General features: G+C 47.7%; 2 protein-coding genes, 2 long non-coding RNA genes and 1 pseudogene across 8 annotated transcripts; 3 read left to right on the forward strand and 2 right to left on the reverse strand.

The window, feature by feature from the left end:
* Positions 1 to 6,183: 6,183 nt before the first annotated feature.
* Positions 6,184 to 93,836, reverse strand: LOC115659807 (annotated as a pseudogene).
* Positions 34,176 to 35,808, reverse strand: LOC115659577. Its single transcript, XR_004002596.1, has 2 exons — positions 35,729 to 35,808; positions 34,176 to 35,132 (listed from the first exon to the last, which is right to left on the reverse strand). It is a non-coding gene; the product is annotated as an uncharacterized LOC115659577 (long non-coding RNA).
* On the forward strand, positions 50,860 to 53,962 carry LOC115659574. 3 transcript variants are annotated; one of them, XR_004002595.1, is made up of 5 exons: positions 50,860 to 51,693; positions 51,856 to 52,112; positions 52,862 to 52,927; positions 53,313 to 53,401; positions 53,874 to 53,962. XR_004002595.1 is itself a non-coding variant. In XM_030579918.1 (5 exons), the coding sequence occupies exons 1-5, from the start codon at positions 50,913 to 50,915 to the stop codon at positions 53,895 to 53,897; spliced, it is 1,035 nt and encodes a 344-aa protein (XP_030435778.1). In that variant the 5' UTR covers positions 50,860 to 50,912; the 3' UTR covers positions 53,898 to 53,960. The 3 variants fall into 3 exon arrangements, 2 of the variants coding, with proteins under 2 accessions (XP_030435778.1, XP_030435777.1); XM_030579918.1 differs by lacking the exon at positions 53,313 to 53,401 and having other exon boundaries at positions 51,856 to 51,971; positions 52,065 to 52,112; positions 53,874 to 53,960; XM_030579917.1 differs by lacking the exons at positions 53,313 to 53,401; positions 53,874 to 53,962 and having other exon boundaries at positions 51,856 to 51,971; positions 52,065 to 52,112; positions 52,862 to 53,306.
* Positions 54,042 to 55,676, forward strand: LOC115659578. The gene is made up of 3 exons (XR_004002597.1): positions 54,042 to 54,614; positions 55,022 to 55,092; positions 55,303 to 55,676. It is a non-coding gene; the product is annotated as an uncharacterized LOC115659578 (long non-coding RNA).
* Positions 59,638 to 82,842, forward strand: LOC115659576 (mitotic-spindle organizing protein 2B-like). Of its 3 annotated transcripts, none has more exons than XM_030579919.1 (4): positions 59,638 to 59,893; positions 59,971 to 60,095; positions 64,404 to 64,592; positions 82,452 to 82,842. In XM_030579919.1, the coding sequence occupies exons 1-4, from the start codon at positions 59,724 to 59,726 to the stop codon at positions 82,607 to 82,609; spliced, it is 642 nt and encodes a 213-aa protein (XP_030435779.1). In that variant the 5' UTR covers positions 59,638 to 59,723; the 3' UTR covers positions 82,610 to 82,842. The 3 variants fall into 3 exon arrangements, with proteins under 3 accessions (XP_030435779.1, XP_030435780.1, XP_030435781.1); XM_030579920.1 differs by having other exon boundaries at positions 59,639 to 59,893; positions 64,404 to 64,541; XM_030579921.1 differs by lacking the exon at positions 64,404 to 64,592 and having other exon boundaries at positions 59,647 to 59,893.
* Positions 93,837 to 143,429: the final 49,593 nt, after the last annotated feature.

Below are 143,429 nucleotides of genomic sequence, written 5' to 3' on the forward strand. Positions count from 1 at the left end.
GGCAGAGCAAAGGGCCAGTGCACCTAAATGCCTGGCACTCTGTCTCCTAGCAACTGATGGCCTTGGCCCCTTCTCTGCAAAGGTGCCAACTGACGGTGTTGGAGACAAAGAGATCAGGTGACCTCCTGGCCCGGGAAAGGAACTGAGCAGAGGAGGAGGGGCTGGAGGGGGTTGTTAGTCTGGAGCTGGCTGGGGACGAGGTGTGAGGGCAGATGTGGGGGTCTGGCTCACTGTCCCCCAGAATGGACCAGGCCGAGGGGTCTGGTTCACGATACCTACAAACTCTGTTTTAGACCATGATCCTGCCATCGAATAAACCTCTGTTTTACTGGCTGGCTGAGTGTCACGTCTGACTGCAAGTGGGGGTGCAGGACCCTGTGGCTTCCCCAGGACCCGCTGGGGTCGGCTCGCTGTGGGATGTGCACGGATGGGCAGAGGATGCTGAATGCTCCAAGGAGAGACCCAGGAGGTGAAGACGTGTGAGCTTCTTGCCCTGAACAAGTCCACTGCAAGGGAGAGGAGGCTCCTCAAAGTCCTGACTGGCTTGGTGGGGAGCAGTTCGAGAGCGTCGCCCGGTGACTCCGTAACAGGGCTCTTTTATACAAGCCAAAATAATAATAAAAATCGAGAAACTGAGCCCTGCACGTGTCTGCTGTGACTTGAAACGAATCCGACTTGTCTCAACTCTCCTGGGCAGTAGGATCTTTAGAACCGAGTGGCGTCACTTTCCCCTGAGATTGTCTCTCTTTTCCTGAACAATTTCTCTTCCACACAATAAAGTCTTTTGATGTGATCACCGGGCAGAGGAGCCAGCTTTTTAGTCTGGATTCTGAATCCATCTGAAGGCAGGTGGAATATAACTGGTCCTACTCTCCTGACCAGTGTGTCATGCCAACAGGAGTAATACGCTGGCGAATCAAGATGAGCATTTCAGGAGGCCCCACACAGCTGGCTCTGCAGCAGTCCAGATGGCAGACATCTTGCCATTGCGCATCTGTGCAGTTGCACCCACCTCCTAGGACAACAAACACTTACTGCTCTGCTGAGGCCTGAGCTGGCATCCCTAATTCCCAGCTCTGTTAGTCACTCACTGTGGGCCAGCCATGCAGCTCTGCATGAGATTTGCCTATTAGTCAGGTCAGACCAGATGATCTAATGGTCTCTTCTGGCTGAAACATCTAGAAGATGCTGAATTAGGGTGACCAGACAGCAGGTGTGAACAATCGAGATGGGAGTGGGGGGTAATAGGAGCCTATATAAGAAAAAGCCCCAAATATTGGGACTGTCCCTATAAAATCAGGACATCTGGTCACCCTATGCTGAATCCATGTAGGCCTTACTTCCCGCTTCCACCAAACTGCCACGTACAATCTTTCTGCTCTCCTTTTAAACAATGCGCGTCTCCTGCCCCACATTGAGCTGGCTACGCTGAGCTCCCCGCTGCTATCCTGCTGTCCGCGGCCCACTGGCAGCCAGCCCTGAGTGCCAGGCTGCACTACGTTACTTGAGAAACACTGCAAAGTAGGCCAGATCCACTGCTGGTGAAAATCATTACAGTGGCATTGGCTTCAGTGTGGCTACAAGCGCCTCTGGAAAAGGGGGATACAAGTCGCGCAGTGCATTTGGCATTGGGAGCAATACGCAGCCGCTAGCATAGAATCAGAAATTCGGGTTGCCAGGTGTCCGGTTTTTGACCGGAAAGTCCAGTTGAAAAGGGAACATGGCGTGTTCAGTCAGATGTACTAACCGGACACTAAAAGCCTGGTTACTGCGGGGGGGGGGAGGAGTTAGTGGCTGCCTGTTACCCAGCCCAGAAGTGATGGCTCCTACAGCAGCACGAATGCACCAGCTTGGGCTGCAGGCAGACCCTTTACAGAGCCTGGCTTGCAGGGCTGTGGCAGGAGACAGATTGCAGGACCCCTGGTGAGTTGGGGAAGGGGCTCTCAGCAGCCACAGAACGTTCCCCGGGCGGGAAGGAACACGAGCTGCCCCGCCAGCCGGCGCTTACCCGGCTGCGCTCTCAGGCAGCTCTGGGGCAGAGAGGGCTGGAGCGGGAGAGGAAGGTGGCTGCTGGACAGGCAGCACAGGAGGCAGGAGGCTGCTCTGTCCTCTGGGGGAGCAACTTGGGTGCTGACAGCTGTGCACAGGCCTCTGCTTCTAATGACCATGGAGAGCCCCACCGCGCAGCCTGCGGGGAAACAGAAACCCAGGGAGAAAGCACAGTCTGAGCTTCTGCAGCATGAACAGCCGCTGCTGGGGAAAGCAGCAACTACTGCATAATCAGGGGCCCTGATTCTCCTTTCTCAACCCAGGGTAACTGAGAAGTCACTCCACTGAAACGGGAGAGGGAAATTCTCCACCTCCAAAAGTGACACACAGCCCTGCACACAGTGAGGCTGTTGGGCAGGAAGCAAATGGAACGACAGCACAGGGTCTGAGAAGGCTTCTGGAGTGTGTCAGTGCTGGGGTGAATGTGTTCCATGATCAATCAGACAGGAAAAGGGTTAATTTTCTGCAAAGGGAGCCAGGCCCCAGAGGCCCCATTCAGCCTGCCAGTTAGAGGCAGCCAGCTTCCAGCTGGGCTTAGCAGGGCAGGTATTGAAGCAGGAAGAGGCAGAAGCCTAGGAGTTCCTAAGAGAAAAGCCTCTTAAACAAACTCCTGTATTCTCTGAGTGTCCTAGAGTCCAGCCAGTGATCTGCTCCTACTATAGGGTGGCCTGTCTCCTGATGACCCTTTCAGATAAGCCTCTACATTCCCTTTAGGTTTTGAGCTGCCTGGGATGTGGGTGATGGATTCTGCCTGACAGGTCTATGCTGGAGGCAGGGCTGATTCACTTCCCAGAGCCAGATCAGTGCATAGGCAATCTATAGACCCAGGCCTAAGGTTTCAGCTCTTGGGGTCCCACTTCTGACCCTCCTGGCCACAGTGGAGTGGATGGAAAATGTGAATTGAGACTGACCAACATGGACATGTCTGCCTGAGGTCTGGCCTGCCCTTGAAAGGCTTTGCCCCCATGGATTATTCCAGACTCTCCCCACCACTGCAGGGGAAACAAGCTGTCCCAGTAAAAGTACAGTTCTGCTGTGTATTGGCTCTCCAGGCTTGGTGCAGGCACAGGTGTGCTATACAGGGGTCACACCCCCGATCCAGCCATCCTGGCAGAAGGCCGTAGTGTAGACCTGGCTTGAGCCAGCAGATGGCCAGAAACAACCACCCTGAGAGATGTGAACTGCCCCATGCCTCTAAATGTGTTTTCACAACAAAACCCACTTCAAGAGTGGCTCATATGCTACCCAAGCAGGAGGGGAAGAGAGAAGTATGCTTAGCCCACCATCAAAACAGATACACCCTGGCTCCTTGAGGAAAATATACCAGGGGATGGGGGTGCCTGACATGCCTGTGTGACACATCCAGGACCAAGCCTGCACACTGCTAGGAGCTGCCCTGGCCTCAACACAGGTGACGGGAGGTTCTTCTTTCTCCATGTGGTGCGAAGTGCACTTGTCTGTAGTACTGGAGTTCATGTCTGATGCTAATAGCAAGGTGGCCCCCTTTGCTGTATCTCAACAGAGGCCAGTGATGGCCTCTGAATTCCCTATAACCTGACATACAGAAACAAGCTGGGAAGGTTTCTGGACTCTCTGTCTAGAGGAGATGCTCATATACAATTGACACCTTTGCAAAGCAAGGAAGCTCAAAACCAGCTACAAGATGCAGCACCTCAGTGTAGGAGTGTGGCCGTTTGTCAGTAGCTAATTGCAGTGCACCCACCACCATGCAAGCAAAGTTACTAGGTTCAGCCCCAGCTGAGTCAATGTGGCAGACTTCAGCCATGGATCTCTGTAACGGTTCCCCCGGGCTGAGTCTGTCTGGGGTGGGATGATGTATATAAGCAACAGCACGAGTTTAGCAGTGAGATCATGTGACGTACTGTAAGCACATGTGCACCAGAGGATGACTTCACCCTCCTGAAATAGCAGAGACTGGCTGGTGGCTGCTACAGCTGCAGTGAAATGAGCCCCTGCACTTCCCAAATGTGGTGTTACTGAACCAATTCACTGGGTCTTGAGCACTGGTTATAGCAAATGCCCTGTAGAGCCTCAGCTGTGACCCATTCCAGGGGTGTTTTCTCACTGCATGTGCAGTTCTCCTATCAACAGTACAGCTCACACTGGCTTTATCTTGCAACGTTGGCTGCAGTGTAAATACTGTAGCTCAGGTGGTAAAATGGCTTCAGTTAAAGTCCGTTTTCACAAGCTCATGATCCTGTGCCTTTTCAGATCAAGCTTTCCATGCTTGGTCTCTGCTGGAACTTAGGTAACAAATTCAGCAAACCTGAGCAAAGTCCCTTCAGCTCTTTTGTGCTCCTCAGACATGAGAGAATCCACTCCTCCCTCCCCCCGACACACACCATTAAAACTACTGCCTCTCTTCAGAGGCACAATTCACAAGTAGGAGATCTTTGAATCTTGACATGCCCTTAGCACTGAGGCATCTGTGATCAGTTCACAAATAAGTGTGCTGAAATTAACAAGGTTAGATATGTAAAAGCAGCAAAGAATCCTGTGGCACCTTATACACTAACAGATGTATTGCAGCATGAGCCTTTGTGGGTGACTACCCACTTCATCGGATGCATGTAGTGGAAATTTCCAGGGGAAGGTATATATATGTAAGCAAGAAGCAGGCTAGAGATAACCAGGTTAGTTCAATCAGGGAGGATGAGGCCCTCCTCTAGAAGCTGAGATATGAACACCAAGGGAGGAGAAACTGGTTTTGTAGTTGACTAGCCATTCACAGTCTTTGTTTAATCCTGAGCGGATGGTGTCAAATTTGCAGAGGAACTGAAGCTCAGCAGTTTCTCTTTGAAGTCTGGTCCTGAAGTTTTTTTGCTGCAGGATGGCCATCTTAAGATCTGCTGTTGTGTGTCCAGGGAGGTTGAAGTGTTCTCCTACAGGTTTTTGTATATTACCATTCCTAATATCTGATTTGTGTCCATATATCCTTTTCCGTAGGGACTGTCCAGTTTGGCCGATGTACATAGCAGAGGGGCATTGCTGGCATATGATAGCGTATATTACATTGGTGGACTTGCAGGTGAATGAACCGGTGATGGTGTGGCTGATCTGGTTAGGTCCTGTGATGGTGTCGCTGGTGTAGATATGTGGGCAGAGTTGGCATTGAGGTTTGTTGCATGGATTGGTTCCTAAGTTAGAGTTACTATGGTGCGGGATGTAGTTACTGGTGAGAATATGCTTCAGGTTGGCGGGCTGTCTGTGGGCAAGGAATGGCCTGCCACCCAAGGCCTGTGAAAATAGGGATCATTGTCCAGGATAGGTTGTAGATCCCTGATGATGCATTGGAGGGATTTTAGCTGGGGATGGCCAGTGGAGTTCTGTTGGTTTCTTTCTTGGGCTTGTCCTGCAGTACGAGGCTTCTGGGTACACATCTAGCTCTGTTGATCTGTTTTCTTATTTCCTCGTGCGGGTATTGTAGTTTTGAGAATGTTTGTTTGGTGAAGATTTTGTAGGTGTTTGGTCTCTGTCTGAGGGGTTGGAGCAGATGTGGTTGTAAGGTTAGATATGTTAGTAAACTGTTTACCTGACACGCGCAAGACAAAATTTGATTTTTGCGTAGTCTTCAATGGAAAGTTTACTGGGGTAGCATCCTGGCAAACCCTTCTTGTGTAGACGCAGGACCACTGTGCCAGCTGGAGTTTCTAGTGTGGAACTGGCCTAAGTCAGAAGGTCTGATTCTCATATTTACACCAATGTAACTCCACTCGCTTTAGTGTTGCAATTGTGTAAGGTTGAGGAGAATCAGGCCCTGGTTTATTTCTTGATTAAACCTCTACCACTGCAGTATTGCCAATCCCAGGTACTCCAATGAGAAATCAGCCCCCGTCTCCCCCCAAAAATTCATGAGACTTTTAAATAACATTCAGGGTCTCCTTATTTACAGTATGGTTCCTGGACCTTCAGGGTGTGCTTGTTTCATGTTCTCCGTTTTCTCCACAACCATGAGAGCCAGAAAGTGTTTGTTTTGGAAGAGTTGTTGGTTGTTTAAAGTTTCCCAAGTGATCATTTGACTCCAGCATCTGGGGCTTTAAGAAATGCCCTAAAAATCACAAGACTCATGACAATAATGAGTTCTTACAGCGATATTAAGCTAGAGCTGCATGTTCTGGCTATTCCATGTCTTGCATTTAATGATTGGGTGACCTTAATGTTAACAGCCTCTGTAAAAGTTTTATAGAATTTGCAAAGGTGAAAGTGGGGGAGAGAGAGACTACTCCTCCTTTGTGCTGTTTTTATTTGTGAAGCTACTTTGCACTGTATTCTTGTATAATGATATCACTGAACAAACAAGCGAGAGGAGACTTGCAGTGCTTTTCAGGTTCCTGGCATTTGGCATATTTCCTCTCGTACAGTTCTTCAATCGAACACTGACAATGAAAAATAAAAGCAATAATCACAGTCTGACACACCAGCTGCCCCCTGGAACCATGCTGCCTGCTCACAATACATAGGGCCAGTCTCCTTCTCCTCCTCCTGCACAAAATAAAAACGCACTTGATGGTATCCTCAGGTCAGTCTGCCATTTCCTTTAGTTCATGCAACACTTCTTAGTGTGATTGCTTGGCTCTCGCAGATCCACGCGTGACTTCTTCCATGGCTGAGGCTGAAGGGCTGGTTCCTTCTGTTGTTCCTGTTTCAATAACTCAGGAGCTGTGAAGAAACTCAGAATAAGAAATTCTCGGTCCTTCTCTGCTGAGCTATTGTAACATTTTCTGCTACATACTCAGACCCTGCTCTGACTTTGTTGGGGCAACTTTCCATCCGCTAACGGAGCAGCTAGGGGTTTCCCTGCTGTGTCCCCCTCCCATCAGCAGTGGGCTGGGGTGTGGCCAGAGCGCCCCGATCCCTAACCAGCAGAATGGTTCCTGGTAGTGAAACTTAGAGCAGCCCAGGGCTTTTTCAATTTATGCCAAGGACTGCCCCACAACAAGCAAGAGAGAGAGGAAAAGGAGCCTTAGGAGCCACTTTCTCCTTCCCTCATGTGCTATTTGGCTAGGCCTGGGGATCTGTCCCTCTAAATTTATTAAGATTGAAAATATCTAAATATGAGCAACAGGGGATGGATCACTTGATGATTACCTGTTCTGTTCATACCCTCTGGGACATCTAGCAGTGGCCACTGTCAGAAGACTGGATACTGAGCTAGATGGACCTTTGGTCTGACCCAGTATGGCCATTCTTAGGTTCTTATTTATCATGTTGATGAAGTTAAAATGTAAACTTAACTTAAATCAACTCCCTATTTTTTTTACCTTGATATCCATACGTTTCTTGGCCTAGGACTCCTGCACTTACTATTTAACAACCTTCCATTCACAATTTTCCTCATGCTCCTTCGTTCTTCCTGGAGAATGGTCCCTCCCTCAGGACTCTCCCATACACCTCTTCATTCCCCATCCTAGAACATCTACAGATTCCACTGCACCTGCATCATGGACATCCCCCTAAGAACATCTCAGGACAGCAAATGTTGTATTGCACCAAGTTGTCTGTAGGAAATCCCGTTATCAAATAGAATGGTGGTGATGATGTGCAAATCACATCTCTATAAGCTTTAGTGAAATTCTTTTAAAAAGGAACTAGAAGTAGGAGACCCTAACTTGAAACTGGCATAAGATGGGTGCTAGGTGTCTCATGAATTGCCACTCTCAAACTACTAGCATTCTTAAGGACCAAGAATATCTATGGGATAGTAAATACTTATTATTGGTTCATGATATGAGCTAGGTGGAATCTGTTGCTGCAGTTGTATCCTATTATTCTAGAGCAGGGGTAGGCAACCTGTGGCATGCGTGCCAAAGGCAGAACACGAGCTGATTTTCAGTGGCACTCACACTGCCTGGGTCCCAGCCGGTCCGGAGGACTCTGCATTTTAATTTAATTTTAAATGCAGCTTCTTAAACGTTTTAAATCCTCATTTACTTTACATAAAACATTAGTTCTATATTATAGACATAGAAAAAGACCTTCTAAAAACGTTAACATGTATTACTGGCACGTAAAAGCTTAAATTAGTGAATAACTGAAGACTTGGCACAGCACTTCTGAAAGGTTGCTGACCCCTGTGCTAGAGCTTTCTCCAAGCGGTTTCATTAATAGGAACAAACATGAGAAGACTCTAGTGCCATCTCGCGGACTGCCGAGGTAATGGCAGCGGTTTGCCATTTGTGCACTAGTGCAGGGTCAAGCGGGAGGCATACCCCAAGTGTGAATCCCCATATGGCAATACAGGGTCAGCTGGCTAACATCAGTGGGGTAAGCTACATATCAGAGGCCCAGGAGGTGAAGTGTGATAGGTGGGACAGAGCGCCAGGGTTCCAGGCCTGCATGTTGGGAAGAAACGGCTCGCCAGAAGAGTCTCCAAACTGCTGGCTCTGGTTAGCCTCCCATGAAACCGGTGTCGTTGTTGGCTTGGCAGTAGTCGGCATTTGTGTGAAGGGAGGACTGAGAACTCGGGATTGTCTCTGGGCATAACTGGTTCTTGGGAAGGGGCTGGATGTGTCTGTCCTCTGAAGAAAGAAGAAACCTCAAAGACTCTCTGGGCCAGTCCAATGAAGTGAGTCTGACTCAGTCTAGCTGAGCCTCTGGCTCTGTTGCCTAGCCCCATGGTTCTCAACCAGGGATATGCAGAGCTCTTCCAAGGGGTACATCAGCTCATCTAGCTAAGTCAGTACAAACTAAAATTTTATACAGACAATGACTTGTTTATGCTGCTCTGTGCACCATACACTGAAATGTAAGTACAATATTTATATTCTAATTTAATGATGGTAAAAGAGAAAGTAAGCAATTTTTTAGTAATCATGTGCTGCGACACATCTGTAGATTTGATTTTGCAAGCATCAAGTATATTTGATTTTGCAAGTTTTTAAGCAAAGTGAAACTTGGAGTACACAAGACAAATCAGGCTCCTGAAAGGGGGACAGAAATCTGGAAAGATTGAGAGCCACTGTCCTAGCTGATTCGAGGGCTTTATTCTACCCCCTAAGGAAGAAGGATGCAGGGATCTTGTTTTCCAGCCTGAGTGAGGCCTCTGATCTCTGTCCTGAGGGATGAAAGAAACATGGCTTGTTTTGTCTGGGGATTGTAACTGGGGCCAAGGGGAATGGGTCTTGGAGAGAAGAGATCCTCTGGGAGTGACAGTGAGGAATCTGGGGAGTGGGGAGAAATTCCCACTTTCCCATTGCTAGGGCCAGTGACTGGTGTTCCAAAGGGTGGGTGAACCTCCTCCCCATTCAGCGCTCAGCAGGTTCCACCCTCACCCCGGCAGCAAAGGCAGAACCACTCCAGAAGTTTGCATGTCTCAGAAGTTGGGGTGGGGGGCAGTAGTGGGGCAGCCTGTCCATGTTTGGAATGGGGAAGCCACTGCTCTGGATCTGTCTCACTCACTCTTGGCAGCTGTGAGGCTTGACAGGCCAGAGTGTACCTGTCACCTCTTGTCTAGGCCTAGAGGCAATGCGCTGCTGCAGTCACAGTAAAGACTTTCCAGTTCCTGGAACTCTTCAGGTCAAGTGACTCAACCCTAAATGCCCCTGAGCAAGTGGGAGGAGACAAGCAGTGCTGTGCTATAGCTCACAAGGCAAAGAGCTGGCAGAGACCTCAGCATCTCTCTACTGCTGTTACCTGTCCAGCGGCTTCTCACTTGGAACTTACCTGTGGCCATAAACACCTCAGTCACTTGGTGGTTGGATTTTGCTGACGTTTCCATGTAGATTAAGCTTTTGCTCTTTGCAAAGTCCTCTGCCTCCTAGTTGGGTGGGGAAGGTACAAAAACAGGGTTATTTCAAAGCAGACTTAGGTGTGTTCTGCACGGTAATCACATCCAGCTTGGCAAATGTCCTGGAAAGTGATGGAAATAAAGGCTCCATTTACAACGTATTGGAGTTTTTCCTTAGGCCTGGCAGGGAGGCACAGCTCCTCCCTGTATGCTTAGACCCCTCAGGTATGACAGAGCCCTGCCCAGTGTGGACAGGGCTGCATGGTGCCAACCTGGAGAAGCAAGCTTGGAATGGACACAGGAGGAGTGTAGCAGGAGTACTGCAACTCGCCCTGTCTGACTAGTGGCTGAGAAGTAGGAAGAGGAGCATGCAGAAATCTTCAGCTATTTGCTAAGGTGCCTCTGGGATAAATCTCCAAGCTGGATGCTGCAAACTGCTTTAGGGCCTCGTACCCCCGTCGTTAGCTCCAGCACTTGCACTGTCAGACTAATGATGTACAAGGGAGCCTTAAGGCTTAGAACTCATCTGCATGGTGCATTAGTCTGCACTGGAGCGAGACACATTCCAGGGTGTTGTGCACTAACAGGCCTGTGCGTGCTGCAGTGACGCACACTAGGGAACTCTCCGTGCGTGTCAGCAGGTCCTTAGGGGCCAGTTAATGCACAACACACAAGTGCACCCTAGACCCTGCCCCCCGCTCGTGCAGACAAGCTCTTACTTTACACTGACTTTAGTTCCCCACCTTTCTGAAGAGCAGCGTGTCCGGTGATAGAGCCACCGTTGGATTCCAGCAGTTTCTGCTGCAAACCCTAAAGCTTCTTATTTCCCCAGCTCACGCTCCTTCTGTTCCAGTCACACGGTTGCAGCCGAACTGTTTAGGCCACGCTTGTTTTCTCTGTTGCACAGCTGAAGGCATTGCAGCTGCTCTCTGGCTGGAACCTGTTAAAACTCACAGGAGACACGAATCCGAGAGTTAAACCCTCGAGCTTCTTTTGTCCCATGCAGTTCTCATTCCTTGAACTTGGTGGTCAGTGATGCAGCATCAGCTTCTAGTGGTGTTTTTGAAAGAGAGAATCTGCCAAGTGCTGAGATCTTACTGCAGTGACACTTTTTACCTCAAAGGTGACTTCCCGCTGAGCAGCAAGATCTGCCTTATCGCTGACTAAAATAATCACGAGCTCATCGGGAAGAAATTCCTTCTCTAATTCCCTCAACCATAGCTTTGCTCTCGCAAAAGTTGCCTGGAAAGGTGTGTGAGAGAGAGAGACAGACAATAAACCAACAGATACTCAGGAACTGTCACATGCCCCAAAGGAGATTGGCAGGTGAGGGCTAAAAACCGTAGAAACAAATGGGTTATGCGCATGGAACCAGCTCAGCATGGAACCAGCTCTAAATATACATCCTTCCCCAAAGCCAAGGATGACTTCTCCTCCATCAGACATGACCCAACCACCATGGATCTCCAGTGGGTCATAGACCCAGCCTACAGGTGATGGGCTGAGGTGATTGGGCAAGGATTCTTCGAAGCTTAGTCTACCTCTTCAATAAAGCTCTGTTACTGTGAGATGTTACTCGCCAGCAGCCTATGGTCTCCTCCTCCTGTAACTACCATGGCAGTAATAGAGGCATATGGTCCTCGGTGTGGGAGATCATGCAACGTATCCCCCTGGAACAGTCCAGTCCATCAGAAACAGATATTAGTGTAAGCCAACTAACAGATGCACTTAATCTTTGTCACTAGATCATCCTTAAAGTCTAGGGAGCTGAGAGTGAGTGTGATGCCAACAGACCCTGGTTGTCAGCAGGTGGGATTGAACCTGGGGTCTCTGGAGCTCAGGGCATGAGCCTCTACTGCATGAGCGAAAAGCCAACTAGCTAAGATTGTACAACAGACTCATTGTATCTCCAAGTGGTCTCAGTGCCACTAGATGGGACAGAAGGCCACACTCAGGTGTGTGGGTTACATGAGGGTAGGGGAACAAAGAGCACTTAGTGATGCTCCCTCGTTACCTACTTGGCTGGTGAGGTGGATTGGGCTGGGAGGTAGGGGTAGATAGAGAAATCTTGGCTTTTAGGGGGAAAAGGTGAGCATTTATTGTCCACTGTAAGTGAAATGTCTGTACCAGTTCCTTGCATGTCTTCAACCATCTTTACCAGAAGAGGAAGGATAAACCTGCCCATGATGTGTAGTCCTTACGTGATGTGTGCAGGAAAAAGAAGTCTTGGTTGAAATGTCTGGGGATGTATTGGGAAGCCACCTTACACAAGAATTATTGCAGCCTACCAGCGGCGTGGCTGCACTAGCAGGATTCAATCTGGATATTTTAGAAAGTTAAAGGCAAACCCTTCTGGAGGAGAGAGGCAGAGGAACAAGCCATCACCGCTCTTCCCTTTCCGGCTATGTCATATACAAGAAAAGACGGTTACTCACCTTTGTAACTGTTGTTCTTCGAGATGTGTTGCTCACATCCATTCCAGGTAGGTGTGCGTGCCGCGCGTGCACGTTCGTCGGAAACTTTTTTTACCCTAGCAACTCCAGTGGGCCGGCAGGTCGCCCCCTAGAGTGGCGCCGCCATGGCGCTCTATATATACCCCTGCCGGCCCGCCCGCTCCTCAGTTCCTTCTTGCCGGCTACTCCGACAGTGGGGAAGGAGGGCGGGTGTGGAATGGATGTGAGCAACACATCTCGAAGAACAACAGTTACAAAGGTGAGTAACCGTCTTTTCTTCTTCGAGTGATTGCTCACATCCATTCCAGGTAGGTGACTCCCAAGCCATACCTAGGCGGTGGGGTCGGAGTGAGAAGTCGCGGCACGGAGCACTGCAGTTCCGAAGGCCGCATCCTCCCTCGACTGCTGGACCAGGGCGTAGTGGGAAGCAAAGGTGTGGACCGATGACCAGGTCGCTGCCCGACAGATTTCCTGGATGGGCACACGGGCGAGGAAAGCTAGCGACGACGCCTGCGCCCTGGTGGAATGCGCAGTCACACGGCCCGTAGGGACATGGGCCAAGTCATAACAGGTCCTGATACAGGACGTAACCCAAGAGGATACCCTCTGGGAGGAGATAGGAAGACCTTTCATACGATCTGCTACCGCCACGAAAAGTTGGGGGGATTTTCGGAAGGGCTTAGTCCTCTCTATGTAGAACGCGAGAGCCCTACGGACATCCAGCGAGTGGAGCTGCTGCTCCCTGCCTGAGGAGTGAGGTTTTGGGAAAAAAACCGGAAGGAAAATCTCTTGGTCGACGTGAAAGGCTGAGACCACCTTGGGCAGAAAAGCAGGGTGTGGTCTCAGCTGCACCTTATCCTTGTGGAAGACCGTATATGGGGGGTCTACCACAAGAGCTCGGAGCTCCGACACCTGTCTAGCTGAGGTGATAGCCACTAGAAAGGCAGTTTTCCAAGAGAGGTAGAGCAGGGAGCAAGTAGCTAACGGCTCAAAGGGGGGCCCCATGAGCCGGGACAACACCAGGTTAAGATCCCAGGTTGGAGCAGGGGGGCGGACGTTAGGGAATAAACGTTCCAGCCCTTTAAGGAATCTCGACACCGTCGGGTGAGAAAAAACGGAGCGACCGTCTGCACCCGGGTGAAAGGTGGAGATAGCTGCTAGGTGGACTCGCAACGACGATAAGGCCAGACCTTGCCCTTTGAGGGACAAAACGTAGTCTAAGATTTCGGATACCGAAACTTCCATAGGGCGGAGATTTCTCTCTACGCACCAACAGGAGAAGCGCTTCCATTTCGCCGAATATGTGGCTCTTGTGGACGGTTTCCTGCTGCTCAAGAGCACCTCTCTCACAGGCGTAGAGCAGCGCAGCTCGGAACCAGTCAGCCACGCAGGAGCCACGCCGCTAGGTGCAGCGACTGCAGGTCTGGGTGACAGAGGGTCCCGTGGTCCTGGGTAATCAGGTCCGGATGAAGGGGCAGGGGAACTGGGTCGGCTATGGCCAAGTCCAGCAGCATGGTGTACCAGTGCTGCCTGGGCCACGCCGGGGCCACCATGATCACGAGAGCCCTGTCCCTGCGCACCTTCAGGAGGACCTTGTGGACCAGAGGGAACGGGGGAAATGCATAGTACAGGTGGGTTGACCACTGGATGAGGAAGGCATCCGCTATCGACCCCGGCTCCCTGCCCTGAAAGGAGCAGAACGCTTGGCACTTCCTGTTCCCTTTGGACGCGAAGAGGTCCACCCGGGGATAACCCCACCTCCGGAAAATGGAGAGAGCGACGTCCGGGCGAAGGGACCACTCATGTGACAGGAAGGATCTGCTCAATCGATCTGCCAGAGTGTTCCGTACTCCAGGGAGGAAGGAAGCCCTGAGGTGAATAGAGTGGGCTACGCAAAAGTCCCAGAGTCGTATCGCCTCGTGGCACAGGGAGGAGGACCTGGTGCCTCCCTGCTTGTTGATATAGTACATGGTCGTCGTGTTGTCCGTGAACACGGCGACACAACGACCCTGAAGCTGATGACAAAACGCTTGACAAGCAAGGCGGACCGCTCTCAACTCCCGCATGTTGATGTGGAGCCCCACCTCCTCCTGGGACCACAGGCCCTGTGTCCGCAGGGTCCCTATGTGGGCCCCCCAGCCTAGATCTGAGGCATCCGTTGTCAGGGATACCGAGGGCTGAGAGGGGTGAAAGGGAAGACCCGCACATAATACGGACTGGTCTAACCACCAGCCGAGAGAATCTAAGACCTTCTGGGGGATTGTGACTAACATGTCTAAAGGTTGCCTTGCCGGTCTGTAATGACTGATAAGCCACAGCTGGAGAGGCCTCATGTGGAGCCGAGCGTAGTCGGTCACAAAAGTGCACGCCGCCATGTGGCCTAACAGGGCTAGACATGTCCTCACTGACGTCAATGGGGCTGACCGCAAACGTTGAATGATCGCCGCCATGGTCTGGAACCGTTGCAGAGGCAGCGAGGCCCTGCCCACAGTGGCATCCAGGACGGCCCCGATAAATTCCACCTTCTGCGTGGGCCGCAGAGTGGACTTGTCTGTGTTTATCAAGAGGCCCAGACTTGCAAATATGGTGGTGATCATGCGGACATGGCTGTTGACCTGCTGTTCCGACGTGCCCCGAATCAACCAGTCGTCCAGATAAGGGAACACGTGGACACGGTTGCGCCGAAGATGCGCCACGACAACTGCCATGCATTTTGTAAACACCCTCGGGGCCGTGGACAGGCCGAATGGGAGGACTGCAAACTGATAATGAAGAGCCCCCACAACGAAGCGGAGAAAGCGTCTGTGGCGCGGCCAAATGGCAATGTGGAAATACGCGTCCTGCATGTCGAGGGCGGCGTACCAGTCTCCCGGATCCAGGGATGGAATAATGGTCCCCAAGGATACCATGCGGAACTTCAACTTCACGAGGTATTTGTTGAGTTCTCGCAGGTCGAGGATAGGCCTGAGGCCCCCCTTGGCCTTGGGGATCAGAAAGTAGCGGGAATAAAACCCCTTGCCTTTCTCGTTTTCCGGAACCGCCTCTATAGCTCCTTTGCTGAGGAGCGTCTGCACCTCCTGCCGAAGGAATTGCTCGTGAGAGGGGTCCCTGAAGAGGGACGAGGAAGGAGGGCGGGAAGGAGGAAACGAAACAAACTGCAGGCGGTATCCCGTCTGCACCATGCTTAAGACCCAGCGGTCCGATGTTATTTGGGACCACGCCGGAAGGAAAAACGAAAGGCGGTTTGAAAACGGGGGGGAAGGATCCATAGGGGAAACTGTTACCGCGCCCTCGGGCGCACCTTCAAAATGAAGGCTTAGGACCAGGCGGGGGTTTTGAGGAGCCTTGGTTCTGCCCCCCTTGGTTCCCAGACTGCCTGCGCCTGCCGTTCCTGCCGCGGCGCCTGTAAAGGTCCTGCCGCTGGCGGAACTGGGAAAACGGCCTACGTTGTTGCTGTTGTTGCGACCTAAAGGGTCTACGCTGCGTCACGGGGGTGTGCATCCCGAGGGACCGCATGATGACCCTGTTGTCTTTTAGACTCTTGAGTCTGGGGTCTGTCTTATTGGAAAACAGGCCCTGGCCTTCGAAAGGAAGGTCCTGTATAGTGTGCTGGAGCTCCGGCGGAAGGCCGGAAACCTGCAGCCAGGAGATGCGACGCATCGTAACTCCTGACGCGAGGGTACGGGCAGCCGAGTCCGCAGCGTCCAAGGAGGCTTGTAAGGCCGTGCGTGCGACCTTCTTGCCTTCGTCCAAGATGGCCGTAAACTCTTGGCGAGCATCCTGTGGCAGCAGCTCCTTAAATTTGTCCACTGCCACCCAGGAGTTAAAGGCGTATCTGCTCAGCAGGGCCTGCTGGTTAGAGACCCTGAGCTGCAGCGCCCCAGCCGAATACACCTTACGGCCAAGGAGGTCCATCCGCCTGGCCTCTCTGGACTTGGGGGCCGGAGCCTCCTGGCCGTGACGCTCCCTATCGTTCACCGATTGCACCACCAGTGAACCGGGAGTCGGGTGAACATGTAGATATTCGTATCCCCTAGAAGGGGCCATGTACTTTCTCTCGACTCCTTTCGCTGTCGGAGGGATGGAGGCCGGGGACTGCCAGATAGTATTGGCGTTGGCCTGGATGGTCCGTATGAAGGGCAGGGCGACCCTGGTGGGAGCATCAGAAGAGAGGATGGTGACAATTGGATCCTCTATCTCCGAGACCTCCTCTGCCTGCAGACTCAGATTTTGAGCCAATCGCCTGAGGAGGTCCTGGTGCGCCCTGAGATCCAGCGGGGGGGGACTGTTGGAGGAGGTACCCGCCACCGCCTCATCCGGGGAGGAGGATGATGAGACCCCAGGCACGAGAGTGTCCAACTGAGGGTCTTCCTCAGCCCTCGCCTCTGCCTCCGGAGCCACAGTGGAGTCCTGCTGTTTGGACCCTTCCTCCCCTTCCGGGGAGGGAGGGGGGCGAGACAAGGAGGCTTCAGGGGCCCTACGTTCCGCAGTCGCCGGTCTAGCAGGGAGCTGCTGGGGGCCCTGGGCCTGATGGTATGCCCAGGGTGTCCAGAACCCCCACTGTTGTGGGCCTTGGTCTTGCAGCGGCGGATCCCCGAACAGCGCCGCCTGCCGGTCGGTGCCCAGCGCATATCCGCTGTCCGTCTGGGAGGATACGGACGGCTGTCTCGAGGGCCACGGTGGGGCCGACCCCGGATGGTAAGGGTCTGCGCGGGCCGGCACGGAGAATCGTCTCGGTGCCGGGGACCGGTGCCGGGAGTCATATCGGTGCCGGGACCGGGATCGGGACCGGGATCTGTCACGGTGCCGGGATCCTGATCGGTACCGGGTGCCGCTTCGGTACCGGGACCTGCCACCAGCTCGGTGCCGGGAGGTCGACCGGGACCTACCACCAGCTCGGCGCCGGGAGGTCGACCGAGACCGGGACCTGCCACCAGCTCGGTGCCGGGAGGTCGACCGGTGCGGCGAGTAGCGTCAGGACCTGCTCCTGGAGTCGCGGTGCCGGTGTCGCCGACTGGAGCCTGACCGCGACCGCCTCGATGCCGACCGTTGCCGCGAGTGCGACCGGTACCGCTGAGGGGAACGGTGCCGGGACTGCGAGCGGCGTCGGGATCTGGAGCGCCCAAGACGTCGGGACCTGGATGGCGAACGACTGTCTCTGGGCGGCGCCGACATCATGGGCTTGCCTCTGGACACAACCCGCACCGGAGGTACCGGGGGTGGCAGCCGAGTGGGCTCAGTCAGGGCAATAAGGTCCCGAGCCGAGGCGAAGGTCTCCGGTGAGGATGGGACCACTACCTCAACCCCAGATCTCATGGGGGAGCTCGGCGGCACCGGACTCAACGGACCCGCCGGGCCCGGAGTCAACGGTGCTGACAGTGCCGGCGGCGCTGCGGCCGATGTCGAGGCCGGGCGCTCAAGCCGGGTCTGCCGGGCCGGAGTATCAGACTTCGACGGCCTTGGCTCTGATTCCAGTGCCGGAGAAGGTCGGTGCCGAGGAGTCTTCTCGGTGCCGGAGCGATCCGGTGCCGGTGCCGATACCACGGCCTGCGAAGCCGACGGGTCAAGTGCCGCCTCCATTAGGAGAGTTCGGAGCCTCTGATCCCTCTCCTTCTTTGTCCTCAGCTTAAAAGCCTTACAGATGCGGCACTTGTCGGATCTGTGCGATTCCCCGAGGCACTTCAGGCACGCTTCGTGGGGATCGCTGGTAGGCATGGGCTTCTTGCAGGCCGCGCACTGCTTGAAGCCCGGCGAAACAGGCATGAGCCTGGCGCCGGGTGCCGGGAAGGGCTAAGCCCCCGGCGAAGAACTACTTAACAACTATTTAACTAAACTATCTACTTAACAAACTAATTAACAACTATAATGGACTAGAGATGAACGATAGATAAACGATAGAGAACTAGGAGAGCTAGGGACGTGGAGGACAGCTAAGCCGCGCTCCACAGTTCCAACGACCGACACGGCGGTAAGAAGGAACTGAGGAGCAGGCGGGCCGGCAGGGGTATATATAGAGCGCCATGGCGGCGCCACTCTAGGGGGCGACCTGCCGGCCCACTGGAGTTGCTAGGGTAAAAAAAGTTTCCGACGAACGTGCACGCGCGGCGCGCACACCTACCTGGAATGGATGTGAGCAATCACTCGAAGAAGAAAGGCAGCATTCGCCCCCCTGGAATAAAGGTGGCACACACTATGGTACTTCCGTTGTCCTGCAGTGTCCCAAATCTCCAGCTTGATCGTGGCAGTCTGAAAACATACCAGCTGGGTGAAGAAAGAACCTGGAAGCGACAGAGATGGGACAGCTCCTTGAGAAAGCCATAGCATGCACCTCAACTAATGTTAACCTTCATCTCGATGATCTGTGTGAAAGATTGGTGTCGAGATTCGGTTGGAAAGGGCTGCGGCGGGAGAGAGGATGAGAGAGAATTAAAACATCCCCTTCCCCATCAAAAGCAATGTAACAAACAGGGTAGTGAACTGGTATTACCCACTAACAGCCCGGTACTACACCAATGCCCATCAGCAGGGTGTAGCTGGGAAGGGGGAGGGGAAGAGAAATGAGAACAATGGTTCTTGCTCAATTCGTCAATATTGGTGGCATTAGCAAGCTTTGGTTTTGCAGCTGTCTAGCTGGAGGAAATGTGATGGCAGGGGGGAATTAGGAGTCTTGAGTTCTAATCCAGCTATACAGTGCCTAGCCCCTCTTGGGTGCTGCTGTAACAGAAATACTGCAATCTCCCCAACACTGATTTGTATGACCTTGGGCAAGTCACTTAAGGCTCGCGTGGGCCCTAAGCACAGCCCTGATTATATATAAGCAGCGCTGTCCCAGGAGTAGCCCCAGGGAGGTGCTCAGATGCTTCTGAGCTACAACTGCTTTTTCTTGCTCTTAGCCCATGCCAGCAAACCTGCCCCACCCCCAAACTGGCAGGGCTCTGCTGGCTAGTGGGTGGGGGTGGCACCAAGGCCATGCCCGCTCGCCCTCTCTACCTGCTCTAGGAAAGTGAGAGATGCGTGTTTACTCCTGCACACCTGGCCCAGAGGTGTAAAGGTGGGGGCAGAGGCCTTTGCTCTCCCATACTTCCCCAGGCAAATGTGTTTAGCTCTTAACCTTTCCGTCTCAGCTTGCCTAGATGGAAAATGGGTCTAATTTAAAATCCACCTCCCTAGGGTGCTGTAAAAGCCAGCAAATGTCTGCCGACTGTTTGAAGAACCGTGGTCTGAAAATGTTAGAGCAACTCAAATGTGAGGCTTGCACAGTGCAATTTGGGGGGCGTGTCATAAACAGATAGCTAAGGGTTAATGTCTCTTTCACCTGGAAAGAAGTAATCTGAACCACCTGACCAGAGGACCAATCAGGAAACAGGATTTTTTTCAACTCTGGGTGGAGGGAATTTTGTGTCTGAGTTTTTTGTCTTCTGCCTGTATGCTCTCTCGGATGAGAAGTTTTTCTATTTCCTGCTTTCTAATCTTCTGTTTCCCAGTTGTGAGTACCAAAGATCAGATAAGGGTTTATATGTTCTTTTCTATTTACATGTCTATAATTGCTGAAGTGCTTTGAATTGTATTCTTTTTGAATAAGGCTGTTTATTCATCTTTCTTTTAAGCAATTGACCCTGTATTTGTCACCTTAATACAAAAAGACCATTTGTATGTATTTTTCTTTCTTTTTCTATAAAGCTTTCTTTTAAGACCTGTTGGAGTTTTTCTTTAGTGGGGAACTTCAGGGAATTGGGTCTGCAGCTCACCAGGGAATTGGTGAGAGGAAAAAGTCAGGGGGAGGTCTGTGTGTGTTAGATGCACTAGCCTGATTTTGCATACCCTCTGGGTGAAGAGGAAAGTGCTTTTTATTCCAGGACTGTAATTAGAGAGGGTGGAATCCCTCTGCTTAGATTCACGGAGGTTGCTTCTGTGTATCTCTCCAGGAACACCTGGAGGGGGGGGAAGGGAAAAGGTTTATTTCCCTTTGTTGTGAGACTCAAGGGATTTGGGTCTTGGGGTCCCCAGGGAAGGTTTGGGGGGACCAGAGTGCCCCAAAACACTCTAATTTTTTGGGTGGTGGCAGCAATACCAGGTCCAAGCTGGTAACTAAGCTTGGAGGTTTTCATGCTAACCCCCATATTTTGGATGCTAAGGTCCAAATCTGGGACTAGGTTATGACACCTTTGCTCTCCCATACTTCCCCAGGCAAATGTGTTTAGCTCTTAACCTTTCTGTCTCAGCTTGCCTAGATGGAAAATGGGTCTAATTTAAAATCCACCTCCCTAGGGTGCTGTAAAAGCCAGCAAATGTCTGCCGACTGTTTGAAGAACCTTGGTCTGAAAATGTTAGAGCAACTCAAATGTGAGGCTGTGCACAGTAGATAGGCAGAAGCCATCTGTTAAGGGCCAGGTTGTCTAACAAATACATGGGTTTGAGGTAGAGGGGGCAGTACAGAGCCAAAGCTCTTCGAAGGGACAGAAGCCTCCTCTGAGTGCCAAGCAATGTAGGCGAATGACACCACACTCCTTGGTACAGGCACCGTGACTGCCTGGTTTGTGCGGCAGCGTGGGAGACCCCTTGGGCCGCCATCCTCACTCTCCTGGCAAAGATCAGGGCCCTTCTTTAAAACAGGAAGAAAAGGGTCTTTTTGCCTATTTCTGACGAAAAGACACAGAGCCAGATCCTTGCTTATGTAAATTGGCCTTGCCTCCATTGAAGTCAACATCTAACCGGTGGGGATCAGTCCCATGAACATCAATGGCCTCCCTAGCTCATACCAGGGTCTGTAAGCTGCAAAACTTCCTAAAGAGACTTAACTGACCCTGTGTTGACATCTCCAATAAAAACTAAAGCCATGTTTTCCACCAGCGTTGCCTACTGAGATGAATCTTTTTGCATCTGATGATGGGAGCACTTAGCACTTAGCAGAACTGGGTGAATAATGGTGGTTTGGTTTTGTTGGTGGCAATTTGAAAAGTCAAAAAAAAAATTCATTGCAAGTCCAACACCACATGAAATGTTTAAAAGATTTTGACTCTATGTCGAGAGAAATTTTATGCTGGGTCGAATGAAACATTTATTTTATCTATGACCATTCTAAATAATTTTTTAAAAATAAGACTAAAGAAATTTTTTAAATTCATTTCAAACCAAAAAAATTAAACATTGTGATTTTTTTTTCAGGTTTTTTTTTAAAAACAATTTAGTGAAACTACCATGAACTCACAAGGTGGGTGAGATAAGATCTTATCTTGGACCAACCTCTCTGTTGGGGGAAGGGACACACTTTCATGAAAGTCAATTCTCTCGGTCCTCAAGGAGAGACCTCGAGATGAAGACGTGCTAAAGCAAAGCCACAGGGATCTCCAAGGTTGCCCCTGTCCTGCACCCCTGTCCTGCCTGGTTGATGTCAAGATCTCTCTGTGAGATCATCGCCTCCCCACCACCTTTGTCCAATAGGCTGAGGTCCTGCCAAAGGCCCTTGTGATGTCACTGCCACACTCACCCCTCCCCTGCAGTGCTGATGTCCTGCCGCTGTCCAGCCACATTGGATGTTTGAGCTGCTTCCCCAGGATCACCCCACTTCATGAGTCTTCATTGTGAGGATGACAGCAACTACACAGTAGAACACGAGACGCTCTTCCCCATGCTACACTCAGTTGTTCATAAATCAGTAGACTTTATGGACAGAAGAGACAATTAGAGCATGTAATCTGACACCTTGCATATCACATGCTTTCTGTAGAGCATAGTAGCTAGTTTTTGACTAAACACATTCCAGAAAGGCATCTAGTCTTCATTAGAAGACATCAAGAAATGGGGATTGCCCACCACTTCCCTTTCTAGTTTGTTCCTTTGGTGAGTCACCCTCACTGTTGAATATTGGTGCCCTATTTCTAATATGAATTGGTCTCTTGAGTTTCCAGCTACTGGGACTTGTTGTGCTTTTCTCTGTCAGCTTAATGAGCCCTTTAATATCAGATATTTTCTCTCCATGAAGTCACTTCAACACTTCAATGACATCACCTCCTGATCTTTTTGATAATCTGAACAAGCTGAGCTCTTTCAGTAGTTCACTAGCAGGCATTTTTAGTCAGCCCTCAGAATGTTTCATTGCTTTTTGCTGCCCCATCTCCAATATTTCAAAATCTTTTCCAAAGGCGGACGCCAAAACTGGATGCAGTATTCCATGATCAGTCTTACCGATGGTGTGTCACCTCCCTGTGCTACTCACTGCCCTTTTCATACATCCAATGATGGCGTTAGCCCTGTTCACCACAGCATCACACTGGGTGCTCATGTTGAATGGCTTGCCCAGTGTGGTCTCTCAATCCTTTTCACAGTTAGTGCTTTCCTGGATACACTTCCCCATTCTGTAGGTGTGGCCTGCATGCTTTCTTGCTAGGTATAGAACCTTTCATTTGGCTCTTTTCAAACTTGTTTGCTTTGAATGAGTCCAGCTTATCAAGGGATCCAATTGCTCTGTGTCACTGCCGTTTCCTCAGCATTAATTACCACTCTGCTAGTATTTTATCACCCACCGGTGTTAGCGGCAGTGATTTTATATTGCGTTGCAGTTCACTGATATTTATTTTTAAGAATTAGTCCTTGAGAGATGTTAGGGGGCTTATTCCTTCACTCACTCACTTCCCTGGTCCTTCTCGCATGAACAGAGAGCAACAATACCCGAAGTCTGAAGGTGCAAACAATTTGATGTTTATTGGGGTGAACTTCCAGCAAGCATGAGTCCAGTTTCCTTCCTTAGTGTCCCCCTTCCCAGCTCTGACACCACAGAGCCTTGCCTATGTCCCTGTTCCTATTCCCTGTTTTCATTCCCCCCTTAGCAAAGCATGATCCCAATTCCCCCACCCCAAGTCCCTGGTCCCATCTCCCCCTTACTTCCTGATTGAAAAACTTGACTTCTGCTTAGCTATACCTTAACCAGTCATTTTACTGAAATTTAACTAACCAATCCTAACATACTGTAACATGCTTATTTAACCAATTATATCCCACCATCCTCTCGATGGCTCCCTCTATACCAGTGGTTTTCAACTTATTTACCATTGTGAGCTGCACACACAGCTCTCTGTATTATGTGGGCCGCATCCACACAACATATATACTGCCTGAATGGCTCTGAGGATGTCACATGGGCCACAGCTGTGTGCTGATTGGGCCGTGGATTAAGAACCACTGCTCTACACTGAGAGATCTGGCTTGTTTCCAGACCCCAGTGCAAAACCCCAAGTGTAAACAAGGTAATGCTCCTAATTGTCACCAGGGTAGCTTATCCTGGTTTCATGCAGAGATAAGCTACACCAGTTCAAGATACCATTTACTTTGTCTACAACGGGACTGTATTAGACCAGCTACTCTGAAGACTGGAATCAGGACAAAACCTCAGTATATGCTTTGCTCAGCTGGAAAAGCTGGATTCTAAAGGTCTTGGCTACAGTGGCAATAGACACATGTTATAACCTTATTCCCAGATCTGGACCTTAGCGTCCAAAATATGGGGGTTAGCATGAAAACCTCCAAGCTTAGTTACCAGCTTGGACCTGGTACCTGCTGCCACCACCCAAAAAATTAGAGTGTTTTGGGGCACTCTGGTCCCCCTGAAAAACCTTCCCTGGGGACCCCAAGACCCAAATCCCTTGAGTCTCACAACAAAGGGAAATAATCCTATTTCCCTTCCCCCCTCCAGGTGCTCCTGGAGAGATGCACAGACACAAGCTCTGTGAAACTACACAGAGTGATTCCCCCTCTCCGTTCCCCAGTCCTGGGAACAAAAAGGACTTTCCTATTCACCCAGAGGAAATGCAAAATCAGGCTAGCCAATTCAACACACACAGACCTCCCCTGATTTCTTCCTCCCACCAATTCCCTGGTGAGTACAGACTCAATTTTCCTGAAGTAAAGAAAAACTCCAACAGGTCTTAAAAGAAAGCTTTATATAAAAAGAAAGAAAAAATACAAATGTTCTCTCTGTATTAAGATGATACAACACAGGGTCAATTGCTTAAAAGAATATTAAATAAACAGCCTTATTCAAAAAGAATACAAATCAAAGCACTTCAGCACTTATATTCATGCAAATACCAAAGAAAAAAAACCATATAACTTACTATCTGATCTCTTTGTCCTTACACTTAGAAACAGAAGACTAGAAAATAGAACTACTTCTCCAAAGCTCAGAGGAAAACAGCAGACAGACAAAAGACTCCGAGACACAATTCCCTCCACCCAAAGTTGAAAAAATCCGGTTTCCTGATTGGTTCTCTGGTCAGGTGTTTCAGGTGAAAGAGACATTAACCCTTAGCTATCTGTTTATGACACGCCCCCCAAATTGCAGACAGTGGGGAAGCTCACTAGCGGCAATTTCCTTCTAGAACTTGAAAATAAACAGATTAATACAACACATGCACCTTTACATATACTACTAAGTATATAACTAACAGACTTTTACATGTTAAGAACACTTTTTAACTACTGGATTCTGGGAAACTCTCACGGGAGAGTGCATCAGCAACTTTGTTAGAGGCTCCTGTGATGTGTTGAATGTCAAAATCAAAATCTTGGAGAGCTAAACTCCAACGAAGAAGTTTCTTGTTGTTCCCCTTGGCAGTATGAAGCCACTTTAGTGCAGCATGGTCAGTTTGTAATTTGAACCGCCGTCCCCAAACATATGGGCGTAGCTTTTCCAGGGCGTACACAATGGCATAGCATTCCTTTTCACTGACTGACCAGTGACTTTCCCTCTCAGATAGTTTCTTGCTGAGAAACACGACAGGATGGAAGTTGTGATCTGTTGCTTCCTGCATGAGCACTGCTCCTATACCACGCTCAGATGCATCCGTGGTTACTAGGAATGGCTTGTCAAAGTCCGGGGCCCTGAGCACAGAGTCCGACATGAGCGTTGCCTTAAGCTGGGTAAAGGCTTTTTGACACTCATTAGTCCACTTAACGGCATTTGGCTGGGTCTTTTTGGTTAGGTCGGTCAATGGGGCAGCGATTTGGCTGTAGTGTGGTACAAATCGCCTGTAGTATCCGGCCAAGCCTAAGAAGGATTGGACCTGTTTCTTTGACCTTGGGACAGGCCACTTTTGGATAGCATCCACCTTGGCCTGTAGGGGGTTTATGGTTCCTCGACCCACCTGGTGCCCCAGGTAAGTCACTCTGTTTTGGCCTATTTGACACTTTTTGGCCTTAACAGTTAGTCCTGCCTGCCTGATGCGCTCAAAGACCTTTTCCAGGTGTAGTAGGTGTTCGGGCCAGGAGTCTGAAAAAATGGCCACATCATCGAGGTAGGCAACTGCAAATTCTCCCAGTCCAGCTAGTAGACCGTCTACCAGCCTGTGGAAGGTGGCGGGTGCATTTCGAAGGCCGAAAGGAAGGACATTGAATTCATACACCCCCGCATGGGTGACGAATGCTGACCTCTCCTTGGCAGGTTCATCTAGCGGTACTTGCCAGTACCCCTTGGTTAAGTCTATTGTAGAGATGAACTGGGCACGTCCCAACTTTTCCAATAGCTCATCAGTACGTGGCATTGGATAGTTGTCCGGACGAGTTACAGCATTTAGCTTACGGTAGTCCACGCAAAAGCGTATTTCCCCATCTGGTTTGGGTACCAGAACCACTGGAGATGCCCATGCACTGGTAGATGGGCGGATTATACCCATCTGTAGCATGTTCTGGATCTCCCGTTCTATAGCAGCTTGGGCATGAGGAGACACCCGGTAGGGTGGGGTTCTGATTGGGTGAGCATTACCTGTATCAATGGAGTGGTATGCCCGTTCAGTCCGTCCTGGGGTGGCTGAGAACAATGGGGCGAAGCTAGTGCACAGCTCCTTGATTTGTTGCCGCTGCAGACGTTCCAGGGTGGTTGAGAGGTTCACCTCTTCCACGCCACCGTCTTTTTTCCCGTCGTAGTAGACACCATCAGGCCACTCAGCATCATCTCCCTGGACTGTAAACTGACAAACCTGTAAGTCTCTGGAATAGAAAGGCTTGAGAGAATTAACATGGTACACTTTAGGCTTTAGTGAGGAATTGGGAAATGCTATGAGGTAGTTTACAGCTCCCAGGCGCTCTTGGACCGTGAATGGCCCTTCCCATGATGCTTCCATCTTATGGGCCTGTTGCGCCTTCAAGACCATAACCTGGTCTCCTACCTTGAAGGAACGTTCTCTGGCATGTCTGTCATCCAGGCCTTTTGCTCTTCTTGAGCATCCTTTAGGTTGTCTCTAGCAAGGGCTAAAGAGTGTCGGAGGGTGCTTTGTAGGTTGCTTACAAAGTCCAGAATGTTAGTTCCTGGAGAAGGCGTAAACCCCTCCCATTGCTGCTTCACCAACTGTAATGGCCCCTTAACCTCGTGACCATACACAAGTTCAAATGGTGAAAACCCTAAACTGGGATGTGGTACAGCCCTGTAGGCAAACAGCAACTGCTGCAACACTAGGTCCCAATTATTGGAGAATTCGTTGATGAATTTCCGTATCATGGCCCCCAAAGTTCCATTGAACCTTTCCACCAGGCCATTGGTTTGATGGTGGTACAGGGTGGCAACCAAGTGATTCACCCCATGAGTTTCCCACAGTTTTTCCATGGTCCCTGCCAGGAAATTAGACCCTGAATCTGTAAGGATGTCAGAGGGCCAACCTACCCTGGCAAAGATGTCTGTTAGGGCCAGGCACACAGTGTTAGCCCTGGTGTTGCCTAGAGCTACTGCTTCTGGCCATCGGGTAGCAAAGTCCACTAAAGTCAGTACGTACTGCTTTCCTCTGGGCGTCTTTTTTGGGAAAGGGCCCAGAATATCCACAGCTACTCGCTGAAATGGGACCTCAATTATGGGGAGTGGCTGGAGAGGGGCCTTGACCTGGTCTTGAGGCTTACCCACTCTTTGGCATACCTCACAAGACCGGACATACTTGGCAACATCCTTGCCCATCCCCTCCCAGTGGAAGGACTTCCCCAACCGGTCCTTGGTTCTGTTCACCCCAGCATGGCCACTGGGATGATCATGGGCTAAGCTTAAGAGCTTCCCCCGGTACTTAGTTGGAATCACCAACTGTTTTTGCGGCTGCCATTCTTCCCGGTGTCCACCAGAAAGAATTTCCTTGTATAAAAGTCCTTGGTCTATAACAAACCGGGATCGATTAGAAGAGCTGAGAGGCGGTGGGGTGCTCCGTGCCGCCGCCCACGCTTTCTGAAGGCTGTCATCTGCTTCCTGCTCAGCCTGGAACTGTTCCCTTGAGGCTGGGGTCACCAGTTCTTCCTCAGACTGTGGACTTGGGCTTGGTCCCTCTGGAAGCGATGTAGGTGATGGGGTTGTTTCCGTTGCTGGTGAACCGCTCTCCGCTGGTGCACCTGAGGGTATTTCAGGCTCTGGCTGAGCCTTTTGGGTATGGCTGTCGTGTGCTTCTGCCAGTTCTGGCTCGCTGGCGCCCTCTGGCGTGGAGTTTGAAGATGTGGTTGCACTTGCTGGTGCTGGTTGCTGTTCCAGTTCCGGGCCTGGGACTGGAGATGCTGTGGCTGTTTCAGTGGTAGGCATGGAATCCGGGTCCACTACCTCTGTCTGGGTCTCTGGTAACACAGACGGGGCCTCTGTGGACGGCTCAGGAACAGGAATGGGTCTGGAAGCTTGCCTGGTTTGGCTACGGGTAACCATTCCCACTCTCTTGGCCCGCCTCACCTGGTTGGCCAAGTCTTCCCCCAGTAGCATGGGGATAGGATAATTGTCATAGACTGCAAAAGTCCACATTCCTGACCAGCCTTTGTACTGGACAGGCAGTTGAGCTGTAGGCAAGTCTACAGCTTGTGACATGAAGGGGTAAATTGTAACTTTGGCCTTTGGGTTGATGAATTTGGGGTCAACGAAGGATTGGTGGATAGCTGACACTTGTGCCCCCGTGTCTCTCCACGCAGTAACCTTCTTTCCGCCCACTCTCAAATTTTCCCTTCGCTCCAAGGGTATTTGAGAGGCATCTGGGCCTGGGGATCTTTGGGGTGATGGTGGTGTAATGAATTGCACTCGCATGGTGTTCTTGGGACAGTTGGCCTTGATATGTCCCAGTTCATTACACTTAAAGCATCTTCCATCTGATGGGTCACTGGGCCGAGGTGAGTTACTGGAGACTGGTGAGGTTGAAGAGTAGGGTATCTGTGGCTTTACTTGGGTGGTATGTAGGGTCTTTGGCTGTCCTCGGTTGTAGGGTTTATGGTCTGTGTGCCCCCTGGGGTAATCGTTCCCCTTGACAGTAGCTTTTTTGCTTTCTGCCAGTTCCATCCATTTGGCTCCAATCTCCCCCGCCTCAGCGATAGTTTTGGGATTTCTATCTTGTATGTACCGTGTGATGTCTTCAGGAACACCATCCAAGAACTGCTCCATTTGTATGAGGAGGTTCACTTCTTCCAAGGTTTGAATGTTGTTTCCTGTTAACCAGGCCTCATAGTTTTTTGCAATGTAGTAGGCGTGTTTGGGAAATGACACCTCTGGTTTCCACTTTTGGGTTCTGAAGCGCCGACGGGCATGATCTGGGGTTATCCCCATCCTGTATCTGGCCTTGGTTTGAAAAAGTTTATAGTCATTCATTTGCGGCTTGGGCATTTCAGCTGCCACCTCTGCTAAAGGTCCACTGAGTTGTGGCCTTAATTCCACCATGTACTGGTCTTCGGGATGCTGTACCCAAGACAGGCTCTTTCAAAATTTTCCAAGAAGGCCTCGGTGTCATCACCTGCCTTGTAGGTGGGAAATTTCCTGTGCTGTGGAGCAATAATGGGCGATGGGTTGTTAGGATTGGCTGGAGTCTGTTGCTTAGCCTTTTCTAATTCCATGGCCTGTTGGTGGGCTTCCCTCTGGAGTTCTATCTGTCTTCTGTGGGCTGCCTCATCTTCTGCTTGTTTCCTTCGGTAGGCCACCTCTTCTTCTTCTAGTTTTCTTTTGTGTGCTGCCTCTTGGGCTGCCTGTTTGATGCTTTCTTCCTTTTCTTTCAGCTCCATCTCTTTTTGTTTTATTTCTAGTTGTCGCCTGTGTTCAGCTTCTTTGATTTGGTCTTCGGCCTCCATTTTTGCCTTAGAAGTCATGATTCCTGTTTTCTTGTGTTGGGGTGCCCTCCGGTGTTTATCTTCTGCACTGCAGGCTCTGTTCCCTCCTGGAGTCTGCCTAGCAACAGTGCTTTTTTCCTTTTCTCTCTCTAGCTAATGTTCAATGAAGGGAAACCAGAAAAACCACTTTATTTGCATGCATATAAGTGCTGGTACTTGCCTCCTAATGGGAGGGCTATTGCATGACAAAAGACCCTCAACCGTCTTCTCGCTTAACATGCAAACCACAAACTGCTAGAGAGAGCAGAAAAAAAAAATTCTCTCTGGTTCCCTTTTAAAACCAAACTGTTTCTCTCTGCTAAAAAGCCCTTAGCAGAGAAAAGAAAAATATAATATTCCTACTGGCTTCTGGATTCTGTCTAGATCCCACCGCCGCTACACCATGTTATAACCTTATTCCCAGATCTGGACCTTAGCGTCCAAAATATGGGGGTTAGCATGAAAACCTCCAAGCTTAGTTACCAGCTTGGACCTGGTACCTGCTGCCACCACCCAAAAAATTAGAGTGTTTTGGGGCACTCTGGTCCCCCTGAAAAACCTTCCCTGGGGACCCCAAGACCCAAATCCCTTGAGTCTCACAACAAAGGGAAATAATCCTATTTCCCTTCCCCCCTCCAGGTGCTCCTGGAGAGATGCACAGACACAAGCTCTGTGAAACTACACAGAGTGATTCCCCCTCTCCGTTCCCCAGTCCTGGGAACAAAAAGGACTTTCCTATTCACCCAGAGGAAATGCAAAATCAGGCTAGCCAATTCAACACACACAGACCTCCCCTGATTTCTTCCTCCCACCAATTCCCTGGTGAGTACAGACTCAATTTTCCTGAAGTAAAGAAAAACTCCAACAGGTCTTAAAAGAAAGCTTTATATAAAAAGAAAGAAAAAATACAAATGTTCTCTCTGTATTAAGATGATACAACACAGGGTCAATTGCTTAAAAGAATATTAAATAAACAGCCTTATTCAAAAAGAATACAAATCAAAGCACTTCAGCACTTATATTCATGCAAATACCAAAGAAAAAAAACCATATAACTTACTATCTGATCTCTTTGTCCTTACACTTAGAAACAGAAGACTAGAAAATAGAACTACTTCTCCAAAGCTCAGAGGAAAACAGCAGACAGACAAAAGACTCCGAGACACAATTCCCTCCACCCAAAGTTGAAAAAATCCGGTTTCCTGATTGGTTCTCTGGTCAGGTGTTTCAGGTGAAAGAGACATTAACCCTTAGATATTGCTAAACTAGTCATAGCGGGTGGGATATTTCCGTCAACGGAGCCTTGATGAGGAAATGTTACTTTATGGAAGCGCTTGTCCTGTTCTAGAATTGAAAGTGCACTGCAGCGTTGAGAGGCGAGGATGTTTCTCATGGAAATTACTGTGTAACTGTAGTTAAGCTACATAAATCAGCCATTCTGTCCCACAATTTGTAAGGCAGTCGTTAGAGAAAAAAATAAATCACAGCCCTTCTGGTTTGGGTATCCAGGAATTCTTGCATGGTTTTTAACTTTACAGCTTGCCGTTTTGAACAGCTCACCAGCTCAGCTGATGGGATTCACGATGTAACCTGCCTGCTCGCAAACTGCATGAGCCCTAATTAGATCACAGCATCAGAATGTGATTTGTTTGGTCCTTGCAGAGGTGTGGTCATTCAAATAAGCAGAGAACTTAATGCGCCAATAAATCAAACCTTTTTTGTTGGGCTGGGGGCAGGGTTGTTCTAAAGAATTTCTGCTGTTCCTACTTCCATGGATTAACAAATGGGATTGATGCATAAAAGGATGTTCTGGGAGCTCCTGTGCTTAAAACACAATGGCACAGGACCCAGATAACAAAATGCAGCCAATAGGGCAAGTACACTATGGGGCATTGTTTGAGAAGTCTCCTCTGTAGCTCCTGAATGAGTGTGAAAACACAGGTATGTGATCCATGCCAGGTTAATGAATGTATTTCTCTCCACCCCTGCTCCCAAATCCTCTGTTTCAACGCCACAGCTTCATTTCCTGTACTTTAACAATTACATTTTGCAAATATGATGCAGTTTCACTGCCTGGTTAAGTGAGGAAAGTCAACGGAGAGGCAAACAATTCTGCCAAGATCCAGAGGGAGGAACGCAGATGCAAAATGGGGTGCAAGGATCTCCCACCACAAAATTGGCTTTATTGTAAGACTTATCATATGTTCAGATATATAGAGACAGAGGCAGATGAAAGGAGATAAATACAATGGCCTGAGGGCGGGCGGTGCAGGGAGGGGGATGGGGTGGGATGCAGGCTCTGGGGGAGGGCGGGCGGTGCAGGAGGGGGGATGGGGCGGGGCGCAGGCTCTGGGGGAGGGCGGGCGGTGCAGGAGGGGGGATGGGGCGGGGCACAGGCTCTGGGGGAGGGCGGGCGGTGCAGGAGGGGGGATGGGGCGGGGCGCAGGCTCTGGGGGAGGGCGGGCGGTGCAGGAGGGGGGATGGGGCGGGGCGCAGGCTCTGGGGGAGGGCGGGCGGTGCAGGGAGGGGGATGGGGCGGGGCACAGGCTCTGGGGGAGGGCGGGCAGTGCAGGGAGGGGGGCTGGGGAGGGGCGCAGGCTCCGGGGAGGGCGGGTGGGGCAGGAGGGGGGATGGGGCCAGGCGCAGGCTCTGGGGGAGGGCGGGCGGTGCAGGGAAGGGGATGGGGTGGGGCGCAGGCTCTGGGGGAGGGTGGGCAGTGCACGAGGGGGATTCGGGTGGAGCGCAGGCTCTGGGGGAGGGTGGGGCTGTGCAGGAGGGGGGATGGGGTGGGGCGCAGGCTCTGTGGGAGGGTGGGCGGTGCAGGAGGGGGGATGGGGCGGGGCGCAGGCTCTGGCGGAGCGTGGGCGCTGCAGGAGGGGGGATGGGATGGGGCGCAGGCTCTGGGGGAGGGCGGGCGGTGCAGGGAGGGGGATGGGGTGGGGCACAGGCTCTGGGGGAGGGCGGGTGGTGCAGGAGAGGGGATGGGGTGGGGCGCAGGCTCTGGGGGAGCGTGAGCGGTGCAGGAAGGGGGAATGGGTGGGGTGCAGGCTCTGGGGGAGGGCGGGCGGTGCAGGGAGGGGGATGGGGTGGGGTGCAGGCTCTGGGGGAGCGTGGGTGGTGCAAGAGGGGGGATGAGGTGGGGTGCAGGCTCTGGGGGGAGTATGGGCAGTGCAGGATGGGGAATGGGGTGGGGTGCAGGTTCGGGGGGAGGTTGGGAAAGCTGCGGTGGAGGAGGGGGCTCTGGGCTAGGGATGAGGGGTTTGGGGTCCAGGAGCGGGCTCAGGGCTAGGTCTGAGGGGTTTGGAGTGTGGGCAGGGGCTCAGGGCTGGGGTGGGGGGTTGAGGTGCAGGCTCTGGGGGAGGGCCAGGGATGAGGGGTTTGGGGTGCAGGAGCGGGCTCAGGGCTGGGTCTGAGGGGTTTGGAATGTGGGAGGGGGCTCAGGGCTGGGCTAGGGCCAGGGATGAGGGGTTTGGGGTGCAGGAGCGGGCTCAGGGCTGGGTCTGAGGGGTCTGGAATGTGGGAGGGGGCTCAGGGCTGGGGTTGGGCCAGGGATGAGGAGTTTGGGGTCCAGGAGCGGGCTCAGGGGTGGGCCTGAGGGGTTTGGAGTGTGGGCAGGGGCTCAGGGCTGGGGTGGGGGGTTGAGGTGCAGGCTCTGGGGGAGGGCCAGGGATGAGGGGTTTGGGGTGCAGGGGCAGGCTCAGGGCTGGGTCTGAGGGGTTTGGAATGTGGGAGGGGACTCAGGGCTGGGCTAGGGATGAGGGGTTTGGGGTGCAGGAGCGGGCTCAGGGCTGGGTCTGAGGGGTTTGGAATGTGGGAGGGGGCTCAGGGCTGGGCTAGGGCCAGGGATGAGGGGTTTGGGGTGCAGGAGCGGGCTCAGGGCTGGGTCTGAGGGGTTTGGAATGTGGGAGGGGGCTCAGGGCTGGGGTAGGGCCAGGGATGAGGGGTTTGGGGTGCAGGAGCGGGCTCATGGCTGGGTCTGAGGGGTCTGGAATGTGGGAGGGGACTCAGGACTGGGGTGAGGGGTCTGGCCGGGAGTTAGAGTGCAGGAGGGGATTCAAACCTGGGGCAGCGATGCTGACCTCAGGCAGCTCCTGGGCAGCAGGGCTGCGGCAGACCCCCTAGCTCGCAGAAGCAGCTGCCAGTGGTTCCTGGCCAGTGGGAGCTGCACAGCCAGCGCTTGGAGCAGAGGCAGGGGCAGCTCACGGAGCTACCTTGATCACCCCTGGACCTAGGGACTGCAGGGACATGCCAGCCACTTCCAGGAGCTGCAAGGAGCCTGCCCTAGCCCCACTCCACCTCCAACCGGACTTTTAATGGCCCGGTCAACATCAGGGTCTCTTTTCGAGCAGGCATACTGGCCAAAAACTGGATGCCTGGTAACCCTACTACACGGCCAGGACTGCCCCCCACCTTAGCGCCAGCTCAGCCCCTTGTCTGGCATCTGCCCATAACCCCCCTCCTGCCAGAAAGCCAGCACTTCCTGAGGGCCTGAAGCAGCAGGGCTGGGGCACTCCCCTCCAGGCTAAATGCAGGTTTAACCACCCTCCCTCCCCTCTAAGTTAGGTCTCACTCTAGCAGTAAGTCCAGCCCCACTTTCCAGCTGGAATCACAAGAGGGGAAGAGAGCTGGAGTAGTCACCTAGTCCAGGCCCCTGCACTCATGGTAGGGCTAAGCATTATCTAGCCCATGCTGACTGGAACTGCAGAGAATTCCAACTCAGGGACCTTCCAACAGCTGCTTCAAAGGCTCTGTGCAAGAGGATACTGGGTAGTAAGTGGCCCCAAGGACAAGAACCACAGACCATTCGAGACTAGCCTATTCCCACCTCCCTCCCCTGTGGTTAGATAAAGACGTGCTAAAGGCTGCCCAAATATATTTTATATGGTACAGATCAATGTACCACTATTACACACTTCTGCCAGCGCAATCCTATGCTATTCAAATCCCAGCCCTAACTCCACTCACACCCTCTGTTGCTGCACCTCCAGCCTACCCCTAAGCACCCCTGCTGGTCCACTCCTTTCCCCATGTCAGTCCATCAATCCAGACTAGAGCTGGTTGTGTTTGGTGCCAGAACAGGCAGTTCTGTGAAGTGAATGAACATGCATTTAAAATTCAGGTAACAATGCAATTCATTTTCATTTGTGACTCCAGTAGAAGCCAGCTCCCTCTGCCTGTTCACATCTCCAGGTGAACAGGCCTCGGTAGGGGAAGAAAGCAGTGCTGCTAACAGCTTGGCATCGCCCCTGGCCCCTAGTACTGACACATCTGTCCAGGGACGAGAAGGGAGCCAAGGGTGGGAGCCAGGGCACAAAACCCAAAATAAGAACCCAAAAGGCCAGTGAGGTCCCTTAACAACCCAATGATAGAAGCACCAATACACCAAGCACAGGGACTTGCCTGGACAGTGGCCCCACAGGCCTAAAGCATAACAGAGACTCGAACACCCTGGGTTTGGATTAGAGAAACAACAGATTCTTCCCTCTTCCAGCCTCCCCAGAGACACTCCCCTCGCACCCACCGAAGGTCTCTTCATCCATTTAAACCCCAATCTGCAGCCTTCGGGAAACCCACTGAGAGGCTCATGGCAGGATGGGTTCCATGTCTGCCCTGCTCCGACTGCTGATGTACAGCACTCCAGTGTCATGTGTGCAGTGCCTGGGCAGTGTCCACTGCGGAACGTGACCCTGGCTGGCATAAGCTGTTCTGCCAGGGCCGTGGCTCAGCCCTGCCTCACACCTTCGCCTCTAACATGGCGTCCATCAGCCTGGCGCTGCTTGTGATGGCTGTTGTCAGGAATATAAACTTGTATCCTGAGAAATCCAAAGAGGTGAAAGGAAAATGGGTGAGGCCAAAGGTCAGAGAGAAGTGGGGCTGCCAGGCAGCAGCTGAACCCCTGCTAGCGCCTAGCACTGCCACCAACCCAACAACAGCAGAAGCATCACTATGCCAAGTACAAAAGAGATGCTCCGAGTGCTGCTGTGAGCAGATGGGGGGAAGTGGGTGTTCACTCCACCAGGCAGGGAGAAGCTGGGGGAGCCCAGAGCAGGCATCTGGCCAGGCAAAAGGCATGTGATGGGTGCTTCCCTAACAATCAGGAGCTGGTTTGCATGCCCCGTAAGGGAGGCCTGTAGCCCTCAGCACATGGACCCAAGGCAGGACGACTGGGGGGACGGTCCAAGGCTTAACAACCCTCCCCTTTACTATGCCACAGCCTGGCAATTAGCCTCTGTGGCTGCAGCAGGTCCGGTTTCAGTAGCCAAAGGCACAGGCAGGGCTAACTCATTGAGTCTGTGCCATAGGGTTATACTGTGGGTCTCTTTCCAAGAGGGAGGGGGGCAGTTTCTGGCTGCCAGATCCTTCCTCCCCAGCAGTGGAGGAGACAGTAACCCAGTGCACTGGATGGTACCTTTCTCCTTCCCCAGGAATCGGAGAGCAGAGATCTCAGAAAAGGTGCAGCCTCCCAGGAAGACTGCTAGGATGACACTGCTAGGAGGGTTGCTCAAACTGACGTTACACCTGTAACGACGGAAACAGTGACCGCTCCAGATTCCCGACTTTGGCTGCACCGAGCATGCGCAGATGAACCGAGCATGCGCAGTAACCTTTGCTGTCGCCGCTGCCCTCTCTCTGCCCTCACTTCTGCGTACGATTTGCTGCCTCCTCTTTGGGGGGGTTTAAAAGCACCAAGGGGGGCAAATCGCAGCGGGGGGGCTGCCAGGGTCTGAGCAGGGGGCAAAAATTTACTGGCCAGGGGGGATCAAACTGCTGTAGGTAGCGGCGGGAGGGGGCTGAAGGGGGAAAATCGGGGGTGGGGGGTGGTAGCCGGGGTTAAGCCCGGGGGGGGAGACGCTGCCAGACCCTGTGCGGGGACAAACCCCCCGTTTAGGGAGGGGAGGGGGGGAAACAGCGACCCCTGGGGATGAGCCATCCGCTGTGCTCGGAAATCTGGGGGTGGCGGGGTTGTGGGGGGGCAGAGGCTGTTTTCGTTCTGCTCCCAGGACGCTGCATGTCAGCCCGGGAGCAGGGGGCGGGTTCCTGGGGCTGGGTCTTAAGGGCACAGACCTCCCAATTCCTACATTGTCAAAGCTCAGACACCGCAGCTCCTCTCTGTCTCACACAAGTGTTGCAGGGCTGTTACTGCTCCAGCCAGGAGGCTGAATGCAGTGAAATATAGTACAGACCGCCCCTCCCTCCCTCAAACTCTGCCTCTCACGCTTTGACTTTGTGAAAGTGTCTCTGTCACTTTCTATGTCTATATGAAATCACTGCAGCTTCTTTCTCTTATACAACGTGCTGAGTTGCTAACTCCCTCCCAGAGCCCATGTGTCTGCACCCCCTGCTATACCCCAGGTCAGAGCCTGCCCCCCTCACTCAAACACCCAGCCCAGTACAAGGGCACTGTTTACAACCCGGGAGCTCCGAGACTGGCACTGTCCAGCCCAACCCTGTGCTGCCATCCTGCTTCTTCCCCTTCGGTGTGGGCCCATGCTGCACCATGCTACCCCCCTGCCCAACACCCCTCTGGTTCCCTACGCCCAGTGCCACACCACTCAGAGACCCCTCCACACACTCCTGCCCAGCACCCCTCTGACTCCCTACGCCCAGTGCCACACTACCCAGAGACCCCCCCACACCCCTGCCCAACACCCCTCTGGTTCCCTACGCCCAGTGCCACACCATCCAGAGACCCCTCCACACACTCCTGCCCAGCACCCCTCTGACTCCCTACGCCCAGTGCCACACCACCCAGAGACCCACCCACACTCCTGCCCAGCACCCCCCTGACTACCTACACCCAGTGCCACACCACCTAGAGACCCCCACACACACACTCCTGCCCAGCACCCCTCTGGCTCCCTACGCCCAGTGCCACACCACTCAGAGACCCCTCCACACACACCTGCCCAGCACCCCTCTGACTCCCTACGCCCAGTGCCACACTACCCAGAGACCCCCCCACAGCCCTGCCCAGCACCTCTCTGGCTCCCTACGCCTAGTGCCACACCACCCAGAGACCCCTCCACACACACCTGCCCAGCACCCCTCTGGCTCCCTACGCCCAGTGCCACACCACCCAGAGACCCCTCCACACACACCCCCCTGCCCAGCACCCCTCTGACTCCCTACGCCCAGTGCCACACCATCCAGAGACCCCCCACACACACACCCCTGCCCAGCACCCCTCTGGTTCCCTACGCCCAGTGCCACACCACCCAGAGACCCCTCCACACACACCTGCCCAGCACCCCTCTGGCTCCCTACGCCCAGTGCCACTCCACCCAGAGACCCCCACACACACACCCCTGCCCAGCACCCCTCTGACTCCCTACGCCCAGTGCCACACCATCCAGAGACCCCCCACACACACACCCCTGCCCAGCACCCCTCTGGTTCCCTACGCCCAGTGCCACACCACCCAGAGACCTCCACAAACCCCCGTGCCCAGTGCCCTCCCAGACCACTTCCCCACCTACTCATAGACTCATAGACTCATAGGTCAGAAGGGACCAATCTGATCATCTAGTCTGACCTCCTGCACAAGGCAGGCCACAGAACCCCACCCATCCAATTTTATAACAACCCCTATCCCAGGACCGAGTTATTGAAATCCTCAAAATTGGTTTGAAGACCTCAAGCTGCAGAGAAACCACCAGCAAGCGACCCGTGCCCCACACTGCAGGGGAAGGCGAAAAACCTCCAGGGCCCCTGCCAATCCGCCCTGGAGGAAAATTCCTTCCCGACCCCAAATATGGCGATCAGCTAAACCCTGAGCATGTGGGCAAGAGTCACCAGCCAGCACCCAAGAAGGAATTCTCTGCAGTAACTCAGTTCCCATTCCATCCAACATCTCCCCGCAGACCACTGAGCAGACCTATCTGGTGGTAATCCAAGATCAATTGCCCAAATTAACGATCTTATCATAACATCCCCTCCATATACTTATCAAGCTTTGTCTTAAAGCCAGGAAAGTCTTTTGCCCCCACTACTTCCCTCGGAAGGCTGTTCCAGAACTTCACTCCCCTAATGGTTAGAAACCTTCGTCTAATTTCAAGTCTAAATTTCCTAATATCCAGTTTATACCCATTCGTCCTCGTGCCTACATTAGTACTAAACTTACATAATTCCTCTCCCTCCCTAACGTTAACCCCCCTGATATATTTATATAGAGCAAGCATATCCCCCCGCAGCCTTCTTTTGGCCAGGCTAAACAAGCCAAGCTCTTTGAGTCTCCTTTCATAAGGCAGTTTTTCCATTCCTCGGATCATCCTTGTAGCCCGTCTCTGGACCTGTTCCAGTTTGAATTCATCCTTCTTGAACATGGGACACCAGAACTGCACACAGTATTCCAAATGGGGTCTCACCAACGCCTTGTATAACGGTACTAACACTTCCTTATCCTTGCAGGAAATACCCCGCCTGATGCATCCCAAAATCGCATTTGCTTTTTTAACAGCCGTATCACATTGGCGACTCATAGTCATCCTGCTATCAACCAGTACCCCAAGGTCCTTCTCCTCCTCCGTCGCTTCCAACTGGTGCGCCCCCAACGTATATCCAAAATTCTTATTATTAATTCCTAAATGCATAACCTTGCACTTTTCACTATTGTATTTCATCCTATTTCTATTACTCCAGTTTACAAGGTGGTTCAGATCTTCCTGAATAGTATCCCTGTCCTTCTCCGTGTTAGCAATACCCCCCAGCTTCGTGTCATCCGCAAACTTTATTAGCACATTCCCGCTCTTTGTGCCAAGGTCAGTAATAAAAAGGTTAAATAAGATCGGTCCCAAAACCGATCCTTGAGGCACTCCACTAGTGACCTCCTTCCAGCCTGACAATTCACCTTTCAATACGACCCTCTGGAGTCTCCCCTTTAACCAGTTCCTTATCCACCTTACAACTTTTATATTCATTCCCATCTTTTCCAATTTGACTAACAGTTCCCTGTGCGGAACCGTGTCGAACGCCTTACTGAAATCTAGGTAAATTATATCTACCGCATTTCCTTTATCTAAGTAATCCGTCATCTTCTCAAAGAAGGAGATCAGATTGGTTTGACACGATCTACCTTTACTAAATCCGTGTTGCAATTCGTCCCAATTACCATTGGCCTCAATGTCCTTAACTACTTTCTCCCTTAAAATTTTTTCCAAGACCTTGCATACTACGGACGTCAAGCTAACAGGCCTATAATTACCCGGATCACTTTTATTCCCTTTCTTAAAAATAGGAACTACATTAGCAATCCTCCAGTCATATGGCACAACCCCCGAGTTTATCGATTGCTTAAAAATTCTCGCTAACGGGCTCGCAATTTCACGCGCCAGTTCCTTTAATATCCTCAGAACCCCCCAACAGATCCTCTTACTGCCCAGTCACCCCCTAGCTGAAGACCCCCCACAGCCCTTCCACAACTGCGCCCCCCCACAGATCCCCTCACTGCCCCACCACCACAACTGCACAGTGCCCCACACAGACACCCCACACTTCCCAGTGCCCCAACACACACAGATCTCCCCACGCCCCCACTGCCCAGCATCCCCCCAGACCCACTAGAGACCTACCCTCCCACATGCAGTGGTGAGCTGAAGCCAGTTCCCACAGCTCCAAGAACCGGTTGCTAAATCAGACCTCCGTGGAGAACTGGTTGTTAAAGGGCCAGGAAGTGGGCAAAGAACTCCAGTCCGCAGGCTGGACCCAGGACCGGCACTAGTGTTTTTAGCGCCCTAGGCGCATGGCCATTTTGCCATCCCGCGCGCTGATCCGCAGCTTCACTGGAGCTGCCGCAGGCATGCCTGCGGGAGGTCCATTGGAGCCTCGGGAGCAGCGGACTGTCCGCAGGAATGTCTGCTGCAGGTCCACCGGAGCCACCTGCCACCCCACCCCCGGCAAAATGCCGCCCCCCAATAATCCTGGCGCCCTAGACGATTGCCTAGGCCACCTAAATGGAAGCGCCAACCAACCATCCTGTTGCTCCCAGGATTCCCAGCTGGGGAGGCTGAGGCTCCCCTGGCCCTTGCCCCGTTTCCCCCCGCTGCAGCGTGTTCAGCCACCGACATCAGCTTGGCAGCTCAGCTGAGCTTGAGAGTGTTGTCCTGCTGCCGCTTTTTGAGAGGCCTGACAAGGTGGCGGGGGTGTGTGTGTCCTGCTGCCAGCTCCAGGGCTGGCCAGAGGAGAGGGGAGGGGGCAAGCGTGGCAACTGGCCTGGGCCCTGGAGGGGCCCCCAGCCCCACCAGTATGTCTCCCCCAGCCCCAGCTCCCCACCCTTAAATCAGAACTTTTTATAGTGAACTGGTTGTTAAGATTTTGGCAGCTCATCACTGGCCACACCCTAACCCCCAGCCACAATAGCCAGCCCTGATGGGAGGTGACTGTGTCTGCCAGGCTGAGCTGGCAGCGTAGCCAGAGCTGGTACTGGGGTAGGAAAACTCCGGCCCCTTGGGACTGGTGCAATCAGCCGGGCTGGAGCATAGCCTACCCAGGCTAAGCTCCCTCAGGACCCAGTTCAGCCTCTCCCCACCCCCTACTGTCCCCTGTGACTGGCCGAGACTGGCCCAGCCTCTGCACCAGTCCCAGGTGGCTCTTCCCCCGGGGAGGCAGGTGGGGCCCCACAGGTCCCAGGCAGTGGAGACAGCTCAGAGCTGGAGCAATGCTGGGGAGCAGGGCAGATCCCTGAGACATGACTCCCGAGATCCCACCCAGCCCACCCACACCCATTGGCCCCGTGGCCACCAGCCTTGCCAAGCGCTTGAGTGCACGCACGCGCGCGCGCGCGCACACACACACACACGCACACACACGCCCAGTGCCACACCACCCAGAGACCCCCCCACACCCCTGCCCAGCACCCCTCTGACTCCCTACACCCAGTGCCACACCACCCAGAGACCCCCCACACCCCTGCCCAGCACCCCTCTGACTACCTACGCCCAGTGCCACACCACCCAGAGACCCCTCCACACACTCCTGCCCAGCACCCCTCTGACTCCCTACGGCCAGTGCCACACTACCCAGAGACCCCCCCACAGCCCTGCCCAGGATCTCTCTGGCTCCCTACGCCTAGTGCCACACCACCCAGAGACCCCTCCACACACACCTGCCCAGCACCCCTCTGGCTCCCTACGCCCAGTGCCACTCCACCCAGAGACCCCCCCACACTCCTGCCCAGCATCCCTCTGGTTCCCTACACCCAGTGCCACACCACCCAGAGACTCCCACACACACACCCCTGCCCAGCACCCCTCTGACTCCCTACGCCCAGTGCCACACCATCCAGAGATCCCCCCACACACACCCCTGCCCAGCACCCCTCTGGTTCCCTACGCCCAGTGCCACACCACCCAGAGACCTCCACAAACCACCGTGCCCAGTGCCCTCCCAGACCACTTCCCCACCTACTCAGAACCCCCCAACAGATCCTCTTACTGCCCAGTCACCCCCTAGCTGAAGACCCCCCACAGCCCTTCCACAACTGAGCCCCCCCACAGATCCCCTCACTGCCCCACCACCACAACTGCACAGTGCCCCACACAGACACCCCACACTTCCCAGTGCCCCAACACACACAGATCTCCCCACGCCCCCACTGCCCAGCATCCCCCCAGACCCACTAGAGACCTACCCTCCCACATGCAGTGGTGAGCTGAAGCCAGTTCCCACAGCTCCAAGAACCGGTTGCTAAAATCAGACCTCCGTGGAGAACTGGTTGTTAAAGGGCCAGGAAGTGGGCAAAGAACTCCAGTCCGCAGGCTGGACCCAGGACCGGCACTAGTGTTTTTAGCGCCCTAGGCACCCTAGACGATTGCCTAGGCCACCTAAATGGAAGCGCCGGTCCTGGCTGGACCATCCTGTTGCTCCCAGGATTCCCAGCTGGGGAGGCTGAGGCTCCCCTGGCCCTTGCCCCGTTTCCCCCCGCTGCAGCGTGTTCAGCCACCGACATCAGCTTGGCAGCTCAGCTGAGCTTCAGAGTGTTGTCCTGCTGCCGCTTTTTGAGAGGCCTGGCAAGGTGGCGGGGGTGTGTGTGTCCTGCTGCCAGCTCCAGGGCTGGCCAGAGGAGAGGGGAGGGGGCAAGCGGGGCAACTGGCCCGGGCCCTGGAGGGGCCCCCAGCCCCACCAGTATGTCTCCCCCAGCCCCAGCTCCCCACCCTTAAATCAGAACTTTTTATAGTGAACTGGTTGTTAAGATTGTTGTTAAGATTTTGGCAGCTCATCACTGGCCACACCCTAACCCCCAGCCACAATAGCCAGCCCTGATGGGAGGTGACTCCCGAGATCCCACCCACACCCACTGGCCCCGTGGCCACCAGCCTTGCCAAGCGCTCGAGTGCGCGCACGCGCGCACACACACACGCACACACACGCACACACTTCTCTCTCCCTGCTTTACTATCACTAGTTATGTTACTACAGGATGAAATGTAGACATCCCATAAAATAGCTAGTTCCACACTGTTCTTCAGACCTCAGATCACTGAAATGCAGCTTGGCATTTGAGATACTGTATGACTGTAGTACAGTTTGCGATATCACAGAAACCTTCCTCTCTCCAAGTTTACATCTCACCACACCCTTTAGCAATAACGTAAGCATTAAACAGGTTCTGAATCAGTCATCTTTCTTCCCAATTTAGTTTTAACAAAAATGCTGCAACATAAGTAGCTATGGGAGATGGCAGTGCAACTACTAGGTATCAATGGGGGAAAAGTGTGCGAGTAATGTCCTGGATATACTGGCATGGCTGGCTTTAGGCCAATTCAACCAATTCCACTGAATCAGGCCCTGCCCCGGTTCGGTGTACCGGCAAGAGCGAGTGCGCTGTACTGGGGTGGTCCGGCTTCCCCAGGGGGCAATTTAAAGGGCTTGGGGCTCCCAGCAGGGGCTGGAGCGAGCCCTGCATCCCCTGCCCCATCTCCAGCCAACCATCCCCTGCCCTGTCTCCAGGCAACCCCTGCCACACACCCTTGCCTGAAGCCAGTCAGTCCTGCACTCCTCTGTCTCCAGCCCTGCCAACCCATGCCTCAGCCTCCTGTGGCCCTGCCTGAAGCCAGCCAGCCCACCCCACCCCACACATACCTATCTCCAGCCATCCCCACACCCCTTGCCCTGCCTGCAGCCAGACCCTTCCTCCAGTCAGACCCTGCCCTGCCTCCAGCCAGCCCCATGTCCACTGCTGCCCTGCAGTTCCCAGGGTAGTAACCCTGCACACCTGCTTCAATGAGGGGGGCAAGGAGCAGCTGGGACCCACACCTGTGTACACCCTAGGGTAACCAGACAGCAAGTATGAGAAATCGGGATGGGGTGGAGGGTAATAGGATCCTATATAAGAAATAGATCGGAAAATTGGGACTCTCCCTATAAAATCAGAACATCTGGTCACCCTAGTACACCCCCAGGGAGTGGCGGGGACCCACACATGTGAAACAGAGCTCATTTCTAGTTCAGACCCATCTGTTTAAAAAAGAACTTTAGGTAGGGTTAACATAAATCTCTATTTTCCCAGATATATCAGGCTTTTTGGGTCTTAAATCGCCATCCAGGAAAATACGGACGTATGGTAACCTTATTGGTACAAAAAATACATACTGTGGCACATCTCTTAAATCAGAACTTGTTATAGGGAACCGGTTGCTAAGAAATGAATGGCTTTATTTTACATTTTTTTTTTTTTTTTAGTCATCCACGACGGAGCCCCACCAAAAATGTTCAAATTGGGCCCTGCACTTCCTAAAGCCAGCCCTGAACACCCCCCTAGTGTGGGGGTGAGAGCGCCTCCGGGATCCTGACATCCCAGCACTTTACACACCTTCCTGGAGCCTCCCGACCTCTCTTTTACACAGTTCATTATTATACCTTGTCTTACAAACACCAAACACCATTACATGTGCACAAAGATAAATAATTCCCCTCCTCCGATATATACAAAGTTGTGCTTCTGCATATAGTATCTAGCTGGGATGAATATTGAGCTCCCAGCTCTTCAGGAATCAGTAAAGAGTCAGCTTCCAAGCCACATGTTGAATCCTATTGTAAACAATATGGGCGACACATGAGGCATTCTGAAGCAAGAGATAACTGGTAAAGTTTAAAGAAGATGCAGAAAAAAAGCTTTTCTTATGTTTTGTTTATGTTGGATTTATTGTATTATGAAAAGTAAGTATTGAATATAAAAATTAGGTAGTAGGGTATACAATGTTATAAGAAGAGATTATGCTATTACCATTATCCAGTCTATTTGAACAGTAGTACTTTGAATTAGTGATACTTCACAGAGTGAGAAAGATGAAAGCTGAATTTAGAGAACAATTAGTAACCAGATTCTTGGTTATTCACCAGCCACTTTGCTCCTGTCCACGGCACAAAGCAACATAAACGCAGTATAGTCTGGACAAGAGAATATTCACCTCAAATTGGCATCTACTACACTCCCTGCCCCTGTCCCCCCATTCCCAGTCACCACGAATCAGGATATAGCTGAGTGAAAAGGTGGCATGGCTGAAACATTTATCAGGCAATTGAAAACTAGTATAGAGTACAATAGTCCTGAGAACATCGCTTAATCCTGAGCACTGTGTTTGCAACGTGATGCAGGATGGGCCTGTTGCCATGGCACCATTGGCACCATTGTAAACTCAGTACTGACCTCAAGCCCCCTCCCATAGCAAAACGCCCTTGGACCTTTTCTGGATCCCACCACAAAATATTAAAATCTGCTGCCCCAGTGCTACTTTCTTTCTACAGGAGACATGATACAGTGAAATAATTTCCCTACATTCCATCAACCTCTGCATCACACATTTTCAGTATTTAAAAGACTTTCTCATATTTATTTGTCTATGTGAAGTCTCACAACAGTTCACAAATTTTAGAATTGCCTTTTGCTGCATTTATCTTGCCTGTGAACTCAGCTCTTATAGTCCTATTTTCACACGTCATTGCTTGTGTATAGAAACTGATTCACAAATATTCAGTAAGTTTATTATATGGTCATCTTAGAACCTTCCCAAGTGCAAAAATCTTCTGCAACAATGAAGGCTTGGGCTGATGACCAGTGGCTGCAGACCTTTTGGATGGTCCACATTTCTGCATCTTTGTGCAAAACTCACCAAAATAAAAGCTGCACTGACAGTGGAGAAGAAAAAACAACTGTACTACGGGGATCTGCAACACCAGATTATTATTGGTCAATCACTGCTCTCTCTCCTAAACTAAGATGAAATGGATTTCTTTAATGTAAGTAGTCACAACATATGGTTAAATATTTTATGATCAATATCCTGTTAAGAACTCAGCAGTCACAGATAATACCTGTCTTCTTTGGTAACTAGTATCCTGTCTGTTCCCCCAAACCAAAAGTGATCAGACAAAAAACTTGCATGGAGCATTCAATGGAGGTGTGAGACATACCTGCATACCTACAACCATGGTGACAAGCTTGAGGAAACTCCCCTACCCTCATTCACAACCACCTTAGCATTTAGACAAATTCTAGTGTTGAAACTCTGATTGATATCTGACTGATATCCAAAATACTGAAGCAGACACATTTTATTGTCAGCCCCCTGAAGGAACATCACCCATAGTAAGAAGTGATCAGCTCCTACTATCTAGCCTAAAGAAATTCCTGCAGTCATCGGTTTACCCATAAACAAATCTACTGTTCTCCCTTCAACCAATTCAACCTATTGCATATTTTCTCTACAAAACCATTTGCTCACTCTTAAGTAAGAATTCTTATGCATGCATACACCCAAATTCTGCCTGAGTTAGAATCAGAGAATAGAATCATAGACTATGAGGGTTGGAAGGGATCTCAGGAGGCTTCTAGTCCAACCCCCTGCTCAAAGCAGGACCAACACCAACTAAATCATCCCAGCCAGGGCTTTGTCAAGCCTGATCTTAAAAACCTCTAAGGAAGGAGATTCAACCACTTCCTTAGGTAACCACATCTATTCCTGACAGATTCAAGACTGTGAGCTAAAATCATCAGTGAAGACTCAGGAGTTCAAGCTTCCTGGAGTGGGTGAGTTTCCTCATTTTCTCTCTCGGTTTCCTTTTCTAACTCAGGTATTAAACTGTAAAAATGTAACTTACTTTGTTTAGGCTCTCCTTGTGATGTAGAGATGGGGATAGGGACATGCTACATCTGGGACAAATAAAGGTGTCAGCTTGAAAGTGCTGTTTGACTCATTCCATTGGGCACACAATGAGTACATTGATCGAGTTACACAACCACCCCTCTCCAGAACAGTAGAATTATCAGGGGGAGAACCCAGACAAGTAAGCCCAATAAATGAGCATACCCCAAGTAATGGGCAAATCTGATAAAAGTACAGAAATACTAAAGGTATTCCTGGCTAACTGCCTGAATAATAAAGAATCTTTACAATAACTGTATAATCATTTCTTAAATGGTTTGCATGCCTGTAATCATGGTGATTTCTTTATTGCTCCTAATTTCTATATTGTTTATCTGTGTGGTGTCTGTTTGTTTTTCTTTACTTTCTTAGGCTGATATATAAGTAATTTTGCTGTGTGTAAAACAATTTAGATGATGCGATCTAATTTCTTAGATAAATCAAGTAACTTTATGTTAGGATTGGTTAGTTTAATTACATTAAAACGATTGATTAAAGACATTGCTGAGAATGAGGTGATACTGATATGTGTATGTTATAGGGGTTTCTCTATTTCAGATTCTTTACATTTCCAGACAACGATTTTCTCCAAAAAAGTTGCACCAAGCAAAAAATTACCTCAATACACATAATGGCAAGTAAGTAGAATTTTTCCATGTGTTCCCATGGCGGGGAGGGCTAGCTCAGTGTTTTGAGCATTGGCCTGCTAAGCCAGGGTTGTGAGCCTAATCCTTAAGGGGACCATTTATGGATCATGGCCCCCAAAAAAAAAAAGCAAGGCAAAAAAAAACTGTCAGGGACAGTACTTGGTCCTGATAGTGAAGGCAGGGGATTGGACTCAATGACCTAGTTCTGTGACATAAGTATATCCCCATATATTATTATATATTACATATTTTTAAAAAACCCATTATCTTCAAGCAACTCTGCTTCTTTTTTTAATTGACATTTTTTTAATTTACATTTACTGTCCTGAGTCACTATGTCTATACATTGTTACAATCTTGTACTGATCTCCTTATCTCTGATAATATTCACTCTTCATTGAGCAAATACAGTCAAAATTTGCAAGCCACAAATATTTCAGAATTATGCACATGCCTGCAATTTATTTATGTCTGTCATGTCACTGGCCTATGAATGATGTCTTGTTTCTTTAGGTTTACCCTGCTTATGGGTTTGCAATGTACATCGCTTACCTTCTAACTCAACTTTGAGTCTTATATGCATTGATATGCCATGTTTGCACTTAAGTAACTGTTTTCTCTTGTAAACAATTCTCAGGGAAATCTTTTGAAGAAAAAATTGCAAATGTTTTAGCATACATAAGGAGTAGCACATATCCTGAAGGAATGAATAAAGCAGGCAGACTGAACCTGCGTCGATATGCTGTCAACTTTTCATTGGAAGGTAAGGATTATTTGTTTTAAAATAGTACTGACACATAACACAGGAAACTTCAGCCTGTAAATTATGGTCATGATGTCCCAACACTGGGAGTATTTGGAGTGTTAACCTTACCTTCAATGGGACTGGAATTTGGATCTCTATTTTTATAAAAATTTTCCAGAAAATCTGTCTATGCCAGTGGTGCAACAAAAGGAGTGTGCTGTGCAGTTGCGTGAGAAATGAGTCTAAAATTTTATTTAAAAAAAACCTGATGACTTTGTTTCATTTCGTAATTATGTTATCCGGTCTGCTGCAAGCACCACCACCAATCACTATATGTTCAATGAGCAAAAACTTCTAACTATATACCAGGCCCGCCCAGAGGATTCTGGGGCTTGTGGTCTCTGGTGGCAGGGGGGCCCTGCTTCAGCAGTAATTCAGCCATGGGGTTTCACTCTGCCCTGGAGGAAGGACCCCCCCCCCCACTGGCGAAGACCAAGAGTGGAAGAAGCTCTGGGGGCCCAGGCCCCTCGAGAGTTTTCCAGGGCACAAGGAGCAAGTGAAGGACCCCACTTCAGGGGCCCTGAAAAACTCTCGTGAGGGCCCGTGTGGGGCCCAGGGCAGATTGCCCCACTTGCCCCCCCTCTGGGCAGCCCCGCTATACACTGAAATTTCCCCCTTGTACTCAAGGCATTATGAACCAGACTGTATATAGATGTCTTTTATAGGCATATGCCTTTTAATTAATTAATGGTTTTGCCAATGACCACTTATAGCTTAAGTTAAATACTTTTCCCACACCCCAGCCCTGGCAGAAGCCACAAGGCAGCAGGGGAAGCCCCTATGCCTGACCCCATCTCCAGGAAACATGCCTGGTGGGGCAGGAGACTCCACAGCACCCTGCTCCTAGTCCCCTAAAGAACCACAGGATCCAAAACTCCACCACGGCCCTGGGACTGGAGGAGCTCTCACTCCTTTCTGCAGCCGTGACACAGGGACAGGGCTTCTCCAGTCCTGGTGCTGTGTGGGACAGCAGGGTGGGTGGGAAATGAGCCAAGGAGTTGTGGGGCCAGCAAAATGGTGGGGAGCCCAGGTGGAACATGGCTGCAATCCTGGGGAAGAGGACGAAAGGGATAAGGCCATAGGTGGTGTAGCCAATGGACAGGGTGGGTAGGGGCCCAACAATTGCTCTGTCCCAGGGCCCAGATAAACTTTAATCATCCTCTGTGCTCCATCTTCTATGATCAACAGAGGGGAGATTGTTCTATTCAGCAAAAGGAAGAAAGGTTGTTGTTGTACATACCATGAAAGAAACCCTGCAACTCTTTAAAAGGTATCATGACAGTCCAGAGGGTGGACATCTAGGAATATTCAAAACCAGGAATGCGCTGACATCAAAATACTTTTGGCCAGGGATGACAAAAGACATTGCCAATTGGGTATGTAAATTAATGAAACAAAATCCTGATGAATGGTGTTTACAATTGAAATAGAAGTACAAAATGAATGAAAGAAATATAAAAGTATATTTGGTATGCAAATGTGAACTCTGTTCCCTTGTGATACTATTTCCATAACGAAATGTTCATGTCATCATATTGTTCCATCAAAAACAGGTTGCACAGTGTCTGACTTGCCAGAAAGAGGGAAAGCAATCAAATCTGGATACCACCTTGAAAAGCATAGAGGTGAATTTTTGAATCAGACACGTTATTGTTTATCATTATCCATGGTTATTTCTGCAATACAATGAGGCTTTGATTTTGAAACAAATCCAATGCATGTAAGTGGCACAGCATAGTGCAGCAATTACCTCTAATACGCCTTCGCACTGGCTGGGGGTATTTCTTGTGCTTTACTCTGGTATTGTTTTCAATCACTCATTCCTGCACTTCTTTTCGTTTGTTTATTCTTTCTTTCTTTTTCTTCTGCATTTAAAAGTGGGCTTTCATTTGGATTCAATGGCTGTTATAACCATATTACATTGTGTACTCTGCTTCTCACATATGGGTTCATTGAGAACATTTATTAATAAACATGTGAAATATGACTGTAACTGGTACCCTTCTATGTAGGTCACTCGGATCTGGGAATTGGTGGGAATGGATTTAATAGGACCGTTTCCAGTAACAAAGAATGGATACCAGTACATAGTTACAGCCATAGATTATCTTTCAAGATGGGTGGAAGCCTTTCCACTTAGAAATAAGTCGTCATCTGAGGTGGTAGAGATCATGTTCACCATGATTCTTCGACGTGGATGCCCACAGCGGATACTGACAGATCGTGGTGCAGAATTCAATAATACGGTAATGATTTCTTTTTTTCTGGTTATTTGTACTTTTTATTCAAAGTCACTGTCAGGTCACCCATAGATCTCAAACAACTACCATCTTTTCTTTTTATATATATAAACTGCTGTTGGTCCCCATCAGTGTTGCTATAAAATTATTTTTCTTCATATCTAACAAAGAAACGAACAAGTACTTGTTTCCAAAACAAATATGAGAAGACATGCTATTCCTGTTGCTAATTACACATAAAAGTAGTGGCAGATACGCAAAGGAACATTCCTCAACACAAGTCTATATGTACGTTTATGGTGTAACTTTTTTTCTTTCAGCTTAACTTGTATGTTTGCAATAAATTGGGAATAGAACGTAGCTTCACCAGTCCATACCACCCACAAACCAATGGCTTGGCTGAAAACGCTAATAAATCCATAAAAAGGTAAGTGAATGGGTGGGTATCGTACAGTATTAATGGCAAGTAGAATGTGCAATATTAGAAGATGCAACTCACAAAAAAATCTTCAAAAGCAATGTGTTACATGGAAATCTTTTTCATTACGTATTACACCTTTTTGATTGTGTATGATCTGTTTCAAACAAGACCGTACGTGTGACTTTCTTTTCTTAAACAATCAAATCAATGTGCCTTTGTTACAGAGCACTGCGGAAGATGGTTGATGACAATGGGAGTAATTGGGATAAATTACTTGAACTCATTTTGTTTTATTTGTGAACTAAAATACATGCAACAACAAAAATTTCACCTTTCCGACTAATGTTTGGTGATGATGTAGTGTTTCCAGAAGATGTCTTAGAGAATTACACGGTAAGTGTATGTTATTCCCAGCACCTTTCATGTACACATGGCATTCTGTGTGCCTTCATTTTACAAATACAACCACTTCTCCATTTGTTTACAAAGATCCCAGATCTGAATATGTTAGTGGAAGATTTCTTCAAAGAGAACAGCATGAATATGAAATCAAGACATGACGCTGACATTGTGCTGCCACTAAGTAACATTACTAAAGCACAAGAAAAACAACAAAGACATTATGCTAAAAAGACTTCTAAATATGGGGAAATAACATTTGAAGTTGGGGACTCTGTACTATTACTGAATACTAGACAGAGAACAAGAAAAGAAGGAGTATTGGAATCTAAATATCATGGACCATACAAAATTATGAGTGTTGAAGGTAAGAGAGTGAAATTACAAACCATCTCAGGGAAACAGTTAGGAACCATGTACAGTATTGCACACTTAAAACCAGTAAAAGAGCCAACAACATTAGCTGCTGAAAGCACATCAGAGGGAAAAACTGGCACTGAAATTGGAGTTGGTGACGCTGAACCAGAAACACCCAGGGAAGAGATTAGAGAAGTGGATGGCACTGTATCTCATGACAGCAAAGTGGAAAACATAGAGGTCACAGCAATAGAAAAAGAGGAATATATAGGGCAAGATGTGTCAAACAATGATACAAGTGATGCTGATGACAGTTTTGATGACATGCTTACAGAGGAAGTGGAAGACAAGCAATGGCTTCTGAAAGGTAATTGGTTACCGCTCTTTTCTTAAACAGATTAACATACTTTATAACTTGAACTATATTAAAGGTTTTCATGTACAAAGTGGCGGCATTGACAGTATTAAAGCAGAGAAAAAGGAAACTGTATTACCATGCATGTAATACGTGTTAATATTTTTTTCCTAGTAAAATTGGTAATGACCAGCAAACACACAGAGAGACTGGAGGCGAAAGTGAGAAACATAAAATTGTATGGCTCTTCATTTCATTGCCTGAAACCGAGAAGCTGGATAAGTGATGAGGTACATTTAAGTACCACTAAACATGTATTTGTTGATGTGATTGATTACTCAAATACCATTGTAATTGTGCTTTTCTTCCATCATGTGTTGTAGGTTATTGATGCATTTTTGAGCTGTGTAGTTGAGAAAGCAGATGGAAAGGTAGGCTAGTTACTGTGATACATGACACAATACACTGATGCACTAAGTAAACAATCACGGGAATATGTGGCACAACATATTTAAGTCCAAATGCCCTTGAAATATCAACAGACACCTGAAATTTCAACATTTCTGTGTATATACTGCTGCCAAACATTTACAAAAATGTATTTGGAGGTGCATATCGGACATACAATAGAGGGCCACATTAGTTCTGCTGTACAGTTCAGTGGGTCCATTAATTGAACACAAGTATGTGAACAGCTTAGTCACTTTTTAAAGGAAGTAATTCAGAGCACATTGATTACAAATCATTTGTTTTTATAGGACTCTCTTACACCTACGTATCTGATTTGTAACACTAAGGATCCGTTTCATGTCTGTCTATATTAAATTCATTATGTTCTTGACGTGCCACAATTATTAATGCATTAATAGCTTTGTTGACTGTCAACAGGTACAAGCCGTCTCATCAGTAGTTTCCACTGCTGTTCTCTCAGGCAGAGCTACAGAAATGAAAGTGAAGGTAAATGTTAACACACTTTCATACATAAAATGAAAAAAAACCAATTTCAGTCACTGAGTTAAACACAGTGTGAAACAGCAAAAACTATGATATGTTTGATGTGGGGGAATAGTCTAATAGTAATACATGTAATGAATCTGGGAAATACAGTATAATGTATATTTCATGGTTTGCCTCACTGGAAACTATAATTACATTTCTAATTTCTTTTAAATAAATACAGAGTGAATTACTTCAAAATGATATATTATTGCTTCCTTACCACACACCAGGTCATTGGGTTCTTGCGGTAAGATGTTTTGTATTGTGCTTCTGGATTATGGGCAATAAATGTGGCAATAAATAAGAGATTTGTAACACAAATATGGTAGTGGTGATATACTTTGCCATGCTGCGGGTTTTCTGGGAGTGCAGTGCATGCTAAGGAAAGTGGAATGTGATTGTTAAAAATACATTGATACTGTCAATTTACATTGTTCATGTAACATGGAAGAATACATTCTGTAAAGAGTTGATTGATTTCACAATATGATTATAGGTTGTGTGTTTCTGTTACATTACAAATGATTATATGTTAATTGCATACTGATTGTTGATATATTTTTTGAATATATATAAATTTTTTGAGATAATCACATTACCAATACATTTTATGAATATATTTAAACTTACAGATAGCCTTGATGAAAAAAAAGGAATTGTTAATAATTGACCCATTGTGTGATGAGATCAGATATGAAAGAACATGCCTGAGGAATTGGAGGTGATTTATTAGATACTTACTTTCACAGTGGACACTAACTGTTCCATTAAAATTGTTTTTAAAGGGAATGTTACAATAATGAGAATAATGTCTTCCTATTAGCTACAAATAAACATTGAAACAGCATATACTTGTACTGAATGTGCTTAATAATGGACTTTGAGTGAACTTGTGTGATGTGACTCTGGGGAACGACTTCACAGAATGTGGACACACACGAAACAGTAGCATGTTGCATGATTGAGAATGTGTTATTATCAACATGGGGCACAGCAATTCAGGTGACACACTGTGTAAGTGTGAGACAATAATATGAAAACAAGTGTGTCTATATGTGAGCAATAAGTCATTTCAATGACTAAGTAAAAAGCGAGAGAATGGATTTTTATCTATGTCCAGAAACCAGAGTGGGAAAAAACGGAAAGCAAAGCGCATTTATGCAGTCTGCTAATGTACTCTGTAAAAATTTCAGAAACTTCATCAAACGATTAACTAGTAAATCCTCATCTGATTGGAACAGTAAAATTATGCAGCATCCCAGACAAAGTGATGGCCACAACTGTGGACCAGTCATCTTAAAGGTATTGAATACCAAATTGGCATTATTATTGGTTATATATGTTTAATAATCCGTGTTGAAAGTAAATGCCAGAGATTACCAGTGGGCACTGCACTGGTGTCCTTGCCAAGGTGTATGGGGGTGGGCTTGTGGCCACAAGAAGGGATGGGTTCTCCAGTGGCAGGTGCGGTGCTGGGGGACCAGATTCTACCATCCAGCCCTTCCTGACAGCTGCTGTTGCAGTGGCCAGGAGCACCAGGCCCTTGTAAATCACTGTAACCCAGAGCCCCTTTTGGTCCTCCAAAGTAGGCAGCCCTGCCAGGAGCATTTAACAGCATTGCCAGACCTTATGGCAGGGCCGCAGATGTGGGGGGGGAGGGGATAAAGGGAGCAGTGCTGTTAAATCATAAAGCACTGCCACATCAGAAGTGTAACGTCAGCCATGTATGGTCTGGAACCAGTGGCCAATTCTTACCGGTACACTGGACCAGCCCACTTTCACCTATGGTAAGTATGAGGTTTATTCTAAATATCAGTGTTGTTAGTTTGCAGAAACATATTTGCAGCACAAAGACATCAGTACGGTGGAAACAACACAGAAGGCTAATACTGCGTTTAGAAGACATATAGCAATTCTTCTAATGAAGGAGTCAGGTAATTACTTTCTACCATGTATTGTGGACTCATTAGGCACATGTGAGGATAACATGAAGAGTGGAATTTTGTCATATAACAGACAGTTATCTTAAAAACCCTAAAGTGGGATATCTCACAGGTTTGGTTCTGAAATGGTGACTATGAATCAATAATATCTTTAAGTACACAAAAATTTGAATGGGGTGAATGATTACTATTGATCGACCAGTTAAATGAAACTTGAATTTTTAGATACAGGTGCAGTAAACTTAAAATTGGAAAAAAATATTCCCAAAAAAGGAAGAGATATGTGTGTTCAAACCATTGACTGGATTACAATATTGACAATTAATACATCAAGTTTAGCATTTTCAGTGTTGGTCGTAACGTATTCATCATTTCGTAACGCTATATTTATTTTTAAGAAAGCGTGGAGGACTACTGCATATACTGCAACCTTATCGACTGTGAAAAAGAAAGTGAGGATTGCACGATGGTAAGAAACATAGAATTACATGAGAAATATATGCCATAAACTGCGTAAGGATCATGATCCTTGTAAAAATTCCACAACATTACACATTTTATTCATGCCGATAGTTATATATTAGGTAATGTTCACATGTTGAAGGAATAGGATGAGTCAATGCAAAGTATGTATAACATAACTTATGTGATTTAATTTCTTAATTCTTACTTATCAAAGGTCCAGTGTGATTCTTGCAAGAGGTGGGCACACATACCATGCATTACAGAAGGAATCAATCAAGAAAACCTGACATATGAGAAGAAAGAGTATAACTGCAACACATGTGCATAGTTCACTTCATTAACAAAGAGAAAAAGGCAATAAAGAAAACCCATTGTTTAACTGCCTCTTGTTCGAAACATAATGCAACCCAAAGAAATATATTTCTATGTATACATCAGATTATAATAAATGTTCTTGATGTTAAATAAATTATTCTCTGTATTTCTGCCCATATATATAATGCAAACTATAAAATTTTAAAAGTAATTTTAAAAAATGAAAGTGGTGTCATCATAGGAGTGACCCATACCCCGAAACCTAACCTCCCTTTTCATGTATTCATACACAAGAAAGCGAAAGAGCGTGCCTCGATCACCCAATAGGTCAATTTGGCCCATTAGCCAGGAAGAAGCAGATCCTGAGTGTTTTCGACCACAGACTCCATCCCTCCCGATTTACAACCATCCCCGGACCAGTGACAGGTGCATAGGCAGCCATGTCACTGGAACTAAACCATGAGGAAGCCAGTGGAAAAAAAGAAAGGGGCCACTCTGGTTATCACCTTGGGGTCAGGGGTGTGCCCTGTACCCCCAAACCTTACTTCCCTTTACACGTATTCACACACAAAAAAGCGAAAGAGCGTGCCTCGGTCATCCCATAGGTCAATTTGGCCCATTAGCCAGGAAGAAGCAGATCCTGAGTGTTTTCGACCACAAACTCCATCCCTCCCGATTTGCAACCATCCCCGGACCAGTGACAGGTGCATAGGCAGCCATGTCATTGAAACTAAACAAGGAGGAAGCCAGTGGAAACAATGAAAGGGGCCACTCTGGTTATCACCTTGGGGTCAGGGGTGTGCCCTGTACCCCCAAACCTTACTACCCTTTATCTGTATTCACACACAAAAAAGCGAAAGAGCGTGCCTCGAGCAGCCATGTCATTGGAACTAAACAAGGAGGAAGCCAGTGGAAAAAAAGAAAGGGGCCACTCTGGTTATCACCTTGGGGTCAAGGGTGTGCCCTGTACCCCCAAACCTTACTTCCCTTTATCTGTATTCACACACAAAAAAGCAAAAGAGCGTGCCTCGAGCAGCCATGTCATTGGAACTAAACAAGGAGGAAGCTAGTGGAAACAATGAAAGGGGCCACTCTGGTTATCACCTTGGGGTCAGGGGTGTGCCCTCTACCCCCAAAACTTACTTCCCTTTACACGTATTCACACACAAAAAAGCGAAAGAGCGTGCCTCGATCACCCAATAGGTCAATTTGGCACATTAGACAGGAAGAAGCAGATCCTGAGTGTTTTCGACCACAAACTCCATCCCTCCCGATTTGCAACCATCCCCAGACCAGTGACAGGTGCATAGGCAGCCATGTCTTTGGAACTAAGCAAGGAGGAAGCCAGTGGAAACAATGAAAGGGGCCACTCTGGTTATCACCTTGGGGTCAGGGGTGTGCCCTGTACCCCCAAACCTTACTACCCTTTATCTGTATTCACACACAAAAAAGCAAAAGAGCGTGCCTCGAGCAGCCATGGCATTGAAACTAAACAAGAAGGAAGCCAGTGGAAACAATGAAAGGGGCCACTCTGGTTATCTTTGGGGTCAGGGGTGTGCCCTGTACCCTCAAACCTTACTTCCCTTTACACGTATTCAGACACAGAAAAGCGAAAGAGCGTGCCTCGGTCATCCCATAGGTCAATTTGGCCCATTAGCTAGGAAGAAGCAGATCCTGAGTGTTTTCGACCACAAACTCCATCCCTCCCGATTTGCAACCATCCCCGGACCAGTGACAGGTGCATAGGCAGCCATGTCATTGAAACTAAACAAGGAGGAAGCCAGTGGAAACAATGAAAGGGGCCACTCTGGTTATCACCTTGGGGTCAGGGGTGTGCCCTGTACCCCCAAACCTCACTACCCTTTATCTGTATTCACACACAAAACGCGAAAGAGCGTGCCTCGAGCAGCCATGTCATTGGAACTAAACAAGGAGGAAGCCAGTGGAAACAATGAAAGGGGCCACTCTGGTTATCACCTTGGGGTCAGGGGCGTGCCCTGTACCCCCAAACCTTGCTACCCTTTATCTGTATTCACACACAAAAAAGCGAAAGAGCGTGCCTCGAGCAGCCATGTCATTGACACTAAACAAGGAGGAAGCCAGTGGAAACAATGAAAGGGGCCACTCTGGTTATCACCTTGGGGTCAGGGGTGTGCCCTGTACCCCCAAACCTTACTTCCCTTTACACGTATTCAGACACAGAAAAGCGAAAGAGCGTGCCTCGGTCATCCCATAGGTCAATTTGGCCCATTAGCCAGGAAGAAGCAGATCCTGAGTGTTTTCGACCACAAACTCCATCCCTCCCGATTTGCAACCATCCCCGGACCAGTGACAGGTGCATAGGCAGCCATGTCATTGAAACTAAACAAGGAGGAAGCCAGTGGAAACAATTAAAGGGGCCACTCTGGTTATCACCTTGGGGTCAGGGGTGTGCCCTGTACCCCCAAACCTTACTTCCCTTTACACGTATTCACACACAAAAAAGCGAAAGAGCGTGCCTCGGTCATCCCATAGGTCAATTTGGCCCATTAGCCAGGAAGAAGCAGATCCTGAGTGTTTTCGACCACAAACTCCATCCCTCCCGATTTGCAACCATCCCCGGACCAGTGACAGGTGCATAGGCAGCCATGTCATTGAAACTAAACAAGGAGGAAGCCAGTGGAAACAATGAAAGGGGCCACTCTGGTTATCACCTTGGGGTCAGGGGTGTGCCCTGTACCCCCAAACCTCACTACCCTTTATCTGTATTCACACACAAAAAAGCGAAAGAGCGTGCCTCGAGCAGCCATGTCATTGGAACTAAACAAGGAGGAAGCCAGTGGAAACAATGAAAGGGGCCACTCTGGTTATCACCTTGGGGTCAGGGGTGTGCCCTGTACCCCCAAACCTTACTACCCTTTATCTGTATTCACACACAAAAAAGCGAAAGAGCGTGCCTCGAGCAGCCATGTCATTGAAACTAAACAAGGAGGAAGCCAGTGGAAACAATGAAAGGGGCCACTCTGGTTATCACCTTGGGGTCAGGGGTGTGCCCTCTACCCCCAAAACTTACTTCCCTTTACACGTATTCACACACAAAAAAGCGAAAGAGCGTGCCTCGATCACCCAATAGGTCAATTTGGCACATTAGACAGGAAGAAGCAGATCCTGAGTGTTTTCGACCACAAACTCCATCCCTCCCGATTTGCAACCATCCCCAGACCAGTGACAGGTGCATAGGCAGCCATGTCTTTGGAACTAAGCAAGGAGGAAGCCAGTGGAAACAATGAAAGGGGCCACTCTGGTTATCACCTTGGGGTCAGGGGTGTGCCCTGTACCCCCAAACCTTACTACCCTTTATCTGTATTCACACACAAAAAAGCAAAAGAGCGTGCCTCAAGCAGCCATGGCATTGAAACTAAACAAGGAGGAAGCCAGTGGAAACAATGAAAGGGGCCACTCTGGTTATCTTTGGGGTCAGGGGTGTGCCCTGTACCCTCAAACCTTACTTCCCTTTACACGTATTCAGACACAGAAAAGCGAAAGAGCGTGCCTCGGTCATCCCATAGGTCAATTTGGCCCATTAGCTAGGAAGAAGCAGATCCTGAGTGTTTTCGACCACAAACTCCATCCCTCCCGATTTGCAACCATCCCCGGACCAGTGACAGGTGCATAGGCAGCCATGTCATTGGAACTAAGCAAGGAGGAAGCCAGTGGAAACAATGAAAGCGGTCACTCTGGTTATCACCTTGGGGTCAGGGGAGTGTCCTCTACCCCAAACGTTACTTCCCTTTACACGTATTCAGACACAGAAAAGCGAAAGAGCGTGCCTCGATCTCCCAATATGTCAATTTGGCCCATTAGCCAGGAAGAAGCAGATCCTGAGTGTTTTTGACCACAGACACCATCCCTCCTGATTTGCAACCCCATGGACCAGTGGAGGAAGCAGATCCTGAGTGTTTTTGACCACAGACACCATCCCTCCCGATTTGCAACCCCATGGACCAGGCGGCAGCAATTCCTGAGCAGGAGCATAGATGGTTTTCTTATGTGACAGAAACTGAAGCTAGCTGCAAAACGGGAGGGTTGCTCAAACTGACGTTACACCGGCACAGCCCACGCGCCAATCGCGAGGTTCCCTATTCGGAGGCCACGCCCTCGGGAATGCACAGGCAGAAGCGCGCATGCTCCAGAACAGCGCGCATGCTCAGTTGAACAGGAAGCGCGGTGTGCATTTTCTGGTCCCCGCGCGGCTGTTTCCGGCGAACGCTTACCTAGGCGCATGCTCAGTAGGAGCTCGGTGCCGGCTGTGGGTGAGCGCGTTTCCGGTCTGTGCCGGGAATGTCCGACCAGGGCCCGGCCGGTGGCGGGGCGGACTCGGGGCTGGATGCGGCTCTGGGCAAAGTGGGGGCCTCGGTGCGGTCCCGGCGGAAGCTGCCGACGGCAGAGGAGGCGGAGCTGTTCGAGCTGGCGCAGGCGGCCGGGATCGGCCTCGACCCGGAAGTGTTCAGGTGGGGGGGGCGATGGCGGTGGGGGGGGGCCGCGCGCGCGCTGGCCGAGCTGCTGACCCCGCGCCCTCTCCCCGCAGGCTGCTGCTGGACCTGCTGCGGATGAACGTGGCGCCCCTGGCCGTGTTCCAGATGCTGAAGTCCCTGTGCGCCGGGCAGAGACCGGCCCCCAGCGGCCCCGCCGAGACCGGCCCCGAGGCCAGAGGTCAGGAGCGGCGGGTTATTGGGGCCCCTCCCGCCGGGCTGGTCCCGGGGGAGCCCGGGCCCGGCTCACGTCCATTTCCCTGCGGGGCGGGGCCCGGGCCTGGGCCCGCGGCTGCTGCTTTCTGCTGGGCAGGGCGGCGAGAAACGGCGGTCTGGGCACAAACAGGCAAATCCCTCCCGCGCAGGAGCCTCTGGGCTGGGTCCGCTGCAGGACTCGCGGGACGGAGGAGAGCTCTGTTGCCGTAATTAAAGGGCTGGGAGTCTTATTTAGGCAAGATGCTAATTAGACATTCATGTCTGTTAACTAAGAGGATTTTTACACAAGGCGAATAAAAATCTCGCCCTCTTCCTAGCTCATCTCGCACTCTCTTATTGCTGCTTATGTCATCACTTAAGTCCCTTTAGCCATACTGAAAATGTCAAAAACAAATAACCTAAACTGTAGCCTGAGCTCATATACTCTTAAAACTGTAGCTACGTTATGGCTGTAACTAGTATAGTTTTGTTGGCCAAACAAAAAATCACAAACCTGAGAACGCAATGCCAGTAAAACTTTTAAGTATAGACCAGGCCTTACTCCAACTCCCCAGTTCTCATCGTCTCCTTTCTAGACAGTCTAATTTCTAACACTGTAAGAAGTAGGAAGCAACCTCTTTTGATAAAAACATCAGGCTCTAGTTTTTCACAATAAAGAAGCAAAAGGCACAAGACCTATTTTTCTTTAAAAAATATGTACATTCTGTTGCTGCTCTTTCTCCCTTTCCATTCTTTTTTGGAAGTACAGTATATTGTATCAGTTTCCTGTCTCCGGTGGAAGTGACACTCTTTCCTGCTGAGAAGGGCTGGGTGCATCTTCCTCTGTATCTAGTGAATGTTCTTTCCATTAGTCCTACCAGACTTTCAGCAGGCACTCATGTTATAGGGATAGGTGTGTTATAGATACCGTGACAAACAGAGGGAGCATGTTAGAGAGGAGTTCCCCGCCAGAAGCCTGGGACTGAAAGTTCAAAGCTGTAATTGGCCAGCAAGGGGTCTGTACCAAACCAGTATGTACTGTCACAGCACTGGTTCATCTGGGCCCCTTAGCTTTAGTCTGTTCTCTGATGTGTTCTTGCCACGGTCCTTTGGGTTAATCAGTTATTAGTTGATTAACTGCACTGTAAATGCAAGCAAATATTTGTACTTGTTTGTGGTTATCTGGGACCAAAAACTGTACTCTAGGGGCAGGGCCTTATGGTGTGCAATTTTCATCCTCTGCTTTTTAGTGTTTCTCCCCTTCTTTCCTTGGTTTTCCTTCTGTCTTATCCGTCTTGATCATGCCCACAGAATCACTAGCAAAGCAGTCTGTTGCTTCTATTGGCCTTGCTAGGGAAGGCCAGCTGAGTCTCCCTTGCATTGCTCCTGAAGGATTACAAAAACTGAGCATGCCAAATTTAAAGAGATTTGGAAGTAGCTGTCTGGGAGCCTTTAATATTGGAAACAAATTTATATTAAATCATAGGAAAATAAAATTGCAGTTGATGCTGAAAGTCAAAATGAGAGCTGTTTATCATGTGACTAATACAGACTTGTATGTTTCTGGCAATGCCTTTATTCTTAGTATGAATTGTTAGCCGTTAAAAGTGCTGTGTAAGTGGCATGCTTAGCTTGGGATGGGATGTAACACCTGATCTAAACTAAAAGATGCCAAAATACAATTCCAGTTCACCCCACCTGGCTACAGTGAGTGGCTGTGGGTCATTGTATAAGGGAGACACAATTGTAGTGTGGCTCTGCAGGACTCCACATGGCTTGGCTTTGGCCAGAATGGAAATGAATATGAAGAGATCTCAGTACCAGAATAAAGGATCACATTTTAGGTATTTAAAACAGTCATTCTGGTATTTAAAGTAACTTTTTTCCATCTATTGGGAGTAGCCGTGTTAGTCTGTATGCACAGAAACAACAAGGAGTCCAGTGGCACCTTAAAGACTAACAGATTTATTTGGACATAAGCTTTCATGGGTTAAAAAAGCTCTCTTCAGATGTGTGGAGTGAAAGTTACAGATACAGGCATTATATAACAACACATGAAGAGAAGGGAGTTACCTCACAAGTGGAGGACCAGTGTTGACAGGTCCAGTTTGATCAGGGTGGATGTGGTCCACTCCCAATCATTGATGAGAAGGTGTCAATTCCAGGAGAGGCAAAGCTGCTTTTGTAATGAGCCAGCCACTCCCAGTCCCTGTTCAAGCCCAAATTAATGGTGTTAAAATTGCAAATGAATTTTAGTTCTGTGGTTTCTCTTTGAAGTCTGTTTCTGAAGTTTTTTTGTTCGAGAATAGTTACTTTTAAATCTGTTTATAGAATGTCCAGGGAGATTGAAGTGTTCACCTACTGGCTTTTGTATGTTTCAATTCCTGATGTCTAATTTTTGTCCATTTCATTCTTTTATGTAAAGACTGTTGGTTTGGCCAATGTACATGGCAGAGGGGCATCGTTGACACATGATGGCATATATAACATAGTAGATGTGCAGGTGAATGAGCCCTTGATGGTGTGGCTGATGTGGTTGGGTCCTCTGATGGTGTTGCTAGAGTGATTTCTTTATTTTCCTTGTTGGGCCAGTCCTGTAGTAGGTTATTTCTGGGTACTGGTCTCGCTTTGTCAATTTGTTTCCTATACTGACCTCTATACTTACCTACATACCTCCAGCTTCCATCCAGGACATATCACGTGATCCATTGTCTACAGCCAAGCTCTGAGGTACAACCCAGTTTGTTCCAGTCCCTCAGACAGAGACAAACACCTACAAGATCTTTATCAAGCATTCTTAAAACTACAATACCCACAGGGGGAAGTGAGGAAACAGATTGACAGAGCGAGATGGGTACCCAGAAATCACCTCCTACAGGACAGGCCCAACAAGGAAAATAACAGAACACCACTGGCCATCACGTACAGCCCCCAGCTAAAACCTCTCCTGCACATCATCAATGATCTACACCCTATCCTTGAAAACGATCCCTCACTCTTAGAGACCTTGGGAGACAGGCCAGTCCTTGCTTACAGACAGCCTCCCAACCTGAAGCAATTACTCACCAGCAACTACACATCACACCACAGAAACACCAACCTGGAACCAATCCCTGTAGCAAGCCTCTTTGCCTACTCTGTCTTCATATCTATTGTAGTGACACCATCATAGGACCCAACCCAATGCCCCTCTCCCATGTACATTGGCCAAACCGGACAGTCCCTACGTAAAAGAATAAATGAACAAAAATCGGACATCAGGAACGGTAACATACAAAAGCTAGTAGGTGAACACTTCAATCTCCCTGGACATTCTATAACAGATTTAAAGTAACTATTCTTGAACAAAAAACCTTCAGAAACAGACTTCGAAGAGAAACAGCAGAACTAAAATTCATTTGCAAATTTAACACCATTAATTTGGGCTTGAATAGGGGCTGGGAGTGGCTGGCTCATCACAAAAGCAGCTTTGCCTCTCTGGAATTGACACCACCTCATCTATTACTGGGAGTGGATTACAACCGCCCTGATCGAATTGGACCTGTCAACACTGGCTCTCCACTTGTGAGGTAACTCCTTTCTCTTCATATATCAGTATATAATGCCTGCATCTGTAATTTTCACTCCATGCATCTGAAGAAGTGGGTTTTATCCACGAAAGCTTATGCCCAAATAAATCTGTTAGTCTTTAAGGTGCCCCTGGACTCCTTGTTGTTTTTTTCATCTTTGATGCATATTTCCTTAAAAGAAAAGCATCACAGTTACTTTTAGATTCCACCTAGGAAATGGTGTACCCTTGTATATTTATTTACAACATTCATTTAATGTTGGGGTTTATTAACTCAAAATACCAATTAAGTGCTTCAGGAAAATGCCCTGTGTGGTTAAGACTTGTTTTACTGTATTAATAGCTGGCAAGCAATGTGGAAAGTGCATTTATGAAATTATATTTGACACAGTATATTTGAAAACATTTGAAAAAAATATTGGTACATTTATTATTACTAAATGATTTTTGTTTAACAGAACTTTAATGTAATAACTATTCAAGTCTAAGCTGTTCATCTGGGGACTTCAAAATTTTAGGGGGCATCATAAAAGTAGAGTGTTAAAATGACAAGATTGTGAAATGGATGTATTTAAGAAAGCATGTGAGCTATGTTACCATTGTTCAAGAGACAGCTTTTCTTTTTCTTTAATGGTATTGAGCATTCATTTACATTCACGACTCTGTTCTTTTTCTCAATAGACGTATGGTGTTTTTAATGTGTTTCTATGTCTCTCTTTGAATTAGAGGTCTCATTTCTCTCTGCCAAGAACAGTAAAATCCCTGCACCACTCTCCTTTTCCTCTGCCCTTCGATCTCCAAGACTAACAGCCCCTAAGATTGTGGTCTACAGTCCTGCTGATGCTTGCTCGCCTCTCTCTCAAGGTCCCCCTCGTTCCTTCCAGTTTTCTTGCTGCCTGTTCTCTCCTTTTACAGGTTGTGTTTATTAGTTTATCTACGGGGTTGGTGCAGTCTGTTAGGACATTGAGTCACATTTGCATTGTGAGTCCTTTAAGTTTAGACTAAAAGAAACAGTGTACCCTCTAAACAATATGTTCTAATGTTAACAAACTGTCAGGAATGGGTAATTTTAAAAATAATTAAAATTTACAGGTTAAAAATAAAACGTAAATCTTATTTTAAAAATGAAAACTGATTCACTTTGCTGTTGAATTAAGAGACTGAATTCAATTGTGAAAAATTCTCTCTATCTTAGTCTAGAAAGTGCCATATGCGTAGACAGCCAAGAGAAGTTTAGGAATTGCATATTGTGGCCCAGAATCTGCAGACCAATGCGTGAGGGTGGGCTGCTTTGCCCACTCAGAGCTTGCCTGAAGGCTGTCCATTCTTAATGCATTGCAGGATTGGAACCTAAGAACTTCCTGTGCATGATGGATATTTTTGTCAAGGTTTTTATCAGTGACTTTATCAACGCAAACTGGTGCATGCGCTCTGCCGGAGAGCTTGTGTGGAGATGACTTGCTATAAAGATAAATAATGCTTGAATTTATATCGGTCATATGCATTGGCCATTAGGCTTAGGGCTTGCAAACCTGTTTCCATTTAAGGCCCGTGTTTTCTGATTTCCATGTGTGTTTCAGAAAGTTATCTTTTTGGGTTGAAGTCTTCCATTCTTCTGTCTCTGGTAAATTGTCTTTGGAAGCTTGAGTAAAATCCCTTTAGCTCTTTTTGAGTGGGGATGGGGTGAGTTCTGTCACTCTGCCTTAAAAACTAAACATTGTGGCTGAGGTAAGGAAGCCAGCACACCTAAATATGGCCTCTATGGCCATTGTGATTTTTTGTATGTTTAAAATCCATTTCCAAATAAGTTGTAGTGTAGCCATTTCAGTATATGCTGGTGTGCATGCATAGGTGAGAGATGCCCGCTTGCTTTTGAGCTGGGATATCTTGGAGGAAGGACATGACCACTCAACCTTTAGAGCTTAAAACTCTCAGACCAATTTTGTTTTAAACATGGAACATCTTGAGAATTGCTACAGAATAGCATAGGGCTGAGATTTCTGTCTTCCATAGTTCTTGAAGTTATGTAAGCAGAAACTTCCTGAATGAAGCACTAGTGCTACAGGTCCCAGGGATACTGTCCAATTCCACCTTTTTAAAAGTACATTACAAGAATATTAACTTAGGTCAGGAACTGCCAGAGTGAAGATATCCCATTCAACCTGAATTCTGCCCCTCTGTGTTTGTGTTACAGTAGTCTCCAATTTCATGCAGTCATATCTTTTTCCCCTTGTGACCCCTGCCTCCATCAGTGCACAGGATGGACGGCATTATAGTGAATGAGGCAGTTCAATACTTCTTTTATCCTCTCCTCGTACTTTGGGGCCAGACACAGAATTTCGGGTGGCAGGGGAGATGGTTGATGGGTTCTCATCTTGCCCATATCTCGGATGCATTTATAGCTCAAATTTTCTCCGCAAACTCCAGTGAGGCCCCAGACCTACCTGTTTGCATGCTGAGCCGACTTTTTTGGTAGGTTTTAGAGAGGAAGCAAAATTCAGCTTTAAACAGAAACTTAGCCACAACACCAATAGCAGAAGAGAGAGACACTGAAAACTCTTACCTCTTTCTGTAATCCTACCTCCTCATTTTTGGGGCATCCAATGTGATGGTATGCTCGAGAGCTACAACCCAGTTTTAGACATGATTTGTTTCCCGTTCCCCCAGTTTTGGTCTCAAATATCCCTTACTTATCACTTCTAGACCGCTTTGGAGTTGTGCATATTTTCGTGTAAGTACCTGAGTTTCCTATCAAAACTATTTGAGATTCTGCATAGCCAGTACACACAGTCTTCCCTTTTGGTCTGTCAATTTCACCTCAAGTCATAGGACTTGCTGGACTGGATCAGACCCAAGGGTATCAGTGGCCCGCACTAGATGCTGCAAGGGAGGTGTAAGAAACCCCATGGCAAGGATAAGCTGTCCCCAAGATTGGCTTAAGCCCCGAAGTATTAAGTTAGTCTTTGAGATGACCTTTGCATAATCCCACTTGCGGAATCAGGGCATCTACATCACAAGCTTCCAGAATCTTTCTTTTGCCCTTTGGGGCCTTAGTTAAATTGCTCTCTGGATCCATCCAGGTCAGTGCTGCTGCATCCCTGAAGCAGTATCTTCTGTCCCAGGGTAGTCTCAAGTCATGTGCCTAGCATCTCTGTTTGAGAGAAGCACATCTGCTGGACACATGCGACGTCTGTTGGGCTTTTGCTCTTAGAGCCTGCAGGGATCAAGTGGCCTCTTGCTATGGTCATTCCTGGAGGCAAGGTCAGCCAGACTACAGTTCCACTGGCACACTCTCTCTCAGCTTAAGCTGATCCTGCTGTTCCTGGTTCTGCTGGTGCAGTCTCTCCATCTGAAGCCGCTCCTGACACTTCTTGACCTTCTCTCTTGTTCTGACGCCCTTGGTCTGCCCTCTTTCTTGCTCCCGGTCTCCGAGGTGCTGGGTTTCCAGATTCACTCTGTGCCTTTCTTGTTGGGCTGTCTGCTGCTCCTGTTACAGTGCTGTGCTTCCACTGTCAGTCTGTTTGTTCCCTGTTTCTCTCCAGTATGGTGGATCTTTTTGCCAGCAAGCTGGAGGTTCTCTGCAAACCTGGGCTGTCATTCCTTGACTGGTCATTTAGAATATTGCAGATCTACTAGCTGTCATTTTGTCTGTTCTTCAGTGTTAAGCTGCCTTTCTCTGCATTCCTTAACCAGCTGATTTTTCTTCAGCTGTTCGTAATTCATTTTTCTCTGTCTCTTTTGTCACTCTGTAGTTCTCATCATTCTTTTCCCAAAAAGACTATTGAGACTTTTTGCTGTGTGGTTTTCCCTTCTAGGTAACTTGCTTTCACTGTTACTGACACTTATGCAGTTCACACTGCTGCAAATCCCACCGATGCCACCATAAATGTCACGGGTCAGGGTAACTGCCCCTGTATTTGCTCTCAGTGATCTAGCAAAAACACCTATTCTAAGGCTTCCAGCTCCCCAGCCATCGCCTTTTTGGGTGCAGACATGTTTCTCTGCTTTCTGACGGGTATTTCCGTGCTGCACAGTTCCCTGCCTTCCTTGTGTTATTCCCAGAAGAGACAGGCTGCTCAAGTGCACCTGCTTGCTTTCTCTTCAGCAACTGATGAGTGATTGTCAACAGAAGTAAACTACTAAACATTTCTTTCTATGCAAGCCAATTTTATTCTTTAGGTTAAGACACTACAGAAAAAAAATCACATTTAAAGTAATAGATGAACCTATATGCATGGTAATAAGTTTACCAGGGTTCACCTCAACCCCAGCATGGATTCTGCAGGAACAGTCCTTCAGATTCTCACCCGTGAGGGTTCCTTGAGGTTACAATTTAATCACAGCTTCAGAAGAAAAATATTGTCTTGTGAGGCTTCAGCAGGTCCAGTCCTTCCAACGCTACTCTAAAGATTGGGGCCTTCTATGGACCATGGCTCCTGTCTGTTTGCTGATTCAGGAAGAAGGCTCCAACCAGTTTAAAACCAGGCTCTTTATTCAAGAAACCTGTTTATCTGGTGGTGCCTGCAGAATCCAGTATGAATTAGTATATGGGCACTTCTCCAGGGGGTGGCTTCAAAGGGTGGTAACGGAGGAAGTACCTTAGTATCCCCCATCTACTAGAGAAGGTACATGCAATTCCACAATAACACATACACAATTTCATTTTCAATACAAGTGGCGCACACATCCCCACTCCCCAAAGGATTCAGTCCAATTCAGTAAGATTTAACTTAGAGTACGTCTCTACTACCCACTGGATCGGCGGGTAGTGTTCGATGTATTGGATCGATTTATCACGTCTCATCTGGACACGAAAAATCGATCTAATAATTGACGCCTGTACTCCACCTCGACAGGAGGAGTAAGTGGAGTCAGCGGGGGCGCCGTGGCAGTTGACTCACCGCTGTGAGGGTGACCAGGTAAGTCGAACTAAGATACTTTGACTTCAGCTACGCAAATAGTGTAGCTGAAGTTGCGTATGTTAGTTCAAACCCCACCCCCCCACTAGTGTAGCCCAAACCTTTGTTTAGTAAACAACTTTCAGAGTATTGCAGGAAATTGTCAGGCTGTCACAAGTACGTCATACTGAGTGAACATGAAAGTCTAATTTTGAGCCCGACACAGAAGTGACTTTTGGGGGGCTCTGTTGATTCCACAGCTTGAGCATACTTACAACAAATCAGATTTGACAGCATGCTAGTGTTGGTAAATCAATTACAATACCCACCGAGGCAGCAGTGACTCCAGCAGGAAAAATGGACCATGAGCCCCAGTGCAGAGCAGGAAGAGGCTCCAGAAACAAAGTGGACCCTGACCACTCAACTCCAGTGGTAAGTTTCCAAGGGTCCCTGCAGAACAAAGAAGGATTGTGGGGCAACAGGTTCTCTTCCTCCACTCTTAAATCTTAAAGTGGATCTCAAGTGCCCTGGGGAAGGAAACAGGGCTTCGAATCAACATCCCCTTCCTCCCAAGTCAACCAGGAGGGCTCTGACAATGAGCCCCCACTTCCCGGAGGAAACGGGACTCAGAGATCTAAGACAGATCGCTCGAGAGGGCTCCAGGCGTTAAGGAAGACAAGGTGCAAAAGCCTCAGCAGAATTTCTGTGCTCCCAAAGTGCACAAAAAAGGTTAAAAAATCCAAAAAAGGAAAGAAAAAGCACAAAAAATCCAGGAGATAGACGTCCTCTGACTCCTTGTCGTCCTCTCTCTCCACCACCGAGGAAGGCAATCTATCTGGCCCTGAATCCTGAGCAGGCTCCTGTGAATAAGCCTTGGAGTAAGTTTCTCCCCTTAAAATCCTCCCTTGAGGCTCTGATACCCCTTCATGCCTCCTTCGAGAAATGATTTATTGTTGAATGGAACAAGCCTGGTGAAGGCAAGCATTGTAACGAGCGACCTCAGACTCTGTAAATAGTCAAGTACCAAAAAGCTCTGTTGCTGAGATACCAAAGCTTGATGCCACTCTAGCATCCCTCGCCAGGAATATGGTAGAGTTCTATCCTAAGGACTTGATGGAAAGATGGAGGCCACTCTCAAAAAGATCTTTGAAGACCCTTCCAGCACCTTTTGATCATCCCTGGCAGCGGCCTGCATTGCAGGAGCATCTCTCTCTTGTCTGGACAATCTCAAAGCATTTAAGCACAGAGATCATGCTGACTTTGGCTCTACTTTAAAGAGTCTCCCTAGCGTTAGTGTTTTGTAGCTGATGCTTTAATGGATGTGATGAGATTCTCAGCCTGAGACATAGTTTCTAGCTCAGTAGCCAGACATCACATGTGGTTCCAATTCTGGAAGGTGGATCTTCATTCTAAGCAGCCCTTGAGCGTGGTCAAGTTTACAAGAACCCTCTTTTTTGGAGAAAACTTGGATAAGGTGGTGGCTGGCAAGGTGGCAAATGCAAACAGTCCATCTCTTCTCCACTGAGTGCCCTTGGAAGAGAATATAGACTGGCCATCAGACAGAGGTGCCCCTTTCACTCTTTGTCATCACAGAGATACCAGCGAAGGGTATTTCATCAACCACAGACAAGTGGACCAGGGAAATAGTGAGCTAGGGATATTTGCTTGAGCTGTGGGCTCCATCCCATCCACTCTTCATCCAGTCACCCAGCTCCTGTTACCTCATAAAATGCTATCTGATCCAGAAATCCAGACAGATGTCTTATCACACTGTTGGCCACAGGGCCTACTTTATGCATTTCCATTACAGGGGAAGGTGGTCTTGAAAATAAAATGAGAACAGAGAATGGTGATACTAATTGTCTGAGAAGACCTTGGTTCTCAGTCCTGATAGAGCTGATGCTGAAGCACCACTCTAGCTTCTGTGGAGATGGGACATCTTTTGTCCAGACCTGAAACAGCTCCAATTAACAGTCTGGTTATTGAGAGGGAAGCACTAGAAGGTCTTAGTCTGTTTTCCAGAGTGATTAAGACATTGCTTTCATCTAGGAGAGTATGGACACTAAAGGCATACTTCTATATCTGGTCCAGATTCAATCAGCACCAAGAGCACACTGCAAATCCCAGAAATCCTGGCATTCTAATCATTTTGGACTTTCTCCAAGAAGGCATAGACAGAGGCCTTCAATCCATATAATTATATGTCAGGTGTCCACTCTTAGTAGTGTGCTATTCTCAGGAACCTCAGGTTCCCTGACAGACTAATTCATAGGTAGCCAGATTCCTTTGGGCAGTCCGATTAGCCAGACTGATGATCAAGCCATTCTTCCCAAAATGGGACTTTCTGCTAGTTTTCATAGCTCTGAAAAACCATCCCTTTGAGAGTTTGATTTCAGTGTTGGCCTTTCATTAATCTGTTAAGGCTTGTTTCTTAGTCACTGTCACGGCCACCAGGTGAGTTTTAGAGCTGGCAGCCTTATCTGTACTGGAGCCTTGCTGCCTGTTCCACAAGGACAAAGTCATGCTCAGGACACTAGAATCCTTTCTTCCTAAGGTATATTTGTCCTTCTACACTTCCCGAGAAGTTGTACTTCCTTTGTTCTGTCCAAAACAATATCCAACTCGCCACACCTTTAGATTTTCATCGCTCACCTAACACCTATCTCAAGCAGACAGAATCCATGAGAAGATTGGGCTCTCTATTTGTATCCTTCCACCCGAAATGCCAGGGGGCTCAGATTTTCAGAATCCTCCATCCGTAGATGGATTATGGAAGACTGTAAATCATCAGAGCCTCCTGTCCCAGAAGGGATTAAGGTGCATCACATGAGATCCTGAGCAATCTCTTGGGCAGAACAAGTGTCTCCACTTTGGAAATTTGCAAAGTGTCTCTGGTCTATAGCTAACCCCTTAAGCACTACAAGATGGACCTTCTATCTTCTGCAGAGGCCTCCTTTGGAAGGAAGTTGCTGCAGGCAATGGCCCAGTAGTAATACGGGACGGGTAGTATTTTCCTACAGAACTTATGTTTCATAATCCTCCCTACATCTGTTCACTGCTTGCTACTTCCCAGATGTCCAGAATTATGGGAGACACTGGACTGCAGAACAGAAAATTTCTTAACAATTTCCTTTCTGCTGGCACCATCTCCTATAGTTCGACCCACCCTGGATGGCTCATGAGTCAAGGTCAGATATTAAATGGAATCTTTACCATATGTCCATCTTCTTTGGTCTAACATACATAGTTATGTTATCTCTGGAATATTTGTTAGTGATGTTATGCAAATTTTACAGCTTGGGAATAGTTTATCAGGCAGCAAGCAAGAGCAGAGGGGACATGGCCAGACCACGTAGAGCCAAAACACTGATCTGGGCTCACATGCAGCAGAGTGGAGAAATGTGGGAGATGCTGTGAGATGAAAGAAAATTAGTAGGAAATTTTCTGTCCTACCTCACTTCAAAGATCAGAGTCTACAGATGAGAACCAGCAGTGCCACACAGTGTTTTATGTAAATAAACAGGGAGGAACCAGATCAATGCAATTGTGCAGGGAAGCAGTCTTTGCATGGAATTGGTATATCCAGCACAATGTAACACTAAATGCAGTTCACCTGCCTACGCAATACTCTGGCAGACAATCTAAGCAGTGTGTTTTTCTCAGAACAAATTGATTCACAAAAACCAGAACTCTGTGACCTCTCCAATATCTCTAAGTCTGGTAGAAGAGGTGCTCAGAGCAGTGGGACAACGTATCATCCGGGTTTTGTCACACACCTCACAGCATGGAAACTGCCTGGTTAATAGACTTGGGGCAGAATGGTTCTGTTGATGTACAGAAGAAAGGAAAGTTACTTACACCTCAAAGAACTTCATTTACTATAGGTGTTTTTATATACCTCTCCGTCTCTTCCCCACTATTGCCAAGTCTAATGACCTGGACTTGACAGTGGTGCAGGAACTGAGGTTCAGTTGGCCACTCTGCCTCTTTTATGGCCTCTCGGGGAGGAGGAACTCTGCACCCCAGTGAACTTGGTGCAGCAACATACACTGTCGGCTAACGTGTTGCAATCTCCAGCACATGGGCCTGTAGACGGGCCGACTAACCCCCGCGGCGCCTCCTGCTGGTTACTTCTGGGAATTAGCTCGTTTCCAGCTCCGGAGCGCCCTCTGCAGGCCGGTGAGCCACCTGTCCTCTGGCCCCATGTCCCTCCCTGGACCTGGTGCCCTTTTACATGGAGTGCTGCCCCCAAGTAGTCGCCCCTTTCTCTGATGGTTTCCCCTTCCCAGGGGACCCCCACCCTCTATCCCCACTTTGCCTCAGTATAGGCTACTGCCTAGTCTCCACCTAGCCCCTGTTCACTAGGGCAGACTGCAGTATCAGCCACTCATCATAGGCAAAGGGGTTTGGACCTGCTGCCTTTGCCTACCCCTGGGTTGCTCCCTGCAACCCCCAGTACCTCTTGGCCTAATGCTACGCCACAGCCTGGGGCTTTCTAGGCTAGAGCTCCCCAGCTCCTCTGCCTTTCCCCAGCCCTGCTTCACCTTAGGTACCTTGTCTAGCTCCCTACAGCCAGGCCCTTCTCCCTGAGAGAGAGACTATCTTGGGCTTCTGGCTTCACTGCCTCTTATAGGGGCCAGCTGGGCCTGATTGGAGCATGACCCCAGCTGAGCCTACTTTCCCCAGTCAGCCCAGGCTTGGGGCCCCAGCCTACAGGCTGCTTTCTCTAGGCACAGCCCCCTTCTCAGGGCTGCTTTTAACTCCTGCAGGGCAGGAGCAGGGATCCACCCTGCTACAGGGCTAGGTTCACACTAGAAGTAGAACACACAAAAACAACACATCTTGAACTCCCAGTTATTATAAGAACGGCCGTACCGGGTCAGACCAAAGGTCCATCTAGCCCAATATCTGTCTACCGACAGTGGCCAATGCCAGGTGCCCCAGAGGGAGTGAAGCTAACAGGAATGATCAAATGATCTCTCTCCTGCCATCCATCTCCATCCTCTGATGAACAGAGGCTAGGGACACCATTCTTTACCCTTCCTGGCTAATAGCCATTTATGGACTTAGCCACCATGAATTTATCCAGTTCCCTTTTAAACATTGTTATAGTCCCAGCCTTCACAACCTCCTCAGGCAAGGAGTTCCACAAGTTGACTGTGTGCTGCGTGAAAAAGAACTTCCTTTTATTTGTTTTAAACCTGCTACCTATTTTCATTTGGTGACCCCTAGTTCTTGTATTATGGGAATAAGTAAATAACTTTTCCTTATCCACTTTCTCAACATGACTCATGATTTTATATACGTCTATCATATCCCCCCTTAGTCTTCTCTTTTCCAAGCTGAAGAGGCCTAGCCTCTTTAATCTTTCCTTGTATGGGACCCTCTCCAAACCCCTAATCATTTTAGTTGCCCTTTTCTGAACCTTTTCTAGTGCTAGAATATCTTTTTTGAGGTGAGGAGACCACATCTGTACACACTATTCGAGATGTGAGCGTACCATGGATTTATAGAAGGGCAGTAATATACTCTCAGTCTTATTCTCTATCCCTTTTTTAGAGATTCCTAACATCCTGTTTGCTTTTTTGACTGCCTCTGCGCACTGTGTGGACATCTTCAGAGAACTATCTACGATGACGCCAAGATCTTTTTCCTGATTTATTGTAGCTAAATTAGCCCCCATCATATTGTATGTATAGTTGGGGTTATTTTTTCCAATGTGCATCACTTTACATTTATCCACATTAAATTTCATTTGCCATTTTGTTGCCCAATCACTTAGTTTTGTGAGATCTTTTTGAAGTTCTTCACAATCTGCTTTGGTCTTAACTATCTTGAGTAGTTTAGTATCATCTGCAAACTTTGCCACCTCACTGTTTACCCCTTTCTCCAGATCATTTATGATTAAATTGAATAGGATTGGTCCTAGGACTGACCCTTGGGGAACACCACTAGTAACCCCTCTCCATTCTGAGAATTTACCATTAATTCCTACCCTTTCTTCCCTGTCTTTTAGCCAGTTCTCAATCCATGAAAGGACCTTCCCTTTTATCCCATGACAGCTTAATTTACATAAGAGCCTTTGGTGAGGGACCTTGTCAAAGGCTTTCTGGAAATCTTAGTACACTATGTCCACTGGATCCCCCTTGTCCACCTGTTTGTTGACCCCTTCAAAGAACTCTAATAGATTAGTAAGACACGATTTCCCTTTACAGAAACCATGTTGACTATTGCTCAACAGTTTGTTTTTCTATGTGTCTGACAATTTTATTCTTAACTATTGTTTCGACTAATTTGCCCGGTACCGATGTTAGACTTACCAGTCTGTAATTGCCGGGATCACTTCTAGAGCCCTTTTAAAATATTAAATTATTAAAGATAAATAATTTCTTTTCATATGCAAAACAATTGTCTCACAGCATACAGAGTTAAGGGAGGTGCTTTTCTATACAGCTCTGGGCACTCCATTACCAGAAATATATTAACATATTGGAGGGAGAGTTTGAAATAGCAGAAATTTATTAGGGAATTGGAGGGACTGACTTATTATAAAAGAAGGTAAGTGTGTCTAACTTAAGTAAAAGTCAATTTAGAAAAGGTTCATAGATTCAAAGGCCAAAAGGGACCATTGTGATCATCTAGTCTGACCTCCTGTGTGACACAGGCCATAGAACTGCCCCAAAATACTTCCTAGAGCAGATCTTTTAGAAATAAACTAGTTTTGCTTTAAAAATGGTCAGTGATGGACAGTCTGCTGTGACCCTTGGTGAATTGTTCCAATGGTTAATTACTCTCATTGTTATAAATCTTGTCTTGTTTCCAGTCTGAATTTGTCTAGCTTCATCTTTGAGCCATTGGATCGTGTTATACCTTTCTCTGCTACGTTGAATAGCCCATTATTAAATAATTTTTTCCTCATGTAGATACTTGTAGACTGTGATCAAGTCACCTCTTAGCCTTCTCTTTGTTAAGCTAAATAGATTGAGCTCTTTGAGCATGTCACTACAAGACATAATTAAAAAATTGTGATTAATTGCATTGTTAAACAATAGAACACCAGTTGAAATGTATTTCCTTTTTTATGTTTTCCTGCTTTTTCAAATATATTTATTACGACACAGAATACAAAGTATATAGTGCTCTCGTTATATTATTTTTATTACAAATATTTGCACTGTAGAAATGATAAAAGAAATAGCATTTTTCAGTTCACCTCATACAAGTACTGTAGTGAAATCTCTTTATCGTGAAAGTGTAACTTACAAATGTAGATTTTTTTTCTCTTTTTTTTTGGTTACATAACTGCACTCAAAAACAAGACACTATAAAACTTTAGAGCCTAAAAGTCCACTCAGTCCTACTGCTTGTTTGGCCAGTCGCTAAGACAAACAAGTTTGTTTACATTTTCGGAAGATAATGCTGCCTGCTTCTTATTTACAATGTCACCTGAAAGTGAGACAAGTACTAGTATTAGCTGAATTGAAATATACTATTTATTTTGTTTTTTACAGACAAATATTTGTAATCAAATACAGGTACAAAGTGAACGCTGTACAATTTGTTCTCTGTGTTGTAATTGAAATATATTTGAAAATGTAGAAAACATCCAAAACATTTAAAATAAGTGGTATTCTATTGTTGTTTAACAGTGCGATTTACCATGTTTAACTTTTAATACTGCGACGAATCGTGATTAAAATTTTTTAATCGCGTGACAGCCCTAGTTATAACCATTGATTTTTAGCATTCCAGTAGTGCAAATTCTCCCAGGTTTCAATAATACCAACTAGGTTGAATTTACATTTTATAAATGAGCAATTCCCATTCCTCTTGGTGTTTTCCAGGCTCCTAGCATTGTTGTATTGGCAGTTCAGGAATTTCTCCTCTTCATGTCCTTTAATTCCTTGATTAATTGTGTTCTCAATCTCTCAGTTTTTGTGCTGAATGCTTATTTCTTCCCTCCCTTTACCCCTCCCCTTTTGTAAATAGTTTATCCCCCTCCTGACAATTCTAGCCAGTCTGTCCCCAAGGAGATTGGTTCCTCTGCACTGCACTGTCCAAACTAGACAGCCTTCTTTTCTCCTAGAAGGTGGACCAGTGTTCCACAAATCAAAGCCCTACACCACTTACCCAGTCAGTCCTTCACTTTCAGAATCCTCTGTCTTCGTTCACTCGTAAACCAGGAAAGATCTCAGAGAAGATTGTGTGGCCATTCTTCCTCAGCACATTTCTGAGTTCCCTGGAGTCATCTGTTGTTAGTTATCCAGTGATGCAGTGTTAGTAGTGCCGATATGAACCATAACCAGTGGTCAGCTTCAGCAGCCTATCAAATGGTAGAGCTGATGCTGATCTCTTACATAGCAACAGTTACAAGTAATGCTTTCTAACACCTCCAGTTGTCTGGGAGACACTGTTCCATCCTGACAGCCAATGACCTGGCCTCCATTATCGATGCCTTTGCCTTTGTCACCTCTGTCGAATTGCAGCAATGCAATACATCTGGGCATGAAACCTTCAGCGCTTAGGAACCTCCAATGGTTACAGAACGCTGCAGCGTATCTCCTCAGCAACACAGCGGGTCTGACCTGGGTCTGATTCTATTCAGTGTCTTCATAAATGGTTTGGATAATGGCATGGAGAGTACACTTATGAAGTTTGTGGGTGGTACCAGCCCTGGAGGACAGGATTAAAATTCAAAATGATTTTGACAAAGTCGAGAAATGGTCTGAATTAAATAGGATTAACTTCAATAAGAACAAATGCAAAGTACTGTGCTTCAGAAGGAATAATCAGTTGCACAAATACAAAATGAGAAATGACTGACTGGAAGGAGTACTGCAGAAAAGAGTCTGGGGGTTATAGTGGATCACAAACTCAGTATGAGTCAACAATATAGTGCTGTTGCAAAAAAAGGAAACCTCGTTCTGGGATGTATTAGTGGAAGTGTTGAAAGCAAGACAAGAAATAATTACACTCTACTCAGCACTGATAAGGCCTCTGCGAGACTTCTGTGTCCAGTTCTGGGCCCCCACTTTGTTACAGATGTGGACAAATTGGAGGAAGTCCAGAGGAGAGCATTAAAAATGATTAAAGGTCTAGAAAACATGACCTGTGATGAAAATTTGGAAAAATTGGGTTTGTTTAGTCTGAAGGAGAGAAGACTGGGGTCACATAAGTATGTAAAAGGCACATGAAGAGAAGGGTGATAAATTGTTCTGCTTATCCACTGAGGGCCAGACAAGTAATGGGTTTAAGTTATACCATGGGAGATTAAGGCTAGGTCTACGCTGGGGGAGGGGGTAGTTGACCTAAGATACGCAACTTCAGCTACGCGAATAGCTGCCGCTCCCCCATTGACTCCGCTTCCGCTTCTCACTGCAGTGGAGTTCCCGAGTCGACAGCAGAGCGAGCGGGGATTGATTTTATCACGTCTAGTGTAGACACGATGATCTCTGATAGATCGATTACTACCTACCGATCCAGCGGATAGTGTAGACATACCCTTGGATTGGACATGAGGAAAAAATTCCTAATGGTAAGGGCAGTTAAGCACTGGACCAAATTACCTGGGGAGGTTATGTAATTTCCGTCACTGGAGATCAGTGATGGTCTAGGTAATATTTAGTTCTGCCATGAGTGCAGAGGACTGGGCTAAATGACCCACTGAGGTCCCTTCCAGACCTACGATTCTATGATTCTTTCCATGCTGCTGTTAAACACTCATGTCCGAACACCCTGTGTCTGCTGAGAGGGTGGTTTGTTGGACTGCTCTCTGACCTCTTACGAGTCATTGAGTTAAGGAAAGGAGGTAAGGGAGAGCTGGATCCTTCCCTCTCTGCTACCTCTGTTACCCAGCACCTTCCCTTTCAGGGCTTCTCTGCGTAGGCACAAGCACTCCCCCTGGGATTGCACTGCACAAGGGTCAGGGCTAGAGCATGTGTTCCCAGCTAAGGAGCCTAGGATGAGTTCTGTTACAGCTGTGGGTGGAGTGGGCTGTAAAGCATCTGCTGGAAGAGAAAGCCAGGGGAGCCTTAGTAATCTGCTTGTGGGGCCAGGGACAGGAGAGGAACTCAGCCCTCCATGCTTTTCAGCCAGGCCACAGGAATTAAACTCTCTGTCTAGGACACATTTGATTCCCTTCTTCCCCCCCCCCCCCCCCAAAAGAAAAAAACCTGCCAATGATTCAAGCAAGGTTTGTGCAAACTTCCTTTCTATGCATGAATTATAAGAAGCCTCGAACTAACTGGAGCGCACCTTTTTGCATTAACATGTAGATTGCATAAAGGGCACACCGTCTCTGAAATCATCCCACTGCCTCTGATTGTTACCAGGGACAACTAATATAACTGAAAGAAGGGGCTGAAAAAAATGGCTTCTGTCTCTCTGCCAGGCCTGTGTGTAGAGGCCATGTTACTGTTCTCCCACTAAGGCCAGTCTGTTGCTTTCCCTGGTTATTTGGGTCTCACACAACAAGGGAGAGAGAATTTTTTTTTAAAAACCAGGGTATGTGTGATTGTGAACCCCCCGATCCTTGCAGGGGCTCAGGACTGGGCAGCAGCAGTGAGCTTTTAACTCTGGTTTTCAAATTGACCAGTGTCTCCTAGTCCTCATGTCCACTTCCTGAGTGGAGGCTGGTTTGAAGCACTACCCTCACTGTGTTACAAACAGAAATAGTTAGAAGAGCAGTTGGAGCCTTAAAGGCAGGGTCTGAGCCTTGGTTCTCTCCCTGTGGAAAGAAGACACTGCTCTAGTGGGGATGGGGAACCTCCACAGTCCTTTCTGCTACTGAGGAATGAAGGGGGCAGCAACATCAGTCTGGGCAGAGAGCAGGCAAAGAGAACAGTGCTGTAGGTGGCTACTCCTAAAAACACCTGAGGAATACTGGAAGCTCCCTGGGGCCTGATTGACCTTTGTGACACTGTTTCTATACCACTGCAGTGTCCTGTCTGCTGCCAGTGTGCACTCCGTAGTGCCACCATGCAGCCTAGCCTGCCTCCTGAATACATCCATCTATTGAACCAACTAGGTTTTAAACCCATCTCAGTATTGTTCAGACGGAAGAACCAACATTACAAGTAGATGTATGTGTCCTGCATGTAGTTGTATGCACTTGGTCTTATGAACCTACATCAGCCCATTTGTAGGACACACTTGACTGCTCCTATTATAGTCATCTTCTCTGAGCTTTTGAGGTACTCAAATGAAGTCTCTCATGTGGAGTATCACTTATATTTGTATCATGCTGCATATTTACAGAACACTGGGTCTCTGAAAAACAACCAAGTATGCACCTCAAAGTACCAGGACATCATGTGTCAGTTCACTTAAATGGGGGAGCCTTTTATTAGCATCAGTATTCACTTCTTTACTGTAGGGGGAAGTCTCTTGAAATCCTTTCCTTTCAGGGGTTGCCCTAATGTGTGTTGATTTCCCTAATGTTCAATATTGTTTAATACAAGTGTTGAGGCAGAAGTGCACACAGCACACCAACTCAGATTGTTGGGCCTGTGATAGTGCTTCCACGCACATGGTCTGACCCTACTCTATTGAAATCAGTGGGAGCTTTGCCATTGATGAAAATGAGAGGACTGACATCATACCTTTATTTATATATCCATAAAATGGTCTTTAGAGGGCTCGTTCTTTTATTCTGAGAAGTTTAATATAATGTAGAGGATAAAGGGCCAGATTTCCAGTAGCCAGATAGTTGGGCATTTTTGTGCCTGTCCTGTGGGCCCACGTCCCCTTTTTGTGTGAGAGAGACACATACTTTGTGCCCATACAAATGAGGGATTTGCACTGTAACTGGACATGTGCATTCAAGGGAGGAAAGGTATTTACATGCACAAATGTGCACCTACTTGCTCGCTAAAAAAAAAATCAGATAATTTTTGGGGATGATTTTGTTGCCATCTTTGATGAAGTAAAGTTAAATTTCTCCTCTCTGCAATTTGTGTGCTTTCATTGACAGCACTCGCATTAATAACGTTGCTTGAGTGCTTCTGAGCTTCAGCAAAGGAGAATTGCAGAGCTGGCTAGCTGGCTTTGGGCTGACAGATGAGAAGTCTACAGTAGTAGATTTTTCTTAAAAAAGCAGCTGACATGTCTGAGGCCAATTAATGCATTTGCTGTTCATTGTGTTAAACTATTTACAGAGGCAAATGGACCACTTACATTTTTATTCTTTGGAAGCCATTTGAATGTTTCTCTAGTGCGCTGAGGTGTAAATCTGTGCTGTTGGCAGTAGTGGCTTTCAGGGGGGAGGAAAGGTGCTACATAGGAATGACTTTTTGGTAAGTAATGGAATAAAGTTTCTACAGGTCACTCTTCTATTGGCCATGCAAATTGCAGAGATGGTTCTAAACAACATAAGTGGGTTGCTACTATATATTGTAGAGCAGGGGTAGGCAACCTATGGCATGGGTGCCAAAGGCAGCACGGGAGCTGATTTTCAGTGGCACTCACACTGCCCGGGGTCCTGGCCACTGGTCCGGGGGGCTCTGCATTTTAATTTAATTTTAAATGAAGCTTCTTAAACGTTTTAAAAATCTTGTTTACTTTACATACAACAATAGTTTAGTTCTATATTATAGACTTATAGAAGACCTTCTAAAAACATTAAAATGTATTACTGGCACACGAAACCTTAAATTAGAGTGAGTAAATGAATACTCAGCACACCACTTCTGAAAGGTTGCCGACCCCTGTTGTATAGCTATCAGTCAGTTGTCTTACAAAACACCTCAATATCCTAATCAGGTAACTAATTTGTGCAGAGAAGATATTTAAATTAGCTTATCAAATGCCTGCCCTTTGCTCTGATCTCTTTACTGGTATGTGTTTTTCTAAAACTCTGTGAAGCATTGGAGCCGTTTGTTTGTTTGGCTAACTCCATCCTTCTCATCCTTTCCTAGGGTAGATTGTTCTCCTGTGTTTCTTTTTGACCTTTCACTAGTGTAATTTTCTCCTTACCCTACATGATGTGCCTCCTCTAAGACAGCCCTCTCCCGATGAAGGAAGGTGTCAGGTCCTGCTCTCCCCACACCTCACTTGGTCTCTTTCTCCCCCTCACCTGCCCTACCTGCAGCAAGTCTCAGTTTGTCCCCTTTCTCCTGCTGAACGTGGAAGGGGTCCCCTCCAGGTCTCTTGCTAGCTGTGTGCACCACACTTCCTGCCTTCTCCCCTTCCAGCTTGCACAGTGCTTACCCAGTGGTTTGCTCTGCAGCTGTGTTGCATCATAGACACAGCTAGCAGTGGTAGGATAAGAGCAGGATGGCTCAGGAGGAGTATTCTGTCTCCCTTCTGAGCCCAGCAAGACAATCTGTGAATGGCAGCTCCTGTGTAGAATCCAAATGCTGCCAGAAAACCCCAGAGCATGACCAGAATACCCAGGAGAGTTGAGAGGTCTGTTAGTCTGACAAAGTGACAAACAGGAGAGGCTCTGCAGGGTTGGACCCTGTTACTGTTACTTGTGAGAGGAATCAACTGTTGAACATTGGTTCACTTGTCCTAGCCATAACATGTTAGATGCTCTTTAAATTCTTCTCTAGTTGCAATTTGCAGTGTTGGTTTTCCTATGCTAAATGAAAGTAATTGCATAATGTGTTCACACATTTAAAACCAGTGATTTATGCTATTTGATTTATCTGAGGAATAAATTGTAATGAATATGATTAGTCCTATTGCAGTTTGTTTAGGACTTATGCTACCTGACATCTGTTAAATTACAGTTCACAAATTTTGTATCTGTATAAATAAAATTTTGTCATCTAATAAAACCCTACCTACAACTTGAATTCTTGAGGAACACTAGCTGCTTGGGTGCAGTTATGTCAGATTAAAACTTTATAGTTAACATATTTATTTGTCCTTCCAGGGAGAAATAAAACCAATCCTTCAGTCAGCGGGACCCAAGGTCTGGCAGAACGTTGCAGCCGGGAAGGATCTGTCCAAAGAATGCCCCGGCAGCCAAGCACTAGCAGGCTCCAGAAGACTGGAACTTCTGGAAAGAGCAGTGGAGGCAGCAGTACATAGAGACTCAAAATAGAGTGCTGAGGACCTTTGTAAATTCTCCATTAAAATAAGTGCAATGTAGCACAACATGTAAAAATGCAAATGATCCAAGATTGTGAACCTGCTCCAGTATTTTGTATTTATGAATGCTATAGAATATCACAGGTGATATATACAAAGGGTCAGTTACCGTTTTCCTTTCCTAGATTTCTTTTGAATACATCTGTTAATAAAGAATATGAATTTTTCGGGAATTGCTTTTAATTAGAATTCTGTTTAAAGCATTGCACTAAATTAGTGAGATGTTATTCTTCATTCTTATTCATAGTGTCTGGCCTGCTCCATGCCTTATGAGTAGTCTAGCTCGTGCAAGAGTGCAGTCTCTCACCAACTAGAGATACCTCTATCAAGCTGTCCTGCAATGGCTCAAGAACATGAATACCAACCTCAGGGCAGACTGTTCTGAGCCAGGGCACAAACCATGAATTGGAGTTTTATATATACACTGGTGGTTGAAATTATCGTGTAAACTCCTCAGGGCTATAACAGCCTTAACTTGGAGTCATTAGACTTTCCCCTTTGGTACAGCGATCTGTCATGCCACCCAGGTGGGCTTACCTTTGTGATAGATGGTGCCTTACGCTAAGGATCATGGCAATATTCCAGTTACTCCCAGTCCCAAAGGATCAGTCACTTACCTCAGGTCAGTTGCACCTTAGTGGGAGCGTGTGCGCGTTATGGGCATGTTGAACGTTACTCAAAGAGTGCAGAGTTACATTCGCATGGGTGTTTATCTGAACTCAGCAGTACCTGGTTTTCTGAAGTTTGAGTTTTGCTGAACTCAGGGTTCTGGAAGGGCACAACTATCAGCAGACAACCTTAATGGTGCATTATGAAGCATTTTGCCTTTTTTCTAGTTTTTTTTTTTTTAAACAAAATAGAAACATTTGGTGGTGGTGGTTAATTAAGTCATTTAGGCAGTTGTCGATCTCACCTAGGTTTGCAATTGATGTGCTGCTGTGGTTAGGTAATAATCCAAATACCTAGCTCTTGATATAGTGCTTTTCATTAGTAGCGCTCAAACAACATATCATTATCCCCATTTTACATATGGGAAACCGAGGCACAAAGATAAGTGAAGTGACTTGTCCAACATCTCCCAGCAGGCCAGTGGCAGAACTAGAAATAGTCCCTGTCCAGTGGCCTTTCCACTAGGTCACCTGCTTCCTATATGATTCCTCAAAGCTCCTCTCCCCTCCCGTACATTTTGGTCTAGTGGATGTGGATAATGGCTGTGCTTTGAAATGTTTGTTTGCAATTGTAGTTGCTAAGGGCCAATGAGCAACATCTCATCCATGGTCTATGTCCCAAAACCTTGACAGCATTACATGGTGGTTACAGTAACTTTAAATGTGTGAGAGAAGACTGGTGTTTCTCTTCTTCTCCACCCCCTGCCACACCATTTCCCAGAACATGTAGCCTCACCCCCCACCCCCATCAACATGTCCAGCTCCTCTCTCCTTCCTGGCTGAGTAAGCTGTTATTTGGTACTGCAAAATCCATTAACGTGTAAGAAGTTGCTCCTTGATGTCTCCTTCCCTATGTTGCTGTGTACACAGATTACAGGCAGGAGTTAACTGGAAGGCCACACATGGCTTTGTTTATGTAGCCCAAGCTGCATGCTGAGCTATGCCCCCTCCCACTACCCACTTCCAGCTGGGACTCCTGTTCCTGCTTCAGCTGGGCTTTCCCAGCCATGCCTCACTCCAGTCAACCTCCCCCTCCAAACAAGATTCCTCCCCCCACACACACACCCATTCCAACCCCACACACACCTGATATGTATTGTAACTTCATTTTCTGGGTTGCTGATGTTTACATTTGTGTTATCTTCATTTCCTCTAACCCAGATCCTTGCTAACATGGGAGGAGCAGGGCTAGCGGCTCAGTTACCCCGAGAGAAGCAGTGTCCCCCAGATTCCAAAACACACAGGAAGGGGGGCTCAGACCCCTTGTAATCTTTGATGTAGCTATTCCCATTAACATGTTTAAATGCAAAATTTAAAAATAAAATGAGCCTAAGGTTTGTTCCTTGATTTGGTTCCAGATACTTTATTTAATTGTCTAAGAACCTTGAGTGATACAATGAGTAGTGAAATTCAAAATTTTATTATATGATAGCACTAAAGCAAGCATGCATCAAACAATCAGAGTATAGCCACTTAACTCTACATTCATACTCACATTCCTAAGATGAAATAATATCAAGGGATGATTAGTCCCTTGATGACAGAATGTGAAGGATCCTTCCTTTAAGCTGTGTATGGTGGTGCATAGAACTTTCCCTCAGTTGGGAAAAACAACAAGGAGTCCGGTGGCACCTTAAAGACTAAGATTTATTTGGGCATAAGCTTTTGTGAGTAAAAACCCCACTTCTTCAGATGCATGGAGTGAAAATTACAGATGCAGGCATTATATTCTGACACATGAAGAGAAGGGAGTTACCTTACAAGTGGCGAACCAGTGTTGGCTACCCCTCTGATCCTCAACTGGAAGTTACCCTATTTATAGTAAATTATAATTAACATCTGTTTTTTACCAAATCTATTCTGCTACCATATTAAATCTGTACCCCCAAATCCAAATATCTTCTACTTTTTAATTGGCTATTAATAAATATTCTAATTACCATCTGTGCAAGTGCAAATTCTGCAGTTACCATTATTACAAAACATCCAAAAATTCCCCTACTACAGTCTCTAAAACCAGTTAAAACAAAAATATTTACCCAATGGCCAAAGTTTATGTCTTGAGTCACTTCTATTAATAATGCTTATTCACTCATGCAGAGGGGTAGGGCTCCCCCAGATCCCAAAGTGCACATGTGTGTACACACACACAAGCCCCGGGCTGACAGCACCAACCCAAACTCCCAGCTTCCAGGACAGCCCCTCACATTCTCCAATCCTTCCTGTCTTCTTCCCTCCCACTTCCCCTAACCCCCACCTCTCCTATGTAACTGAGCTCCCCAATCCTCTGCACCCCACTACCCATTCCCCATCCCTATAATATTCCCATCCCAGCTTCAGATCCAAACCCCTCTTCCTACGCTTGCATGCCAATCACTTCTCCTCCCAGCGAGCATTTACATGTATAATTTGTTTCCTTTTAAAAAACAGTTTCAGTGCTGCCTTAGATTACATTTCTTTAAAAGAAAATTTGCCCAAATTAAGATGTTCCCCAAATGTTTACACTTTATTCTCAGATTTCTGTCCAGGGTGGGTTTCAAACTTCAAGGTCACTAGAATCTGAAATTAATGAAATGCTGGTTTTTTTTGTGAGTTGTAGCTTGAGAATCCTTTGCTCAAATGTCCGCACAGTTGGATTACTAAAGGTGTGTCTACATGTAAAACACTACAGCGCTGCCACTGTGGCGCTTCAGTGTAGACACCACCTATGCCGACAGAGGATACCCCATTGACATAGTTAATCCACTTTACCAAGAGGCAGTAGCTAGATCAATGTCTACATGGGGATTTAGCTTGGCTTAACTATGCTGCTCGGGGTGGCCAGGGAGGGGTAGTACCTCTGATGGAGGGACTTGTCGTACCCCTTCGGGCGTAATCTATCCACTTTGGTCCGCTCCAAGTAGCTGCAGCATGCAGCAGGCACACCCCAGGCAACGGCTTTCACAGGCCGGCCAAACCAGGTGCGTGTAACTGATGGGACTCAAACCCTCTCTCTCTCTCCCTCCTGACCAGGTTTTTTTTCAAGCTGAACAGTTCCCTGTCTTCACTGTGTTATTCCCAGGAAAACAGCTTGCCTAATCAGTCCTCTTCAGAAACAGTGTAACTGCCCACAGTTCTAAGTTACCACGCAGCTCGTCCTGAGCAAGCCTAGTTCATTCTGAACAGGAAAGCATTACGGAGAACATACTAAAAATAATAAGAGAACTTACATGCCTGGTAATAAGCTTCCCTCACCACAAGGGCTCTGGGCAGTATCATTCCTTCCCTACAGATTTGGGCCCTGCATGGACTGGAGGTACTCTCTGTTTACTGGATCAGAACGATGGCCCAACGTGGTCAATGTAAACTCAGGCTATTGATTCCAATGTCCTTTCTTTGTCTGTTGGTCTCTAGTGGTTCCAGTTCGGGTCTTTGAACTGTCTTCTTGTAAGAGAGGATCAGCAGCCAAGGCGAAGCTTGTAAGGCTGAGTCCGTAGGTGCATGGGTGGCAATCCTGTCCTCCCCAGTACTTCCACTTCCCACATGCTGTCCCAAAAAATGAGGCATGTCTACCACAGCGTTCCACAGAGTCTTTTCAAATTCACAGTGTTTCCCAGATAGTGCAGTAATCCTGGCTTCCTCCTACACAGGTTGAATACAGTCCCACAGTAATACCTAAACATTTACATTTTTAATACAATGGGCTTCTAAAATACTGAAACGATGCCATTAGGTTTAAATGAATTCAATGATATTTATCCAGAATATTACAGAAAATTGCCATCTGCCACATCTCCCCCTGTGAGAAGGTATATAAACCACTCACTGGACAGGAGGGGGTTAAGGAGCAACTGGGTAAGGAAGCTCTGCTCAGGTTGGAGATGGGATTTAAAAGGCAGACAGACCCCTCACTCAGGGATTGGCAGGCCAGAGAGAAGGATGTGCTCTGGGAGCTCCAGGGAAGGACATGTGCAGAACCCACAGCAAGCCCAAGAACAGGGAGAGCCTTGGTACCTGTAAATTGGGACCAGGTCTGGAAGCCCAGAAGGCAGCACTCTCCAGGGATAGCTGGCAGCCGGCTAGGATGCAGAGGGAGATAGAAAATGACCCAGGGACTCTGACTTGCGGCTGATGCAAGGCACCGCTGGGTGAGCAAAACCAGCTCCCAGGGACCTGAGTTAGAACCTGGTGGAGTAGGAGGGCCTGGATTCCTGCACCCTGCCTGGGAGCGGTACCCATCACATGGGGCTGCTGCTCAATAGCTGTGCCCACTAGATGAGGCTGTCACCAGAGATGAACCACTGGGTGTGATTGCTGCCTTGGGCCCTAACTACTAGGTGGGAGGTGCCACCTCCCCATCCACATACCCCTAAAATATTGGGTATATCTCAGATGCTGACTGGCACCTGAGGGAAAGACTTTGTCTTATTGCCTGGATAGGTTTATTCTGTAAATGGTGGTTCTTACATTACCTTTTTTGTTGTCACATTTCACCTGTTCAGTTAACAACCATTCTGCTAGTAGCCAGCGTACATACTTCAAAAATCCATGCAGAGGTGATTATCAACCTTCCTGTATAATTTCTCTTTAGATCCACTGCAGCTGAGCTCTCACATGTCTTTTCTTACCCCAAAACCTGCAAATAGAGACCTGGTTCTGTATGTCACAGTTCAGGGCAACTGCACTTGGATTTCCTTTCAGTGGTCCAGCAAGGGCATTTGCTCTCAGCCTTCCAGCTCCCCACTGTTGCCTCCTATCCACCTCTGGGTTCAGCCCAGTGCTCCTTCCAAGGAGGTCCTTCTTCTCCCATTGAGGGGGGTAGGGATCCTGATTTGTGGTCAGCTTTCTACCATCTCCCTTGTCATAGGCTGACTATCTGCATATTGATTGGCCCATTTCCCAACTGGTCACATCACATGGGCTTTTGTATAGATACCATGATTTCAGATGGGGGAGAAGAGTTTATAGCTCTATACCTATTAACTTGTAGGTCTCAACTACCATGGGAGCCACCCAACCACTTCCCTAAATGGCCACATTGTTCCACGAAGTCTTGAAGTCACAATACTTCCCATATACTGCCTCCTGTCTTCTTCCTAACGCTGCATACGATCCCACAATAGGATATAAACATCTGCATTTTAAATTGAATGCAGTAAGCTTTCTCCAGGATATAGCAGGAAATTGCCCTCGGCCACCACAGGCTCTTACCCTCTCAGTGTACTGGTTTCCAGAGAGGAATACAATTCTTGAGGCCAAGGATTTAGAGGCATGAGAGTCACCTCGCAGGCTTGTTTTTTAATGCTGCCTCTGATAGGGAAGCACCTCCAGAGTTCTGTTAACTAGGCAGGAACCACATGCCTCCAAACCTGGACATCAGGAGGCTCCAGAGAATTCTATTCCCAGTGTCTGTCAGGTTTTAGAGCCCCTCCTTACATCTATGTTGGGAATGTATGCAACCAAAGTGCCTGGGATGTAATGCTACCCAATCTGTTTGCTTATAGGGAGATATCCTGAGAGGCCACAGGGTTTGCCCCAATTGATCTCCTGTATGGCAGAAACGTTCAAGGTCCCCTGGATCTCATCAGCTTAAGTGTCACACTCCCAGAAGTCCCTAAAGGGAAACCAATGGCCGGAGATGTATTACATTTTTTGAAAGATTTAGTCTGATGGAAGTGGTTCAGCTGAACCTCCTGAAAACTCAAGCTGCTCAGGAAGCTTAGTATAACCACAATGCTTGTGACTAGTCATTTGCTGAAGTCATCCCCTGGGAAAGGCACAAGATGCAGAACTCATGGAAGGAGTCATAGGAGGCAATGGAAAGAGTTAATAATATTACTTAAAGTATGCAGCAGTCCTGCAGCAAGGTTCCTCCACAAACTTTGCATGTGAACAAGCTGAAAGCCAATCACAGCAGAGAAGCTGTGACAAGAGAATTTTGCCTCAGTTGCCTGGAATGTCTTATCAAGCTCTGAATGGGAAAATCTGCAGAAAAATCTTGGGAGGAATTTAAAATTGCCAAAAGTTGTAATTCTCTTAACTGAACATGAAATGAGTGGTGGTAGTGTCAGAACCTTTAATATGCTTAGAACAGTAATTAACGTTAATAATAAGGCTTTAATTAAATACAAATTAAGAATAGTTTAAATTAGAAAATCCTGTAATGGCAGTTATAGGGTAATGTCATAGAATGAGAGATTCCATCTCTAGGGCTTGTAGGGGTCAATTCCAAATTATGTAATAACTTTACTTTTTATGATGCAATGGTAAATTCCACTAGGGTTCATCTAAAGATCAGCCGAGCAAAGACCCATAGGCTAAAGATAGCATCTAAAAATAGGAGCCTTGCTGTGCTAAAAATACCTTTTAAAGATAGCATCATGAGGGCAGAGCTAGCAGGCTAAAAATACTTTCTAAAGATAGCATCTAGGGGAGGGGCTGAAAGCTGATTGGCTGAACTTGAGTGACCAAACAGTAGATAAGACCTGCAGCCAGCAGGCTCAATCTCTCTAGGGATAGGGACCAGTAGGAGAGCGGATTGCTGCCAGATACCTACCAGAAGACACCTGTGCAAGAGAAGCCACCTGAGAAGCTGCACCGAAGAGCTGCTTAAAAGCTGGAACAGCAGCAGCCCACCCCAAGGCTCCAGGGTTGCCTTGGGCAATGGCTGTTCCTGGCACCCAGCCAGCAGGAGACCTTTGCAACAGCACTGCAGCAGCAACCAACGGGCTTCTGTCTCTCTGACTTGAGGAGCCAGCAGCGAGCAGCCCAACAGCCAACCTCTGAACAACACTCCCCGGTCAACGTTCTCAGAAAGACTTGACAGAGCAGAAGGACCATTTGTGACAATTCAGAGGGAATTTAAAGAAGCTTCTGTAAGTGAAAATCTCTTTCCCTCTAACATCCTGAGACGTATGGGTTTCAAAGGTAAATAAAGCTGAATGCCTGTGGTTTGAATGAGATTCCCCCTACCTGCTCAGTAACCGTAAGGCCAGTGCTTACTGGTCAACGGTCACAAATTTTAACAGAGCAGAAGGACCAAAGATGGTCTCAGAGGGGTTTTTAGAAAGCCTTTGTAAGTTTAATCTTCATTGATTTACCATCCAAGAGCCTATGGGTTTTGACTGGAAATAAAGCTGGGTGCCTGTGGTCTGTCCATCTTGTAACCGCCCAGTCAGCACTTACTGGATGTTTAGCTTTAAGTGTTTAGTATTGAATGTTTAATTGTTATATCTTATAGAATATTAAGTGAATGATTATATTGTTATATGGTATAGTGTCTGCATCTTCTATTTGTTGTGCTGCTTCATTCCTGTAACTATAACTTTAATTGTATTTGTTCCTGCTTCTGTCTTATCTATCTTTTGTTGTAACTCCTCACTTCTAAATAAATATTATTTTTGTTTTTGAAGATTTACTGCTTGCTTGTCTAGTCTTGATTGGAGGACCGTATCCGTGTCTTTCAAGGCCAGCTTGCTTCCCTGGCAATTCCTTTAGAGCGGGCCACAACCTTGGGTGCTGGGTTAGAGTATTATAGCGTAGAAGGTTTTAAATTAAAGCAGTGTTCTTAGGCAACGTCATTGGTATAGTATAATTGAACACAGATCGTCCAGTAACACTAGAGAGCACTCAGCCAAGAGTTAACCCCAGCTGAAAAGGCAGAGTTACAAGTGTGTTGCAGTCTCACCAGCAGGCATTTTTCAGCAAGTCAGGTTTGACTCCTAAGACTGTCCAGTAAGTTTGACAAAATAGGGTCCCAGCCCACCCCTGGCAGAGCCTATCAGACCTCTGGGAAAAATGCAGAAGCAAATTTATAAGGCAATACAAAGTATGCTGGAAATGGGGATAATTAAGGACTCAGTTCTTGGGCATCACCAGTTGTTATGGTTCCTAGAGAAGGACGGGCCTATGATGGCTTGTCCACCCCCATACAAAGCCCAGGCAGTTAAATTATGCTAATTAACCTGATCAGCTGCATCTGTTCTTTTTTGAACCCTGTTATAGCCTTGGCCTTCACAGCATCTTCTGGCAAAGAGTTCGACAGGTTGACTGTGTTATGTGAAAAAAATACTTCCTTTTGTTTGTTTTAAACCTACTGCCTATTAATTTCAGTTGATGATGTGCATCACCAAACTGGTTAAACAGACCTGTTCTGGGCAAAGGAGTGTATTTGCATTTAAGCAGTAAACAGAAACTTCAAGTAGGAAAGGGGTGGGGGAGCTCAAGCAGGTTAAAAAGAAACAGTAGGGAACATCCTTCCACACAGATTTTGTCTCCTACTTCCCAGCTGGAAAACTTTTTCATAGGGGGACTAAAACTATAAAAAGAAGGGCAAACACCCCCAAGAGACACCCCTGCCTCTCTGTCAGGCTCTAGCATCTCACCTAAGACAAAGAAACAGCTGTTGAACTTTGGGAAGGGGTTCCTGACATTAAGAGTTTGGTCAGAAAGCCTTTGACAAGGTCCCTCAACAAAGGCTCTTAAGCAAAGTAAGCAGTCATGAGACAAAAGGGAAGGCAGACCTACAAGAGCCTCTCTCAAAACTGGGTGACTGGGCAACAAAATGGCAGATGAAATTCAATGTTGATAAATGCAAAGTAATTCACATTGGAAAACATAATCCCAACTCTACATATAACATGATGGGGTCTAAATTAGCTGTTACCACTCAAGACAGAGATCTTGGAGTCATTGTGAATAGTTCTCTGAAAACATTCACTCAATGTGCAGCGCCAGTCAAAAAAGCGAACAGAATCTTGGGAATCATTGAGAAAGGGATAGATAAGACAGAAAATATCATATTCCCTCTATATAAATTCCTGGTATGCCCACATCTTGAATACTGCATGCAGATGTGGTCGCTTCATCTCAAAAAAGATATATTGAACTTGAAAAAGTTTCAGAAAAGGGCAACAAAAATGATTAGGGGTATGGAATGACTGCCATATGAGGAGAGATTAATAAGACTGGGACTTTTCAGCTTGGAAAAAATGACTAAGGGAGGATATAATAGGGGTCTATAAATTCATGACTTGTGTGGAGAAAGTAAATAAGGAAGTGGTGTTTATTTCTTCTCATAACATAAGAACTAGGGGCCACCAAATGAAATTAATAGGCAGCAGGTTTAAAACAAATAAAAATATTTTTTCACTCAACTCACAGTCAACCTGTGGAAGTCTTTGCCAGAGGATATTTTGAAGGCCAAGAGTGTAGCAGGGTTCAAAAAAGAGCTAGATAAATTCATGGAGGATAGGTCCATCAATGGCTATTAGGCGGGATGGGCAGGGATGGTGTCCCTAGCCTCTGTTTGCCAGAAACTGGAAATGGGTGACAGAGGATGAATCACTTGATGAGTACCTGTTCTGTTCATGCCCTCTGAGGCACCTGGCATTGGCCACTGTCGGAAGACAACTTGATGGTTTGGAATTAGAGAAAGAACTGACAGGGATTTGTAGGGGATCTTAATGCATGACAGTCTCTATTAGCAAGAGTCAGGCTAGCTGTAACCCTAATAACGCGAGACTTGTAGAAGCAAGGATTGTGTGAGGGGAGTGGAAAAGAACTGTGTGATAAGTTGTTGCGACCTTGTGTAGATAATATGAAATGTAGACTGGCGTCTTCCTAGAAGTGAGAAAAACAAGATATCAGGATGACCTATGTATAAACAAAATGCAGCTGTTGCTTATTATTGTTTGTAACAAAAGTATAAATGCTGCTGTAATTGTTTACCTGTTGAGAGACCTGTCTAGAAAGGGAAGACCCTATGTCCTGGTGTACTCTCTCCCTGCTGTAGCTGCTAAACATAATAAAGTATCTGACTCTGCTGCACTCAAACAAAAAGTGAGAACTGAGTTTTTCTCCGACAATTTGGGGGCTCATCCAGGATGGCAACACCTACTGAGACACAGGCAGCTGCTACGGATCATTCCCCTTCGAACCCCATGGAGCCACAAGAGAGGTATGAGACCTTTTGAAGTCTCTATTGGGGTATCGGAGGAGGCCTGTCCGTGGGACCATCTGTCCCTGTTGGGCTTATGCCATCTGAACTTATTGACTGTGCAGCAAGATCAGATGCAGAGCAGTGCTGGGGAACTGTTTTGCTGCCCCAATAAGGTTAGTTTGAAGTGGTACTGGGGAACTGTTAGTTTGGCTGCCCCCCAGGTAGTTGTATGCGGTGCTGGGGAACTGTTAGTTTGGCCGCCCCAATAAGGTTAATGCATAAAGGAAACATATTAGGTTAATGCACCGGTGCTGAGGGGTTGTTACCGCCTCAAGAGGGGTTGTTACCGTCTCATGTGTATTAAGTCCGGACGTAAGGTATAGATGCATCATGGTATTTAGAAATAGAGGCCTTGGGGGGGGTGGGGGAGGTGTATACCAGTGTGAATGACTGTTACTGGAAGAAGCCCAGAGTATTCTGCAAAGTCTTTTGGCTCATGACCAGAACTAGTCTAACGCAAGCCCGATAACTAGAGGATCTGTAGAAGATCCGACTCACAGTGGCTGACTCGGCCTGGCATCGTCCGGCAAGGAAGCTGCCTGGGTCTAGGAGTGAGTGAACCCATCTTCCCTCCCCCTTCCTTTCCATGTGGGCTACTGACAATCTGATCATCTCACTGGATGCAATGAGAGTGAGCGATGCCATCTCCCTGAGACTAGCCAACGCTCTTTGCTGAAGGGAGATGTAGGAGGGTTTTGGCCATCCTCATTAGCCTCTCCTGTGTGAGTACCCTGTAGGGAGAGATTCTTAGTTTATGTACCGCTAGCGCGGACAGGGCATCACCCCTCTGTGTGTGTGATTGGAAAATGGTGGGGGACAGTCTAAGCATTCCAGCTCACCCCCTAAGGGTACCCCATCTTATTTCATGTACATATATTATGGTCCTAAAACCTGCAGGTATTTAGACAATTGGAATCTTTACACGTGTGAAAATCCATTTAAACAATGCCCACTAGAAGGTACCTTCAATCTAGATAAGATCATACATCTAAGAGGAGCTTTTAATCACCAAAAAAAAAAAAGCCTCTGACACAGTGTGAGCAATTTGTCTATCAAGGAAAGGAATGGGTTAATTTGAAATTCAGCCTGGCCCAGAGATAAAGAGAAAGTTGCTCTGTGTTCAAGGTCAAGAATGAACGCAGATTATGCTAAGTACAAAGAAAAACTGCTTTCGGCCCCAGCTGGCTGTGAAAAAATATAGACAGAGGCAAACCAAAGGCAATGCAAGTTACAGAACTGAGATTACATTTGCAAAGCTTAACTGTCCAGTGAGATCCAACAGAGTGCCTTTGTGACCCCGGAGCCGGTGTGGCTTGGTGACACCGAAGAAGCCACAGGCAGTAGACCCGGACAGGAATCTCTGAAAGAGATGCCGCAGGAGATTCCAGGGTGTAAAAGAACAGCCCTCCCAAGAGCGAAAGCATGTTGGAAATTCTGGACAAGCTGGACATTACAGGATAATCTCCCGTCCACCTCACTCCCTTCTCTGAACGTTATACACAGACGTGGCCGTCTGGACATGTGTGAGTATGAAAATGGCATAGGGCTTGGGGCATTAATGTTTTTCCTGAGTGATGTGGGAGCATTCCCAACACTCTCCATTGTTGTTTTATTATTTTATTAATGAGGCTTTAAAATTCAGTTATATGGTGTGTTTTCTTTATCTTCCCCCAACGTCCTGCAGTGTCAGCCTGATCACCTGACACAAGGGATAGATTGGTAACAGAAATTTGTCACAGTTTGGTGAGCAATTAAGAAGGGGGGAGCCCTGCAGAATTTACACCATCTATTTGTTTTACCCTTGTTATTTTTATGTTTGCTTTGGTTGGTATTGTTGATGTTATATGTTAAGGATTGCATGATTAAAGGAGTGCCCACTCTCAGCCACAGTAAGTCTGAGAACTGGAGAGGGGTTTAGCATTCCTCTCTCCACCCTGGTTGACCGGGAAGGGTGGCAGGTGGATCTACCCCAGTTGTAGCAGGATTGGGCAATAGAGAAGCTGGAGAAAAGGGAAGAGATGTGTACTTGATAACTAGAATTGAGCAATTAAGAGCATAGATCATGAACCAGGCAGCAATTCAAACCTACGCCCAGGGCAAGTTGCAGGCCTTGAGATAGGACTTCCAGGTAGAAAAGGAAGCCCTGGCTAAGCAAGTACCGGTCCTTCAGGGACTTGTCAAAATGTAACAATTTGTGCTCATCATACTCCATAACAGCCGTGTGTTTGCTACAAGAGGAAATTGAATAGTTAAACGCCAATGGGCCATGCGTTTCTGCCCAGGTGGCAAGCCTCACGAGGGAGGACTCGGGTAGTCTTATGAGTAAGAATGTTTAAGGGAAGAGACCAGGAAGGGTGAGGGCCATTTGAGAAACCCACCCTTCTAGCTAAACTGGTAGTGGAACAAGTTGGTGCCCATGGAAGGGACAGTTCAGCAAGGAAAGCAGGATCGTGCCCAAGTGGGCAGGCAACAGACAGAAAGATTGCAAAACAGGTTGGAGAATTTTGAGGGTGTAGTGGAAGAAAGGAGTAAGTAAGTATAAGCATGGGGATTTCAAATACGCAGGACTTACTTGGAATGGTGAGTTAAATTGATAAAAGTGGCTGTTGGGAGACAAGCAAGTGATTTAAGGGAGAGTGAGAAGTTAACTCTGTAGTTGCTGGAGGGAACAGCAGTTGAACTTTGTAAAATGCTAAAGAAGAAAGTTCTTGGTGTCTGTGAAATGTTTGTAAATAAATTCAGGCAAAGAAATTATTAGATTGCAATCATTTAATTTGACTATGAACAATTTAGTTAAATTAGCTAAAGAATGTATACAGTGCTATGTAATTGAATTCCTATTAGGCTCTAAGGGGCACTATAAGAAGTGCTTTTCTTTCAGTGTTTGAAAGCAGGAGTTAGTAGTAAAAAGCCATCAAAGTTCTGGTAAAGTTAATTATGTCCCTTTTAAGGTAAGAATCTTTAAGCTGTGAATAGCTTTGGATCCAGAAGCAAGTCAGAAAGCATCTGTATTAATGAAAATTATCTAACTGATAAGGTAGAAGCCACTGAAACCTGGGCTGCCTATGAAACAAATACAAGGAAATATGGTGTAATTCCTCTGTTTTGCCTGAAATCAACAAGAATATTTGTATATTTTAAAGGATGATTGACTGCCCAGAAGGGGTAGATCTCTGGGGTTTTTTGTCTTTCAGATAATCAGAGAAAACTGATTCCAGCTGAACAGCATTCAACGTATCATGCATTTACTGGCACAACAGGAATTATGTTTTGTGTTCTATGTCCTGTCTTGTGGTGTTTGTCTCGTGGCCAAAATTGTTGTTTAATATTTTCATAGGATAGTCTAGTTAAAATCAAATAGAAGGGTTAAATGCAGATACTTGTTTTATTCAATTTTGGAATACAAGGTGTTTGGATAAATCAGGAGAATGTGATATACTAAAGTCTAATACATTTGCTTAAGTAAGAAAAAGAAGCTTCATTGGCCAAATTGTTAATTAAAAAAATTGTTGTTAAAATTTGCCTACAAACAGTCTTTGGAAGCAAGGACATGAAAAGTTAACCCACTCCCCATATTGTACATGGGATCCTTCTGGCTACCTCAGATTTCTAGCCAGAGGGCTGGGGTGGGTGGGAAGCTATTAGACTAGAGATTGTATTGAGTGAACTCCTCAAAGCGGGTGTGCTTGTCCTGGCTTGTTGCTCCAAAGCTCTGTATAAAGTTATTTTAGTGGAAGAGTATATGTGGCATACGTTGAATATTAAGACAAATGTACTGTATAACGGTAATGTTTATGTGTTCATGGTTGGGAAAAAGGTGTATGAGTGAAGAGTAGAAGTTTCCTTTGAAGGTTAAAAGAAGCCAAGAAGGGGAGAAGGAAAAAGAGCAGAATGAATTAACTGCAAAAAAATAGCTAGTATGCTCAAGCTAAAGATAAGACAATGACTCCATTCAAGGACACTGCTCACAGCTACGACTTAGCTGACAACCAAGAAAAGGGAGGGGGCTTGAATGTGCCCAAGCAGCTGTGAGATCTGCAAAACACTGCCAGGCACTAATGAAATGTGTTAGGTTTCTTTTCTCACAGGTAAAGAAGCACTACCCAAAAACCCTAGCATCCCTGCCACTCATTGGAACCAGGAAACTGGATTATGTAAAAGTCCGCCAACGAAAGATTGCTTTGGCTCCATACTGAAAAGAACCTTATTAAGTCCTGCTGACTACCAACACCGCTGTGAAGTGCCCAAAACTGATTGCCTGGATCCATGATTCTCACTGCAAAAAGAATTCTCCTACTGATGATTAGCCATTTCTCCTTCTAGCTCCACGGTGCCTTCTGGACAGTAGGTAAAAAGTACAAGGTGAAGTGCTAGTAACCTCTCCCTTGTCCACTGACAGATCTACTGTGCCTTTGAATTTTTCTAGAAGAATCAAAACCATTACAGGGTGATGTGCTGATAACCTCTCCCCTGTAGGATGCTGAACCCCGACTGTTTCGGGAAAGAAGGAGGAACACTCATTCCACTGAAATTGCCAAAGTCCAGGAATTCCTGACTAGAAAAGACATTAAGAACTGATCCTGGTGAAGAAACAAAGAATTATACACTGGCAGGAAGAAATTTGTGGGACCCTGCTTGGGAATGTGGTATTGATTGGATTTGGGGGTTTATTCTACAGGCTGTGCCCTGTGTTTTTGGATAAATACTTGAGCATGTATTGCTGTCTCTAATTGGATTTTTAAATGACAAGTACCAAAGGCACTTTGTTGTCACTGCCTCTGCCACCTCCTCCATTACACTATTACCCCTGTTATACATCCAAATACAGACAATGCCATATATTTGTACTGTGTTACATGAAAGAAGCCCTTATTGTTATTTGGTTACCCAATTAGTAAATAATCAAATGAATACCCAAAGAGTTTGTTCTGCCACTGGAAATTTTACTTATATTAAAACCATTCCAGTGACGAATAATGTAACCTGTACCTTATTGCAATACACCCCCTCCTATGCTATTAATGTCAATGCCTCTTGAAAGTACCTGAGATTAGTAAAAGGTATATAACCAACAGATGTGATATAGTCCTACACCAAAGAGATATGTATTAGGATATCAATGGACTGTGATTAATACAATACTAGGGGCTGCCATTAGATTAGCACAACAGAGGGCCTGGGTTATTTCCTCTGGAAGAAGAGGGACTTGACCGGATCCCTGTGGGATGGGGCCAATAGCACAGCAGCCATTTGGAATATTTTTAAAAGCCAAGAACATGATGAGAAATCAGGCCAACTAGAAAAGGCCACTAGCCTTATTTCTGGAGCTCAGCTAACCCAAGTACAGGCTAGAGTTGGTGAGTTACATGTTATTTCCACCCTTAGTTCTATGACCCAGAAGTTACTAACAGAGATGGTATTGAATATCAGTGAGGCTGGGAAGGCATTGCAGTGGGATCTAGCACGTTCGGAAATTCAGGATTTCCTGAATGACCAGCTGATGGCCATTCGGGGTGATCTTGAGCACTAGACTTGGCCCACTGCCCTTACAGACACATCAGGAGTACCATCTGATCTGTGGTCATGGAGACATATCTGGACACTTTCTGAGTGGAAGTGTGGACATTCACAGTGCTCCTTCCAAGCATTTGGACCGGATGGGGAGGTGTGGGCTCCCACATACCAAATCCTGACGGGTCCATGGGAAGGATGCATATGGGACTGGATTATTCACCGAGACATCTGGGAAATTAGACCACCTGGTATACCTAACTGATTTATAGTCAGTACCTCTAAAATAACACCTGATATTTTGTATAGGAATAGGGAGTCAATGGACATTTGGCTGTTAGAATCCCTGCAGCTTCAGTGTATCCATAAACTGACGCCAAGGGAAGTTGTCACTGTTTATGATAATGTTTGCTGGGAGGGTAGAGGACAAGGAACTATCCTGACAAGACAATTACTTTTCAAGCTAATGATAGCTGTATGTATGTTAAAACCACCACATTGCAAGATATACATTTTAATCTCATCACCACTGCAGACAATCATATTGTTTATTGGCCTGCAGATAGAATTGTGCAAGTAGCCCTTAATTTAGTACCTGATCGATTTCAAAATTTGCTTTCATTGTTATTAGATGTTCAAAGAATCTCTGAATTGCAAGGGCAAATTCACATGCTTCAGAATATATATGAAGCTGAAAAGAATGCCTTTCATACAGCTTATAGAGTGTCTACTTTGTGTACTAAGTATGATATATTATGCTTTGTAACCAAAACTGTACAACAACCTCATCATATTATTGCTATGGGGATATTATTGTTTGCATTAAAATTATGTCATTGCTGTTGTAAAAGACATAATAATAGTAATATCTTTCATGACCATGCTAATTATGTATTGTCATTACATCCAGTGAAAATCCCTAAGGTTGAAACATCTGATGTAGAATCAGAAATCCATGGCTTAATGCAAATAGAGATTTGAAAATATCTGTTGTACTAGAAGTACAAAAGGGGGGAGTGTGGAAGTAGGGAAAGAATTGACAAGGATTTGTAGGGGATCTTAATGCATGTCAGTCTGTTAGCAAGAGTTAGGCCAGCTGTAACCCTAATGACGTGAGATTTGTAGAAGCCAGGTTAGTGTGAGGCGAGTAGGAAGAACTGTGTGAGAAGTTATCACGACCTTGCACTGATAATTAAATACGTAGACTGGCACCCAGCGTGAGGAAAATAAGATAGCAGGATAGCCTATGTATAAACAAAATGCAGCTGTTGCTCATTATTGTCTGTATTATTGCTTTATTGTCTGTAACAAAGGTATAAATGCTTGCTGTAATTGTTTACCTGTTGAGAAACCTGTCTGGGACTGGGGCGACCCAGTGTCCTAGGGCACTCCCTCCCTCTATTGCAATTGCTGGAGTTAGAATAAAGTATTTGATTTTGCTGCACCCAAACAAAAAGCGAGAACTGAGTATTTCTCTGACACTCGGAACTTCGAGCATTGACTGTGGATCCCCCGTATACGGTATTCCACAAGGACAAGGTACAGCTGTGACCGCACCCGGCATTCCTCCCTAAGGTGGTCTCTGCCTTCCACGTTAATCAGGACATCTTTCTGCCAGTCTTTTTTCCGAAGCCGCATTCATCGCATCAGGAACAACAGCTGCATACTCTGGATGTCCGCAGGGCTCTTGCCTTTTACATCGAGAGGACCAAACCCTTCCAACGTTCGCCTCAGCTATTTGTAGCGGTGGCAGAGCACATGAAGGGCATGCCAATCTCTTCCCAACGAATTTCATCTTGGGTGACATCCTGTATTCGGGCATGCTATGACTTGGCTCACGTTCCAACCGGTCATCTCACCGCCCACTCTACTCGGGCTCAAACCTCATCTGCCACATTCTTGGCCCATGTTCCCAACCAGCAAATATGCCACGCGGCTACCTGGTCTTCCATCCACACCTTTGCATCACACTTTGCATCGCATTGGTCCAGCAGTCCAGAGACGATGCCACTTTTGGCTCAGCGGTCTTACATTCCGCAACGTCTCGCTCCGACCCCTCCTCCTAGGTAAGGTTTGGGAATCACCTAACTGGAATGGATATGAGCAAGCACTAGAAGAAGAAAAGATGGTTACTCACCTTTATAACTGTTGTTCTTCAAGATGTGTTGCTCATATCCATTCCACACCCATCCTCCTTCCCCACTGTCAGAGTAGCCGGCAAGAAGGAACTGAGGAGCGGATGGGCCGGCAGGGGTATATATCAAGCGCCATGGCGGTGCCACTCCAGGGGGCGACCTGCTGGCCCACTGAGTGTTGCTAGGGTAAAAGTCTTCTGACGAACGTGCACGCGGCACACGCACACCTAACTGGAATGGATATGAGCAACATATCTCTAAGAACAACAGTTACAAAGGTGAGTAACCATCTTTTTTGATTCGTTTAGTTTTGACTTTTATATTAAACCATTAATTTTAATGTAGTTAAGATTGATGATTTAATAGTGTGTATTGTTTTGACATTAACTAAATAAAACATTTTGATGGTTCCAAATTTTAAAAAATCTTGGAATTTTTTATTTTGCGGGAAATTTCAGCTTTTCAGTCCAATTTGGAACAAAAACCCATTTCAAAAAGTTGGCATTTCCGTTTCCTCCAGTTTCCCGAGAACAGCTGTAATTCCTGTTATTCAGTGGGTGTCTCTCCGGAGAGTGGATTCATTTGCTCACCACACCCCCACCCAAGATGACTGTCTGATTAACTCTCCTGGCCTCTGTTTCTGCAGGCTGGTCTCACACCTTGCTAAATTCTGGCACCAACCACAAGCCTTGGGTGAGCTGAAGGGAATTAAACTGCTGGCTGCCTGCTTCATGTACCTGCTGCTCATCTGTCTGGCCCTACCCAAAGCCAAATGCCGACTCCACGAGCGATCCATGGAAATCGGGAGTAAGTCCCTGTAACTGCAGCAGCCAGGCCAGCTCCTCAGCTGGTGCAGACTGGTGCAGAGCCAACCCAAATGGCTATGCTGCCCCCCTACCCCCGTTATCTCTGCCCTCCGCCAGATAATTGGATCCAGCACAGAAGAACCTAGCAGGTCGGGGACAGTATCAGTGGGTGGCATGGCAGGGTCAGTGTTTAATAGAGAGGCTTCTTCTGTCTCTCACCCGTGGTAGCCTGTGTTCAGAGCCTGGTTTAGTCACAGGGTGGAGAGTCTCCAAAGCGTCCAGGTGTTGAACAGCATGTAGTGCCAAGGTGCAGGAGCAGCACTGTGCGCGTATGAAGCCTGCCCGCACTCAGAGCAGCTCAAGCCGCTCTCCCTCCTCCCGGTTCCCTTTGGGATGGTCCCCATACCTCCCCGTGCACACTGACCACAGCTGGGTGTGGGCCTGGCATGGCAGAAGCGGGGTCCCCTTGCACACGCACACACACACCTGTGTAAGGACTTGTCCCAACCTGACCCCAAACACGTGGAGTTGTTCAAATACAGCAAAAGTTTTTGAAAAGGTCTCTGGGTTAAGGCTGTCATTGCTGCCACTGTGTGCTCGGGTCTGTGTAGTAGCACCCTCTGCCGGTAAACGTGCAACGTTACGGCTTACTACAAGGCTAGAAGCTGCAGTGTGAGATGGCTGAGCTTTCTGTCCTTTTATTATCTAGGCTTCGTTCCTGTGCCTCCAAAATCCCCCTCTTGCTCTGCATAGCATCCCCCTCCTGCCTCTGCATTTTCCCTTTCATCTTCTGCAACCCAGTCAATCCACACACACACACAGCCACTCCGCTCTGGCTCAGTCCAGGAGCTGGACTTCAAAATGGTCCTTTTGAGGGACTTTAGACACTCTAAAACAATTTCTTACCTCTTTTAACCCCCTTCCTCCCACCCACCCCAAAGGCCATTCTTCCCAGCAAAGCCTACAAAGGGCCTACGGACAGTTTCCTGACCCAGACGCATTGCAGGTTCAATGGGCCAGGAGAATGCTAGAGGAATTTTTTAAACAGCAGAACTTAAAAACTTGCAGTTTTTAATCATCCTGTCCAGCAAATCTCTTCCTACAACGTGTGTCACGGCAGCACCCAGTGGCACCCGACGAGATCAGGCCAGCTCTGTGCTAAGCGCCAGGCACAGCCCTAGCAGTAACAGCCTTTCCTTAATGAATCTGCAATATAAACACACACGATACAGGAGCAGTGACTTTCTCGAGGTCACAGGCAGGGTTAGAACCCAGCTCTCCTGACTCCCCAGCCCACCTGAATTAGCTTGGGCCAATGGAATTGCCTGGTGCTCTGGTGGTGGGGCAGCCTATAAACATACCATGCTGGCGGCAGTCTCAGGATGACGGGGCCCCACATGCTCATAGCACAAAAGCCCATGTTCTAACTGCTGCAAGGACACACAAGTCGCATGTGAGCAAGTGAGTCACAACAGAGCAAGTTCCTCAGCGGCTGTGAATCAGCGGAGCCTCACTGATTTCAGAGGATCTGCTCCAAGCTGAGAATGTGTCCCTTGGTTCCCATCACCCCAGCAGGGCCCTGTTTGCACTGCGTGGCTCAGGGTGCCTGTGGTTGTGAAAGAGGCTGGATGGTAGTCCCCAGAGAATGGAGTGCTGTGCTTCTCCATAGGCCCAGCACAACGGGAACCAGATAGGGGAAGAGGGTTGCACCCCATTCCCAGTGCCCTGAGTCACCCAGTCCCTCCTCTGTATGGCTACCCCCTTCCCTCCTTCATTATTGTGCAAAAGACATTGTCATTTTAAAATAAGCAAAGGCCACACCACCTGCTCACCACAGGCAATGACAAGGCAGATGCAACCACTGGCAAGTGTATGTTACAGGTTGGGGCCTGAGCCACAGAGGATATGAACGATCACAGCCTATAGCTTGGGAGCTTTAACTCCAGCTGGACCAGTCCATGCTCTTGTAAGGAGACGCCCTGGCTCCCCGCCGCGCCTGAGAGGGACGAGCCAGAGCAGGTGCCTCAGTGGGTGGAGCCACCACCGCCTGTCCCCGCCCCCCGGAAGTCAAGGGGCGGGACAGGAAGTATAAAAGCCCGGCCCAAGCGCTCAGTTGGTGGCCAGCTGCTGGAGAGGACAGACGCTAGAGCCTGAGCTCCTGCTGGGCCCAGCCTACTCTGTGCTCACGATCTGGAGGAATGCTGGCCTGACCTGCTTCGTGTTCGGTATCCGGAGGAGCGCTGGCCTGACCTGCCCTGCGCTCACTACCCGGAGGAATGCTGGCCGGACTTGCCTCATACCCAGTACCCGGAGGAACGTCGGCCTGACCTGCCTTGTGCCCGGTACCCCGAGGAGCAGCCTGAGCTTCCCCACAACCGGTATCCTGAAGAGCGGCCTGAGCTTCCCTACGACTGGTATCCTGAGGAGCTGCCTGAGCCTCCCTATAACTGGTACCCGGAGGAGCCCATGGTCTGGGACCCTCCAGACGAAGCTGGTGAGAGACAGGTATCCAGAGAGGGGGAGGTCGGAAGTGGCCCTAAAGTGGCTCCTGAAGAGCCTGAACCCATGTCAGTGTGTTTCGGCCAGGATCCTCACTGACAGCAGTGTGCCTTTGCCGCTGCTAGGGCCCCGGGCTGGAACGCAGTGGAGTAGGAGGGCCTGCGTTCCCCCTGCCACCCTCCCAAGGGTGGCAGACTCCCCCTGTCCCTGGCCAGAGGAGGTCTTCTGTGTGGACGTATGATATACTGTGTTTGCTCAGCCTGCTGAAGGCCTGAGCCTGAACTGCTACTGCCCCGCCCTGTCCAAGGGCCTGGGCTGATATACTTTGTTTGCAGACCCTTTATTCCCTCAATGCCTGCTGAGGGGTTAGGCCTACCCGGACTGCTGTGTGTAAGGAGGCGCCCAGCCTCCCCACCGAGCCTGAGAGGGACGAGCACCAACACCGCTGGCTTACACTCTGGAAGTCCCTCCTTCTCAGTCCCAAGCAGGTGGCTGTGACACGTGCTCAGGAAATTAGTCCTCAGCCTCACGTTCTAAATACTTCCTGGCCTTTGCCTTCTAGACCCTGATATCGACCCTTCCTGGTACACGGGGCGTGGGATCAGACCCATGGGACGGTTTGGCTGGAGGAGAGCTGTCGTGGAGAGTTCCCGGAAGTCGGGCTATGGACACAGGCAAGCTTGCTTCCCTCTAGAAGAAAGCAGTGAATCCATTCAAGATGAATGAAATGGCTAAGACAAAGAATGAATTTGAATGATAAGAAAAGACCCTTCTCCTCTCTCCCTTCCACATCCCAGCCTCTCTTCTAGGCAAATGAAAATGTTTGGTCTCATTTCAATGTACAATATCTTTGTGGTTATAAATGATAGAAATTAAAGAGCAGTTGATAACTCCAGTATTTTTGCAGACAATTTCCCTCTTGTCTGTTTTTTCTTTTTCTCTGGCCTGTTCCCCATTTGTCCCCCATCTCTGGCTTTTGCTCTCAAGCTAAGATGATTTGTGCCAGAAAATTGCTGGGGGGAAGAAATACAAATTTCCATGTTAATTATCTTCCTAGAACATTGGCTCTTTTATCCAAACCAAAATAATAATAAAAAAATTGAGAAACGGAGCCCTGCATGGGTCTGCTGTGACTTGAAACGAATCCGACTTGTCTCAACTCTCCTGGGCAGTAGGATCTTTAGAACCGAGTGGTGTCACTTTCCCCTGAGATTGTGTCTCTCTTCCTCAACAATTTCTCTTCCACACAATAAAGTCTTTTGATGTGATCACCGGGCAGAAGAGCCAGCTTTTTAGTCTGGATTCTGAATCCATCTGAAGGCAGGTGGAATATAACTGGTCCTACTCCCCTGACCAATGTGTCATGCCAACAGGAGTAATACGCTGGTGAATCAAGATGACCATTTCAGCAGGCCCCACACAGCTGGCTCTGCAGCAGTCCAGATGGCAGACATCTTGCCATTGTGCATTTGTGCAGTTCCACCCACATCCTAGGACAACAAACACTTCCTGCTCTGCTGAGACCTGAGCCGGCTTCTCTAATTCCCAGCTCTGTTAGTCACTCACTGTGGGCCGCCCATGCCACTCTGCATGAAATTTTCCTGTTAGTCAGGTCAGACCAAATGATCGAATGGTCCCTTATGGCTTAAAAGTCTAGAAGATGCTGAATTAGGGTGACCAGACAGCAAGTGTGAACAATCGGGATGGGGTGCGGAGTAATAGGAGCCTATATAAGAAAAAGACCCAAAAATTGGGACTGTCCCTATAAAATCGGGACATCTGGTCACCCTATGCTGAATCCGTGTAGGCCTTACTTCCCACTTCCACCAAACTGCCATGTACAATGTTCCTGCTCTCCTTTTAAACAATGCGCGTCTCCTGCCCCGCATTGAGCTGGCTGGGCTGAGCTCCCCACTGCTATCCTGCCATCTGCGGCCCACTGGCAGCCAGCCCTGAGTGCCATGCTGCGCTATGTTACTTGAGAAACACTGCAAAGTAGACAGATCTGCTGCTGGTGAAAATCGTCATAGCGCCATTGGCTTCAGTGGGGCTACAAGCGCCTCTGGAAAAGGAGGATACAAATCGCGCACCACATTTGGCAGTGGGAGCAATACGCAGCCGCTAGCATAGAATCAGAAATTAGGGTTGCCAGGTGTCCGGTTTTTGACCGGAAAGTCCAGTTGAAAAGGAAACCTGGCGGTGTTCAGTCAGATGTAGTGACCGGACACTAAAAGCCTGGTTACTGCAGGCAGGGGGGTAGTGGCAGCCTCTTACCCAGCCCTGAAGTGGCGGCTCCCACAGCAGCACAAATACACCAGCTTGGGCCGCAGGCAGCCCCTTTGCAGAGCCTGGCTTGCGGGACTGTGGCAAGAGACAGAGTGTGGGACCCCTGGCAAGTGGGGTAAGGGGCTCTCAGCAGGCACAGAACGTTCCCCGGGTGGGAAGGAACACGAGCTGCCCCGCCAGCCGGCGCTTACCCGGCTGTGCTCTTAGGCAGCTCTGGGGCACAGAGGGCTCGAGCGGGTGAGGAAGGGGGCTGCTGGGCAGGCAGCACAGGAGGCAGGAGGCTACTCTGTCCTCTGAGGGAGCAACTTGGGTGCTGATAGCTGTCCACTGGCCTCTGCTTCTAATGACCATGGAGAGCCCCACCATGCAGCCTGCGGGGAAACAGAAGCTCAGGAAGAAAGCACAGCCCTGAGCTCCTGCAGCATGAACAGCCGCTGCTGGGGAAAGCAGCAACTACTGCATAATCAGGGGCCCTGATTCTCCTTTCTCAACCCAGGGTAACTCAGGAGTCACTCCACTGAAACGGGTGGGGGAAATTCTGCACCTCCAAAAGTGACACACAGCCTTGCGCACATGAGGCTATTGGGCAGGAAGCAAATGGAACAACAGCACAGGATCTGAGAAGGCTTCTGGAGTGCTGCACTCAGCAGCAGTGTGTCGGTGCTGGGGTGAATGTGTCCCACACTCAATCAGATAGGAAAAGGGTTAATTTTCTGCAAAGGGAGCCAGGCTCCAGAGGCCCCATTCAACCTGCCAGTTAGAGGCAGCCAGCTTCCAGCTGGGCTGACCAGGGCAGGTATTTAAGCAGGAAGATGCAGCAGCCTAGGAGTTCCTAAGAGGAAAACCTTGTAGATAAACACCTGGAGTCTCTGAGTGACCTAGAGTCCAGCCAGTGATCTGCTCCTGTAGAGGGTGGCCTGTTTCCTGAGGATCAGATAAGCCTCTACATTCCCTTTTGGTTTTGAGCTGCCTGGGATGTGGGTGATGGATTCTGCCTGACAGATCTATGCTGGAGGCAGGGCTGATTCACTTCCCAGAGCCAGATCAGTGCATAGGCAATCTATAGACCCAGGCCTAAGGCTTCAGCTCCTGGGGTCCAACTTCCTCTTTCTCCATGTGGTGCTAAGTGCACTTGTCTGTAGTACTTGAGTTCATGTCTGATGCTAATAGCAAGATGGCCCCCCCTGCTGTATCTCAACAGAGGCCAGTGATGGCCTCTGAATTCCCTACACCCTGAGGTAAGGAAGCAAGCTGGGAAGGGTTTCTGGACTCTCTGTCTAGAGGAGAAGCTCATATGCAATTGACACCTTTGCAAAGCAATGAAGCTCAAAACCAGTTGCAAGATGCAGCACCTCAGTGTAGGAGTGTGGCCGTTTGTCAGTAGCTAATTGCAGTGCACCCACCACCATGCAAGCAAAGTTACTAGGTTCAGCCCCAGCTGAGTCAATGTGGCAGACTTCAGCCATGGATCTCTGTAACGGTTCCCCCGGGCTGAGTCTGTCTGGGGTGGGATGATGTATATAAGCAACAGCACGAGTTTAGCAGTGAGATCATGTGACGTGCTGTAAGCACATGTGCACAAGAGGATGACTTCACCCTCCTGAAATAGCGGAGACTGGCTGGTGGCTGCTACAGCTGCAGTGAAATGAGCCCCTGCACTTCCCAAATGTGGTGTCAGTGAACCAATTCACTGAGTCTTGAGCACTGGTTATAGCAAATGCCCTGTAGACCCTCAGCTGTGACCCATTCCAGGGGTGTTTTCTCACTGCATGTGCAGTTCTCCTATCAACTGCTCACACTGGCTTTATCTTGCAATATTGGCTTCAGTTAAAGTCCGTTTTCACAAGCTCATGATCCTTTTCAGATCAAGCTTTCCATGCTTGGTCTCTTTTGGAATGTAGGTAAAAAAATTCAGTAAACCTGAGCAAAGTCCCTTCAGCTGTTTTGTGCTCCTCAGACATAAGAGAATCCACTCCCCCCCCACCCCATTAAAACTACTGCCTTTCTTCAAAGGGACAATTCATAAGTATCAGAGGGGGGAGCCGTGTTAGTCTGGATCTGTAAAAGCGGCAAAGAGTTCTGTGGCACCTTATAGACTAACAGACTTATTGGAGCATGAGCTTTTGTGGGTGAATACACATGCATCCGATTGGTACAGAACCGTACTGTATTATACCTTAAAGGGGAGCCAACCTGTGATCGTGTTACATGCGATTTTGCGTTATGGCGGGGTACGTTATTGCCAGATGTGACTGTAATATTCTATTTTATTTGTATTTTATTCTTTTGAAATTGGTAAGAGCAGCAACTACTTAGTTCAGACTGAAGCATCTTATCTAATTTTCTAGATCACAGTGTTTCCTCTGTGTGTATGTCGAGACAGCTTAATGCACTGTGACAAATATTTGTTTGCAAAGAATTTTCATCCTACGTATTATGATTTCAAGAAACAAAGTGGTTTAGTCTGAATGGATTTTCTGACAGAAAACAGTTTCCATGAAAATGTTCACCCCTTATTTCCTGGGCTCTGTCCCTGCCTCTGTGGGGGTTGTTGTCTGTTAGTTAGAACAGGAGTCAGGACTGTTGGCCTCTCTTTCTGGCTCTGTTACTGCTTTGTTGTGGGACTCCTTGGGTAGGTCCGATGGGAATAGGGTCGATTCTCTAACTCCTGGCAGCAGTGAGCCTGGGGGAAGAGGGAGGCTCAAGCTGTCTGCGAAGGAGAAAAGGATGTTTCCAGGTGTCCAGAATTGTAAACTTTGCTAAAATGACTGGTGGAGAGAAACAAGAAAGAGTTGGGGCCAAACTTTAACCATTGTCTTTTTTAAAGCCCATTCGGGGATGTGAGGCCCAGAGAGCCACAGAGAGGTGGAGCAACTTGCCCAGTCCCACAGATCAATAGGCAGCAATGGAGCCAGGAGTGACTCTCCCTCTCAAAGGCAGGGGGACCGGACATTAGGACTTGGTTGCAATTGCCAGCTGTGGGAGGGAGTGTGCAGCAGTGGTTAGTGAAGGGGTCCATCCATGGCTCTGACACTGGGTGTGACCCTGAGCCGGCAGCTGAGGCCCGTTTGCCACCAGTAGGGTTGGGGTCCCATGGCTACAGCCCAGAGGGGTTGGGAGGCTCCAGCAAGGTGTGTAAAGTGCTGAGATGTCAGGATCCTGGAGCCACTGTCACCTCCGCACTAGGGCAGTGTTCTGCACCCCGCTGCTGCTGGCTGACTTTCTCCATCCCCTGGCAATAAGACACACTCTTGTTTTCACAGCCAGTCAATTGCCCTAGAGTCATCACCTGCCTGCTGGCTGGGCAGGGTTAACTCCTCAAGTCACCACCCTCTCCAGCCTGCCTTGGGCTTGGAGAGTGAGGAGGAGGGTGAGGGACATCTGCTGACCCTGAACATCCACCATCCATCGTACCATCACCTAGAGCAATTGAGTGGCATTAGGGTTCCTCAGTGGCTTCCTGTGTCTGTCTGGAAAGAGGCAGAAAGAGGGGGAGAGAACATCTCCAAAGGGGGATTTCATTTGGAAACAGCCCCCAAGAGCTCTCACTCTCAGACTGGGCAGGGGCTTCTCTGGAGCCATCTCCAGTGTGTTTGGAAAGGTCTCAGCAATGGGGCTCCCAGCCCTTCTCTTGTGGGACACTGTTCCCCAGGCTGGGAGTCTCTGAGCTGGGCCAGACCCTATGAGCCGCTGAGCATGAAAATCAATGGGGAGTGAGGAGGGCCCTGGGCTTCCTGTGCCTAGGGTCTTTGTGACTGTGACGTGAGGAATGGTTTCCCAGGAGAAGTCCAGACTCCTGGGTTTGTTCCTTCCCTAGCCTTGGTGGGGGACTGTGGCCTGGGATAACAGGAAGGAACTGCTTGTCCAGAGTACCTGATGGTCTTTGGGACTGATTCCAGGATTCCAGGATGGCTAGGCTCCTGTGGATGTTCAGGAGGAAGGCTCTGCAGGCGGCCCCAGAGCCTTCGGAAAACAGCGGCCATCTTCCCAAGGGGCAGAGCCACCTCTCCGCCCCCGCTGGCGGGGAAGCAGCTTCCATCCAGGCCAGAAGGCGGAAGTTCCCAGCCTTCTGGAGAAGAAAGCCAGCTCCCGGCGCAGGCGCCGAGCTGGGAGAGGCCCCGACCAAGCCCAGGTGGAGCTGGCTCAGGAAGAGGTTTGGCAGACAGGCCACAGCCCAGGAGGGGCACCGGGCAGGGAGGCTCTGGGGCCTGTTATGTGAGCATCAGAGGCCCCAGGAGCCCAGCCCTCATTCCCAGCAGGGGGCATCACCCTGCCCGGGCACTGAGGATCTTTCAACTCCCCTCAGACCAGGAGTTAGAAGATCCCAGCACCAGGACCGAGCAACTCAGCACGGGACAGCAGCAGTGCCTGGGGCTCTAGCAGCAGTGACGCCGATGGACGCTGCTGCTTTGTTCCAGGTGAGGAGCCAGGCTCAGGCTCAGGAAGGGGTGAGGACTGAAAATCTGCAGGCTGCAAAGCCATTGCACGCACCTGCAGCTTCAGAGACATTGCCTTTCTTCCCGTGCACCTTCTAATGAGCTTAAGAATCTGCACCCTGGATAGGAGTTTCTCCTAGGGTAACAGATAACACATCCTACATGTAACCCCTCTGAAACTGCTGGCTCCTGACATATTGCACTAAGCCTGGAGGGGACTCGCCCTGGACTACAGCAGTGATGGCTGCAGAGCTCAGGATCCCGCTTCCCAGAAGGCCTGGAATGCCGTGGGGAAGAGAGAGCACTCTGGAAGCTACCACCAGAGCCAGTCAGAAGCCAGGACTCGGAGACAAAGGGGTTGTTTTACATTTGGTTGTTGGCTGTTGATGGAATGGAGCAGAGAGCGAAACATCACAGCCTGGGAGGTGCCCATTGACCTTCCCACTCTTACCACACAAGGAGACTTTGAACCCTGCTGGTGGCTACTGGGCCACGTTTGTCAGCCCAGGAAAGATCAGCAACCCAGGGGCTGAGGAGTGATTCATGGTCAGGCTACCGAGAGCCACCTGAATTGTCCACTGGACTGTAGAGCAGGGAGCCTCAAGACCATCCCTCTCAGGGTGAAGGCCTTGTAAGAATCCCCAATTTTTGCTGGTTTTTTTCTTGTGAACTTTAAGCCAGCCAACAAGTACAGTGCAGTACCACCCCATAGAGACCTGATACCAGGGCTTTGGACCACAGCCCGGAGCTGGAGCGCAGAGCAGCTCTGGAGCAGTGCAGCTGCAGGTATTTGCCTAGAGCTGGAGCAGAGCCAGAGCACAGCTCCAAAGCCCTGCCTGACACCCAACTCCCATTCTGCCTAGGCAGGGGCTGGGGAGAGCTGAGGGAGTTGGTTCCATGTAGGAGACTGTTCCCCAGACTGGGAGTTTCTTGGGGGCTAGACCCTGGACAAGGTGATAACCCGCAACCCCCATTGAAATCAATGGGAACCCGGGCACGCCACTCCCCAGGACTGGGACCATCTGAATCTGAGCCAGGGAAGTTTCCCAGGAGAAGTCTGGACTCCTGGGTTCTCTTCCTTCTCAGGCAGGGGAGGCAGTGTGGCCTAGGGCTGCAGGAGGGAGCTGTTTGTCCAAGCTAACTGCAGGTCTCAGTCCCTGACTGCACTGCTCTGAATGGGTGAGACTCCCTGGTGTCCCAGTACCAGAGATGGCAGTGGAGCTTTGGGAGCAGCCTGTCCTATGAGCTCCTGTCGGTCTGTGCAGATCCCAGTTCAGGGGCCACTTGGTGGGCATGGGGAGAAGGGAAGTCGCCCAGTTGGGAAGCAGAGAAGTCCATTGCTGAAAGATTGCATTGCAATTCATGTTGCTCCCTGCTTGGTTCTACGATGGACATACTAAGAAGGATTCTAAAGGGAAATTCCACAGGTGGCCCTGGAGCCAGAGTGAGGTAGCTGTCAGTGGCCACAGTTAGACAGTGGCCCCTCAGTCCCTGCTGGGTGGAAGCAGCACCCAGCCAGTGCAGGAAGTGGACCAGCTCCCAGAGTAAGTGCTGAGGGGGGAGAGGCGGCATCCAGGCTGAGATGGAGGTGGCCCAAGACAAGTTGCAGCTGGCCAAGCAGGAACTAGTGCATGATGGGAGTCGGGTAATACATCTCTGAGGCTTCTCTTGCTGGAAGGACAGCTCCAGAAACCCCACTCTGTGGGCCAGCATTACTCTGCCTACTCCCTGGAGACCTCCCCAGGCAGGAGATGGGGGAATCCCTGCCCAAGCAGCGGCACCAGCAGCTCCGCTTGCTCCCAAGGGGATAGCAACAGCTCCCTGGAGCTTGGAGGCTGAGTGCTCCTCTGCTGCAGGTGAAGAGATCCCTGGGCATGGGGAGAAGTAAAGAGATGTTCACATGTGCCCCCTGGCACTGTTCGAATTCCTGGGGGGATCCCAGCCCAGAGGTCTCATGTGAGCCCAATGATGCCAGCAGGAATTGCACAGCTGTCCCATGCAGCAGATATAGGGGGGAGCTTCTAGGAAGTGGGTCCCTGATGCTCTGGGGGTGGGCACCTACCATAGAGGCTGGGACAGTGCTGGGCCCTCTCTGCCATGGAGCACTGGGGCAGAGGGGCTCTGTTGGAGGGGCACTGTGAGGCTTTTTTTGTCATGGGCCTTTATGTGGGAAGGGGGAACATTTTAACCCTTCTCTCTCTGCTGTGCCTCTGTCCTTCCCTTTTCTCCCCTAGCAGCAGCAGGCATCACCCTCCCCCTTCTCTCCCGGATGCAGTGACTCCCAGTGACCAGTTGCAGGAGGAGGAGGAGACAGATCTGACCACGCAGGAAGCTGCCTGGAAGGTTGTCATGGAGCATTTCCAGGGTGAAGGCAAGGTACAAATATTGCCCAGCTAAGTGGGAACTGAGTCCGTCCTGCTCCTAATTTCATCCTAGATCCCTGCAGGGCAGTTTGCCTGAGATGATCCACAATCTCTAAGAGGGACACTTATCAACTAGGATGTGAGATCCCCAAAAGGGGACAGTTGGCTGACCTAATCTGGGTTCCCCTCCTTCCACAGGCCCTATCCCAATTCTTGACCAGAGGAGGCACTGGTTACAGCAAAGGGGAGATGAGGCTCTTCCCAGCCTTCTCCATGGAGGGTGTAATCCCTGGAGCAAGTTTAGATTGCATGAGAGGGAGTGTTTCTGGCTAACTGGCTCTCTGTCCTCCTCCCACCCAGCTGGGTTCAGGGTGTGGCTGAGCAGATCCAGTTCCTGCATGCCATTCCCCTCCCCCCACAACCAGCCCCAATGTATTTTCACTGCACAGAAGAGTGAGCAGGATGCTCTGGAGCCATCCTGCTCCAAAGCAGCTCTGGTGGAGAGGATCGCAATGAGTGAAACACAGCTCTGAGCATGTAGGGGGAGAACGGGAGACATGGGATGAAGAGGGGGCCCCGTAGGCCGGGGGGCTGGAGGGAACAGCAGAAAGCAGGGATTCTTGGGGCTGAAGACGGGGCAGCAGAAAAGGGGAAATTCTGGCATAATCAATAGGGGGCAGGTGGGGAATAGTGAGGCTGAAGGGCAGGTGAGGCTGCGGGTAAGGAGGTATGTGGTGTCTCGGAAGGATGCGTGGCAAATTTGAGGAGGAGGAAATTGGGAGGACAGGACCCAGCAGGATTGGATCCTGTTGTCTGTGGCTGGACACTGGGCAGTCTCCCTTCTGGGAAGCACCCTGGGGTCAGTGGGACCTGAATCTCACATGCTGCTTTGTCACCTTTGAGTCTCCCAGGAGCTGACTGAAGAGCTGCCCTTGGACTCTGCACTCAGCTCCATCCTCTTCAGCTCCATGGTTGCTGTGTGCGACCTCAAGTACCTGGGCCTGCCTCTTAGCTCCTCCAGCCCTGGTGCTGCTCAGGCCCAGAGCCGGGAGTCACTGTGCACCCTCACGCCTGAGGTCACCTCCCAGCTATGGCCATTCTCTCTCTTCGCATAGTGGGGGATGGTCCCTCTCTCCTGGCTGGGTTGGGGATTTCACTGGTGTTAGGTATAAGAAGTATAGACAGTTTAATATGTTCAATTAGTTGTTTAATAAGGCATTTATGAAGTAATGTTAAGTAAACTACTGGCTTTCAAATAAGATCCAATATGGAGTATATGAACTATTGACCCTTGAACTCCATTTCTGAGAGTGGATTTGTTTACCATTAAGACACAGGCGCAAAACAGTCAAAACCAGCCCACAGCATTCCATCTCCTCAGAACTTTTCCCGCCACAAAAGCATTATAAGGACTTGTTCAGAGCCTGCACAGGGCTGTCCACCCCAGTGACAGCACGCACACGGTTAGGTCTTCTCAGTGCTTCAGAGCTGAAGAGTGAAGAACCCTATCGGTCCCGCCGTGAGATTGAGGAAAAGGAGGTCTGTCATCACCATTCCTGGCACATCTTATCTATGGAGGGTCCTGCATTCCTGGTGTCCACCATCTCAGAGGGCCTCCTTGCCAGCGACGAAATCCAACAGTCGTCTGGACTCCCCAGTGCTTCTCCTCAAAGGCTCTAAATCAGCCAGAGAGTGGAAGGTCCTGGGCATCACCCCTGTACGTGGGATCCACTGCACCTGAACAGTGGGAAAAGATTTCTCTACTGGGGCATCATTTATTGTTGTCCAGCTTCCAAGGAAGGGTTTATAGGTCTGAGCTTTAAGCTCTCAAAGCCAGTCACTGTTTCATTGTATTAATTAAGTTTGCATTTTCCCCTGTTTCTCCCAGTTTTCTGTACCTTTACCCTGAATACATATACTTTTGTGTACCCAGCTCACCTTGTCTCCTCTTTATTTTATTTACATCACAAAAGGAGGGAGGCTAAATCCACTGGTGATAGATACAAGAGGGAGTCGAGTCTGCATCTTCTGAGAAAAGGGGCTTTCCTTTCCTATTTCTCCCCTACCATTTCTAAAGTTTTCCTTTGAAGCGTTGCCTTATTCTCCTTGAGATAACACTGCAGTGATGCTGTGACGGCCTTGGGGAGATGATCACTATAGGGGTCACACAGTAGAGGTAGCAGGGCCCAGTGTGTGTGTGGGACAACGGGAACACGCTCTGATCCAGCCCTCCCACTGGTCACCTCACTCCCCTGCTTGGTGCCTCAGTTTCCAGTCTGGCCTCTCAGTGCCTACTTCCTCACAGTTTCATGCCCCTTTTAGTGCCATTCTGAGCCCTGCACTGGAAACCCTAATACCGGCTTCTGTCTGCTGAAAGCAAAAATACATCCAAAGCTGGAATCGTGCCTCCTGCAGGCCACCACACATGGCATGTTCACTGTGGGCATGGACAAGGACCCTCACATCCCAGTAGATTCTCCTCCTACTCCTCCATGCAAGGAGCAGAGTGGCTTCTGGGCCCTGCTCTCTCAGCTTGCCGGAGCTACTGAGATATGGGTGTGGTGGACAGAGATGTGAAGAGGTTGAGGGGAGAGCCGCCAAAACAAAAACAAAAAAAAAGGAGGGGGGGTCCATAAGTGTACTCCTCCAGCCCCAAGCCAAAATATTGGGACAAATGTGTGTCCCGACTATACATCCGTCGGGATGCGGGACAAACTGAATATTGGGACAGTCCCGATTTTATCGGGACGTATGGTCACCCTAGGGCCTGGGCATGAAGGGAATTCTGCCTGAATCCCATGGAGGCTGCAAAGGAGAGACTGGAAGTTCCACGTTTCCATGGTATCCCCCTAGCTGGGACCCCACGGGGCCACCTTGGCCAGGGCAGTCAGTGACATGCAGTGTTGTCCTCCTCCTGCAGGGGACAGAGAGAGAGAGCTGGTCTGTCAAGGTTGGGTCTATGTAAAGGGGAGCGCCTCCTTTTGGCTGCATGTGGTATAGCCATTCACAGCTTACCAGACTGAGCTAGGGTGTGAGAGCCTCAAACCCCTGCGAGATCCAGGGAATGGTCCTGAGAGGAGAGTCATTGGCTCCTCACTGGGTCCCTGGGGAATCAGCCCTTCTCTCCCATGGACACTGAGACTCTGGGAGGATTTTCCACACTGTTACTACCTCCATCCCTCCAAACGCTTCAGAGCTGGGAGGGGGCCAAAGGTCTTTCTCTTTCCTGACAAGCTGTTCTTGAGTCAGGGGACCAGAGAGAGTGGCACCAGCCCCAAGAACATTGTCCAAGTCTACATTGTCCAAGTCTACAGACAATGATGAGCTGTCACCAGCAGGACACAGGCAGCGTCCTGGGTGCTGCAAACCCTTTGTAAAGCTCTAAGATCAGTGAGTTCCCCCAAACACAGTCTCAGCCCCATGAGGACTCATTCGTACAGAATGTGCGCCTACGCTTTGACCATGACCTGCCTCCTTCCTCCACAGCACACTGGCTTCTGGGTATGGTCCAGAGATACTCAGGAGAGTCAGGGCCATGAGGACCAGCACCATTCTCCTCCAATACACCAACCTACTCCCAGGATTTGACATAAGTGACCTTTGACCCCCAGACTCCTGACCTCAGGCATAGGCAGTGCTGTCGCCAACAGCCTATGGGATCTGTGGTTGCAGGGGCTGTGGGCTGTGCTGGGCCCTGTGGGGATGCAGTCAGAGCTGGGAATCAGATATACTTGAGGCAAGCTCCTCTTCTCCTGGCTAAGTGGTGCCTTGTGGGCCTGTAGAGGACTGCGCTCCACAGCCACTCCAGCCTGCTTGTGCCTGACCTTAGGCTCTTCTTGTCATCCTGGAGCAGCTGGGGGAATGAGTCACCATGCAGAGTCCTGCCTAGTGCCTGCTCCAGGCTCCATTTGAAGGCAGAGGGAATTAGGGCTTTAGCTCCTCTCCCATGTGTCCCTACACAGAGCCTGGGAGGAGATAGACTCCTGGCCCAGGAGGTACTGGGAGCTGAAGGTGAAATGCTCATGGATTCCCCTCTCCTCTTCCTTCCACTAGAACTGGTTCAAGTTCTCCCGGATGTGGCACCTTGTGGCACAGCTGGGTCTCTACATCACAGACCCAGCAAAGGACATCAGCTGGCAGGCCAGGGAGGAGATCTACCAGCAGTACCAGCTGCTGCTGCACTGGAGCAGCAAGCAACCCCAGCTGCGCCCTATAGACCCTATAGACCCGAGCCCCCCATCTGAGACTGACTCCAGCTAGATGATGAGTTTCTCTCTTCCCTCTGCATTAGGGGTGAATGTGAGGAAAAGTGCTAATGAAACCAGGTCTCTTACCCCAGAGTCCATCTCTGTCCCCCTACCCTGGGGAAATGACCCCCCCTCTGGGTCTGCCAGCTGGGCAGGGGGCAGGAAAGGAGCTGCTGGGAGACATGGAGGGAAAGAAGCCAAAGTGAAGGGAGGGGGCAGTAGCATGGGCACAGGGTAGGGACACCAGGCTGTGGGTGGTGCCAATTGGTACTGAGGGCCAGAGCCTGACCTTAATGAGAGCAGGAGGGTTCAGCATTTGGCCCCATCATTCTAGGGAGCCAATCCCAGAGCATAAAGACTGTAGGGGCCACATGATTCCTGTGATGGACAGACTAGACCCCCCTGGATATTCCACCCCTGGAAGGAGCCTTGCTCTTCCATTGGGCCATGAATGCAGCAAAGGACCCGATCACTGAGCTGCCACCAATGGGAATGGAAGGAAACAGGCACCAAAACTGGAACAACAAATCAGATCCATGTCTCTCTGTCCCCCGGGGCTGAGCATCCAAGAGGCCAGAGAACTGTGGAGCAAGGACGGGCTCCAGGAGAGCTGGCTCCTGACCTACATAAACATGGCCAGGATGGTACAGGTGAGGGCACTTAGCCAGGGAATTGCATGAGCTCAGCACAAGAGCTCCCTGCAGCAGCTGCATCCTGGATCCAGGACAAGAGCTTGCTACTCATTCCCAGCTTGTAGAGTTCCTCTTTCAGCCCTGGGAGGAAGCTGGTGTTGAAGTATCAGAATTGGAGCCTTCCTAATGGCTGAGGTTTGTGTGTTACATGGATTCACAGCTATGTGTCATGAAGACAGTCCTTTGGAGCATGAGTTAACACAGGATTGTACCTCTAGGGACTCAGGTCCCAGCACTGTCTCCCCGGCTGATACCCAAGTGTCTGAGTAGGGAGTCATCACTGCCCCATAGGAAAGGCTTGTGCTAATGGGACCTGACAGAGTCACCTTGCCCTTGTCAAACCCATGAGCTGGAGACGCCAGACTGTTACTCAGATCTTGGGCTGTCGGCTCCAAAAGCCCCAGGCCTCTAGTGACTGAGCTCCAGGAGATCTCACTCCTGGGAGCAGTGGTAAGTCCCATATGGTCTCTGTGAGCTACATTCTGGAGCATGCCATGCTCTCACACAGATACATTCCTAATGTGGCATGGGCCTTGCAGTGAGTCCTGCTCCAGAATGAGCCATTAGAGCCTTTTGTAACCTCTGGGCCCAGGGCCTGTCAATGAAGGGTCTTCCCTGAGTCCTGGGACCCCAAAGAGCCTCCAGGATGTGGAGTTTAGATGCTGCTTGTATTATTAGAACTGGGAGCACTGGCTGTTGGGAGTCTGAAAGGACAGGAAACAGGAAGAACAGGGGAGGAGTTGAGGAGGCAGAGTGAGAGTTACAGAGGGTGCAGCAGCAGATTAGTAAAGAGGTTTCCACTGTAAAAATAAAGTCCTGTTGAAAGTTTGTTAGTACCTTGCCTGGTTGATACAACACAGGAGAATTAGCTGCCTTGGCCACAGTGGAACTTTACATGTCCTGTAAGGAAATTATGGGGTGATACCCTTTCAGCTTGAGGATGTGGAGCTGAGCTCTGGGCATACCCCAGAGAAGGAGTCCTGGGACCTGGATAATGTTGTTTCCCGCAGGGCATTTCAACAATAACCATAGGTGAAGATCATGTCTTTTATACATCTTCACTGATACCCTTTTCTGCTTTTCAACTCTACTTGCTCCAGGACAAACCAACCCCTCATCTCCCAGACTCCTGATTTCCTGCCATACGATGGCAGAATGATATGCATGCTTTCCCCCACCTCCACCATTTTTGTAGGGGAATCTCCCTAGAGTAGTAGAGAAATGTTCTTTCCTCATAGAATCAACCCCTCACTTATTCCACCAATACTGGCCTCATCTGAGCTGGTTTGTTTACCTGAGAGTGGGGTCATCTTCAGAAAGTCCTTTGTGTGTGGAGTTGGGGGCAGAGACTGAAGCTTCAGTAATTTTCCCACCCTTTCTTTCTATGGTCTATCTAGGGTTCACAATCCAGCATGAAAACAAACACCTGGTGGGAGCTGATGGATTGTCTTTGTGTCATGTCCTCATGTGGGTTTGTGATCGCCTGCTGCCCCTCCAGTGAGCAGCAGACACACACATTTAATGACTCCTTATCTGGTACCAGTTCTATCATCCAGTAATCACACCTTGTCTCCTTTAGAGTTAAAAGATTTTAGGCTTTTGCCCCCAAAAACTGGAAAACCCAGAAATACACTTTTGCATGTGGTAATTATTATGTAATGTCACTTTGGGAAGTTGCAGTCGGGGTCAGAATAACTTAGTAGCACAGGCCAGGATTAGTTTTAGAGTTAGTGAAAATAACAGATCTTGTTTATTACACTAGGATTAAATATAATCTACCATGGAACTGGAAGCATGAAAGAAATACTTTTATTCACAAAAACCACTGCTTAAGAGTAGCTTGAGCTTCTTAATTATTTACAAATAGGTCACAGTACAAAATGTATGCCTATCTGTCTGTGTACTGTGACCTATCCTTGTGGTGGGTTACTGGGATGGCTTTGGGAGTCCCTCACTCTTTCTGAGAACTTTCTGTCCTCTAGAACTCCCCATGATCTCTCTATGTGAGGAGCAGTTGAGGCTAGGGACATCAAGCTGAGCTCTCTTAAAATTCCCTCCTCAAAGCTCTACTAACCCTTTTTAAGTTAGCCAACCTTTCCAGGCAAGTCTAACTGGCCTTGTTCCCTGTCACCATACCTAGATTTCCCTTTCTCTTGAGATCCAATCTCCAACTGTCACAATGACCAAACTGCTTAGAGGTTCCAACCCCACCTTAACCCAATGCTGAGAAGTTTCCATAATGCCCCTAGCATTCCTGCCATGACAGTCCATCTGCTTTTGCATTCTTTGCTCCTTTCTGGTGCTGTATTATAAAGGAGTATTGATGCAGGACTATGCTCCATTGTAAGAGATTTGCATTATCCCTGCATACCCAGTGCAACCGTGATAGTGAGTTATGCTCTGTCATTACTGTGAACTGCCTCCCATACAAATATCTCATTAACTTCTTTAGTGCCTATACAGTGCCTAAGCATTCATTTTCTACAATGGCATATGCCTCCTCTCACAGTTGAAACTTTCTGCTCAAGTAAACCACTGGGTGCTTCCTCTCCCTAGAATTTATTTGATTGAGAACTGCCCTCAACCCAAACTTAGATGCATTTAAGTGTACACAAATTGTTGACTATAGTCCAGAGTGTATAGTGCTGGAGCATGGCAGATATACAAAAAGATATTCAAAAGCTCTGTCACGATTCCTTGTCTGTACAACTGTATCAGGCATTCTCTTTTTAGCAAGGTCTCAGGGGTGCTAGCAGTTACCTCTGACACTAGACTACTGTGACAAATATAAGTTCCTTGTATTGGCTTTTGGCCTAAAAAATGGACCCAAGATATTTCAGAGAATGGTAAATCAAATTCTGGAAGGGACATCAGACTTCACAGCAGCCTGTATGGATGCATTGCCATATTTAGTGATACGTAGGGTGAACACCTGAACCACATCAAACAAGTATTACAGAGGTTAGGGGTGACAGGACTCTCAATCAAAGCCAGCAAGTGCCAACTTGGAAGGTCTGAGGTGTCTTATTTGGGACTTAGCATGAGCAGCAGAAAGCTAAGCCTGGAACCTGTCAAGGTGCAGATGATCCAAGAGTGAGCTGGGCCCAGAACAAAGTGGTAGGTGAGGGCATTTCTAGGGACTGCATGATCCTGGGAGGGGTATCCAGGGTGTTCTCATCTAGCCCTAGGAGAACTGCAGGGATCCAGCATGAGATAACAAGAGTCTCAAATGCCTAGACATCCACTGTTCTTGGTTCACCTAGGAAGCCTTGACTCACTCACTCCCCTGCTTTTTGAATTTTCACACATTCCAGCTGTCCCTATCGCTGGTCAATCAAGTAAACAATCCTTTCAACTGTTATATTCACATTCTCAGTGGTCACTGGCAAGTCAGTTAATCAGACCTTCCAACTGTCATCTTGAAAGTCCCTGACCCCTTCAGGCCTGACCGCTGCCTTAGAAAATTTGCTTGACTCATCCACCAAGTTTCTCTGTTAGCATCACCTCAGACTGGGTGTTTGCTAACTTTTCCAGCCAGAACCTTTTGCTTTCACTTTCTCCTATCTGTCAGAACTTCCCCTCCTGATATAATCCTGTTCCTGGCAGTGATAATCCACCAGTTTTCTGTGGTGAAATTATTTCCTGACAGGAAATCTCCCCTGACAATGTTGTCACACCACTGACCCCAAAAAATTAAAACACAACCTCACGCAAGTATATACAGGTCCAGTATATGACCCCTCTGGTGAAGAGCTGACTCATATATATTTGGTGATTCTATCTGGTACCATTTCTGCCACCATCCAGTATTCATGACTTGTCTCTTTTAGATTTGGAGTTAAAAGGTTTTAGGCTTTTGTCCCCAGGAACTGGAAAACCCAGAGATAAACTCTTGCATGTGATAATTATTATGTAGTGTCACTTTGGGAAGCTGCAGTCAGGAGTCTAACTTAGCAGCACAGACTAGGATTAGTTTTAGTGAAAATAACAGCTCATGTTTATTATGCTAGGACTAAATATAATCTACCATGGAACTGGAAGCATGAAAGAAATACTTGTATTCAGAGAATTCGCTCATATTACTCTGTTTGTTTTAAGACTAGCTTGAGCGTCTTCATTATTTACAAATATTCATGTCTGATGTCACCTCTCAGCACCAACCCTTGCTTCTGGGGTACTGGGATGGCCTTGGAAGTCCCTCACTTTCTCTGAGGAATCACTCTCTTCCAAAGCCCACCATAATTGACCTCTGCAGGGTGCATCTGGGGCTCAGGACACCAAGCTGAGCTCTCCTCAGAGCTCTACCATCCCTTCTTAAGTTAGCTCCCCTTTTCAGGCAAGTCCAGCCAGACCTTTTGTCTGACCCTCTGGCTCCCTGTGCCCTTTGAGGCCCTGTCACGTTCCCAGGTCTCCCTCTCTTGAGAGAGGTGCATTCCCCTCATTGAGGAGCTTTAAATCAGCACTGGGGTTTCTGTAGGAGATCTGCCGTAGGCACTGTGTTTGGGCCTGTGCTCTGCAGGAGCGCAGGGTCACAATGGCCGCCACTGGCTTGGGAGTTATGAATCTCTGAGGGCTGCTCTCCAACTGTCATCTTCAGCCAACTCCCCAGAGACTCCACCCCCTCTGGTGATGTCACCAGCCTCCGCAGTTCCTGTCTATTGGTTTGATGTTTTAAAATCCTGTTGAGCAGTTGCTGGTATTGCAGCCTGCACCCCACTGCTCAGCTGGCAGCCTCCACCCAGGCAGTCAGCCCTTCTGGTCTGGTTGCTCTGGACACACTGAAGAATATGATGTGCTTTTTCTATATCCCTTTGCTGCAGGAGTGAGATAAAAGCACATTTCCCTTCCCCATTAGAGAGAGGGTGCGGGTTTCTTCTGCAAAGAGCTCTCATAGCAATCACTCCCATGCTTGCCAGTGTCTGCTCTCATGACAATTTATTAAGCTTCTGCTATGAAATTTAATTGGCATGCTTTACATCAGGGTTGCTTTCGGTATGAATATATTGCAGCCTATAAAAATCCTCAGCCCTTTTTGTCTCAAGCCCCTGAGAGTCAGTGACAGTGACAGTACAGCTCTGAATAGTGCACTTTGTAGTGCTAGCAGCCATCTTGCTCCTGGGTTGCTATGGCAACACAAAGACTCAGACCTGACATAAACAGATTTTGTAGCACACAGGAGATCATAGGCACTGGATCAGGAGTGTGTGGAATTTGTAATCTATAGATGTAAAATTCTCCCTACACATACAAGAGAAAAAATGAAGCAGGCTAGAAAGGCATAGAATCATAGATTCTAAGGCCAGAAGGGACTACTGTGATCGTGTAGTCTACCCTCCTGCATAGCACAAGACATAGACCTTTCCTAAAATAATTCCCAGAGCAGATCTTTTAAAAATAAACATCCAATCTTGAATTAAAAATGGTCAGTGATGGCGAATCCACAACCCTTGGTAAATTGTTCTAATGGTTAATTACTCTCACCATTAGAAATGTACACCCTATTTCCAGTCTGAATTCCAAGCTTCAGCTTCCAGCCATTGGATTGTATTATACCTTTCTCTGCAAGATAGAAGAACCTATTATTAAATATGTGTGCCCCATGTAGATACACCGGACTCTTGCTAGAACATGGGATTTGGGATCCATGTGTTAACATGGGGACCATGTTATAATGGGGACCGCGTTAAAATGAATTGCAATTAAAGTAATTACATTTGGGATCCATGGCCATGACTGGGTTATATGTGAATTCATGCTAAATAGATGTGTGTTCTAGGGAGGGTCTGGTGTACTTATATAGCTCACTGTTGGGGCATCTATTTTTCAGATCCATAGTCCAAAGGCTCAGCTGAGGATATATCTGTATTACACACCACATAGTCTACATCTCTCCCACTTCAGTGTTGAGTGTACCTCCCTACCTTTCAAGTTGCTGGTGTGTGACACCAGCAATCAGAACGTGCAACACCTATATTTTGTTGTGTGTTGCACCATCACAGACCAATTATAATTTAAAAAAATATATATATAAACCTTGTTTTAAAAGATGTTTTAAAAAAAGAAACATGGGTTTATTGAATTCACACGGTGAGAACTGAAAAAAATAATTCACTCACGTGCAACTATAAAAACACACAAAGGTCAGCAGCAGGAGTTGAAGTCTGGCACTTCAAATCCTCAGGGATTTGGGAGAATGGAGGACGGATTTTGGATCTATGCATGAGCACATTTATAAACTATTTATAGACAATCTTTTGCTCAGAGCTGTGCTGTACAAGTTCAGGACATCTGTGAGAATACAGACAAAAAAGAGAGCTATATTTGTGAGTACAGTGCATTTTGTTTAGGTGTCTGGAGCATTTTTGTCAGCCAGACCTATTATGATGTATACCGGGCCGGTCTGCTCTCCTTCATTTGCAAAATACATCTTTAAAAAAAGGCAAAATATATTACTTCTAGCCTTTCAATGAAGCAATGAGAGTTCACAAGAAAAGCTGCACTGTGATAGCCAACAGGTCACCCAGCCTTGACATTCCTGCCATTTCTAAGGTAAAACACAAGCAGAAATTCCCTAGCAAGTTTTCCCTTTAAAAAAAAAAAATCATTTATCCATCACAAAGGAGCAAAAAAAGGCATACTCCCCTCCCCCTATTTAAAAAAACCCCACAAAACTCTTTGCAGGTTACTTTTAAATATACCTGTCAGTGTGAAGATCAATATCCTCCCCAACTGAGAGGTGGGGGTGGGGAATCATTGAGTCTTGTGATATTGCCGAAAAATTGGCACTTATGACAAAAACAAGCTACAGAGGAGAAATGGCTGTTTCTAAAGACAGTGCCCAGTTTTTGGTTTCCAGACACTGTTGTTATGGTACATTCAGTGTGTGGGGGCTTGTTTGATAACCAGTGTTTTCATATCAAGCATGTAAATATATACTGAATCAGCTGACACTCAACCTAGCACACAAATGGCCAGAGCAATAACAGAGTTATCATCCAGGGTGATTCTAGACACAGCCATGCCCTGAACTGAAACTCTCAGATTTATGAGTGCTGCAAACGCTGGAGATATTCAGATCTTAATTCAAACCATGGCTCTTACGGTCCCAGTCCTGTAACTAGATTTGTGTGGGAGGCCTGTCCATATCTCTCCTCTCATCCTCTTACAGAATCTTTATTGGGAAAACACTTTTCCCTGTAGTCTGCTAACTGCTGAAGATTTCTGCAGAAACCACTTCAAATTGCAAAGAAACAGCAGAGAGCAAACTGAACAACAGGGTTGAGGAGACTGACTAGTTTGTATTACTGAATAGTTGCTGGCAAGAGGTGGCTGAGTACTGAAATACAGATCTCCTCTGGTATTAGACATCGTCTCCTATTTCCAGTGTCAAGGCTGGGTAAGGCTGACTTTTGTCAATTTCTTGCCTTTGGTACTTAGACTGCCAGCCACCTCAAGTTTAGGCCCATTTTATAGCTGGGGAACTGAGGCACAGAGAGGCTAAGTGACTTGCCTAAGGTCACACAGGATGTCTGTGGCAGGGCACAAACTGAAACCCAGGTACCCTGGGTCAGTGCCCTAACCACCAGATCATTCTTCGTCTCTTTAGGGTATTAGTGGTATCACAAAAGCAGCTCCACCCCTCTCTGTTGGCCTGCAGTAGCAGTGTAAAGCACCAAAACCAACACAAAGTGTGCACTCATCAGCATCCTGGCCCAGTGCTGCTATAGCCCCAAGTGATAAAAAAGATGCTCAAGAAACATAAACAGGAAAATCTTCCAACCCCTCCAAACTTCAGGTAAATTCAGACTCAAATATGATATGAATTTCATTGCTTAGTCCTCTTTCTATTCCTAACCCACAGAAGTCAGCAAAGTTCAGGTGGTTCTGCGATATGCACATTTTGCCCATTACCAACCCCCTGAGCCAACTACGGTTCCTTGTGGCTAAGCCTGACATGGTGTGACAAAGCGGGATTTTTTCAGAATGTTTTATATGGATACTATGTGTACCTCTGTCACAGAAGACTATGGCCACTCCAATTGCCTGGACATTTGGTACCTAGCAACTAACCAGCATGGATGGCCGACACCTGCGGGAAGCCAGCCTGTTGTGACCAGCTGAAGAACAAAAGATTGAGGAGGGGCTGTTAAGTGTGGGCTGCTGGAAGCAGTACATGATTCTGGACTGGGACTAGAGAGGGCTCTAGTCTGACCCAGAAGGACTTTGCTGTAACTTTCCATTCTCTCTGTTACCTAAGCACTTTCTATGCTGTGTTCCCTTCCAGACATCTAATAAACCCTTCTGTTTTTACAATGCTGGCTGAGAGTCACCAGAGTAAGGAAGTTGGGATGCATTGCTCCCTTTGGGTGTGTAAGTCTCCCTCAGGTGTCCAACTCAGGTGGATGTGCTGCAGGGAGCTCATGGCATGAAACAGAGGTGCTGAAGGTTTGGTCCCAGAAGGCAGTGAAGCCAAGGGGCTTACCCCAGCGAGGATATGACCCTAAGGGGTCTGATACACTTGGGGGGGTGTCTTCCCAAGGACTGTTCCAAAGCTGTGGGAGAGCACCGGACCTGGGGAACCATGACATGTAGTCTAATGTCTAAGCAGAGATCTGGAAAAGACATTTTTAGTTCTAATCTCAGCTCTGAATCTCATTTGATGCATGGCCTTGAGCAAGTCATATAACTGCCATATGTTTCAGCTTCCTTTTCTTTAAATTAGGAATACGTAACTGTCTGCAGCTAAGATACTGGATGAGGCTCCTGAAGGTCTGTGTTCAATTCCTAGCTCTGCTACTGACTTAAATTAATGCTGCCAGGAACTGGACTGGGGCCATAAAGAGAGGATGACATGGGTTACAAGGGACACTCTGAATGCATGTCAGCATGGCATGGGATGGGGATTATGTTTTCACTTGTGGTTAGGGTCCATCTGTGCATTATCCTACTGCTTGGTGGGCTCTGATTGCACTGTGCTTTTGTCATAACCTATCCCAGATTTGGACCTTAGCGTCCAAAATATGGGGGTTAGCATGAAAACCTCCAAGCTTAGTTACCAGCTTGGGCCTGGTAAAGCTGCCACCACCCAAAAAATTAGAGTGTTTTGGGGCACTCTGGTCCCCCCAAAAGCCTTCCCTGGGGACCCCAAGACCCAAATCCCTTGAGTCTCACAACAAAGGGAAATAAACCTTTTCCCTTCCCCCCTCCAGGTGTTCCTGGAGAGATACACAGAAGCAACCTCCGTGAATCTAAACAGAGGGATTTCACCCTCTCTATTTCCAGTCCTGGAAACAGAAGTACTTCCCTCTTCACCCAGAGGGTATGCAAAGTCAGGCTAGTAAATCTAACACACACAGATTTCCCCCTGACTTCTTCCTCCCACCAATTCCCTGATGAGCACAGACTCAATTCCCTGGAGTCCCCCACTAAAGAAAAACTCCAACAGGTCTTAAAAAGAAAGCTTTATATAAAAAGAAAGAAAAAGTACATTAAAATGGTCTCTCTGTATTAAGGTGACAAATACAGGGTCAATTGCTTAAAAGAAATATTGAATAAACAGCCTTATTCAAAAAGAATACAATTCAAAGCACTCCAGCAACTACACACATGTAAATACAAAATAAAAAAATATATAAATCACTGTCTTATCTTTTTTGTACTTACAACTGGGAAACAGAAAAATCCTTCCCATAGCCGGGAGGGACAGATACAAGACCAGAACAAAGGACTCACACACCAACTTCCCTCCACCCAGATTTGAAAAAGTCTTGTTTCCTGATTGGTCCTCTGGTCAGGTGTTTCAGGTTACTTCTTTTCAGGTGAAAGAGACATTAACCCTTAACTATCTGTTTATGACAGCTTTGTATATGCTGGGCACTCAATAAGCATGAAATGTTGTTATTCACTATGGTACTACAATGCGGGTACTTTTCTGATGCCTGTTGCAACTGTGAGGTCACTGGACTGGGCTTTTGCTCCCTTTCACCCACCCTACCTGCAGGTTTCAGGTAGTACTTCATTTGAGATCTATAGCACTGGCCCAAAATGGTAAATTCCATTAGTGCAAGCCCCATTTTGCTCTAGACCAGTGGGGCTACATTAGAGTAATGTGCACTAATACTGCTGCATTGATGTAGTCATACTAGTGCAAATACCTCTAGTTTAGATAAACCCTCTTTGCTGACAGATCACTTGGTACTGTAAAACGGCTTTCAAACACCAGAATGCAAGTTCAGCACTCCTCCAGGCTAAGCCATGACTCATTTGCTTTGAACAACAAGGGGATTGTCAAATGGGAAAAAATGTCAATATTAAACAGGGCTGCACCTGCTGCTCAGAGCAGACACATCACATTGCACATTACAGAACAATTCCCTTGCGGGCTGGGGAACAATTAGTATCCAATTAGAACTGGGGATGACATCACCATCCAATTTCAACTACTTAAACTGAGAGTGAACCAGCAAAAAGGGTGGATGGGATTCTAACAGAACGTGAATCCTTCTACTGCTAGCCCTCCGTTATCCTGGCTATGCTCTCATCATCCATAGATTTTTGAATGTTAAGATGTATTTAAGCCTACCTGAAAGTGTCAACTCCTGCCTAGAGATTAATCATTGCTAGACTTTGATGCACTTATGCTGGTTCTCTCCTGGTTTTGCGGAGGGAGTTGAAGGTGGAGACTGACCATCTTTCCAGGGCAATGGGCATCAACAGCAATTCTAAAATGGCCTCTTCTGGGCTTGAGCCCCAGTGGTGGCAGGGGTTCTGCCATGGCCTCACCCAAGCCCCAATCCTTTCTGGCTTCAGGAACTTTGTCCCTGCTTCTCCTGGGTGTGATCACCCCAGGAAGCAGAGATTCTGACTCAGGAACCTCTTTGTCCCAACTGGCAGAGGACACAGGAAGGCACAGAGCCTTACAGGTCTTCCCTGGGTCAAATGGTGGCATGTAAGGACTACCAAGAGCCAGTAGCCCACTGGTCATTATCATCATGAAGCATCTATACTGGAATTTGTGTTCTTAAAGACTTGAAAGGTCACCAGCAGATGATTCTGTTCAGGAGGTGGGCAGGAGAGAGGGGTAGGAGACATTAATCTTTGTCTGCTAGGGGTGTATTGTGTCTCATAATGTCAGTCTATTTGCGTATGGAGAAACCAGCTAATCAAGACTTCATAATCAACAAGGGATGATAAAATCTACAGGAAGGCATACACAGCAGGAGGGTGTCTGGTTTATGAATAAAGAACAAAGGGCTATTTTGATATATTTGGGGTTGCAAAGAGTCTCCTTCACCTAGGAACAAGCTGGCTGTGTGTTTGCCACATGAATGGAAAGTCACAGCCAACCCATAAGGCTCTTTGGATGAACAATATTTAGTTAGACATGAAAGTATCTTGTCAATTAAGTCTAACCTCTAGAATGCATGTTAGGCTTTTATTTTACATATAACCTTTTGTTTCCAATTACTTTGACCTGCTATTATCTGAATCTCTATTCTTTATTAAATAAATGTATGCTTCTTTTTGCTATAACCATATCTAAAGGCTATGAGTTGAGCGGATTGGTGATCTGAGGTCAAACTGGTCAGCTGGGGTGTATTATTCCTTTGGGAGTAGCAGATCTGTGAATTCTGAGTGTCCAGTGGAACAGGGACTGGGCAGGTCAAGGGATGCTCAAGCAACGTGCCTATTGCTTCCCTGCAGAGGGACAGCAGTTTGCTCACAGGGCTGGCGCTGGATCAAGTGACCCCAGCTGATTGGGCCTGAGACTCCTTCCACTGGCACAGCTCCCTGTTTTGTGATGTGAGGTGTGCTCAGCCCATTGCTGCACCAGGTCACTCCAAGGGTGAAATGTGTCAGAATGTGCTGCAGGATTTATTTCCTCAGCCAGTGGCTGATCAGCATCACTCAGGCTGCGTTTCAATCCTGATAATGTGGACAGACAGATCCAGCTCTGCTTCTACAGAGTTGCCCCCGTATTATCCTGTAGGTAATGTGCAGTGGCTATATCTATGCCCATTGGAACATGACAGACAATTTATTGCGGGCCATGTAAGCAGTAACACTGAGTGATAATTCCTCAAGCAGCAGAGGATTTGCTGCATCTCCCTGTGATAGAAGTGATGATAGATTCCACAGCTGAGTCTCTCAGGCAAGTCTTGCTTGGAGAGAATGGGAAGGAGGGGGCGGTTGCTAAGGCTTCAAGTCAATGAAACAAAGCAGAGGACACAGAGGGAAACAATGAAATGAAATCATCAGATGCGAAATGTCTTTCCATATTTCTGTTCTGGCATCTGGCGCTGGGGAATGCACACATCCCCCACTTCGGACATTATGCTTATGCTGGTTTAGTTAAACTGTTTCCATGAAACTGATGCTAACCCACGGGTATAGACTCTTAGGCTATGTCTACACTATGGATACTGTATTGGGCCTAGTTCTGTCAGCACAGCTGTGCCAGGATAACCCCATAATGGAGGGGCAGCCTGCACTGATGGCAGGTTGTTTTCCATCAGTGTAGGAACACTGCCTCCCTGAACAAAGTAAGCTACGTCTATGGAAGCATTCTTCTGTCGACATAGCTGCATCTCCATTTGGGGCTAGAGGGACATAGATGTGTTGGTCAGGGCTGGTTTTTTTCATGCCTGTAGCTCTACTGACCTAACTTTCAGGGATAGACCAAGCCTGAGCCCTCGTCTATCATTGATTTAATGTAAAGGATTCGTCAGTGAACATAGCGTGCGTCAATCCTGCCACCATGGGGTGTGATTGCAGTTTGAGTAGACATACCTTTATCTAGCTAACTCAGGTACCAGGACAGGGAAGTTACCAGTATGGCTACATGCACTCCAGTCAAACCTGGGATTCCAGTGTAGCCACGCCCCTAGGTATAGGCTGGTACAAATCACAATGTGGCCATGTTGAGCTCAGTTGAAGGGTGGTTCCTGACATTGGCAATTCTTTTGGAGCTAGGTTTTCTCACCATACACCTCTATCCTGATATAAGGTGACCCAATATAACACGACTTCGGATATAACGCGGTAAAGCAGTGCTCTGGCGGGGCAGGGTGGATCAAAGCAAGTTCGATATAACACCGTTTCACCTATAATGTGGTAAGATTTTTCTGGCTCCCGAGGAGAGTGTTATGCGGGGTAGAGGTGTACTTAGAAAAGTATAACTAAACCAAAAGAGTGTATCCACACCACTTTGCCTAAACTGACGCAAGTGCCCTTCCCCCATGAAGCATAGTGTCCACACAGCACTGCTTTTTTTTTCAGAATAAGTGCACTGACTTCTATGCTTGCATCCTAGGATGCAAAGTCACTGTTAGGCTCTGCATTCTGGGCTTTTTCTCAAGGCATTATGGGGTGGCTACTGCAATGAACTGGAATTCTGAGACTTGGTTCAAGGTTGCAAACGCCGGAGGCCTTTTCCAATATCTCATAATTCATCTTGGTTTTGTGCACTGCATTGCATTGAACTGACTTCAGCTAAACTGGCATTCACTTGCTTTAAACTGAAATAAGAGAATTCATGCAGCTTTCTGCACTGGCTTAGTTAGGCTAGTTTAAAATAATATCTTACATTGAACCAGTGCAATTCTGCATGTGGACAAGTACTTGAAAAAGAATGCAGTAGAAAAATAAAGTGCGCTGACTCCGTTTTGGTTTGAAGCACAAAATTGTGGTGTGGGTTAATCAGGAGCAGATGAGGCGATAATGTGAAACACTGACATATAGTCTGAGACTGCTGGCTAATTCAGGAGCTGTAAATCGCACTCTGAAGCCACATAATCACACACGCTTCCTCTCTCTCTCGCTCTCTCTCACTCTCACTTCCACAGATGCATATGGCAAGCTTTACTGGCCCCTGAAATGGGTATTTGGCACAGCATTGGCATGCTCAGTGTAGAGTTATAGGTTGTAAGTAAGATTGGTATTGGCCGGAGCAGCAAAATTGACATCTGCTTTGTTAGAGCTTTTACAGACATCTTGCTTTTCAGTCAGGACAGGCAGGAGCGGCGCCAGGGTTTTTGGCGCCCTAAGCAGGGGTCCTTCCGCGCTCCCAGTCGTTGGTGGCAATTCTGTGGCGAGGGAGTCCTTCTGCGCTCCCGGTCTTTGGGGCACTTCAGCGGCGGGTCCCAGAGCATGTGAAGGACCTGCTGCAGAATTGCCGCCAAAGACCCAGCGTGCGGAAGGACACCCCACCACCGAATTGCCGCCCCCCTAAATTCTGGTGCCCTAGGCGACCGCCTAGGTCACCTAAATGGAAGCGCCGGCCCTGAGGATAGGACTAATTTCCATTTCTTTGAGAAATTCAGAAAAATACTCAGCCAAATGCTGATGCTCTTAGTCCCTCCTCAGACAAAACCTCCACTAGCCACAACAGGCATTATGCCATTTTAAGGACTGATTGAAGACTAGGGGTCAATGCTGCAGAAGAAGTGACAGGAGATGGATATGTTAACAAAGGATCAGGCCTAGGGGCCTGTGTCCACAAACCAGTGAGCTAAGCTACTGGCACTATTGTCTCTGTGTGCTGTATTGTATTTTCTTTTCCTATAGGGCATAGTCAGTCAGTGTCAGTCCTTCAATCTTTCTTTGGCCTCATGGCATTTAACTAGGCCTTTCTCTTAAAAGGGCAAGGATGGTAGATGTGGGCGACAAGTCATTTAATCTCTCTGCACCTTAGTTGCCAGTCTGTGAAACGGGGATAATAAAAATGCTTCCATTGGCCATTCAGAGTGTAAGCAACTTGGGGAAAGGAACTGGCTCTTGCTTTGTATTTGTACAGCACCCACCACAATGGAGCCTTCATCGTGGCAGAGGCCTCCTGCTGCTAATGCAATCCACAGGATCAGCACCCTGTGGTTCTGCAGTTGTGGAAATTGTCATTTCCTGGGATGCTGCAGCGTTGGTTTCTGCCTCTCTGTGCCCTACCAGACCCCAGTTGTTGTCAGGTGGAATCAAACTTGGGACCTTGAGAGCTAAATGCATGAGCCTCTACTGCGTGAACTAAAAGCCCAATGGTTAGTTAAGGCTATAGCAGACTCATTAATCTCTAAGTGATCTCGGAGTCACTGGAGGGGGTCAGATCACCACACCCAGGAGTTGTGTGGGTTACACTAGCACTTGCTTCTTGAGCTTCTCCCCCACAAGGGCGAGTTAAATGGATGACACCAAAAGCTCTGGGCACTGTTCCATGGGCCCAGGCAGCCAGTGCTCAGAGCTGGCACTCCCTTTGCAAGCAGAAAGAGTCAGACGTCTAAGATGACAAGCCTGGATGCCTGAAGAACAGCCCAGCCACAGAGCTTATCACACTGGGTGAAAAATCCACCTACAATCCTTTGGGACAGCAGCCTTGCTCCCTGGCTCCCGGCCATCATGCTATTGTCCCAAAGGTCCAGCTCAGCACTTCCTTCTCCCACACGTGCCAGGGAGCGGGGATCTTATAGCCAGCTTTTGTGGTGCCTCTCTCTGGGCTTGTTTCCCAAGGGATCCCATGCAGCCCAGCTAGCCAGTCACCACTTCTGGCTAGCTCAAGCTAACAATGAGAAGGGGCCTATGGGTATATTTCAGCAATGCCACTTCCGGGCAATCAAAATTCATGAGTCAGAACTCAAAAAAAAAAATCACAACCCCAACCATGAGAACTAGAGACAAAATTCTCCCCTAATCACCTGACTTCAGGAGCTGAGGCTTTAAGAACAAGAAGAATTATTGTGAGATTTATGTTAACACTGTGAATGTGGATGCTCCGGTTGGTCCGCTGCCCAAATCTTGTATTGAATCCCAGTGCCTTCTGGGAAAAGTCAAGGCAGCTACCCCATCCTGCCTTGACATGGGATAGAGCACAGAATGGAGGCCAGAATCTGCAAGCATGCTCGGCCTGTAGAAGCATAGCCACATGTCCAAAGAGCTCAGATCTTTTAGAGCCTTAAGTAACAGGCTAGATTTCTAGAAGAATCCAACACATTGGGTGTGGAGCCCTCTTTTCTAGCTCAGGTAGCGAATGAGTGCTGGGCACTTGAAAATCTAGCCCTGAGCTCTTTTGAAGAGCTACCTCCATGTGTTTATGGGATATCTTTGATAGGTCTTTTAACCTGTCCTAACCCTTATGCCTTCTTGACTATCATCAAACAAGGTACTCTCCTTGGAAGTGTTACAGCTCACTGTAACATAACTCTCTGGGGTACCATCTGATAAAACACAGAGAGGCCACATGGCCCAACAAAGAGGGTGCTGCCCCAGCTTATGAGAGATGTGGGTTCAATGCCTTGCTCTATGAGAATTCCAGTGCCACCTCAGGCAAGTCACTTAACCTCTCCTTGCTTCAGCTTCCCATCTGTAAAATGGGAATAATCACAATGTTGCCAGCATAGAGTGCCTGAGGGTGGCAACGGTTGGGTCCGTTGCCCGGTGTGCTTCGCAACCAATTAAACACAGCAGGGTGGAGAAGTAACCAAACTTTATTTGAGCTCAAATAAGACACCTGGAGCCATACAGGACTCAAATCAAGCGCACAAAACAAACAGCTTACCTAACTATTTATACTGGAACCAAAACTGATACACATTATAACATGATCTGTCACTCACACTGTTCCCACCCAAGGCTAAGTCTGCCTAGTAACAGTTCAGTTTCCCGCCCAAAGGTTAAATCTACCCAGCAACTGAGGGAGTAGAAGTAGCCCCTCCCAACAAGGGCAACCTGAGGTCAAACATGGAGGAGTAAAACTCAAAATGGAGGAGCTGGTACACTATGGCTCAGAACAAGAGGACTTCATCGGCTCTCATGGCCTTCCATTCTCCCGAATTACCTGGGTTATGCCAAGTGCGTCCCCAACAACAATGCCCTGCCTCTGATGGGTGTTGTGGTGGTCAATACATTAGATTATCAGGCGCTCAGATACTACAGGAATAGCACTAGACAAGTGCCGTAGAAAGCTGACTTTGTAGCCTTTCCGCCCACATACCCTGCTACCAATGGCAGACTGGTATGCACAAAGATTTGCCGATTGGTCACTTAGGGATGTTTTTTCAAAGGACATGTAGCAGAGTTAGGGCACTGCGAAAATTCCACCCTTAAATGCTAAACGTCTCATGAGGGGGAATTCTTAGAACTTTTTACCTTAAGCTCGTACACATAGGTTTTAATTTCTGAAGCCTGGGCATTGAGGCCTGCAGTTGGGACACTCATTTTGGCACTGGCTGCTAGCTGTTCCAGTTTGAGGAAGGTGAGTGCTAAATCTGACATATCATATGTGGCACTGGCATCTAACATAGCTGCCCCAGTTTGCACATCTGGCTCCTCATCATTGTGCAGTCAGCTCCAGTAGTAGGTTGCCTCAAACCTCATTGCAGAATGACAGCTTTCACCTTGGTAAATTATGTGAACAAAGGCAGAGCTCTCTTCTTTTGTCTGTGCCTGCTCACATCAAGCAAATGTTTTGTTCTTCCCATGAAATTTCATGAGCTGAGGAGAAAAAAAAAGTGCCAGACCCAGCCAGAGCAGCGATGCAAATATAATACCAAAACATGACGCTTTTCTGAACAACCCAACCTAGTATATCAAGAATCTTGCATCCTCTTGTCTTTCAGTGTTATCTGTGATGGGCTTCTGGGTTTTGCTTTGCCTCAATGTCTTGGCAAAGCCAAATTATTTCACAGCATTTGCCAAGATTTTTCTTCTGCAAAGTTTCTCCTTTGGCCACTAAATCTCCATATTTTTGGAGGAATTTTTCATTTCCACACAGCTGCAGCTCTGACTCAGTCTGTGGATCAACTGAAAGGTGGCCTGACCAGCCGAAGGCCTTGATTTGGTTTCCAGGCATCGGAAATTATTAAATAGGGCTGAGCTGTGGGATAAGCAAATAATACAGCTGATATTAGATACTCCAGTGAGGAGTGCATTAGGAATGCCATAGCTTAGCTATCTGCTTCTCATTATACAGGCAGGGTTTGGGATATCCTGAGGTTCCGAATGGATTACTAGTATTTATACCATGGTAGAAAGGCACCAGCCAAGATAAGGGCTCCATTGTGCTAGGTGCTATGCATATATATAGCAAGAGCTAGTTCCTGCCCCAAAGCTATAATATAATACCTAAACATGGGGGGTAGGGATAGCTCAGTGGTTTGAGCATTGGCCTACTAAACCCAGCATTGTGATTTCAATCCCTGAGGGGCCATTTAGGGAAGTGGGGTAAAAATCTGGAGATTGGTCCTCTGAGCAGGGGGTTGGACTAGATGACCTCCTGAGGTCCCTTCCAATCTTGATATCCTATGATTCTATTGGAAAAAACAGAATGTCATTATCTTCTCATGATAGATGAGATATAAAGGCACAGATTTTTAAAGGGATCTAGGTGTTGCTGCACTCAGCATCGCAAGGCCTAAGTGAACATAAGTTAGGTCAAAGTCCAGCCGCCACAGTATTTAATGAGGTTTTTCATGTCCACCCTACCCTCCTTCTGCTTCACCAAGAGCACTTTCACTGACTTAAGACGGGCAGTGTGCTGGACTGACAACCCCGCACCAGGGTCATAGCCAGAACCGTTAGCCCTGCCCTGGGCTCTCAACTGGTGCCCCCGCCCGGGGCTGTCAGCCAACAGGCGCAGTAAATAATGTAGCATCTACCACATCATCCTAACTACATTGACCTAGGCGCTACATTGACCAGGGCTTTGTTGTTGTGAGCACTAGAGATCCTCTTTCCCCATGGCTTGGGAGTGCGGGCATTGCTTAAAAAGCTCCATGGGCATATTGTGCAGCTGCTTTTTCCAAGCTCTTTAATAAGCTCATTGATAGGGGGCTCCTGTTTAAAGAATTCCAAAATGCAAGAAAACAAAGCACAAACATCCATTTTTTGTTTGTTTTGAGGAGATAATGGAGATTTAATGGATAATGCTTTTTGTGTGTGTGTGAAAATGCCAGAGCCCTTCATTTTGCTCTGTGAAACTTTTCCCACACAGCTCTGTTGAATGTTCCAGTGTCTGTCATGGACAAAGGGCTCCTATAAGGCATTGTCAGCACCATCATTTCCTGCGGAGAAGGAGAGGGGCGTGGGAGCTGTGGATTCACAATCGAGCCCTTCCTGGCTTAGACAAAAGGACCTCTTTGGTGACACAGGCCCACATTCTGGCTTGCAGTGGGGAAAAGGTGGGAAAGGACCCTGGAAAACACTCATATTGAGAGAAAGTGAAAAGAGGGAGACGTGTCTTAGAGGAGATGAAGAGAGGCCATGAGGAAGAAGTACTGGTTAATGACTACGATAGAGAAGGGAGATGGAGCACTCCTGTTTTCCTTCTATCCTAATTTAAGAACAACAACAAAAAAGGAGGGGGGGCATTTCTTCACAAGATTCTTTGCTCCACCAAGAATGTGGCTCTCAGAACTGCAACTGCCAATGACAGGGGATGCTGCTAAGGTGGATCCACTAGAAGCTGAAGGAAGATGGTGAAAGAAGAGAGGGAACAATAAGTTTAGTGACAGAAGGTTGCTTTTCCATTGCACGAAAACCACCATCTTTTACAAGGACCTAGCTGTCTGTAAAGGGTCTCCCTCACTCCGGCACTGCCTAAACTAGCCTCTTGCACTAATGGAAATCCTTAACCGTAGTTCTAGCAGGAGGGCCAAGTGACAGAGACCCTGATTTACTAATCAGACTTTCTATTTAAGCACCTAAAGGTGAACAGACTGGATTCTGGTTCAAGAAAGCCTGTGTAGATCAGCTATTCATGCTAAGGAACAACATTGAAGAATGTACAGAATGATGAAGAGTGGAGCTTGCCAATTTCAAGAGGCATTTGACAGCCTACACAGACATACATCGTGGAATATTCTACAGTTCTATGGAATCCCAGCTAGAGTCATCAACATCATCAAGGTGAAGTAAAGTGCTTTGTAAGGATGAAAAACCAAACGAGAGAGTGGTGCACTGTGGACAGTAGCACAAAACAGGGCTAAATGTTATCTCCGCCGTTTGGCATCACCATGGACTGGATAATGTATTAGCAGCACGAACAATGATATAGCTTGGACTGCTTTCCACCTTGCGCACCAACATTGGCATGGAAAGGATGTTTAAAAACTATGCAGAGGTGCCTAGTGGGCTTTCCAAAGGCACCAAACACATTAGGTGCCTAACTCCCATGGGAGATGAAATCAATGGAAGTTAGGTGTGCAACCTGCTAGGCACTCTTGGAAATTTCACTAGGTGACTAACACTACTTTTAGGTGCCTAAATACCTTTGAAAAGCTGGCCCTTAAGCACATACTTAACTTGAAGCATGTAAGCAATCCTATTGGCTTCACTGAAAATGAAGTATTGGGCTCAAACGCTATGCAGAGAAAGGATGTGATTGCTGATGAGTTTAATGTGAAGCATATTCTTAACTGCTTTGCTGAATCAGGACCCAAATGGACATGGAGCAAAGTCTCCTCTTTCACAGGACCCCACCAAGCCAAGTTTAAAGCACTTCGTCCAGGCAATGTGTTGAGGAGTCTCACCACAGCCTAGGGAAACAGGTCAGGTTTTAAAACATCCTAGCTGGTTGTGATTAATGGCCAGACACAGAACTTGGGTAAGTCTTTCAGACGTAGAGTCACAACTGAGATTACAGAGAGGTGGCAGGCTCCTAGGATAGCTTCAAACGTGGTGGCTTCTTTGTCAAAGAACTTGGCCAGGCCACAATGTTTAGGAAAGGGTCCAGGCCTGGATTACATTCACTTCTTACTTCACATACATCTTACTTCACATAGGCCCAAAAGCTGGGAGTTTTTGGTTCCTCAACCGATACGTTTCCAGGACAACTGCATCTCAAAAATCTGGTGCACGGCCAAGGTTGTACCATTCCAAAACCAGGAAAGCCACTGGAAGATTCTAAGAGCTACTGCCTCATCTTTTTCATTTGTGTCACATACACAATTCTAATGCACATCAATGAGGTTCTTAAACTACAAGTGGCTTATGTTCAGGCTGACTTCAGATGAGGACAGCGTACCCAAGATTAAATCATCCATCCAACACAAGACACTGAAGATACCATAGAGAAGGGCAAGGAAGTTGGTGCCAGTCTAATGAGTTTGGGGCAGGGATAGCTCAGCGATTTGAGCATTGGGTTACTAAACCTAGGGTTGTGAGTTCAAGCCTTTGAGGGGGCCATTTAGGGATAGGGGGCAAAAATCTGTTGGATGATTTTAATTGGGGGCTGGACTAGATGACCTCCTGAGGTCTCTTTCAACCCTGATATTCTGTGTGACACTGTCTGGCATGTGAGGCCAAGCATCAAGTTGTTGCCGATGATTCTTTGTAAGCCTATGGTGCAGTTCATTGTGGAAATAATAGCAAATCAGATCTTCACATTGCAAGCCAAAGACACAATCAGCCAGTTTAGGTGTCTGTGTAATGGACTCCCACGAGGATTCAGTCTAGCTCTTCTTCTTTTCAACATATATACTTATGACTTAAATACCAAGGTCAATAGGTTCTTATTGTGACAAACTGGGAATTGTACTGATGTTTTGTATGAATAAGGTATGTGCCTCAGTTTCCCCTATGTGTTGCACAAGTATCTAGGTGGTGGGACAAGGGTGTGTGATCATTGCAGAGACCCCTGTAGGGAGGTTGACTGCTGTCTTGCTGCCTGAGCCCAGACAATGGCCGGACACTCTGTATCCTGGCAACTGATGGCCGGGGCCCATTCTCTGCAAGGGCCAGCCAAAGGAGTTGGAGAATAGAGAGAGGTGGAGGCCAGGTGATTAGTTTGCCCATGAAAGAGATGAAGGATGGAGGAGGGGCAATTGCGCGTGCCTGAGAGTGGACTGCTGGAAGCTGGTCAGTCTCGTTTTGGGACTCGGAGGGGGCAGGGCTCTGGATCCCTCCCAAGATAGGCTTTGCTGAATGTTCCTACTTTCTGTGCTCAGAACTGTTCTGCGCTGTGTTCCAGACAACTAATAAACCCTTTTGTTTTACAATGCTGGCTGAGAGTCACTGCTGACTTCAAAGTTGGGGGTGCATGTCCCCTTTGGCTATGCCAGCTCTTCTGCTGATATAAACTGCATGTACAGCAGGGGGGTTGGCGGATATAGCTGTCCTGGCAAAGTTTTTCTAGTGTTGACCTGGCCTAGAGATCAGACTTCCGAGACTTATTGGCACCTATTAAATTCATTCAGAGTGTCATTTGGCCAGGATATTATCAATTCAATTCAGAGCAGCAATCCACAAGACATGGGGCAGTCACAACTTCAGCTCTTTCTTGGTAACGTTGTGATGTTTCTCTTTTTAATTTGGAAAGAAAAACAAGCAGAAGAGTGATGTGAGTAAGAAACAAAGGAAAACAGGGTGCCCATGAAAGAGAGCAAGAGATCATGCAACTACTTACAAACCTATTTATCCCAAAGCCACATAACTCACCACATATTGACACAGGGTCTGAAAGCTGCTTCTCCAACACTTATTTCCTGCATGATAAAACGCTAAGAAAATGCAGATTAAGTGTCACCATTAAGGATAATTTGTGACCACATGGGGCTGGGAAAAAAAATCCTTTGCATTGTCTTCAGCCACTGTTACTGGGTGTGCGTTTTCTGTTCATCTGTGTTCCACTAGGAAAATGAAAGCACAAGCACAAGATTAGTTGGGGAGAGAAAATAATTGCCATGTCTGAAAACAGTTACTATGGTAGCAGTGCTCTTCTTGCTTCTCTAGTGAAGAGTTGGGGACCAGTGTTCCTTTTGTCAGATGCACATTTAAATGCTAATGTTCGCTTTAACCGTGTCTGCCTAACCTTGCAGCATCAGTGGTGAGGGGAGAAGAAATAGCTTCTGAAAAAAAATTGTCTCTCTCTTCAAATTTCCATCTGGACAGGTTTGGTGAACTCTGTCTCTCAGCTGAGATTAGAGGTTACTCCTGTGCTTGTTAGTCTGTGTGGTCTTAATGATTTGTTTATGGATAGCTGGCCATTTGTGCTGTGTAAGCACAAGCAGAACATTAGTGAATATCTGTTCCTTCCAAAAACAACAAGGAGTCCAGTGGCACCTTAATGACTAACAGATTTATTTGGGCATAAGCTTTCATGGGTAAAAAACCTCACTTCTTCAGGTGCATGGAGTTATAGTACCATTTCTTAGAACAGCCTCTGGGATCAATCTATCAAATCAATTTAAACAATGGGAAAGATTCTACCTTCATTTGTTTAGCTGTCAAAAATATTTCTACTTTCCAAACTGAAGTTCTAAAGCAGAACAAAGCTGTTTGGGCATTTTAGTAGTGAAAGAAGAGGGTGTGAACAAGATGAGCATATTATGATGATCTATATTTCAGTATTGGTTTAGTGAATAGAGCACTGAATTATGACTCAGGAGATTTCTATTTCCATGTCTATCACTGGCCTGCAAATCCCTTTTCTCTATGCCTCAGTTTTCCCATATGCAATATGGGGATAATAATAATGACCTCCATTGTAAAGTGCTTTGAGATCTACTGATGTAGAGAGCTAGGTGTTATTATTATAGCATACTAAAAGCCCCAGTTGATATCAGGGCCCCATTGTTCTTGGCACCATTGTGTTGATGTGGGTTACACTTGCTATGTGGTGGAGCATAGGAGAGTACCAGTCAGGAGTTAAAGTGGGGGAGAATGCCCCTGCCCCATCTCTGCTAAAAGCATAGAAAGCTCCTTGGCTTGGTTAAGCAATGCTCCCCATCCCCCTTAGCTGCTGCAATGAGACCTCCTGCTCCTGTCTCTGCCATCCTTCCTTTAACAACTGCTCCTATCCCTGTGTTTTTCTTGGTTCACCCAAAGGTAGAAGAGGCCACTCCAAGGTAATGGCATCTCTCAGGAACAAGCCCAGGATGTACTGTCTCTGTGCGCATGGAAGGCCAGAGAGGGACTGAAAGAGGAGAGACGCTGAAGCACTGAGCAGCTCTAGTAACCTCCAGCACAGGCGGCATCTGCTCCCAGCTCTTCCCGCCTCTTGTAACCACACACAACTTGCCATTAGCAGTAATGAGATTTATGAGTTGTTTCCATTGTGGAGGGCCAGTCTGTCATGGTCCATCCCTCCTGCTGCCATTCTAGCACCTGACCCTCAGCCTTTGTCTCCCAAGTGGTGAGCCCAAAAGACGGGTCCACATCGCCTTTTTGGGCTGGGCCTAGCCGGGTTACATGGGTGGCCCAACCACCTTGCCTGACACCACCTACAGGGGTAGGTTCCAGTACCTCTAGCCCAAGTGAGAAAGGAAACCAAAGGGTGTGTTCCAACTACAGGGGGATCACACTCCTCAGCCTCCCCAACAAAGCCTATGCGCTGGGGAGGCTGGAGGGTGCTGGAGAGGAGATTATGCCTGTTAGTTGAACCTTGGATTCAGGAGGAACAATGCTGATTCCATCCTGGCCGTGGAACAATGGGCCACCTCTTTGGTCTCTCGCAGATACTCGAAGGGTCATGGGAGTTTGCCAATCTGGTCCAACTTTGTTCTGTAGAGCAGGAGAAGGCATCTGACCACGTTTCCCAAAATGTCTTGTGGGAAGTGCTGTGGGAGTCTGAGGTGCCAGTGCCGCTTGTGTGTGCTATCCGGTCCCTGTATTCTCGGAGTGAGAGCTGAGTTAGGATTCTTGGCATTAAGTCGAGTTCATTCAAGGTGGGCGTTGGACTCTACTAAGTGTGCATCTTGTCCCCACTCCTGTTTGTGATTTTCACGGACAGGATATCAAGATGCATCCAAGCTGTGGAGTGTATCCAGTACGGGGACTCGAAGGTGGCATCTCTGCTGTTTGCAGATGATGATGTCCTTCTTGCTTCTTCAGACTGCAATCTCCAATGCGCACTCCAACGTTTCACTGTTGAATGTGAAGCAGCTGGTATGAGAATCAGCATCTCCAAATCAGAGGTCATGGTCCTCTCCTGGAAGAAAGAGGACTGCTGTCTCCAAGTTAGGGGTAGCAGCTGCCCTTAGTGAATGAGTTCAAGTATCTAGGGGTCTTGTTCCCGAGTGATGGGAAGCGGAAGTGGGAGATCAACCAGCAGATTGGTGTGACGGTGGCAGTGATCCAGGCACTGTATTGATCCATGGTGGTGAAGCAGGAGCTGAGTTCTCAGACAAAGCTCTCAGTTTACAGGTCGCTCTATGTCTCC

This window comes from Gopherus evgoodei, chromosome 11 (genome assembly GCF_007399415.2).
Source record: "Gopherus evgoodei ecotype Sinaloan lineage chromosome 11, rGopEvg1_v1.p, whole genome shotgun sequence".
Classification (NCBI taxonomy): domain Eukaryota; kingdom Metazoa; phylum Chordata; order Testudines; family Testudinidae; genus Gopherus; species Gopherus evgoodei.

Excerpts from the sequence above, each read along its gene's own strand:
- LOC115659576 (XM_030579919.1), top strand. The coding sequence starts at position 59,724 with ATGTCCGACCAGGGCCCGGCCGGTGGCGGGGCGGACTCGGGGCTGGAT. Across the intron at positions 59,894-59,970 it reads CTCGACCCGGAAGTGTTCAG|GCTGCTGCTGGACCTGCTGC; the intron begins GTGGGGGGGGCG and ends CTCTCCCCGCAG. Across the intron at positions 60,096-64,403 it reads GACCGGCCCCGAGGCCAGAG|AGGTCTCATTTCTCTCTGCC; the intron begins GTCAGGAGCGGC and ends TCTTTGAATTAG.
- LOC115659574 (XM_030579917.1), top strand. The coding sequence starts at position 50,913 with ATGTTTGGTGATGATGTAGTGTTTCCAGAAGATGTCTTAGAGAATTAC. Across the intron at positions 51,694-51,855 it reads CAAGCAATGGCTTCTGAAAG|TAAAATTGGTAATGACCAGC; the intron begins GTAATTGGTTAC and ends TTTTTTTCCTAG. Across the intron at positions 51,972-52,064 it reads GAAGCTGGATAAGTGATGAG|GTTATTGATGCATTTTTGAG; the intron begins GTACATTTAAGT and ends CATGTGTTGTAG.